This window comes from Brassica rapa, chromosome A02, assembly GCF_000309985.2.
Source record: "Brassica rapa cultivar Chiifu-401-42 chromosome A02, CAAS_Brap_v3.01, whole genome shotgun sequence".
Lineage (NCBI taxonomy): Eukaryota > Viridiplantae > Streptophyta > Magnoliopsida > Brassicales > Brassicaceae > Brassica > Brassica rapa.
In genome coordinates, this window is record NC_024796.2 from 22,501,350 (window position 1) to 22,639,646 (window position 138,297).

Consider the following 138,297-nt stretch of genomic DNA (forward strand, 5'->3'; position numbering starts at 1 on the left):
TGACACGTGTCCCATTTTATATTTAGGGCCAAAATAAATGAATGCAGTTAAGGGTAATTGAACCCAACACCTCTAGCACTGGTAATTTCTCTTAGAACCACTAGGCTAAAGTCACTTTTTATAAATATGTGGCCGCGAAAATACTTATTATCGTGTCAGCTGGAAGTCCATGCTTCTTCTGCTTGTGGCCAGAACCGACACTGAACTGACGTCAAGATGAAGATCATGAAGTTAAAAACTTTGCTCCAAACAGTTTTGCAATGTTTCCAACATTTATAACTTGATGCATATAATATACATCAAAATACATTTGTTGTACATGCTTTTATTAGTTTTGCTTTTAAAAGAAGGTATTTACAGTTATAAATGTTTTGTGCCTGTGAAGTAATGGTTGAAAAATCTCTATACATATGTTATTTTAAAATAACACTCAACTTCTATATATAGTCAATACATATGTCCATGTTATATTCTAGACTAAATATTTTCTCTTTTAAAAATATAGAAAACAATTTTTTTAGTTTACAAGCAAATGTTGTAGAGCAAGTATGCATTATACAAAATAATATATATTTAAAATCCATACACAAAAACATAAAAGTTGTTATAGGCCTCTTTCTGACACATGCACACTCCACTATGAATAAGAATTAAAAAAAAAAACAGTATTGTCATCAAACTTTATCACAAATCCACATTTGTACATATATAATTATGAGTTGGACAATTAGTTAATTTGATACAATACCAAAGCAAGAATAATCGAAAAACAACTATACCACCGCATACAAATAAGTAAGACATAACAGATAACCAAATTCTTGAATCTTAAAACAAATTTCAACTCGAGCATTTAGTGAATATCAAATTAACTAATATCCCGCCCGTATGGCGGGCTGACCCTAGTTGACTATATATAGAAGTTGAGTGTTATTTTAAAATGATATATGTATAGAGGTTTTTCAACCATTACTTCACTGGCACAAAACATTTATAACTGCAAATATAAGAGTTGTAGAAGATGATGTTTATTACAGGCATTGGAGCCGTCAATATATACAGAAAGACAAGAGCCTTCTAGGTCTAGAAGTAAATACACATTCCTTATTCTATACGTAAGATATTATCTACATTGATGACTAGAATATTCTGAGGAGAAGGCAATGATCTTGTGTATCCTTAACATCCCCCCTCAAGGTGGAGGGGCTGGTGCCACTCCAAGCTTGCTTCTGAGGTCAGTGTATCTTGAGCGCATGAGAGGTTTGGTTAACGCGTCGGCAAGCTGGTCCTTGGTGTTGATGTGCGAGACACGTAACATTCCACTTTGTATTTGGCCTCTGATGAAGTGATAGTCTAAGGCGACATGCTTCATGCGAGAGTGAAAAAATGGATTTGCGCAGAGGAAGGTGGCTCCAAGATTATCACAATATATAACCGGCGTCTGTGGAAGCTGAATGCCTAGTTCTGTCAGCAAGTTGCAAATCCATCTGATTTCTGCCGAAGTGTTGGCAACAGTGCGATATTCAGCTTCGGTAGATGATCGAGCTACACCATTTTGTTTTCTTGAGGACCAAGAAACTGGGTTTTTGCCAAGATAGACAACATAAGCCCCTGTGGAGACGAAATCATGTGTGTCCCCTGCCCAGTCTGCATCTGAGAATGCATGGAGCTGAAGATTGTTTCTGGCCGAGAAATATATACCATGCGTCTGTGTCCCAGCAAGGTAACGCAAGATCCTTTTGGCTGCTTCCCAATGTTGATCTGTAGGAGAGTGCATAAATTGGGACAGCCGATTGACTGCAAAGGCGATATCTAACCTCGTGAAGAGAAGGTATTGGAGGCTACCGACCAATCGTCTGTAATCACTTTTATTGGACAGAGGCACACCTGACTTGATGGTGATCTTGTGGTCTGTTGCCATCGGAGTGGAGACCGGTTTCGCTGCAGACATGTCAAAGCGATGCAAGAGATCAGAAATATACTTTCTCTAAGAGAGATGAAGACCATTGTTTGTCCTTAGTGCTTCAACTCCTAGGAAGTAGTTCAAGTCCTCAGGGTCTTTGACTGAGAATCGATCTGCAAGTAACTTGAGGACTGAAGTTATGGTTGCTTTACTGCTACCTGTTATCAAGATGTCATCGACGTAGACAAGGAGATAGGTGTAGTCAGTGCCTTGTCGAAGAACAAACAGTGAGGTATCAGCGAGCGAGTTGAGGTATCCGATGGACTGAAGGAAGGACTTGAGTTCCGTGTACCAGGCGCGAGGAGCCTGCTTGAGACCGTATATGGCTTTGCGGAGACGACAAACATGTGTTGGATGGTCTGAATCAATGAAGCCTGGAGGTTGCTCCATGTAGACTTCTTCATCCAATGTGCCTTGTAAAAAGGCATTGTTGACATATAGTTGGAGTATAGGCCAGGCTCGTGTAACGGCAATATCAAGGATGAGACGAATTGTTGTCGTCTTGATGACCGGACTGAATGTATCATTGTAGTCGCGGCCTAATTGTTGAGTGTACCCCTTCGCTACAAGCCTTGACTTGGGCGTGCGCAAAGTGCCATCTGGATGAAACTTATTCTTATAGATCCACCTGCAACCAACAACGTTTTGGTGAGCTTGTCTAGGAACTAGTTCTAGTGTCTGGTTCCTTGCAAAAGCATCAAGTTCAACAGACATAGAATCTCGCCACACTTTATCTTTGAGGGCCTGGTTCACTGTTCTCGGTTCGGGAGGGATAGAAGGATGGTGAGAAACAGAGAGGCTGAATTTAGTTTTGGGTTTGGTGATGTTATTTTTGCGACGAGTGGTCATAGGATGATGATTGGGTGGAGGGTTTTCAACGGGTTGATGATTGGCAGGTGAGGTTTCAGGTTGAAGAGATGAAGAGGAAGGTATGTTGGGTTGAGGTAGCGGTTCGGTTTGATGAGTATTTGGGTCTGGTATTTGGGTTGGTGAGGGTTGTGCACGAGTCTGAGTTTCAGTACATACCTGAGCATTACCAGAGTCATCTGTTGCGTTAGTCACTGCAGCTTCCGTTGGTGAAGAATCTATCAGCTGGTGTCCAGGCGACGACACTGGAGTGACCTCGAGTGGAGTGGGGAGCGGGATACGGGTTGCTTGTGGGTGAGGGTAGGTTTGTGTTTCTGGTTCTTGGTTATTGGTTGATGAGGGAGAGCTTGAGGGTGGGCTGTGAAAGGGAAGAGTGTGCTCATCAAAACGAACATGGCGGGAGGTATAGATGCGGCCAGTGCTCTTTTGAAGACAGAGGTAGGCACTTTGAGAGAGAGAATAGCCAATGAAGACACAAGGCGTTGATCAGTTCTCTAATTTGTTGCTTGTGTAGGGACGAAGCCATGGAAAGCACAAGCATCCAAATATCTTCAGTTTCATGTAGTTGGGTGCAGAACCGAAGAGTTTCTTGAATGGGGACTCCATGTTGAGAACTGGAGTTGGGAGCCGATTAATCAAATATACGGCAGCAGCGAAGGCATAGGTCCAGTAGGTCGAAGGCATTCCAGCGTGTGTTAACAGAGTGAGGCCGGTTTCGACGATGTGACGATGCTTCCTTTCAGAAACTCCATTGTGTTCAGGAGTATGTGGTGGAGAGGTTAGGTGAGTGATGTCGGAAGAGGAGAGAAAGGAGCGCAAGCCAATGTATTCGCCACCTTTATCTGAGTATAAGGTTCCTATCCGTTGCTGGAATTTGTTTTCCACAAGGCTTTTGTAGGTTATAAAGGTTTCACGGGTCTGGGATTTGTATTTGAGAGGGTATATCCAGGTATAACGGGTGTAGTGGTCGACGAAGATTATGTAATATTTGAAATTGTCAATGGAGAGGGTTGGGGAGGTCCAAACATCGCTAACAACATATTCAAGAGGGCGAGTAGAGACAATGGTGGTTTGAGAAAAAGGAAGCTTATGAATTTTATTGATAGCACAATCAGAACAAAAGAAATTTTGAGAAGAAAGCTTTGGAATAACAACATTGATAATAGAAGAAGAGGGATGGCTGAGGCGGTAATGCCAGTCTTTTAAGGATGATGGTGTTGCGGTTTTGGTAAAGAAGGATTGGATGGTAGATGGGGAGACTGGCCACTCGTAAAGATCACCCTTGGTCTTGCCGCAGAGCAATGGGACACCCGAGGATAGATCCTTCACCTGAAAAGATGCAGGGAAAAACTCAACTGAGACTTTGTTGGCATTACAAAGGCGATAAACTGAAATAAGATTCTTATGAATATGAGGCACACAAAGAACGTCAGTTAGGGTTAAGGGACGAGTAGTAGAGGGTAGAGAAAGTGAACCAGAATGAGTAATGGGGAGTCCAGAACCATCGCCAATGAGAACTCTATCATTACCGTGATACGGCTGATGAAGAGCGAGGTTGTCGAGATCGCTGGTTAGGTGATGGGTTGCACCACTGTCCATGATCCAAGAGGAAGCTGGAGATGCAGGAAGCATTGCAACGTTAGCACGAGGTTGCCATGGTGGGTATGAGCTGACTGATGACGAAGCTTTGTCCGTGGAGGACTGGTTGTTGAGCTGTGGACATCTCCTTGCGCTGTGTCCTTGAACACCACAAAGTTGGCACTTTCCTTGATATCCGCCTTGAGAGCTTTTGTTGTAGCGGTTGTCTTTGGAGTTGTTATTGTACCGGTTTTGCTGTTGCTGGTGATTACGATTCCATGGCTGATTTTGGCGCTGCGGCTGTTGATGACGGGATTGATGCTGCGTGTAGGCTGCATTAGCCGTGATGGGCACGTCTGAGACAGGCGCTGCAGCCGCAAGGATTTTTGCTTCTCGGTTGAGAAGTTTCTCATGAACTTCCGTGATAGAGGGCGGGTGTCGCGAGCTTCAATTTGGTCAACAGTTTGTTTGTAATCTTCAAGAAGACCACCAAGGAGATTCTCGATCTGATCTTCTTGCTCCATAGGCTTGCCAAGCAAGGCAAGTTGATCGAACCGCGTTGTAAGACCTTGAACATATTCATCGATTGTCTTTGAGCCTTTGCTCCACTGACGGATCTGCAGTCTAAGTTGTTGTATGTGCCCTCGGCTAGGCTTAGCATATGTTGCGGCGAGAGTACTCCAGATATCGGCTGCAGTTTTGGCCGTGGAGACAACCGGTTGAATGGGTGCAGTGATGGCGCCGATCAATCCACTGAAGATTAGCTTGTCTTGTCGTCGCCACAGCGTGTGTGCTGGGTTTGTGGTAACGGTTCCTTCGGTTGTGATTGTCGGGGAGGGCAGTTGTGAGGTACCGTCGAGATGACCTGCTAGGTCATAGCCATCGAGCAAGGAGTGAACTTGGAGACTCCACATCATGTAGTTTGTGGATGTCAGTTTTGTAACATTAGACATGTTAACATTCAAGAGAGTTGCGGGTGTTAGATCAACGATTTCGGCTGTTGCTGATGAGGTCGACATGTTTGAGCAAGAGAGATGAGAAGAAGAGAAACGAAAAGGGGAGGGATGAAAGAGCCGAAAAAGAGAGACAGGATTAGATTTCCTGCTCTGATACCATATAAGAGTTGTAGAAGATGATGTTTATTACAGGCATTGGAGCCGTCAATATATACAGAAAGACAAGAGCCTTCTAGGTCTAGAAGTAAATACACATTCCTTATTCTATACGTAAGATATTATCTACATTGATGACTAGAATATTCTGAGGAGAAGGCAATGATCTTGTGTATCCTTAACAGCAAATACTTTCTTTTAAAAGAAAAACTAATAAAAGCGTGTACAACAAATGTATTTTGATATATATTATATGCATCAAGTTATAAAGGTTGGAAACATTACAAAACTGTTTGGAGCAAAGTTTTTAACTTCACGATCTTCATCTTGACGTCAGTTCAGTGCCGGCCCTGGCCACAAGCAGAAGAAGTATGGGCTTCCAGCCGACACAATAATAAGTATTTTCGCAGCCAAATATTTATAAAAAGTGACTTTAGCCTAGTGGTTCTAAGAGAAATTACCAGTGCTAGAGGTGCTGAGTTCAATTACCCCTGACAGCCTTTTGTTTTATTTTAGCTCCAAATATAAAATGGAACACGTGTCATTCCCATAACGCACGATTTGATGACGTGGCATCACAGGAGGGAGGCAAACATATTTTTTTATATATAGATAGATGTTATATTACATTAATAATACATATGATTTTATATATGTTATATTTAATCGATTTTGTTGTTTTTACAATCAATTTAGTTATAATTTGCGTAATTTGGATTGCATCTATGAATTCAACTATAATATTTTTTATTCTAAATATATTAAAATTTTGATTAATTTCTTATTTGCATTTAGGTGGTTGTTGTCTTAAATATGTAAGAATATACTTTAGATTATTGGTCTAGAATAAAAAAAATAAAAAAATAAACTAAAGTGTCTGATTACAAATTACATAAATTAATATAACGATAATATTTTCAAGTCTCATGCATATATATAAATTTTAGAAAATAACTAAATTGTAACAGTTGTTGAAAATTTTATTTTCATTTTAATATTTTTTGAGTTTTTCTATGATTTATATTTATAAAATAAATTACTATTCTTATAAAATTATATATTCTTATCGTAGTTAAACCAATGATTTTAGATATAAGTTAGATTAGTCGAATCACTCATGTTGTGAGTATATTGAGTTACTGTTATTCTTTCAAATTCAAATGAAATATAATTACCTTTTATTATAACCAAGTCAAATCAAATCAATTTTATTTATCGTTTAAACGTGCATATATTTTCATAATATTTATCAAATTATATATTGATGTTTTTTAAAATATATTATAAAATAAAGTGATGCTCAATAGGAAGTTACATACATATAAGTAGGTGATACATTTTTGGAACCTCATGAACACATATTAATATTTACAATAATTAAGATATTTTAAAAATTCTAAATAACTTTATGCCTTTGATTTATTGAATGGAAACTAAAATTTATTTTAAATAATATTAAAAATGAGAATTCAGATTTACTTTGGTATTTTGATTATGGTTATATTAAGTTCCACAAACATAAAATTTAAAAGAAAATTTAATATTAAGAAAACAAATAACTTTAATAATGATAAAATATAATATATCTATTTTGAAACTATTTGATCAAACGATTTTTTTTTAATATCTCTTAAAAATAAGCAGTAAACAAAAATGTGGTTTTATTTGAAAATAATATTATATAAGTAGAATATAATTTATCGATATTTTTTTGATGTAATTGGAAGATATTATAGTCAATAAAATATATGAAAAATAAATAAAACACTTCAATAATACTAATTATAAAACCCTTTAACAAAAAAAAAAAAAAAAAAAAAAAAAAAATAATACTAATTATAAACTATTTTTAGTCAATTAAACATATATCAGTTTATGTTTCTCAATTATTTTATGTAATCTTCTAAGAAAATAGATAGATATATAAAAATACTTCTATTAGTTTGAATTTTTTTTGTATAGTTTAAAATTATGTTTTAAAATAAATGTTATTTCTTTATCTAATATCAAGATTCAAGATTATCTGTGTAAATTTTTCTTAATGAAATCACATCATATACAAATTCATGTTTTTCAACTAAGAAAATATAGATATAAATAAAGTATTTTATTACTTCAAAAGTATATTTTATGTTATTTAAAAATATTCTTTAAATGTAATATTACTATATATACATATATTTTCGTTTTCAATTTGTTTTTTTTTTTAACTTTATAAAAAAATTTCCTTTTTTATTATAGGTATATTTTTTGGAACTTTTTTAAATGGAAACTAAATAAAAAAATAAATAAGTATTTAATATTTTTAATTCATTAAAGGTATCAGTGTAATCAACCATCGTGAGAGTTAATATGATAGCGACACATAAGAAACTGACTTCTCAAATAATATTATAGAGATTTACTTTTATCTCGAGTTCTAAAAAATATTAAACAAAAATAATTGTCATAATAAACTTTATATAAAATTCTCTATCTTTTAAGATCCATGTATATATATATATATATATATATATTATATTAATGTGTAAACAAAATGTGGACGTGGACACCAAAGCGTAGATAACAAAATTATAAATTAGTTGTGGACATGAATATCTTAAGAGAATTATAAACTAGTTGTGGATATGGACAATATTCCTTTGATTCCACTCATCATCTCGAGATCTAAATTCAACTCTAATCAAAATTACATTCATCCACATCATGACAAAGCACAAATTCCTTAGATCAGAAATCTCTGACATGCAAGATCTATTACTCTCCGACAAAAAGTAAACGCTTCTTCGATTTTTCTTTCCGCTCATACTCACAATATCATCTCTTTCTCATCTTGATTGAAGTTTAATTGCAGATAATTAATCAATTGAGCTGAAGAAGCCAAGTGTTTGAATTGGAGATAACAAAATCCATGTCCACGTTTTATGGTATAATTTTAGTAACATGAGTCCATGTCCACGTATTGTTGTATAGTTTTATGGAATCAAAACATAGTGTTTATCCACGTTATCTACTATAAACACATTAACATCACATATCCACATATTACTCATCACTCATCCACACATGACCCGTCCACAAATAACCCAACCACCCATCAATCGTCCACAAATCATCCATCCACAAATGTCTTTTACCCTTTAATAAAACTTTTTTTTGGTGATTTTACTCATTGAGAACTATTTTTGTGATAAAAACTTAAAAATGGTTATCATAGGGAATTTCTATTAAAATAAATGAAAACAGAGAAAAAAAGAATAAAGCCCTTTTCGTTTGTACATCTGGAAGATGCATCCAGATGGTCCATCTAGATGTCTTATCTAGATGTTTCATCTCGGTGTTGTTTGTTTCTTCATTTCGTTCATGCATCCAGATGAATCATCAGAATACATCTATGTTCGTTTGCTTTTCATTTTTTAACTTGCATCTGCATCCAGGTGAACTTGTTAATAAAATGACTAAAATAATTTTTTTTTATGTTTCGGCAGAAAATTGCATTTTTACGGTTTTGGCGGAAAATATTTTTGTGGTTTTTGAAGAAAAATGTGTTTTTGACGAAAAGGTGCATTTTTGTGGTTTTGGCGGAAAATACGTTTTTATGGGTTTGACGGAAAATATTTTTTTTATGGGTTTGGCGGAAAATAAGTTTGTGCGGTTATGATGGGAAATGTACGTTTTGCGGTTTTGGCGAAAAATGTGTGTTTTGACGAAAAAGTGTGTTTTCCGGGTTTGACGGGAAAAGTTTTTTTCCACGATTTTGGCGGAAAAATGCATTTTTGCAGATTTGGCGGGAAATGTGCATTTTAGTTTTTTTTTTACAGGAAAACTGCATTTTAGCGTTTTTGACGGAAATTATTTTTTCGGTTTCGGCGGAAAAATACGTTTTCCAGTTTTGGCGGGAAATGTGTTTTTCGGTTTGGGCAGGAAAATACGGTTTTCAAGTTTTGGCGGAAAACACGTTTTTCCGGTTTTGGCGGGAAAACACATTTTTCCGGTTTTGACGGGAAAATACGTTTTTCCGGTTTTGGCGGGAAAATATGTTTTCGGGTTTTGATGGGAAAATACGTTTTTCCAGTTTTGGCGGGAAAATACGTTTTTCCAGTTTTGGCGGATAAATACATTTTCTCAGGTTTCGGCGGAGAAATGTGTTTTTTTTTTCGGTTTTGGTGTGGAATTGAGTTTTCCGGTTTTGGCGAGAATATGCATTTTTACGGTTTTGGCGGGGAAATGCGTTTTCTGGTTTTGGCAGGAATATGCATTTTTCCGGTTTTGGCTGGAAAATGTGTTTTTCTAGTTTTGGTGAAAAAATAAGTTTTTCTAGTTTTGGCGGGAAAATATGTTTTTCCGGTTTTGGTGGGAAAATGTGTGTTTCTAGTTTCGGCGAGAAAATGTGTTTTTCGGTTTTGGCGGGGAAATTGCGTTTTTCGGTTTTGGCGAGAAAATGCATTTTTCGGTTTTGGCGGGAAAATTGTGTTTTTTGGGTTTTGGCTGGAAAATGCGTTTTTCGGTTTTGGCGGAAAATATGTTTTCTGGTTTTGGCCGAAAAGTGCGGTTTTACTAGTTTGGTCGTAAAGTGTGTTTTTATGGAAATGTGCAATTTAAGTTTTTTTTTTGGAAAAATGCATTTTGCGGTTTTGACGGAAAAGTGTGTTTCTCAGTTTTTGTGGAAAAATGTATTTTCCGGTTCTAGTGGAAAAATGTATTTGCAAAAAAAAAAAATAGGATTTACGGTTTGAAAATAATATTTTGATTTTAAAAGGTCATCATTTGAGTGATAATTTGAGATGAGTTTTTAAAAGTCCAGCTAGGTGAACCATCTGGGTGAAAATGCAAATCGGTGAGCAAACGAACAGCACCTAAAGGTATACATACCATTTGACGAGGAATTGTTCACCTGAAGGTGGCTCCAAGAAGTGGACTGTCTTGGTAAACGTATTTACCTCCAACTGGCTTTCATCAAATACTTAGTTAAATCTTCAGTCCACAAGCCAATGAACTCGGGACGATCCAAAGAGTACAAGTAAGCTCCTCCAGGAATTGGAACGTAGAGCCTTTCATCTTTCTTAGAATACATGAGTCTCGAGGTTGTGTATATAGACGAAGCCATGTAGTTTCAATCAATCCACGTAGGTTTGTATGAGCGCCTAAAAAGCTTAATCTTAGAGCCATAGAGCTTGACAGCCAGTACCCAATCTTCATCCTCTAGGTCGAGATAAGAGTCATTGCGTTACAGACTTCATTCACCAGTGCCAGGTCCTTAATCACGATGTGTTTTTGCTCCGACCGTGTTGGGGGTGGATTTACATCTTCTTCAAGGTCCATTAGACATTGAACTAGGCCCATGTTGCTAGGAAGCCCTAGGCTTCATCTTTCTATAAATAAGGAGCTCTTCCTTATGAGAAAGGATATCATTTTCTCTCCATTTTACACTTAGAACACATCTTGTAAAGAGTTCATGATTATTAGATTTACTTTACACTAGTAATCATACTTGTAATACAATCTTTAATCAATAAACTCTTTTTATGTTCATTTCCCATTTGATTTCATCTAAAGATTTCTCCTAAGCCTCAAGAATCTAATTCTCATTCTTAGATTCTTTTATTGTATTGATTCAACCAAAAACACCAGCATAAACATCATTTTTGGATCAAACAGTTGGCGCTAGAAGGAGGGGGCAAGGAGAACCATCTTTAAAGCATATCAACTTTGGAAAAATTCTAGATCTATCTTCATCTCAAGCTAAAAGATAAAGCTTTCTCATGAAAGCTTTGTTTTTGTTGGGGATGGGACTCTCATCAAGCACTTGGTCGGAGTATTGAAATCATCTTTGAAAAAGATAAGTTTCACAATCTCATCTCATTATTAAAATTCGATTGATGTTATGCATAATCGTAGACATACGCTTAATTTATCAAAGGAATGGGGATAATAAAAAAATATTATTTATGACCTTAGGATGATTTTTGACCGACGACTCCCAGAGAACTCCGGAGGGGACTCGTAGACAGACGCCGTCGATGTTCTTTTCTCATGTTCGTTGGCTTCCATTCCATCGCCGCCAACAACGAGCTAGCCTGTGACGGAAGGAGAGATCGAGCAGAGCTGTTTCGTTGTGTTCCGTCTACGGACAAGGCTTCTCCTGCAGTAGCCGTACCGTCCAGATGGAGCTCCGGCAAAGGAAACAGAGTGGGTCACGGGTCGATCCTTGAGCCGACGAGACTCAGACAACTTCTAATCTCCGGCGAGTTTGTAAAAGGACGAGGTCGTCATTGCTTCCTCAGATACGTCGAGCTCCATTCTGTTATCGCCTACAACAGGCCAGATTGGACAAGAACAACGATTATCGTTGATTCCTGATAGATTGCGACCAAGGTCAAGACTTGATCTCGACAACACCGGCAATCTCGTCAGTCAAGATCCTAGCAGCTCGTCATCAGAAGATTCGATCTCGGCCACTCCTTGTTGAACGGTTCATGCCAGCGCGGAAACCTCTACCGAAGACAAGCTAGGTTTTTCGAGGGTTCCTGTAGAGAGCGTTCATGCCTGTCAAAGTGTCTTCAGTCTCCAGATTGGAGCCACCGCTTTGCTCGCGGCAGAGACGGGGGTCGGAGATTTGATCCTGGTGGCGTTTAGAGCAAACTCTCCCAACAAGCTTAATCTCATCAGCGCTGCGGACTTGATCTCTGGAAAGCTCAACACTTTATCTCGTCACAAGATTCTCCTCGCCACGACTCGCTTTGCGAAAGTGAATAGGCTTCCGAGAAGGAGATGAGTGTTGAGTTCAAGCTCCATTAATGGAAGTAACCAGCTTTACCTCTCTCTGTCAATCTCGAGCTCCATACCTCGTCACCACAACCACCTTGTGCTCATCACGAGGTCTCGGAGGCAGAGGATCGATCTACGTCCAGTACTCGGGACGGTCATCACCTGCTTGGCACGAGCGATAGAATAGGAGGAGTGTTCCTCCATGACGAGGGGAAGCATCAATTGGTCATGATCATGCCGACGCCAAGCTCTCCAACAAGGTCGTGCTTCTTCAGGGAACATCTCGTCTCACTCCGTCAATGGCTGTTCTCTCGTTATGACAGAATCCTTGAGCTCGTGCGGTTTAAACGCCGGACAACAGGCACGTGCTTTACTCGGCACTGGCCACGTCTTCAAGCGCTCCACCGCTAGAAGCTTGTTCCTGGCTTCAAGCACTGCTTCAAAACTCCAAAAGGAACAGAAGAAAACAGAGGACATGACCATTGTGGTCTCTCTTCACGGTCCACTCATGGTCATCTACAATTAAAAAAAAAAAAGATAAGTTTTCGAACCTTGGAATATGACCTACTATTATTAGAAGTTGCGTTGCTAAATAATCACTAGATCATCATACTAAGATTATGAGCTCCGCCTTGTCTCGTAACGTCTTTAGAAAGTTAATTGTCTAGCTTTTTCTTCTCGTGAATATACATGTTAAACATTACTATACATACGTATATCACGCTTTGACCATATTATTTTTATGGTCACAGGAGGAGAAGAAGCCAAGCTTTCTTCAAACATTACATCATGAAGCCACACGATGAGCTTGGCAACGACTTGATCTCGGCATCCCGTTATCAAACTATTCATTCTCGGAGTCTAGCTCTCAAGGATGACGAACTCATCAAATACGTGTTTCTCCAACGATCATCAAGCCAACAACTTGTTCGGCACACACGATCTCAACACGAGACTTCGGGTCGGCAATAGTTCGGTAAACATGTATTTTAGGCACGAGTTTAAATTGAACTTGCTTTTTATTAGGCACGAGTTTGCGGTCGACTCGCTTATTGTTAGACACGAGTTTACAAAAACTCATCTTTGGCTAGGCATGAGTTTACAGAAGCTCTCCATCCACTAGGCACGAGTTCTCGGTAAACTCGCCTCTGTCTTAGCATGAGTCAAGTAAACTCGTCTTTCGCTAAGCACGAGTTTAAAGCAAACTTGCTTTTTACTAGGCACAAGTTCGAAATAAACTCGCCTAAATGTGTCTAGTTCATTGTCTAAATAAACCCTATTCGTAAACTTCGCAGAGATCGATTCCATCTCTCTCAACGAACTTGGGGGACTTATTGTTGGGGGTGGATTTACATCTTCTTCAAGGTCCATTAGACATTGAACTAGGCCCATGTTGCTAGGAAGCCCTAGGCTTCATCTTTCTATAAATAAGGAGCTCTTCCTTATGAGAAAGGATATCATCTTCTCTCCATTTTACACTTAGAACACATCTTGTAAAGAGTTCATGATTATTAGATTTACTTTACACTAGTAATCATACTTGTAATACAATCTTTAATCAATAAACTCTTTTTATGTTCATTTCCCATTTGATTTCATCTAAAGATTTCTCCTAAGCCTCAAGAATCTAATTCTCATTCTTAGATTCTTTTATTGTATTGATTCAACCAAAAACACCAGCATAAACATCATTTTTGGATCAAACAGACCGTGAGTGTTTTCCTATGGATATGCGGCCATCGGAAGAATTTTTGCCTGAACTTGCAAGCTTAAGCATGTAGTCTAGTAACATGTACGGGTAGATTGGCATAGACGAGAACCACCGAACTACGTACTTGTTGTGTCTCTGCAGCGTGTAGTTAATTAGTACACTGACCTAATCGTATAGACAAAGACGAAAGAAATGCTTACGAGGATACTTTTGCAGACAAGGGGCTTCCTGATTCGGCTGAGAAGTTGGGACATTTTTTAGAAAATTTCAATACTAATTTGGTGATTTCTTGTGTTTTTTTTCTCAAGTTCTCAAGTGTATTATCTAATAGAGATGAAAAGTACAAGCCTTGGATAACAAGTTTACATTAAAAGCAATATTAAGAGAAAAATAAACTTAAAGAAATAAAAATGTTTGGAGACCAAGTTAAACCAATTAAAAGGTTATAACAAATTTTAAGATCTTATACAGAAACTTTAAGAGATAGTCAAAACAAGCCTTAGACACCAAGTTGAAACACATTTTCATAAAAATAAAAGAAGTAAATTACATGATAACTTACCCAAGTGCATGTGCATCTAGGACTGGAACTTGTGTCCGTTAGTGTTCAACCGGTTAGAGAGTTGTTTTTCGACACTACCGGACCCGAGTTCCAGTACTAGATGCTACGAGAAAATGTCAGGATTATATGCAGTAAAAGCATTTGACACCACTGGAAAATTTCATGCATCCTAGTTTTTCTAAAGAAAGACAAATAATTGATTTATAATTAACTTTTTTTTAGAAACTAACCAGTTTTATTTATTTCATGATAATCTGAATACTAAGGCTTCTTTTATATGGACTTACACTTATTTAAAAGGAAATGATGTAGTGTAGCTATAACTTGAAACAAAAAAGAAATTATCGGTTAGAAATATAGAGGAAGGGCGTGAGGCCAGTAAGGGAACTCGGAGGACCTTAATGATAAAACACTAATGAAACACTCAAGTAAACCATCTTTGTTGTAAAACCAAATGAAAAAAGATATTGCAACATCATGTGGTGATATCGTAAACACTAAAGTTATATCCTATTAAACAGATGCAGTACGTGTGAGACCAGGATTCGAGCTTAAGCATGTAGTCTAGTAACATACACTAGAAACTCTATAAATAAACACTTAATAAATTAATAAACATGGTAAATTAATACATTCTTCCGGATCTAAATTGGGTCTATGGAAAATATAACATAATTCGATAAAATAATAAGATAATAATCTATAGAAAATTTCTAGCTAAATATTATAGAGAGTATTGGACCAGAAACTGAGAAGATGATAAGGCCCACAATGAAGGATGATGCGAAGCCCAGCTCCAGCTTTTCTTTTTTCTCTGTTACGGCGTTGAATGCTCAAAGATCATGTAAAGCGAGTGCAACGAGTACGACAAGGCCAGCTCACTATCCTGCAACGTCTAATAGATTCGATTGTCTTATTCACTTTTCAATCATGTGTTGACACTGCCTTACTAGATGAAGGAGTGACTCTTGTATAAATAGAGAATGACGTTGTATGAGATCTTAAAGCTGAATAAAAAGACTAAAGTTTCCACTTCTGTATGAGGTTTCTCGTTAGATTCACATGGTATCAGAGCTCCATGGCTCAGATACTTTGTAAGCTGCTTCTCTAATCATTTCACAATGTGTTACTCTAAAACTTTCCTTTTCAAACTATCTGCTTTGAAAAACTCAGTTTGAGTCGTTCTTAGCGAGTCAGTCTCTCTTGGGCTTTATCAATGGAAGCTCTCCTCGTCCATCTCCTACCGTGTCCATCAGAAACGGCGATGTTGTCACGGAAGAAGCTAATCCAGACTTTACTAAATGGATACGCAAGGATCAACTGGTTATGGCTTGGTTGTTTGGGTCACTAACGGAAGAGACTCTACGTTCTGTCTATGGCTTACATTCTGTTCAGGAGGTTTGGTTCAGCTTGGGAAAGAAATACAACCGAATCTCTGCAACACGAAAGCTCGATCTCTAACGAAAGCTTCAAGGTATGTCTAAAAACCAGAAGACTATGGCTGAATATCTAGGAGATGTCAAGAGCGTATGTGATCAGCTAGATTCCATAGGGTTTCCAGTTACTGAACCATAGATGATTTATGGAGCGTTGACTGGTTTAGGAAAGGAATATGAGTCTATATGTACTGTGATTGAGCATTCTATGGATTCCCTTCCTGATATGACCTTTGAAGATGTTGTCTTTAAGCTCATTAACTTTGATGACAAGCTACAAAGTGAGAATCAAGCTTCAGCTGATGTCGTTACGCCACATTTAGCCTTTCACGCTGGTCGAGGTTATTCAAACAGAGGACAAGGATATAACAGTTGTCGAGGAGGCTACAGAGGCAGATGATCTGGTTCTTACTCAACTCGTGGTCGTGGGTTCCAACATCAGTTCTCTGGTAACTCAAGCTCAGGGTCCAACTCAAGACCAACATGTCAGATATGTGGCAAGTATGGACATTCTTCGGCTCATTGTTACAGCAGATTTGATCAGAACTATCAAGTTCCAGAGAGTCTTCACAATGCCTTGACGACAGCCAGGATCTCTGATCAAGATCATTACTCTCGTCAGGAATGGTATCCTGACTCAGCTGCTTCCGCTCACATTACAAACAATACTTCTCGTCTTTAGTCGTCTGAGCCATACATTGGCAACGATCAAGTCATAGTGGGTAATGGAGACTACCTTCCTATTACTCATGTTGGGTCTATTGCTCTGCAAACTCCTCAAGGTACTCTACCTCTCAAGGAAGTCTTAGTTTGTCCTAAAATCACTAAATCTCTTCTATATGTTTCAAAGTTAACTTCAGACTTTCCTTGTGAGATTACGTTTGACTCTGAAACTGTGCTTGTAAAGGACAAGGGGACAAAGCAGGTGATAACCCAAGGAAAAAGATATAAGAATCTCTACATGTTGAAAGATGTCAGACATCAAGCCTTTTACTCTTCAAGACAGCAGGCAGCAAGTGCAGCAGTTTGGCATCATAGGCTTGGTCACTCTAACAATGATATCCTTCAACAGCTTTCAAGAAATAAGGCGATAATAATGCACACCTCTGGTCCTCAGCAGCTGTGTGATGCGTGCCAGTTGGGAAAGAGTTGCAAGCTTCCTTTTCTTTCTTCTGAATTTTTGGCTTCTAAACCTCTTGAAAGGATACATTGTGACTTATGGGAGCCTAGCCCAGTTGTTTCTTCACAAGGATTTCAATATTATGTTATCTTTATAGAAAATCACACAAGGTTTACCTGGTTTTATCCTCTCAAGTCCAAATCATAATTCTACACTGTTCTTGTGTGTTTTCAAACTCTTTTGGAGAATCAGTTTCAAACAAAGATCATGCAGTTTCAGTGTGATGGTGGAGGAGAGTTCATAAACGCTGCCTTTCTGAAACATCTTGCAACTCACGGCATCAGACAGTTGATGTCTTGTCCTCACACGTCTCAACAGAATGATCTTCCCGAACGCAAACACAAACATATAACGGAGTTAGGACTCACGATGATGTATAACAGTAAAGTACCTCAACAGTTTTGGGTAGAAGCATTCTTTATTGCGGCTTTCTTGGTAACTTACTGCCTTCTTCAGTATTGTCCGAGAATAAGAGTCCTTATGAAGCTCTGTATGCGAAGCCACCGATCTATTCATCATTAAGAACGTTTGGATGTAAATGCTTTCCCTATCTGCGACCATATATGAAGAACAAGATGGATCCAAAGTCTATGGTGTGTATGTTCATTGGATATAATGAGAAGTATAAGGGATATCACTGTTATTACCCTCCCACAGGAAGAGTTTTTATCAGTCGTCACGTCTTGTTTGATGAGTCTGTCTATCTATTTGAAGATATGTACAGTCAGTATCACAAGCCCTCAGACTCTGCTCTCTTGAATGCTTGGCGTTCTTCCAGTCTGCGGAAACAAGACTCTCCTGTCTCTACTGATCCAATTGAAGAAGTGTTTCCTCCTCAACATTCTAATGTTATCCACATTGGTACTATACCATTGGTCATTCCATCAACTGGAACGTTAACAATTCTCAACATCAAGAGGTTCGTGGAAACTTTTCTCAAGAAACAGAATCTGACAGTTCGTCTACTGACTCAAATCCGGAAGTCAATCAAGAAGTGATACCTATGCAACAACCAGGTAACTCTATGATCACAAGGGCACGTGCAGGCATAGTGAAACCAAACCCTCGCCATGCCTTGTTCACTGTGAAGTCTGACTACACTCAGCCTAAATCTCTTAAAGCAGCACTAAGAGACCCACGTTGGAATGAATCAATGGGAACTGAGATAGGTACTATGCATGAGACAGAAACATGGGATTTGGTTCCTCCACATGAAGGTCAGAATCCAGTAAACTGCGGTTGGGTTCACAAGGTCAAGCTCAATGCTGATGGGAGTGTGAACAAACTGAAATCAAGGCTTGTTGCAAGGGGAAATGAGCAGGAAGAATGGAAAGATTATATAGAAATCAAGTTCACTATGTTCCTCATTGATTTTGGGTTTTTCTGCAGCTTTCCTGATCCGTCATTGTTTGTCTATCACAGAGGATCAGATGTCATCTACCTTCTTCTATACGTTGATGCCATGATTGTCACTGGAAACAATGAAGTATTGATACAGTCTTCTCAAGTGTTTGAATACTCAATTTCGTATGAAGGACATGGGTGAAGTTCATTATTTTCTCGGCATACAAATTCATCGTGTTCAAGATGGGTTGTTTATGAATCAAGAGAAATACGCTCAAGATCTTCTAATCACAGCTGGAATGGCAGATTGTGCTCCAATGCCTACTCCTTTACCCTTGAAGCTTCATAACGTCAGTGCTCAGGATGCACTCTTCTCTGATCCGTCTTACTTTCGCAGTCTAGCAGGTAAACTGCAGTATTTGACTATCACAAGGCCACATCTCCAGTTCTCTGTTAACTATATTTGTCAGAGGATGCATATGCCAAGTCAAGAAGATTTCTCTTTGTTGAAGTGCATCCTGCGGTATGTCAAAGGCACGTACAACATGGGCATAAGCATGACTGCAGGAACAGACTCCAACTTGCTCTGCTATAGTGACAGTGACTGGGCCGGATGTAAAGCCACAAGACGTTCCACTGGCGGTTTGTGTACACTTCTTGGTTCCAATGTCATCTCATGGTCGGCTAAGAGGCATGATACAGTCTCCAAGTCTTCAACCGAAGCAGAATACAGGACTATGTCGGAAGCAGCTTCTGAGATTGTCTGGTTACAGAACCTACTTCAGGTAATGGGTCTTCAACAACAAAGAGCCACGTTGCTGTTGTGTGATAATCTCTCAGCCGTCTGCCTTACTGCAAATCCAATGTTTCAAAAGCGAACGAAACACTTTGATGTGGACTACCACTACGTTCAAGAGAGAGTGGCTTTGAAAGCTCTTGAAGTTAAACATATCCCAGCTACTCTTCAGCTCCCAAACATTATCACCAATTCACTGTCTCAGGCTCCCTTCTTTAAATTGAGAGACAAACTTGGTGTCTCAGTTCCTTCTACCCCAAGTTTGAGGGGGTGTATAGAGAGTATTGGGCCAGAAACTGAGACGATAATAAGGTCCACGGTGAAGGACGATGTGAAGCCCAGCTCCAGCTCTTCTTCCTTCTCTGTTACGGCGTTGAATGCTCAAAGATCATATAAAGCGAGTGCAACGAGTACGACAAGGCCAGCTCACTACCCTGCAACGTCTAATAGATTTGAATGTTTTATTCACTCTCTAATCATGTGTTGACACTGCCTTACTAGGTTAAGGAGTGACTCTTGTATAAATAGAGAATGACGTTGTATGACATCTTAAAGCTGAATAAAAAGACAAAAGTTTTCACCTCTGTATAAGGTTTCTCTTTAGATTCACATGGTATATATGGAATTTCACTTTTTGCTGATCTGTTCTTTTTAATGGCAGTTTCTCTTACCCTTCATATAGCACAACTCTCTCCCTATATCTCTCTCCTCTCTTCTAATTCACTTGTCCTCTCTTTTACATAACTTTTGTCTCCATCGTTTGTATGTTCTCCAGTCAGTGTCCAATGACTTTCTAGTCTTGGCGTTGTGCCTTTTTATTTTTTCCTTGTGTTTATTTGTTCTGGTAGATCCGGTTCTTCTTTTGTTAGATTTTCTGTCCTATCTTTTAGATCTATGGTTATCTGAATATTTGCTGGTTTTATCCTCCCACGGCCGAGACTTGTATTAATCTTCATCATCGGATCCACTGAAGTTTTGCGATGAAAGCTTCTTGCTTTCTCCAGCTTCCCCTTTTAGACTCTTGGGTCAACTTCAGGATTCTCCGATGATTTGAAGTCATAGATGCATGAACGAGGTATGGTTGTGTTTGGTCTTTGTTGGCCTTGGTTCTGTAGAAGAGTGAGACTTGCACAAGGAAACTGTGTGTTTTACATCGACCTCAGAACTTTTTGGGAGAATGAAGTAATGGTGTAAAGCTCTTCGTCTTTCTTTTTTGTCTTTTTCAAATTTCTGCTAATAAAATAACTAGTTTTACATAAAAAGTTTTATCCAACTAACAATCATAGTGTCTGGATAATTATTTAATTTAACCGACCATTAATAAAAAAAATCCAACTAGCAATAATAACATATGAATAATTAAAATACACTACTTAATTTATTAGATATAAGAATAATCTACGAGTTTTAGTCTATGGTGATAATTGAATACAGATCAAAAAATCCAACTAACAATAATAATGTCCAGCTAATTATCTAAGTTAGCCGACCACTTACTTAAATAATCAACGGCCATTAAAAATAACTGTATATTTGTTATACATTACCTAAATACTTGCATTTAAATTAGCCGACCACTAACTCAAATTGAGTGTTCTGAGACAGAGAACTTCGATGTGACTCGCCGGAGATGAAATTCCGGTTTGTGAAGAAACAAAAGTTTTTAACCGGTAAAACACCTATAATTCTTGTGAGAGACCAAGTGAAGTTGTGGACCACCACATTGATCATACCTCTACTTCATCTTTTTTATGCAAAACACCACTGTTTATATAGTTGATTTATGTAAAAATTAAAATTATGTCAAACCCCTAAATAGAGAAAACAATTCATGTGAAGCAATGTATTGATCTTTGCAGAAATGGTATACATGGTATATCGATTGCATTGTGTGTATATTTGTATATGTAATGATCAAATCATAAAAAAAAATCGTCAACTAATGCTGTCGTATTGATCAGTATTTGCTGACTATTCTTAGACATGTATATGCTACACAAATACTTACGTTGTTTGTATATATAAGTCATAATTGCATGCATATCATCATTACAAAACTATTACGCTTCTTCGGTAAATAACTAAGGAATAAGGGCACGCTGGTCATTTTGCAAGCTCTTGACGTGGGCCTCATGGTTGGGCCAACGTTTCTTCCATCTTTGCAATTTACTAACTTAGTTGATATTTACTACTCAAATCGTTCTTTTATATATACATAAATAAAGCATATTATCATTTATTAATCTTCAAAATGAATTGCATCTCTAATTTTTATTTTTATTTCAAAAATTTGGTGTTGTTTTATCGAATTACATATAAAAACTCATTTGTATACTTCCATATATATTCAACATACATAAAATGTGTTAAATAATTTCATAAAATAGATGAAATTCAAATATATAAAGTTTTAATTAATATAAAATATTATTAAATAAAATATTCTTTCCTTCTTTTAAATAAAAATTATTTGTAAAAATGGAAATTTTCTTTTAATTAATTATTCTATAAATTAATAAATTATTATAGTCTCAATATTATCAATTTATAGAGTTTTTACTGTATATGGGTAGATTGATGTAGATGAGGACAATCAAATATGTATATCTGATCTAAATTGTAACATATGCAGGTAAATTGAATTGTTTTTAAGGTCCGAAAATACTACTATAGTACTATCAAATAAAAATCGATCAAACCAGTGCTACAACTAGGGGTGTCAAAATGGCTAAACCAACTCAAACCAAACCATATCCAAATGGTTTTAAGCTTATATGGGTTATGGTTTTAACCAATCCATTTGACAAATGGATTGGGTCAATCCATAACTCATTTAAGTTAATGATTTAACAGTTTTAATGGTTAATCCATGAGCAATAATTTTATAGCTTAAATGGTTACTAAGTAAAAATATTACTTTGGGGCTGAAAACAAAAAGAATACTTAGACTTTTGATAAATACCATTATATGGTTTTGGTGTTAAAAACAATTTTATGGTTCTGGAAAGAAAACACAGTATTACGGTTTTGGCCGGAAAATACAATATTGCGGTTTTGGTGGAAAAACATGATTTTGCGGTTTTGGCGAGAAAGTTCAATTTTGCAGTTTTGGTGGGAAAAGTAAGTTTTACGGTTTTGCCAAGAAAACATAGTATTACGGTTTTGGCCGGAAAATACAATATTGCAGTTTTGACGGGAAAAACAATTTTGCAATTTTGCCAGGAAATTTCAATTTTGCGGTTTTGGCGGGAAAACTCAATTTACGATTTTGGCAGTACATTCAATTTTACGGTTTTCACGAGAAAACACGATTTTGCAGTTTTTGCGGAAAAATTCAATGTTACGGTTTTGGCGGGAAAACTCGATTTTATGGTTTTGGTAGTAGTTTCAATTTGACTTATTCTTGGGTTTACTCCCTAGGGTGAACCTAGAGGTTCACCCACCAATAGGATTGTGTTATTTCATATTCGAAATCTTTTAAAAGAGGAAACAAAATATTTTCTTAAGATATAAGTTATATTATATTTTTAAAATAAAAAGGTAAAAATAAATAAACTAAAAAAAGTAGTAATTAAAAAAATATATTTTTAACGTCCTCAGAAAAATACTAAACCCTAAATCCTAATCCCTAATCCCTAAACCCTAAATCATAAACCCTTGGATAAACCCTAAATCCTTGGATAAATCCTAAACTCCAAATCAAAAACACTAAACACTTAAGGGTTTAGGGTTTATGGTTTTAGGATTTAGTGTTTTTGATTTAGAGTATGAATTATTCAAGGGTTTAGAGTTTGCCCAAGGGTTTATAGGGTTTATGATTTAGGGTTTAGGGATTAGGATTTAAGGTTTAGTGTTTTGCTGACGACGATAAAAATATATATATTTTTTAAATTCGTTTTTCTCTAACTACTATTTTTTAACCTTTTTATTTAAAAAACATAATATATTTTGACAATATTTTGTTTCCTTTTCTAAAAGATATCAAAATTGAAATAATGAAATTCTATTGGTTGGTGAACCTAGAGGTTCACCTTAGGGGGTGAACCCAAGAATGACTCTTTCAATTTTATGGGTTTCACGAGAAAACACGATTTTTCAGTTTTGGCGGAAAAACTCAATTTTTCGATTTTGGCAGAAAAACTCAATCTTGCGGTTTTGGCGGGAAACTCGATTTTATGGTTTTTGCGAAAAAATCAATTTTACGGTTTTGGCGAGAAAACTCGATTTCATGATTTTGGCGGAAAAATACGACTTTGCCGTTTTGGTGGGAAATTTTGATTTTATGGCTTTGGCGGGAAATTATGTCATATGTTCAGTTAAAATTTATATCTGGTTTCAGTTTATTTTCCAAAATTTTAGGTTTGTAAAAGTTATAACAAATTAAAATCGTATCTTAATTTATTTATTTCAGTTCGGATAACTAGAGTTTTTAAGGTCATTTGGCTTTTAACCATAAAGTATGGTTGTATCTATTTTTATTTAAAAAATCTCTATTTTATTTTATATGGTTACATAATGGATTTTCTATAAGATTTTACTAAAACAAAGAATAAACTAATTTAGTTTTGGTAATTTTAATATATCATTTTATCGTATTTTCTGTGAACCTAATATTTATTATTTTTCACAGAGGTGCGGAAAAATAATGGAGTTGTAAATAGTTAGAAATAAAAGAGCAACATTTATGTGGAAGCACCCTAGCCTATTGGTTAAGGTTGAAAGGCTTCTACACCCAGGTCTGGGGTTCGAATCCCAGACTATGCAATTTTTTGCAGATTATAGGATGCGAAGCTTTCGGAGGCTTCAGAGTACTGTAAGCAGAATCGTTCGCTGTGGTCGCCTGTTGCGGTGAGAGCTTGTCCATCGCGGATGTCGTACATGCAGAACCGTCTGTGGTTTCAAGTATTTTGGGGAGAGCTTTATCGTGGAATCATTATTCGTGAAGCTGTTCATCAATATCACATATGTTGCAGGTAGTTGATCATCATATGTAATAGATTTAGAGATTATATGATGATGTAATGTGTTACCAAATGTTAAAAAAAAAAGAGCAACATTTATAAATATGTGCTTATTTATCTACAAATAATAATAAGGATAAGGTTGTTATTTCTTAATATTATTACATGTCAGTTTGATATTAGCGGCTTGATATCTGTAACTATTTATTAGATCATCCCAATTTCAAAACTCCTTATCATTTATCCAAGATCAATGATTTGAGTTCGCAATATTTTATTTTCTTGAAGCCGATTTAAAGAACTCTCTGAAGATATAGGAGCATCAAATTTTCTTCTGAGAAGTGAACATTGTAAGCTACTTAAAAGGTATCGGAGAAACAATAAATATATATGTTGCATTGTAACATAAATACATTTCTTTATATTCTCAGAGTAACCAAATATAGTTTGGTTAGAATCAGGTTAATCATAGGGTATTAAATTAATACTCGACTTTTGATTTATAAATTTAATGTGTTATATACACAAATAGACTTTGATCAAAGAAAATATACAAAACGGACTTCCATTATAGATGGAAAGTAATCTTTTTTTTTTAAATGGAACTATTTTATTTTCCAAGTATCAACTTTGTTATTTATTGTTCTTTAATAATGCATACATTTAAAAAAACATTGCAATGAAATAAAATAATTAATTTAATAGAAAGCCAAAAAGTATTCAAAACATTTCTTTGAAAACCTAATAAATATTCTCAAACAATTAACAAAAATTTAGTCAAAACTGCAAACAATCACTAATTAGTAGTCTTATCGTGTATGGTAAAGATTTAAATAAACTCATAAAAGTTTAGTCAAAATTTCCAGATAATTTATTACTTGTATTTATGGTACAAAGTTGAATAAGGATTTTGTATTAATATGGTAAGAAAATTAAACAAAACATTATAATATGGTAGAGCTAAAATTCAAAACGCATATGCTATATATATCTGAGTAACTTAGTCAAGATTTCTTATGCATCTTTTCAACTAACTAAATATAACTGGGATTCAGGAGAGCATTCAATAAAGAATTTATATCAGTTCTTAAGGTACACATGCAAATTTTATGATAAATCTATTCACTAGTGATATTATTACATATCAGATTTTTATATTGCATCACTATCACAGAATATATTAATCATTGTCATAATATGCTTAGTTTTAAAATTATATTGATTTACTTATAAGAAATAATACATATTCCCAATTTGATATTTTGAAAGTTCTTTAAATAGAAAAATTATAATCTTAAAAGGCCTGTAATTATATTTTTAGAACAGTGCTTGTTCATTTCCGTCGTGTTGCATAAATTTAAATTACATTTTTCTAGTGGCTCACGTTATTGTATAGACTAAGGAAATATTTTTTCTTAATCTCTTGAAATATTAAATTTTCAAAACAATAAATTATATAGAAGTATTAATTAATTATTTGCTTGCAATTTTTGAGTTTATATTACTTAATGCAATTTTTGAATCTCTTTGATTTCCCAGTTCATATAACAGAATCTCATTATTGTTTCTTTAAATAAAATTTGGAAGTTCAAATACTTAAAATTGTTTGTAATTATATGTAGTAAAAAAAATATGTTAGATTCTTGGAATTGAATGTTGTTATTCATAGTATTATTTTGAAATTTACAGGAATTGATGTCAAAAGAGATGGCTAAAATAAATCGAGATGTGCTAATGCTAAGAGAAGATCAGGCTCCTAAAGTTGGAGCAAGCTTGAGCCAATCTGAACCAAGGAAGATTTCAATGGTTGGCATTAAACCTCACATACTTGACTTGAATGTGCAACCTTGTTCTGATTCTGACGAGGAAGAAAAAGGAGAAATTGCAAAAGAATTTCAGAATCTTGCAGGTTTAAAAACTCATGATGCCTGTTACGTTGATCATAAGCTTTTGTACGAGCTTGAGGTCGAGATCATTGCTCGTCTACCATGCTTTGAGTACTGGAAACTGCAGTTTCTTAACAAGAAATTCTTGCAGTTATTAAAGAGCTGTGAAATTTTCAGGGTGAGACAAGAAAAGGGACTTGTGAAACCCTATGTGATTTTGCATTCAGGGGCTGTATCTAATTGGAAAATGTTTGATAAGGATTTTAAAACCTTTCGGAGACTTCCTAAAGTTCCTTCTTCTGACTATTGCTTTTTCCACAGCGATAAGGAAACTGTTAGTGTGGGTACTCAACTAATTGTCATAGGGAGAGAAATAGATGGAATTGTGGTGTTTCGCTATGAGCTAGAGAATCATAAGTGGTTCAAAGGTCCTTCAATGATCACACCGAGGGCCATGTACGGTTCTGCGAGCCATGGTAAAACCGCATTTTTTGCAGGAGGCATTAAGATGGATGAAAATGGGAACCCTGTTGTTGTGCAAACTGTAGAAAAGTATAATGCTGATACAAAAAGGTGGACTATGATTAATGGAATGCATAAAGCAAGGAAGTTCAGCTCAGGATGTTTCTTGCGTGGAAAATTTTACGTCCTCGGTGGCCGAGATGATAATGATAAACACCTCACTTGTGGAGAAAGTTATGATGAGACGACCAATTCTTGGGAGTTGATACCCGACATGCTAAAAGACATGACAGTCATTGCGCATTCCCAATCTCCGCCCCTTATTGCTGTGGTTGATGACAATCTATACATGTTAGAAACATCTTTGAACGATCTTCGGGTATATGATATAAACACTAATATTTGGAAGAAATTTGGTGTTGTCCCTGTGAGCGCAAACGCTGCCTTCGGTTGGGGGATTGCGTTTAAATCGATCGGAGACCGACTTCTGGTGATTGGAACTTCTCACTCTTGGCATAGGAAGACAGTAGTTCACTCATGCTGTCCTTCTCCAGACGTGGAAGAGCAGCACTGGGAAGAAATAAAATATTGGTGTGTTGGTGTTGAGCTCCCACAGTTTATTCATCACTGTTGTGTTATGTTTGCTTAAAAAATTTTCCAAGGAAAACTTGGAAACTTATTTGTTTTTGCATTTGTGCTTAAAGTTGTTGCATTTGGTTTTAAGTTGTTTGGTTTGTTTTTTTCTGTTTTTTTTGTTTTTCATTTGGGATAAAAATATTGTTCTTTTTTGTTTGTTTCAAGTGCTTATGTTTGTGAAAAAAATACTAATGTTGTCTATGTAATGGTTGTTTATTTATTTTGGTTTTGTTTTTTCCCTCCTCAGCCATAAATGTCAGTGACAAAATGGGTAAACCAACCCAAACCAAACCATATCCAAATGGTTTTAAGCTTATATGGGTTATGGTTTTAACCAATCCATTTGACAAATGGATTGGGTCAATCCATAAGTCATTTAAGTTAATGATTTAATGGTTTTAATGGTTAGCCCATGAACACTAATTATATAGCTTAAATGGTTACTAAGTAAAAATATTACTTTGGGGCTGAAAACAAAGAGAATACTTAGACTTTTGATAAATACAATTTATGGTTTTCGTGTTAAAAACCATTTTTTTAATTTAGCAAAGAAGATAATTTTGTGATTTTAGTGAGAAAACAGCTTTTAACGTTTTTGCGGGTAAACAAGATATCTGTTTTAGCGGAAATACAATTTTATGGTTTTGGCGAGAAAACACAGTATTACGGTTTTGGCCAGAAAATGCAATATTGAGGTTTTGGTGAGAAAACATGATTTTGCGATTTTGGCGAGAAAATTTAATTATGTGGTTTTGGTAGGTAAACTCAATTTAACGGTTTTGGCAAGAAAACATAATATTACGGTTTTGGCCGGAAAAATACAATATTGCAGTTTGGCGGGAAAACATGATTTTACGGTTTTAGCGGAAAAAAACGATTTTGCGGTTTTGGCAGGAAAATTCAATTTTGCGGTTTTGACAGGAAAACTCAATTTTACGGTTTTGGCAGAAAAACTCAATTTTACGACTTTGGCAGTAAATTCAATTTTACGGTTTTCACGAGAAAAAACGATTTTGCAGTTTTCGCGGAAAAACTCAATTTTACGATTTTGGCGGGAAAACTCAATTTTGCGGTTTTGGCGGGAAACTCGATTTTATGGTTTGGAGGAAAACTCAATATTACGATTTTGGCGGAAAAACTTGAGTTCACGGTTTTGGCAGTAATTTTAATTTTACATGTTTCACGAGAAAACACGATTTTGCAGTTTTGGCGGGAAAACTCAATTTTCGATTTTGGCGGAAAAACTCAATCTTGCGGTTTTGGCGAGAAACTCGATTTTATGGTTTTAGCGGAGAATTCAATTTTACGGTTTTGGCAGAAAAACTCGATTTCACAATTTTGGCGGGAAAACACGACTTTGTCGTTTTGGCGGGAAATTTTGATTTTACGGCTTTGGTGGGAAAAACATAACTTTGCGTTTTGGCGGAAAAACTTGATTTTACGGTTTTGGCGGGAAAACACGACTTTGCGGTTTTGACGGAAAACTCAATTTTACGGTTTTGGCAGAAAAAACACGACTTTGCGGTTTTGGCGGAAAAACATGATTTTGTCGTTCTTGTGGGAAAATGAGATTTAGCATTTTGATGAAAAAAAATCCAATTTAGAGTTTTGGTGGAAAACTTGATTTTATGATTTGGCAAAATTTATGATTAAATTTAGCTTATTAAAAAATCAAGATATAATAGTTTTATATATATGAAAAGTTGGGTGTTAAGTGTTAACAATTATATATATATATATGCAATTCTCCTAAATAGACCATTTTCAAGTTTTGGATACAAAAATAGACCATAAGAAGGAAAATGACCAAAATGTCTCATTTAATAGGTAAAAGGATCATAATACCCTAGATATAAAAAAATATAGTTTTAGATTATATGTTTGCAAATTCGAACTTTTTTACAAAAAAAAATGTTGAATTTTTTTTTCAAATTTATTAATTTATTTTTTTCAATTTTTTTTTTGTAATTCGAAAATACTTTTTGAAACTATTTAAAAAAAAATTATTTTCAAATTTTTAATAATTATTTTTTATTTTATAAAATTTTAAATTTCAATCACAAATCTTCACCCGTTAACTCTAAACCCTAAGGTTTGGATTAGTTAACCCTAGGAGTATAAATGTATATTACATGTTTAATGAAACATTTTGGTCATTTCGATCCATAGAGTCTATATTTGTGACATAAATTTTTTTAGTGCTATCCTAGGGTATTTTCCATAGAGTCTATATATGTATATGTGAATAATTGGGTTAGATTTAGTTTATTAAATTTAGTTTTATATATATATGAAAATATAAATAAAATTTGGTGTAGTAAAATTGGTTTAGAAATTTAGTTTGGTTTTTTGTTTATATATTTGATTTGATTTTTTGTTTCTTATAAATTGTTATTGGTTTATTTATGGATAACTCATTATGCATTACAATCCAAACCATTTTAACCCAATCCATTAAATTCATTAACCCATTTAATCCATTAATACATTTGTACCCAATTATTCTATCCATTAAGATCTATAGTTTTGGGTTGATCCATTAACTTTTACCCATTTTGACATCCATAGCTACAACTTATTTTATTGAACTAGAGATATATTTTTACTTGAGAAATCGAATCTTAACTTAAAACCCCGAGTAGAACATAAACATTATTTCTGTCTTATTCAACCTAAATTCATATAGAGATTTTGTCATTAACAACATTCGCACTCTCTCTCTATGTATAAACATTCTCATCTTCTCACCATCACACATTAAAATGTTTGATCATATATAACAAAAAAAACAAAAGAAAGAAAAGGCTAAATCAAGAATCTTTGATACTCTTGTGCAACACCATGTACATGATCATTGAGAGTACAATAGGAAGAAAGATCACAATCCTCTTCGGGGCCCGAACAGCAAAACTATCGACGCAGCAACCTTCTTCAACAATCGTCTCAAGCTTTGGCAAGTTTGCGAATTGTTGTTGTTGTTTCTGGTGGGATTCAATAAGCCTTGGTGATACCTCTCCCCATGTTTGAACAAACCTCATTCCCTTGGCCATCTTTTGTCTTCTTTCACCCAACAGAAGGGAAACACTTAGTTTGAGAAAGAAAAACAACGGTGTTCTTTTTTGCGGATGAGGAGGGCAGAGGAAGATTAAAAGGTGGTTTTGACTAAATGAATGAAATATCTTTGAATGGATGAAGGACTTAGAGGTGCATATGAAGTGGAGGAGACCAATGAGAGAGGTTAAATAGAAAGACTCAAGGTGACAAATATGGAAAATGAGAATGTTTTTCGGGATACCGAAGAACAAAAATGTGCGGTTTAGAAATCGCCAGTGATGCATTCTCTAATATGCTTTTGTTAGATTTGCTAAATTTAGAAACTCAAAAAACAGGTAATACCCAAATAAATCCGTCACATTAGAGGTTTGAGACTTCAAAAAGGGTCAAACAATTATCTTATCACCTTGAGTCTCGCAGAAGAAACAAAGGAACCGTTTCAATTTTCTAGAACTATAGGCTCATAAATTTGTTAATATACTCCCTATATTTACAACCAAATAAATTACGGTGTTATATATACAATGGTGAATCAAAGACATCTATATTTATAAAAAACGAAAAATATGCTGAATAGATGATATAAAAGAATGGGAAAATTTCATAAAAATACCCCAACTAAATCTTGTTTAACTTTTTAATATCTAAACTTTTTTGTTACCTAGTTTAATACTCCAACTAATTACTTTGCTCATTTTAATATACAAACTTTTAAATCTATGTCCATTTTAATACCTAAACTTTGTTTATTTTAATTAAAAATACTAATAGATTTCAAACGAAATTAAAAAAAAACTCTAAAATTTACAAAACAATCTAAAAAGTAACTAAATTTTTTATAATCTTTAATTTTTAATAAAAAAATTTAAGTTTTAAATATTGAATTTAGTTTGTTTTCTGAAATAGGAAACAACTTTATTTATTTTCCTTCAAAACTAAATTATAAAATTTTCTCCCTAATTTATTTACCTTCTTTCTTAAGTATTTAAATAAATTAGAAAATTTTAATATTTTTTCTTAGATTTTGGAGATTTTTAAATTTCGTTTGAAACTTAATAGTATTTTTTAATTAAATTAAACAAAGTTTGGGAACTAAAAGGGGTACAGTTTTAAAAGTTTATGTATTAAAATGAATATTTTAGTTAGTTGGAATATTAAATTTGGTAACAAAAAAGTTTAGGTATTAAAAAGCTTAATGAAATTTAGTTGGGGTATTTTTGTGGAATCTTCCCTAAAAGAATTACAGTGTACATTTGTAGTATCATCAATACATTGGATATTTTGATATAATCAAAAACACTAGATGATAACCCGCGCGCATGCGTGGAGTGAGTTTTTATAATAATTTTTGTTTGTTAAATAGCTTTAATATTTTGCAACATTACAATATTTATCGATTATAAAATGACGAATACAAATGTTGGTCTCTTAAAAAAATCACCGTTTTTGAAGACTTAACGTATTACATCTCATTTTAATTACTTTTATGATTTTATATGCACAAAAAAATTAAGTTTTGCGGCTGACACAAATCACCAAAACCAAATAGACCTCATCGATTGTATAATGACGAAAAGGGATTAGGTTTTCTGCTCTCGATTTGTTTACTATTGACTCTTCATAAGTGATTTCATTTTTTTACGTCTATAAAATTGTGCTTTCGTTCTCGTCTTTGTTTCATTGATATGAGTTAATTTTCTTTTTTTTAACTTATATGAGTTAATTTTCTTTTTTTTAATTCTTATGAATTCGGTGAATTACATAAGTGTCAATTTAAAAATAGACATTTGTAAAAAATAGTTTCACTCCAGATACATATCTAAGAATCAAAATTTTGAAAAAAAATATTACCGACAAACAATATTAACAGGTTAGTGTTCAAATATAATATACCAAGTTGTTATAGAATATAAGGGTAGACTCGAAATATATATTTCTGTCTAGTATATATTTACTATCTCGGTCTAAAAATCATCTAATTCTAGAATAACAAAAAAATTACTTATTTAACTAGTTCAGGTAATATTTAAATCCGAACGAGTAATGTCCAAATCCGAATAGATATCTGAAGATAACCAAACATAATTATACTTAACCCTATATTTCTAGTTTACTTCTCTCATTTTATTCAAAATTATTTATATTAATGATGCTTATTGCTCCAAATAATATACATATAATTATGGACAAAATCATTTGCTAATCACTTAATATATATATCAAGCTTTGTTTCTTGCATTGATAAAATTGCATCTAAAATTTCAAAACAACAACTAAATTAGTGTCTTTCTATTTTAAAAGTTTTATCTCTAAACCTATTAATAGGTTAATCTTTTAAAAATTAGAAAATCAGTTAAGTCAAAATATATTTTAAATATAAATAAATTAAACAATGAATAATTTATTTATTTTTCCTACAAAATTTAATATCTGAACCCGACCCAAAACATTTGAATCCGAACATAAATACCTGAATCCGACTCAAAGTATAGAAATACTCAAACGGGTTATATACCTTTATACTGAAATACTCGATACGAACGCCCACTCTTACGATACATGATCATTTGTATCTTGCTTGAACAAAAGAAATTTAAACCATTGAACAAAATTTTCAATTTGGGACTTTTACAAGTTTTAGTAATTTATAGTCGTTTAAAAAAAAATCAAAATATAACATATAAGAAAAAGCCAAAAGGGTAATTCTTCTAAATAGATCATTTTCAAGTTTTGATCACAAAAATAGACCACAAGGAGGAAAATGACCAAAATATTTCATTTAATAGGTAAAAGAACTTTAATACCCTAGATATATATAAAAGATATAAAAAAGAATAATTTTTAAAAGTTTTAGATTATATGTTTTCAAATTCGAACTTTTTTATATATATTTTTTTATAAATATTTTTTCGAAATTATTTTTTTTTCAAATTTTCTTTTTGTAATTCAAAAATACTTTTTGAAACTATTTTTAAAATTTTTATTTTCTAATTTTTAATATTTATTTTTTATTTTTTATTTTATAAATTTTAAATCTCAATCCCAAATCTCCACCCCTCAACTCTAAACCCTAAGGTTTGGATTAGTTAACCCTAGGGGTATAAGTGTATATTTACCTCTTTAATGAAACTTTTTGGTCATTTTGATCCTTAGACTCTATATTTGTGACATAAATTTTTTTAGTGCTATCCTAGGGTATTTCCCTAAGAAAAAATCTAATTTTTTTTATTATATGTTTAATGTGATTGTTTAATTTCTTTTAATAGTATAAAATTAAATAAAAAAGAGAGATGTTAGAATTTTTTTATATCAAATATGTATTATTCATAATCATTCATTGTTATATATATGTTAATCATATTATGTAATTTCGTACCTTTTATTTAAAGAAAGAAATAATATTATTTTGTACACTACTAATTAATTTGATAGTTACTTCAATAAAAAAATATAGTATATGTTTATATAGATCAACTTATTTTTCCAACAATTCTAAGAATCATTCTCGTGATGACACATGGCTATGAAAATATGTTGTAATGCTCCAGGATTAATATATAGGGGATATGGAATCGTATAGTTAACAAATGTGAAATTATGTAATGGATACTAGAGATTGACTAGCGCATCCGCGCGAGTATTGGTTTTTATATTTCTATACATTTATATTTACTTTTATAATTAGTGTTATATACTTTGGATGAGTCATAATATAACTAATTGATTTCAAAAGTCTTGGACCGAATCATGTAATATGGTTATTTTTTGGTAAAAATATCCGAGTTCGTTTCAAATACATTTGTTATTTATATATTTTTAAATTCATATACATTAGAACCAAACTATCCATATCCAGAAGGACCCAGCTCAAACCCACACATAAATTTATAATATTCAAGAGAGACTTAACTTAAAAATAAATGATACCCAAAAAGAAAAATTCGTACCTAAATGGATAGCCAATGTTCATGCCTAACTGATTTTATAAACTAATTAAAATGACTCGTTCTATGTGTTTGGCTAAATTAAGTGAAATAAAAAGAATTTTTTATTTAGTAAAATAATTATATGGAGTGAAAAATTAAGTGATAATAAATGTAATACATTTTTATTATTTTGATTTAAGTTATTATTTTATTCACAAAACATGTATTTGAATTATGTTTTTGGCTATGTAATTTTCCACCGATTGAAACTAATTTTTTTTTTACTAAAAAAAACTATACTGAATGTTTAACCATATGCAAAACCCGGTTATTTTACATTTTTTATTTTATAAATGACACAAAGTTAATGTTGATTAACTAATAAATAAAAATCTGTACTATTATTGTTATTGTAATATAATTAATGATGTGATGTATTGTTAATGTAATATAATAAATAAAATTGTTAAATTGAGTGAAATATGAAAATATAATTAATATAATTATACTAATGAAATTACTATTGTTAAAATATATAAATTGACTTTGTTATGTTAGAACAAATCCAATATGATACTAAGCTGGAATTGCCAAGGAGCTGGTAGTTTTTTGGCAATTCGTCACCTGCGGGAGATCCGTCAAAAGTTCTTTCCGGGTATCATGTTCTTGATGGAAACTAAGAATAAGAGAGATTATCTACAAGATCTCCAAGTTGAATTTGGTTACGATTTTCTTTTTACTGTTGAGCCTATTGGCCTTAGTGGCGGTTTAGCTCTTTTTGCTTTATCTGAATTTAATGTTCAAGTTTTATCTTCCAATAGTAGAGTCATTGATGTATCAGCAACAATTGATGGCAATAAAGTTTTTATCTCTTTCGTTTACGGAGATCCTGTCATTAATCAAAGACTTCATGTTTGGGAGCAATTAGCTAGAATCAGCACTTCACGCTCTGATGCGTGGTTCATGGTTGGTGACTTTAATGAAATCAATGGCAACCATGAGAAATCAGGAGGTCGTATCCGAAGTGAGAATTCTTTTCTAGACTTTAGATTCATGCAGCAAAACTGTGGGATGATTGAGCTTCCTTACTCAGGAGACTGTATGTCTTGGGTAGGAAGAAGGCATAACTATCTTGTTAAATGTCGACTTGACCGAGCGATGGGGAATGCAGAATGGTTCAGCTTATACTCAAACTCATCGAGTCAATATCTCCACTTCATGGGATCGGATCACCGACCTATTATCACTCATTTATCCAACCGCAAGAGAAAAGGTTGGAAAAAATTTCGCTTTGATAAGCGCTGGATATCCAAATCTGGTTTTGAAAACATAGTGCAAGAAGGTTGGATAGATATGGAGAACAATGTTGATATACCTCTCCATGATCGAATTAAGAGATGTCGATCAACCATTGCGCGATGGCGTAGAGAGGAGAACTATAATACACAAAAAATCTTGGAAGAACTTAAAGACAAGTTAGACAGAAGCCAAGTGGACCAATCCCTCTCAGCTGCAGAAGTCTCTTCGATACAAATTCAACTCCAAAAGGCATATGAAGAAGAAGAAGTTTTTTGGCATCAAAAAAGCCGAAATCTTTGGTTTAATAAAGGCGACCGTAATACGAAATTCTACCATGCTACAACCAAACAACGACGGGCCAGGAACCATATCAGTGGTCTGAATGATAGCAGAGGAGTTTGGTACGAGAATGAGAGAAAGGTAAAAACAATCGCCGTGGAGTATTTTAATGATCTCTTTTCATCCTCTACGAGTGCTGATGTTGAAGTATCTCTAAATCACCTGGAAAGTTCTATCTCTCTAGAAATGAATGAGAGCCTATGTAGAGATATAACCCCTGCCGAAATTAAAAAAGCAGTTTTTTCGATCCACCCTGAGAAAGCTCCAGGACCGGACGGAATGACTGGCCTCTTTTACCAGAAATATTGGAGAACCATCGGCCCTCAGGTGATCAAAATGGTTCAAGATTTCTTTAATTTGGACTCTTTTGACCCTCAGCTCAACGAGACAAATATCTGCCTAATCCCAAAAACGGAGCGGCCAAGAGATATGTCTAATTTCCGGACGATTAGCCTCTGCAATGTGTGCTATAAGATTATATCTAAAATTCTATGCCAGAGGCTACGAAGATATCTGCCGAGCATTATCTCTGAAACTCAATCTGCCTTTGTGGCAGGACGTACCATCACAGATAACATCCTTCTAGCCCAAGAAGCCTTTCACGCTCTGAGAACTAATAATAAATGTAAGAATGAGTTCATGGCCATTAAAACAGACATGAGCAAAGCTTACGATAGAGTGGAATGGGATTTTTTAGAAGCTATGATGAGGAAAATGGGATTCAGAGAGAAATGGATCCATTGGATAATGAGATGTGTCAGATCAGTCTCCTATAGTGTACTGATAAATGGAAATCCCACAGGCCAAATAACTCCCTCTAGAGGATTACGGCAGGGAGATCCACTCTCACCATACCTTTTCATTCTCTGCACAGAAGTTCTGATAGCAAATATAAGAACAGCTGAAAATTTAGGACAGATCACGGGACTCAAGGTGGCCCAAGCAAGTCCTCCGATATCTCATCTCCTCTTTGCAGATGACAGCCTCTTCTTCTGTAAAGCAGTCCCAGAACAATGCAACAGCCTCCTCAACGCGCTAAACACGTATGGAAATGGTTCTGGACAAAAAATTAATTTTGAGAAATCAGCTATCACTTTCGGTAAAAAAGTGCCTCAAGAAAATATGGAAAACCTGCAGAATATCTTAGGCATTACAACTGCAAGCGGCAATGGAAAATATTTAGGCATCCCGGAGCTACTCCAAGGCTCTAAGACCCAAGCCTTTGCCTATGTCCAAAACAATCTACACAAGAAAGTTAATGGATGGACGGCAAAATACCTTTCCAGAGCCGGCAAAGAAGTTATGATCAAATCTGTAGCAGCAGCCATTCCGACATTCCCAATGTCGTGCTATCTCCTCCCTAAAGGACTATGTAAAAAGATATCTAGTGCGACATCTAATTTTTGGTGGGGCTCTGGCCCTAACTCAAAAGGTATGCATTGGATATCATGGGACAAACTCTGTCTCCCCAAAAAGGAAGGAGGAATTGGGTTCCGATCGCTCGAAGAATTTAATATAGCTTTATTAGCTAAACAACTTTGGCGATTGGAACACAATCCAAATTCTTTACTTACAAGGGTCCTTAAAGGGAGGTATTTTAGAAATTCACATCCTTTCAAAGCACCAAAAGCTTCAAGACCATCCTATGGCTGGAGAAGCATGATGGCTGCAAAAGATCTTGTCAATAAAGGTCTTAGACGAACAATAGGAACAGGGGAAGATACACTGGTTTGGCAAGACCCGTGGTTACCGGATGAGACCGCCAGGCCTCCTACGATAACACATGATTATGATCCGAACCTGAGAGTGTCTGACCTAATCGATCATGTGGAAAAATAATGGGACAATTCTAAACTCAGGAGTTTGCTCCACCCCAACGACATACCGTTGGTTCGAAGCTTAAATCTCAAGAGAAATCCCGGTCGGGATGGATATTGCTGGAACCTAACCACTTCTGGGAAATACTCGGTCAAGTCAGGCTATATGCTTGCAAGATCAAAACCAGACGAGGATACTGAATTTAGGAACCAGCTACCTTCCCTCAACCCGCTCAAGGAAAAAATTTGGAAAGCCAAAACCGGGAAAAAAATCTGCCATCTTATGTGGCAGATTTTATCTGGGGCAATTTCAGTCAATGAAAGACTTTTCAAAAGACACATTGGGAACGATCCTAGCTGCCCAAGATGTGGCTGTGCTGAGGAAACGATTAACCATACGATTTTTACATGCCCTCCCGCTATGCAATGCTGGGCCCTCTCAACGATTCCTTCGGTTCCGGGAGTCTTCCCATCAGAAAATCTCTATACCAACATGGATTACCTCCTCTTAAGATCCAATACATGTGGAACTATGGAGGAATTAACCAGAGTCTTTCCTTGGATTATTTGGTATATATGGAAAGCCCGGAATGAAAAACTGTTTAATGGACGTGAATTCTCACCTATGGACACAATTGATCTGGCGATACGTGAATGTAATGCATGGTTTTTGGCCAATGAAGTGATCGACCCAGGTGAAAGCACCATGGAATGCATACCAAGAACCCCCACTGAGGTACCTACATTCATATGTAGGGTGGACGGATCATGGAAAAATGATGAAACCACGAGTGGAGTAGGATGGATCCTACAGCTACAAGACGGTTCAATAGATATCTTGGGGCTCCAAGGATGCCATAGACAAATCTCACCGCTTCATACTGAACTAAAAAGTTTGATATGGGCTCTGAAATGTTTACTTCGCTTTCAGCGTTACTGCAATTATTTTGTTACTGACTCTCAAGAGCTAGTCAAAATGATCGCTACACCTGAAGACTGGCCGGCCTTTGCAACTGAACTTGACGAGTTTAAAACTGTATGGGCGTCCTACCAAGATGGACAAGTGGTCTACAAGAGCAGATCCAGTAACACCAAAGCAGACTTCCTGGCAAGACAAGCTCGAACAAGGAAGCGTGTTTTCTCATATGTTAACACGTGTGTGCCACACTGGATCGATACTCGCAACTCGGCTTTTGCCGATTCGTACTAAGATTTATCTTTGTATCTCATCGTGAAAAAAAAAAAAGAACAAATGAAATTCGTCTGCTCTGGTGTGTCCTTTTACATTGGCTGACACCCCTAAACCAGGGTTCAACGCCACTTGACACCTAACTTTTGTTTCTTTTTTATCTACACCTAAAAGCCCATTTAATTTTGACTCAGGTTTAAATAAATTATGGGTCGTCATTGACAGAACTCTTCTTTTCATACTACTATTCATTTTACTATTATTCATATTTTAAAATAATACCAATAGATACTTTAGTTTTAATAATATAGATATATATGCTAAGAGGTTTAGATTCCGGAGGGCTGTTCTTGCATTTTAAAGAAAGCTTTATGTCAATTTTCGATAAATTATGCTTAATTGGTGGAGAAGGCAGAAGAGATGGTTGATCCGTTAACCAAACCGAAACCACCATGAAAAGAGGGAAGTACTTAACTCGCTTATATATAATTTAAAAAAATGCCAAGTTTTCACGTTTCTGATGCTGATCAACGTTGAATAGAATCAAAATATTATTTCTTCAAAGACCATTTAAGCTAGTCGCTCTATAGTGTAGACATACCTTGGGAGATCTAGAAGCGAAAAACTATGATTAAACGCATTAGACAGTACAGTGAGAAGTCTAAGATTAGACTTGGACATAATCATTATTAGCTTATTATACATTAACAACCACAATAATGAAATTAGCTTGTCCAATTCCCCTCATGCCTACAAATACGTGGGTCCAGCTTGTTAACATGATCCCATTATCCATATCTACGCAATACTTTTAAAATAATAAGGTTTATGCTTTTGTAAATGTCTAGTGTAACAAGATAATACATATCAGCACTCTTAAGCACATGACTATATTAAACAATGGCAATCCGAATATGCTCTCAATTATGATGAAACAGTCCAACATCACTTCTACACCAAATTGCCCTTTATCTAATACTAATATAGTTGCTCTGTCAAGTAAAGACAGTTCTGCTAAGTTAAAGCAGCTTACTGTTCAAAGAAAGCATAAAAGTTGCTCAAAATAGTTTGGCACAATAAAAAAGAAGGTTGCTCTTTTTTTTTCCCTTAAATAACTTTTAATGACAAGCATAAATATTTGGGACAATTTGCTGAATATTCATAAGGAGCACTAAAATGAAAAATATAGCCATTTTACAGTAAAAGCCCATCGATGTGACAAGTTCACTTAAAATTGCCCGTAATAACCTCCGAAGCGCGTGTGCGTGCAAATGACTCCAATGCACATGCTATACTATACTATATAAAATGTAATATAGTCTCAAAAGACAATCCTTAAACCCTAAACCCAAACCGTATACCCTAAACCCAAACCCTAAACCCAACTTCTTAACTCAAACCGTAAACCATAACGGAGCTAACCCTAAACCAAAACTGTAAACCATAAACCCAAACCCTAAACACAAATTCTTAACCCAAACCATAGACTCAAACGGAGCTACCTAAACCCTAAACCCTAAACCCCCTAAACCCAAATTCTAAACCCTAACCTAAACCCTAACCTTGAAGGTCTAAACCCAAACCGTAGACCCTAAACCTAAACCCTAAATCCTAAATCCCCTAAACCCAAACTCTAAACCCTAAACTCAAACCGTAAACCCTTAACCCAAACCCTAAACCCAAATTGTAAAACCAAACTATCGCCCATAACGGAGCTACCTAAACCCTAACCTTGAAGGTCTAAAATACACTATATTTCATTTAGAATAGTATGGCAATCGATGATAGTTACTATATTGATGATTGGGAAAAGGAGGAAAATGGATAGGTGAGGAACAGGAGGGGAGGAGGAGGAAGGAGGAAGGAGGAAAGATAGAAGTATGGAAGAAAGGAAGGAGGAATGGAGAGAAAGACAGAGAGAGATCGGGGAAGGGAGGGGAGGAGAGAAAGAGTAGGAGGGAGTGTAAGAGTGAAAGCGACATAAGAAGAAACTATATTATTTTGATGAATAGATTAGTATACTATAATGTAATGTTTATTCAAATATTGTATGAAAGCTATATAAACTGTCAATACAAACATGTATGTGAATCTCCATTAACTTAGAGCATTCATTCAACACAATAGCAAAATAATACCATTTATAAAGCATGAAATTTCAAAACGCAAATACACATTACCACTCAATGTATAAATTAGGTGAAAGCTATATATTAGCAACAATAGTGAAGGATAAGACAACAAAGCTGATGGAGTAGTGAAGGAGAAGAATCATAAGGCGAAGGAGATACACTTTGCCGAATAGGAGGAGAAGAATTGTAACATACTATACTGTAATTATAAAATAGAATAGAGTACATTGCACAACATTACTATACTGTTCATCTTCCCCAATTCAATCCATCGTCTGTTTTCACTATCTCCAATCCAACAAACCAGACACCTGACATGTATAATCACCCACAGATACAAGATAAGATCAGTTTGAAACTTAGACTATATACCCAAATGCTATGAAATCAAATTAAACTTGCCTTGATTTGTTGGGTTTGGAAACTCAATTGTGCCGCCCTAAAATTGAAAAAAACCACTGAAACCCTAACTCTCGATATCCTGCTTATGCTGCACGACCGAAACCACGCACCCTCTTCAAATCTCCCTTCTTCGCTGTATGCAAGAGTTTGTAAAGTAGAAACAATTTTTCAACTTGCAAGATAATGACACTCGTTGATGTCTACGCGCGCAGAAAAGGATATTTTTGGCACTTTACACAACAATATATAACATATCGTAGCCAAAATGATGTTATGGGTATGAAGTTAATTTTTCCTATTCTTATGTATAAGGACTCCAATTCCCCTAAATATTTCTCATACCTACAAATATTCACATAAAAGTATACAAAGCTCAAGACTTGACATGCCAAAAAAGCTCTTACATGATAATAAGTAATTTTTTGATATATGGCTGTGTGATCCTGCATAAGCATATGCTCCCAAGAAAAAAATTTGCTACCAGATGTAGTAGGCAACAAGATTGGTTTCTGGATTCATCATTCATCAAAACTGGATTTAGTTCATTCTCTTCTTCTCCTTCTCCCCATCAATCAAAACAGCAAAGAAAGTCGTGAACATAAGGCATATTCCCAAATTACATTCTCAGTCTATAATCACAAATGCTTAACTAATCATCAAGTTATAAGTAACATTGCAAGACAATAAGTCTTTAACCTTAGCAGAATAGAGGATCGTACTTATAAACCCTTCAGGCTAGAAGGAGTTCATTTCTAGACAGTACGTCCTTCTCTTAACAAGCATCTTAGCAGCTGTCTCATAAGGCTCCTCAAAAGCCGAAGACACCCAATTCGCATCAGACACATCCTTATTCGACTCACTAGGCCTTATCGCCACTAAAGTCGCACCTTTCAACACAGTTCCATCAGGCAACACCAAACTCGGAGCATACCAAAGTCTCATGTTCAAGGCAGGCACAAGGGTCCTCTTCGAAGCCGACGAAGCTAACAACGGTTTCACCCTAAGCTCTTCAAGCTGATCCTTGTTCATAGAAAGCACACCTTGCCCATCTGAATCAGTGAGCACTAAACTCTTCAACGTCTTGTGCTCTGAGATTATAGGCTGAAGCAAGTAGTGTCTTGCTGATGCGGCAATCAATGAGCTGATCGTCCATACAACACGCAGCTTTAAGCCTCCGTTAGTGTAAAACGATTCCGGTATACTCCCGTTATCCTCGGAGGCGTCGGGAGCTTCAAGCGTCTGAGAAATGTGCATTGGACTCGGTTGAATCACTGAAGACGCGCCAAGAATCACGCAGTTATCTAAGGTTGAGCCAAACTCAGCTCTCCATTTCAACAAGACTCCTTCGTCTATCCCGAGCTCGCCGCTAGGTAGCTCGATGCGGAGGTAACGAATCTCATCGAAGTTTCTCAAAACCTGCGTAGGAGAATGGTGCGTGACGCCGCCTTGCTCGATCTCTCCACTCGTAGAAAGAGAAGAAGATCTGCTCGTTGTGCCGAGTAATTGACCTAAGGCTTGCAACGGCTTGACAATGCCGCCGACGACGAGGCTAAACACGGCGGAGAATGAGGAGGACGCGGCGGAGGGGGGTTTGATCGAGGAGAGGGAGGAGTTATCGTCGTCGGAGATGACGCAATCGACGCGGACGACGACGTTTTCGACCTGGGGAACGAGGGAGTGGAATCTGCGGGAGACGGCGCGGCATCGGCCGAGGGATTTGACGTCGGCGATTCTGTTGAGGACGAGGAGGAGGATTGAGTCTGGGAGACGATCGAAGTGGTCGGTTTGTTCTAGGGGTTGGGGTTGGGGGTGGATTCGTGAAGGTGGATCTGATCGGGGGATGACGGCCATTGATTGGATCTTGGATTTGGGGGAAAGTTTCTAGGGTTTCGGAGAAGGAATGGAATCGGGAATCAATGGTGTTTAGAGAAGGTAACGCATTGACGAAGCTTCGAGAGAGAGAGATGAAAATGGTGGACGAAAGAGATACACGAGTTTTGTCTCTATTTTAAGCGCGTTAACATGTTAGAGCGCGTGTGACATGTGATGAGAGCGAGATAGATAAGCATATTGTCTGTGAAAAGCCGAGGACATTATCACTTATATTTTAATAATTTACTAGACTTTGATCCGCGCTTTCAAAGCGTGGAATTTGTGTCGTGTTATATTAACATATCACATCATCAATGTTTATGGATTTCATGGGAGATTTAACTTCAACATGTGTAATATTGTTTCGATATAGTGACAATGTGTAGCTATATTTTTATGTAATGTAAAATTTTAAATTGATAGAATACAAATAAAATAAGACACAACTTTTTGTATCTTATTAAATTAAAACTAATTTACTATGATTAAGGAAAAACATATTTGTTTTTAACTACATATTAAACACTTTTCTTAAACCAAAATTGCACAATTTTCTTAAACCCTAGTCACCATCTCCATAGCTTTAAACTTTTTCAAATTGCACACTTTTCTTAAATGCATAGATTTAAAAACTCAGATATATTCATTTAAAGAAAATATACTCCCTCCGTTTTTTAATATAAGTCGTTTTAGAATTATACACGTAGATTAAGAAATCATTAATTTTTTATATTTTCTAAACAAAAACATCATTAATTATTTACCTAACCACAAATCAACCAATAATAAAATAGAAGTTATATTATCATTGGTCATATAACATTAAATGTTAATAAATTTTACATAGAAAACCAAAAACGTCATATAATTTAGAACATAAAAATTCCTCTAAAACGACTTATATAAAAAAACAGAGGGAATATTAAAATCTTTTAGATGGTATATTAACTAAAGAAGTGGAAAAAGATTCTACAAAATAAAATATTTTAAGATAATTTTGTAAACATAAAACAGTTGAGGTTAATTGGTAAATTTTTATAATTATAAAGATATATCATTTTAAAATATTATTTTTAGAATAGAAAATAGAATAATACATTGGAGTAAAACCTTATTCTATTTTGGTGTTGCACCATTTTTGAGTAAAAAATGAAGTAATATATTGGAAATGCTCTAATGCACTCATGAGTCGTGACTGGTTTTCTCGATACCATCCGCAAACGCAGCTTTTACGGTTGATAACGGTTGTTGGTTTTTTGCAACAATCACGCAAAACGCTGCAAAACACCTCAAACCACAACAAACCTCGTAAAAGCAAAAATTGGTTTCTGCTAACGTTTGCGGTTACGGACGGATAAATAAATATAAAAATATTTTTAATTTAAAATATTTTATATAATATATATTTTTATATTTTAATTTAAATTCACTAACAGATAATTTTTATTTTATAAGAACTTCAAACCAAAACTATTCAATATAATTTTTAAAAATTAACATATATACACATATATAAAAATATATACACATATAAATGAAATTAATAAAAAATTCTAAAATAAATTTTATTGAAACTATAACTTTCATTTAAACTAAAAAGTAAAAAATTGTAATATTATTATTAATATTTATTATATTTTGTCATAGTAGCATATTTTTGATATTTTTATAACATTAAAATGTGTTAATATTAATAATTATTTATTAGACAGTTGCAATATCTTATAATCAATCAGCCAGAAATATTTTGCAAATGCAACTATTTTTAAATGATATAGCAGTCGTACCAATCACTTAATCAGCAGCGTTTCAACGGGCCTAAATAAGTCATGGGCTTTATACTGCGTAGGGTGCGAATTGGAAAGCATGTGCCACGTTGTGTCATGCGTTTCGCACGCCTCGGCGTTTTCTTGAGAATGCACCTTCACTAATCGCTAATGAGAAACATCCGAGTTTTTTCCCTAGACATACTTTATACAAAGCCCAAAATCCTTTATTGTGTAAAAAAACTTCTCCAAAGTATTTATTTATTGCGAGAGCAGGGTAACCTTATTGCATAACAATCGAGATTATACGGTCACTAGCTTGGTATATAATTTACGCTGCTTAATAAAACTTTCATTTATGATGATGTTATTTAAACATATTGGATAGCCAACAAATCATATGGGGCATCACGCCTCACCATGTTTGGCTTGAGCAATTATAGAGACAACCATAAGTTCATTCATGATTTCATGTCCCATATCACTATCTACATACACATGCAAACACGTGTACGCATAAGTTAATTCATCCCATACATATAACAAGGAAAATTCTGAATACAGGCAGTCTGGAAATTAAAAACTTATGTCACTATTCAAAAAATTAATAAAGATTATTATAAAAATATATTAAAAATGCTATGTACAATGAAAATAAATTATATTTCTTGAAACTTATTGTTACTACTATATACAAGTGAAAATAAATTATATTTCTTAAAATTGGAATTTCAATTTTCTAAAATAGAAACATCTTATTGCAAAGTCTTAAAAACTAATTGAAGATTAAAAATTCATATTTTCACACACACACATTGAAAATAGCTTTTTCATCTTTCTGGTAAATTCTGTAAAAGTACCTTTAATTTTTTTTGATATGATGTTCATAAACAACAGTATGATTGTACATGAAACATTTTTTACCTGATCAATAAATTTAATATTTCATCAAAAACATAGTAGTAAATTATATAATAAAATAATATAATTATTTCACATTTTTCATTTTGGAATTATTATTTTTTGATATTTTTAAATTACATATAAAGTAATACATAGAAGACAGAGGATTCGTGATTGTATACGTATAGATATAGTAATAAAAATCCATGACATGAATTGTTTTTTTTTTTGCTATTTTTTGTCATATAAGTATAGATCGATGTATTTAAAAACGTATAGTTTATACACATTTCTGAGGATACAAATTAAAATAATCGAATCTGTTTATAAAGATAAACAGATTTTTGTTTCTTATAATATCATCATAAACGACAATGTCCACCAGGTCCTCCAAATGTAAGAGTCTCTCTCGAATCAAAATCTACATACTTAAGAAACATTACATTATAACAATTAGGATCATTAGCATAATACTCGATCTCGTTTGAATTAATATCCACCACTGTATAGTCCGGAAGAACATATTTGAGTTGTTTTATGAAAGAAGACCGAGTCAAGTCTTTTGTCGGAAAATCTCCAGTTCCCATTGGTGGGCTCAGGGTTTGAGCCATTGAAGTTCCTGCAAATCCACCAAAGTAAACTTCAGACGCTCCTTCTGCCATGTAAGTTTCACGTGGCCAATAGCCTATCATCTTGGTTCCTGTCGTCAATACCCAATTTTTGGTCACTGGATCCTGCATTTATGTAGTTTCATATCTTTAGGTATATAAAACTGAAAGCAATATATTATACCATTGATTATTCCTATTTTCAGTATTTGTTTTCAAACGAAAACCAATTAGTCGAACCCATAAAAATAGCATGTCACCAAATAATTCAAAGGTAAATGCAAACGAAACAAAAAAACTGAACCTATAATTCTTTCTAAAATTAGAGCTTTGTGTACCTCGGCTACAGAAAGATGGACAGTGTGGTGTTCTCCTCCTGGAACACTAACTTTATGATAAACCATACCAGGGTAGATTGATTTATGAACTTGGACATAACCTCCTGGGCATAACGCATTGTAACATCCGTTTTGTTGTTTTTCTGCCTGTAATATATAATTAGTGCATAATATTTATTTATGCTTACAACAAAATTATCAAAACATTTTAAATGTTCATAAAAATTGGGAAAAAAATACTAATTCATTACGCACCATCCATAGCGTCGTTAGTCTTGGACGGTCATCTCCATATAGTCTTGTATGTACCTGTGAATCAAGAAACTAGAATTCTTAGAATATACATATATTAAACGAATCGAACCAAACCCGAGTTGTACATTCTTCTAAACCTAATAACTAGAAAATCATACAACCAAAATCAAAGCCTTTAACAAACACCTTTAGAATAATTCTAGAAAGAAACAGATCTTCTCGGATTGAACACCTTCAGAATACGTGTGATGTTCGAAAATTTAATATTTTTTACCGAAAAAGAAAAAAAAACTAATCAATTGAGTTTGTAGTAATATACTTACAGCCACACCAAACTGGATGCTGCTCATTACGTTCCCTTGTATGTAATTAAGCCAAATCCAAGCTTTACTATATTGTTGTTGCCCCATTCGCGGTTTGTTAATATCGAACAAACCTTGCGCTCCATGCCATTTCTTTGTCGTATTTTCAAATGTTTTGATAATTGCATACTATAAATAGATGAAAAAACACTAATCATGTGTTATTTCAAGATACTCATTACCAAATAACTATTTGTTTAATGCGTTTTGAGCTTAATGTACTTACATGTTGATTGTACTCCCTAAAACCTTTTGACGTATGCTTTTTGTATTTCTGGGACAACATTGAAGAATATATATGTATGTTTTTCGTTTTTGTACGTTGTTTGTTCTTGATCCTCTTATAAACCCGACGATCTTGTCTTAAGAGACGGCCTAAAACATAGAAAAAGTTGTGGCCAATATATTTATTTTTGTCAGCATTAAAAAAATGTTTGTGTTTCGTGTTTATATTGCCCATCAAAGTTTATTAATATTAAGAAGCCATCAAGAGATTTTACGTACCTTCTTTAGTAAATTGTTGGGGATATATAAAATTATTGGTTACGCTGGTTTTTGGATTGTGAATCGGTACTTGTCCTTTAGGACATTCTTCTGATCCCTCCGAGACAATCTTTGTGATTGTGTCATCATTGGAAGTAGAGAGCATTGATAGAAGCTCTCGACTTGGTTTAGTCTACAATGCAACAAAAACAAAAATCACAATATTTAGGTTTATTCCAACAATTATTTTATAAAACCTTTTCTAAACCAGTATTTGGTGAAAGAAGCCCCCACAGTATTTACGTTTGTTCCAGAAAAAAATTGTTTATGATTTTCAAAAACCTGTATTTGGTGATTCTTCATTTGAGGATGTTGCAATGCAGATTGTGTGTACATAGAGACACATTCGAATTCGGTTTCTTGATTCTGCAATACAATTTAACACTTTTTTATATGAGAAACTGATAAGTTAGTATACCACGTACTTGTTATATGATTGACGTACCAGTGTTGATGTAGCAAGACAAGTGAGGCATATGAAACATAAGGAGAATAACATTAATCGAAGAGAAGCCATTTCTTAAAGTGAGTATTACTTTTCTCTTATCCTGGAAAGAGTTGTTTTTCTTTTAATTCACTGTTTTAATTTAAAGGCTTTGCATTGGTTACAAAAATAGGGGATCCCGTTATTTAAGCCAACAAAGTAATCTGAAAACCAATTTGAACCGTAGACCTCGACGGTCAAAAGAAAAAAAAGAAGAATTATCCAAAAGAGTCAAGACTCTCAAGAGTCAAAAGATCAAAACTTAAAATGATCTGTTCAAGACGTTCAACCGTTTTCTTCCTTAAAACTTTTCATCTCATGATAAAACCGTCGTAACTTCGTCTTCGTATATCTATCGCCTAAAACATAATCTTACTACTGCCTGACTGTGATCAAATTTTCTAACCGATTTATTTAATAGTAAGTGCCCATTTAAACAAGAAACCTGATTTTGGATAACAAAACGTCCAAGTTGGAGAGATTTTGTTATGACGTTACAAAGTTTAGGAAAACGTAAAACATCTTTAGTACAGAAAAGGAATAGACAGTCAACCGTGTCCAAGTTGGAGAGGTTTAGCGATTTGAAAATGATTTTTAATAAATTAAAGTAAAAATATTCTACCGAGTGAAATGGATGACTGGTTGTACTTTATCTTACTTTTTAAATTTATTTATTTTTAAATTGTCAAATCTTATCAATCACAATGTAACTTTATTTTTAAAAGTTAAAATCTACATCAAAATTTTACTCATTTTTACCATTTGTAATATAATTATATTTATAAAGCTACAGAAAAGGCAAAAAGGTAAATAAAACTTTTTTCTTGTGTATATTTAGGCAAAAATTCTACTTCTTTATTATTTAGCCTTTAACATAAAAATTATCAATAATTTCAAATAAATTGGATAACTTTAGGTATTTAGGATAATTTGCAAAATGCCCTATTTAGGATTTGAAATTTGAGAAATATACTTCTTTTAATTTTTTTTTGAAAATTACACTTATTCATATGTAATAAGACCTTTTTGCCCATGTTTTAATAGATAAAAATATAATTTGAAATCACAAATAAATTTATTAATTTATTAGAGATTACACATTTAATCCTTAAATATATAAAACATCTAATTAAATAATCAAAATACATACGTAACTTTTATTATGGGGAGTATTTAACAATGTACTTATGTTATTCTTTTGTTTGGAGCTTCGAATTTATCAGATGCAGATCCACGAAAAATAGATATACCGGTGACCTCCGTTCCTGTCAGCTAAAATGACTTCGGACTATGACACACAACAATCTCACTACAGAAAATTCATGTGAAACAAAAGGTTACGATTGAGTCATCAAAGACTGAGAATCAGACAAAATAGGTCTTCTGACTCAAATGTTAATGACATAGAAGGCGAGACAGATGGTTAAGTCCAAGTTACCACATGTAGAAGCCATTAACTCATCTTTTTCATGTTTGGAATAAGAATATTGCTTAATCATATCTGTTTCAGTTTTGACTCTCCAAAATATGTGGATACACTTTTAGAATCTCCTACATATCGGTAAGAATATGCTCTGGTTCCATATTATTGATTCACTTTACCAGTTGTGTGGCAAAGGTCAGTAAAAATATAGATTCTCATTCAAAATAAAAAAGAAAATAAAGAAGATAAGTTTATGGCTTACACCTAAGAAAAAGGCTACACCTAATCAAACCATCCGATCTTGGGAATACTAAACATAGCAACCATGGATATTTTGATTAAAAAACAGCGTCCATGGAAATTTGACGTGGTAACAAGATAGATAAATAAATACACTGTAAATCAATCGGAGTAGATAGATGCAAATGAAAAAGGAAATCCTAGGCTTCTGTTGATTGGGATGAGACAGAGTTTTGTACTAAATTTAAAACGTTAGATATTTGATTTTAAAGATAAATTTCAATTTGAAACTAAAATTATTATAAATACTAATTAGATTATTTTAGTCATTTCACTTATAAATAAATGTAGTTTTCAAAAATGATAATAAACGGTGTATTTCTCAAAATATAATCTCATTTGAATGTAGTTTTCCAAATTTTCCCTATTTCATATGTACTCTTTTAAAATATCTACATCCAAAAACTTAATATTACAATTAATTTAACTGCGACAAAGATCCTTTCAAAAAATCTACATCAATAAATTAACTTTTACATCCAGATCACATACAACACAATTTTATAGCTAATTTTTTACAATTATAGTCTAACCAATCACATACAGCACAAAGAGCTCATGGTTGTGCATGTATTATTGTAGAAACAATTCCAAACAATTTTCCTAATTTAACCAAATTCATGAGAAAACTCATTATAACATTTTTTTAATTGTTCAAAATATCTTGTCTGAGAAAACAAAAAATTAGTGTTGGGATATTTCTGTACAGTTTATCAAAATTGAGAATATGACAGAATATCATGAATAACTATTTGCATAGCCTACATATATTAAATTCAGGAAAATTAGGCGGAATAATCTAAAAAGTAAAAAGTTATGAGTAATTTGAAAATACCTTAGAGCACCTTTAACGGCAACTCTTGTTGCTGTCTTTTAAAAAAAAAATATTTAAAAATGAGTGGATCCCATCAAGAGTTGCCCCTTCTGCTTCTCCCGTAAGAGGTGACTCTAGTTTAGGTTTTGGACAGTGCGCGGGCTCCACCGATACGTGGCGGCCCGCGATTGGTTAGAATTTTTTTTTTTTATAAAACCAAAATAAATAAAAAAATAAAAAAAACACCTAAAAACTTGTGCCTTTAGAGCTGTCCCGTTAATTATGCTCTTATTTGTAGTTTTAAATTTGAAGAACACATCTTTTTCTTCTTCTTTTCAACTACATTTTCATACATGTGAAAAGACACTTTATCCTGATTTTAATTTAAAACTAAAAACTAAAACCAAATTTAAATTCAAAATTGTTTAAGTTTTGAAATAAGCTTATATTTGAGAAAAATAAACTATTTTACTCGTGAATCGCTCTGTGTTTTTTTGGTCTATGCTGTTTGGGTTGCTCGTGCTTTAAAGTTTTTTAAAAAGCTTAAATACAACCTATAACTTAATTGTGTAGCTGAAACACAAAGACTTCAGACCGTTATAAACCAGAACATGCACTTGCATGTCCCTATTATTCACTCATATGGTTTTAAAACGATGGTAATATATTTCTAATTCTTAAAATGGTAGGAAAAAACGCTGTATTCCGGGAGATATTTATGTTCACTTTGCTTCAAGGCATTAGGGATTTTGAGGTAGCTGTCTGGAACTCATCCCTTCCGCATTTATTTTTGTACAACTAGTTTCTTAGACCATTTACATCCCTAATATTGAGAGAAAGATTTTTGAAACCAAATTATAAAAGAAATAACAAAATAAATACTAATGGGGTTTTTAAAAAAAAATTATGAAATACCAATAGTCTCCCAAAATATTTTTTTTGAAAAGCTATTGCTTAAATATCTCATAATTTTAAGAGCCTCAAATATTATTTTGGTTTTGAGAACCTCTTTCAGTCTTTCTTATACTAAAGATGAAGATGTTCTTATTCACTCATTTATACTAGCAGCGAAGGAAAGGGAAAAAATTAGGAAGAAATACAAGCTGAATAAAATCGGAAAAGGCAAGAAAGAACCGAAATCTCGAGTTCTTTTTTTTTTAGATTGAAGAAATATACAGAGTAAGAAATAAAATAAAATAAAATAAAATGTTGAAAAGACGTTTAGCAGAGAGGTGAGATTACTAAGCAAGATAATTATATATCTGAGGGTTGCTCTTGTCCCTCTCCAAGTACTCTCGATCGATCAGGCTTTCGATCCTCTTCTTCAGATCAGCCGGTTTTATTGGGAATTTCAGCTGCAAATCACACACAACAAAAATAGTAATCCCATTACATTGCATAGCATATTACATTTACACCAGTACTGAGAACTCTCATCATTATCGCAACAATGGTCAAAGATGAAGAAAGTTACCTGTTGGAAGAGCTCAGTGATTAAGAGAGTGTGGCTTAAGACTTTTCTTGTCTTCATAATTCGAACAATGGCTGCATCAATCTGTAAGAACAGGATGCGACGGGGAGAGTCAGTTATGTCAAATCTACTCTCGTTCTACCAAACAGTAACATAAACGACGAAGAAGCAGAAATTAACCTGGTATTGTCTGTCCTGGAATACTCTCTCTGTTGTACTCGTGTTCTCTTCTACAGTCTCTTTCATCTGGATTGCATTCACCTGCACCCCCAAAAAAAATAATAACTTGGTTTATTATATATGCGTAAAGGAAACAAGAGAATACTGTGAGATTCTAGAAAGCTTGAAGTGAGGCAACCGAAGGAACAAAAAAGTTTCGACTTACCTTAATGCGATAGAGAGGAGCTGTAAAGGTGTCATTAAAATCAAATTCATCCCCGTCTTGAACGTCTCTTCCCTTTGGATACTGCAACAACATTTACATAAGCCATATCAATATGGCAAAAAAGAAGAAGCAAAACCACGATCTCTGTGGTTTCTGCATCAGTAGAAAGGCGAGTTAACAGAGTCCATATTTTAGCCTAACCTTATGCAGGATACGAACTTTTCCACAGGCAAGCGACTGTAGAGTCCTTCTCAGTTCTTTGTCCTCTATGCCAGTGGAATCTTTAATGTCTTCAAAGCTAAGTTTCATTGCATCGTTAAATAACATCAAAACAACAGCCTGAGAACATCAAATACAACACATCCTCTAAGCAATGGATTCACAACATAACCTCTGAAGAAAAAAAGGCTTGAAAAGGGAAAAAGAGAAATTCGAGTGACCTGAAAAAGGGAAACAGCAAGCTCCTTTTTAGCTTTGGTGAAATCTGCCTTCAGAACACAGTGACCTAGTGAATTTTGCCACATTAACCTCCTGCCACTGTACTTGCTCAAATAGAACTCTTTGAAGATATCCTACGAAACAAATACTTAAATTAGAAAGAAAGAAAAAACTTTGTAACAAAAAACCATCACGGATGCATATTGGAACTTCTTGTGAAGACCTGATAGACATTTAATTCATGAGGAAGTTTGACATCCATAGGGGGATATGTTGGCCAGTACCTGCATCATACACGGAAGGTTAACAAGTGTTTACAAATATGTCTGAGTTTGATACATAGTACATACCCTGTGGTTAAAACGTGGACACTCATCTCAATTCCCGATGGCAGTTTTGTTCTGGCCTGAGACGATTGTTTGAATGACTCATTGATTTCCTTTGACAATTCAATATCCTGGAGAAAAAAAAATCAAGGAAACAGGGGGTATAGGGTCATTATAAATGTTGTACATGCACACAGATTCCTTAAACTCGGTATGTTGCAAGATCATCCAACAAACTTGATACGGAGTAAGTAACAAAGAATATGAATACTAGGATATATTGTACGCATAACCTATGGAAATTAAGATGATAAAATAAAACTAAGGATCTTTTTCTGTAGAAAAATTTAGAGAGATGGAAAAAGAAAAGAGGACCTTAAACATCCCTTCGAGCTTGTTTGTAAACTGGCTACCGCACTCAGTCTTGAGCTGTAAGTGTCACCAAGGTTAGGTCATGGTAAGAACTTACCGATATAGAAAAAAACAGTGAGAGAGAGATAGTCAACAAGAGTCTCTTTGCATGAACCTTTTGTTACCTTAGAGATCATGGACTTCTCAGCATCAATCGATGCGCTCTTTCCCAAAAGGAGTCTCTTTGCAAGATCCTTTTTATAGAATGCTTCGAACACATCTTTACCCTTTGATAAGAAAAAATAGAAATTCGTCAGTAAAACTGAATCTAGAGGGTCAAATAGCTGGCCTGACTGCAGTTACTTAACACAGTACTAGATGTAAATAGTAAGAGATAACCTGGATAAATCTGAACAAAACCAAGACTTTTTCAAGGGTGCTCTCCAATTCTTCTTCAGAAGTACCCTTATTCCCAGCACGGAGCTTCTCGTCCAAAAATTTGGCGATAAGTTCAGCTGGACGATTCTGCAAAAGATATCACGAGCATATATTATATGAAGCACTTAGTAACGATGCGAACTTGAAACTTCTATAGATTTAATACGATGAATCACAAATGTGCAGAATGCTAACGTGAACTTTTGTCAAGATGATCCTGATATTACATAAGAAAAGTGTTGTTCAATACTTGGCTAAGACTGGATAAAATTGGCCAAGAGTTTTGGCATCGAAGTGATACTAGTAACAACACTAGTTTAACTAGGTCTAGCGCCAAAAAAGCACAATACCGAAAATATGTTTATACCCCGTGCCCAAAAATGTTTCAATTTTTTTTAGTAAACACAGTACATAAACTGCATCGAAAATTTCTACAGTAGATTGCTATAAACCCCACAAACTGAAGCATTGAAATTATAATGTTGACATTTCCACAACAATCAGTATGCAGCTTTTATATGAAATTAAAACTGTTAGCAAACGATTAGTCAATGATCAAGAAAATAAATATTCAATACCTGGCGAAGATTTATCAGATGCTCAAACGAATCTTTGATTGTGTTGCCAAATGATTCATTCTTGCAAAAGCTCTCTTCCCATACTATGTCAAGAGAAGCCTTGAAGTCCAATAGTGATTGTACCATATCTTTATCTTTTTCTTCATCCATAACAATCTTCTGTCCAGTTTTCCGAATGTAGGAACTAAGCGCCTGCCTCAAAGACTCAAGTGCATTGACCCTAGAAAACAGGGTGTACATCCTCTGGAGGTCCTCAGTACGACGTCCATCCATTAATGGTGTGAAACCCTGGAATATGTTCAGAGAAGGAATAAGCGTAACAAAAATTTGCTAATATACGCAATCACAATGATTACAGGAACTAAACCTTATCAAGGATCGCAACTGTATGACGCTCAAGGAGTTGCTTTTCAATAGTTGATATCAACGGTTTCCTGGTCGATGGATCTATGTATAGTATGCATCTTTCATTCTCTTCATGCAACCTTCCCTGCACCAAACATCAGTAGAAGCCTTAGAGAGACAAGATCAACTAATAAGCTTTTCGGCAGCTTATCGTAAGGAGAAACATATGAAGACACTCTAGGAACCTCGACATGCTTCAGGTACTCAGGAACGTCATACTGCTGCATATACTTCATTCCTTCAGCAGCATAAAATTCAGAAGTGCATTCAAGGAAATGTTTCTCAAAGCTCTCCGTATATATTCCCAGTGCAGTAAACATCTTTAAGAGATGGCTTAGTAAAGTCCTATTAACAGCTTCGGCTAACCTGCAAGACCAATGTCACGCAAATGTCAGTAGATTCAGATGAAAACATCATCAAGTATATATATAACTTAAATAGTGCTCATTTTGTCTTGAATTTTATCTATAACTAAATATCACTGCTGGCCAGGAATAGTTCATAGATCATCCAAAACTTGAAAAGGTTAAAAAATTAAAATGATTCACTCAAAAGCAAAGACAAATCCCAATGTGACAAATAAACCTTTCTTCTCATATTATTGAAACACGGGAACTATTTTAAGATTACCTTTCCTTTTCAATCATTCTCAAGAGAGCAGTAACAGTCCTCTGCTCAACATCAGGGGACAGAGAAAGATGCTTCCGGAAAAGCTGCAGGCCCATCTCCCACAATGAACGTATATTTGGGTTCTGTATGACATACTTCCTATCCAAAGACAAGGCTATACTACGGATCATCAGCATCTGGTCACAGAAATCCTGCCAGCAATTCTCAACGAGTGACAAGAAAACAGACAGATCGGTGTCTTGCCCAACTAACGACTGTAAAGCTGCAGAGATGTGTTCTTCGCACTCCTTCTGAATCCGTTGGTAAAGCTTTCCTTCCAGCTTATGCAAGCAAAGGTTATCAACAGCCTGACAAAAACAACCAACATCAGTAAAGATATGTTTACATATACCCAAAGCTAGAAAAATTTAACCTGGTAAAGCCGCTCGAGGTCAAAAGAAAAGGGCTGTTTGAGGAATATAGCTCTGATAGCTGACTGGAGATTATCCCAGGTAGTGTCTTCAAAGTTTGTAGGTAGACTTGGTTTAGCTTCACATATACATATCACAGTTAACTTCCAAAATTGATGAAAATGTTTTTTTTTTAATCACAACTGCTAAAACAGTCCAGTTCTCAAGAAGACCCTAACCACTCATCAATCATCAAAATAAAAAATTAACAATCACAGTGAATTACAGTACAATTCAATTGCAAAACCAACACAGAATCTGCATCAACGTAACAATCCAATACCAAAATTCGAGAAGCCTAAGCTTAAAGAAGCAATTGTACATAAGAGTCATTCCCGATCGTAATCAATTTACACACTAATCCTAACAAAATCCTAAAACTAAATCAAAATTCGAAATCGCGTGAGGAAAACCTTTGTTGAGCTTGATGACGAGCTTTTTGGAAGGCTGGGGGAGAGTAGCTTTCTTGCGGGAGAGATTGGCGGCGGAGGGAGTAGGATCTTCATCCTCCTCCTCCATGGGAAAGCCAACCTTGTCGGCGGAAGGAGGGTGGAGGCCGTTTTTGGCTTTCTTCATGGGCGGGGAAGAGGAGGAGGAGGAGGAGGAGGGGCAAGTAGAGCGTTTGGTTGGAAGAGACATGAAATATCGGGAGAGAACAAGGAAAAGAAGAAGGAGGATACATGTCCCCACTGCTCACTGACCCTACGCTCATTTATTTTATTTTTTTATACTTAATACTTATCATATAAAATAGCACTAAATATTTTTATCATAAAAATTTAAATGACAAAATGTTTCATTGAATAGGTAAAATAATATTTATATCCCTAAAAAGCTAAGATTAACTAAAATTTTTAGATCTTAAAGATAGGTCCGGAGGTGGAATTTTTAATTTAAAATAATAATTTACAAATGGTTTCAAAATTTTTTTGAATTTCAAAAAATGGTTCAAAAATCAAAATAATCGAAAAAACAATATTTTCAACTGAAAAAATGATTTTCATATTTATCATTCATTTAAATATTTATTTATACTTATGGTACAAGAAGTTTTTACTTTTTTAATGAAACATTTTTTGATCATTTTTCTCCTTATTTACTCTTTCTGTTCAAAACTAAGAAAAAGTTATTGATGAGAATTGCCCTTTGGTTAATTATGATATTATAAATTATAATATAAATGATACTAAAATTGATAATTTTACGTGTTTTATGAAAATTCACATGTGATGCATCACCTTCAACCGTTCTATAAAATATATTTCTAATGCTTGGCTGATGATTGTCGATCCTGACATGTTTTCCAAAATAAGTACAGAGGATGAGAGATCCTCATAACCACCGTCTCTGATTCTCTCATTTCCTGAAGATGTCATCATTGACATCTTAGCTCATTCATCAAGATTCGACTATCCATCACTCTCCCTTGTTTCCAAGCACTTTCGATCACTCATTGCTTCGCCTTATCTTTACGCTAGAAGATCCTTGTTGGGCTGCACGGAGCACTGTCTCTATGTTGTCCTCTCTGAAAAATACACCTTTGATGATATCTGGATGTGGCGGCATACGAGGTATATCCTCAGGCGGAAAGCCAACGGCAGTCGCTGCTTGGCCCGTATCTCCTCGACGCTACCTGTTTTGCATAACAATGCATCAACCTTTGTGGCAGTAGGTTCGAGGATATATGTGTTTGGTGGGATGGATCATATAAATATGACGACAAATTCGTTAAGCATTAATTGTAGATCCCACACGGTGAACCCCTCCCAAGCATCCACGTGCCTATGTATAGTAGAATATCTTGCATCATCGACGAGAAAATATATGTAATTGGATATTGCTCTTCTTACCTACAGAAGCCTATGGTGATTGCTCTTCTTACCTACAGAAGCCTATGGTGGTGTTCAATATAGAAACAAAAATGTGGGAGCATGTGATGACTGAGCCTGAGATGAATTACGCTCTTACAACAAGCAATGCTTGTGCTGTGATGGCTGATAAAATATACACAAAGGCTTCTTATGGTAGCCATGTTTACGAGCCAAAGGAAAGTAAATGGCAAACAGAATATATGCTGAATTCTAAGTATTGGGGGAATTCATGTGTGGTTGATGATGTATTGTACTACCATGATCGGGTCACGAACACATTAAGCGCATATGATCCAATTCACAAGTGTTGGGGAGTGGTGGAAGGCTTGAAAAAATTCTTGGCTGAGACAAGATGTTCAAAGTGGTCATATACTGTGAGTTATGGTAGGAATGTGGTTTTGCTTTTCTGTAGAATATGTGAGATTTGGTGTGCGAAGATTTCGCTGGAAAGACGTCAAGGAGGGGTGATTCGGGTAAGGTTGAATGGTGTGACCATGTTTTAACTGGGAATTTTAGAATTATGAAATCTCTAGCAGTACGGTTTGATGCATGAACTCTCCTTCATATATATACTTATGTAACTTGTGTTTGAGATTAGTAAATCTCTAGCTGCTATGTTTTACTGCATGAACTCTTGTGTTTTGTTTTGGTTTTCTTGGTTTTTTTAATTCAAATTAATATGTTCACCTTCACCCAAATGCCTTGATGAATTCTCTTTTCATCAACCAAATCTAATTGAAAACTTGACTGTCCACATGGTAACATATTGGTTTGAATTTAAGTTTGTAATGCTACATTTAGTTCTCTTGTTCAGCTATTCAATATTCGTTTTATGTAACTAAATTCAGAGTGTGAACAAATAAAAAAAAAGAATAGTCTTTTTTTTGAAAAAAAAAAACAAAAATTGTCTCTTGTTTTTTTTTATAGTTTCTGAAATCATCTTTCATTTTTCGAGACAGTTTTTTTGGTTCTATGCAGGTGAGAACGACATGGTTTCAAGTATATTTTAAATCGTTATTTTAGTGAAAGAAAATTTCACTTTATGCGTAACCCACAATATTTATAGTTGTCACTTTTGAATGTTTATTGATCTTTAATCGGGGAATCACTTATGTGATAATTGTTTTGCATTCATAACTGTTCAATAACGCTTCTTAGACAGCTTGATGTGGATACAACAAGTGGTGATTTTTGGTCTTGCACTTGCACCTAGTCACAGATTTAAATGGTATATATGTTAACATGATAATATTGTTAAAGAATAATGATATACTCTAAGCCCTTTTGTGTAATTAGTTAATAGTACAGTATACCCTACTTGGGTACTTTAACTCTATAAATACTTCTCACATACCTAATAATGATTTACTTAGTCTTATATCTACTAGATCTTTTCTCCGCGCTGCGCGCGGATTATGTATTTTAAATTTATGTTTTAAATAAACATTTAAGAATATTTTTTTTTGTAAATGTGAAACTGTAAAGAGTTGGAAGATTGTATTGTGTCTTTGAAGCAACTTTAATTTTCGGAAAACAATATTATAAAATTGGATCTAAACAAAATAGTTTTTTTAGAATAATTTTAAAAAATCTATTTAAGCTTTCAGAACAATAGTTTATTAAAAGGTGCTTAACTACCGCATACCGATTATTTGAATGCTAAAAGATGTTTATTAACGTTGTTTTTGTATCTGATATCCTAAATTTTATGACATTGTCGTACCAAAATCTGTGTTCTAAGTAGTTTTCACACTTCAAAAAAAGTCTTTTCACATTATTTGAAGTAAGAAAATGTTTCGCAGTAGCTTAGTATTATCTTTCACTATCACCAACTCAATGTTTAAAACTAATATGTAACCAGAGGCATATGCACTTGACGATAAATGAAGTCATATACCCAGCTGATTTTTAATTTTGTGTAGATAATTAACTAAAATATTGATTGTTTTTAAAAAATGTGGTTATGATTCAATTTTTGGTACATTACTTGCTTAGATGATCTAATAAAAAAAGGTTCAAAACCTACTTAAATATATATATATATATATATTCTATATATACTGATAATTAATTATATTTTATTATTTTATATAAACAATTTTACTTTCTATTTATTAGATATTTTAATATTCTCTAAAAAATTAGTTGTGTATAAAATGTTTAAAAGATATTTAACGATTAGTTTGGATAAAAACGTTTAGTCATCAAATTTTTGTCTCTTAGGATAAAATATTAAATTTAATATAAATATACCTAAATACATTAAATTTTGTGTATGCTGCTTTTTTTGTGTCGTCAATGCCAAGAAAATATGTGTGCCCATTGTACAGTAGACTTTCGTCGATATACACTTGGGCGGTACGTCACATATGCTATCGTTTGATTGTTAGTTTGTGCTTCTTAAAAGTTCGGGCGGTACGTGACATACTATAATTTGCTGGTTATTTTGTGTTTCTTATAAATGTGTTTACCAAATTGTTTGGTTAATTTCCATGGTTAAAGTTGGCAATTACACCATTTTCTAGCAAAGGTTTTATGATTTTGGTAGCAGCTTAAATTAGCAACATCAGCTATGTAAAACCCATGGCCTAAATCCATACAAAAAAAGTACAAAACAATATTCACTGATCACGGTTGCTCACCACACAATGGTGCACGTTCACCTACTCCTGTTAATCTTCCACTTCCAGTTGCTGCTGTTGCAATGCCATATATGCTCCTCTTATGGGGGAGTACGATCACTTACCCATACAATAATATTTCTTGTTACATAAAATAATTTAACTTTTTTTTCCCTGATCATAAGCAACAGCCTAATATTACTACTACATACATCATTACTGTATACATTCCCCGAGGAATCTGATATAATATTCTCCTCCAGTTAAAGCAAAGGGGCTGACCGCAAAGCATATTGTACAAATTAGTGACAGCAAATAAAGTAAATTACTTACGGAATCAAGCCTATCGCATAAGATGAAAGCCTGGAGCACTGTTCCGATTATTCAAGATAAAGCCAAACCCCTTTGTTGGGTACACGAAACTGAGCACTTGGATGTTTTAAAATACATACCATGCTAGATAGAGGGTATTCTTTGAAATACCATGTTTCTTCTTTTCCAGATGGTGTTATCCTGATCCTAGATTTCCATTCTCAGTTACTCAACGCTACCCTCAGTAAGTTTCTTTGAATTTGGCTGACAGGTACTCTTATGCCGAGAAACAACACAAAGCTCGTGACTCGCGCATCAATGTATGTTTAAAGTTCTCCAAATCTCATTTACTTACTATCTTTTGATGATTGCACTGCAAAGAAACTGATAAAAAGTATTGTGATTATGTGAATGAAATAATATCCAAATAATCAGGTAAATATGAGTGATGATAACAAACCCAAGTAATTCTCGGCATCATTATCTGACATCAATCATTCCTAAGTTGGTAACTTGAAACTTACCATAAAAAAGAAAAACTACTTTGAGGAATCGGTGGTCGCACCGGCAGCGGATGGGTCAAACTCTCTTGATTGCTGCAGCGTCTGCACAAAAGCTTGTTAATTGGGGATATCAGCATCACTCACACTCCTCCTTGAACACTTCAGCGGCTCCTACGATAATCAACTCTAATCTCTGCAACTTCATCATCCACCGAATCTTCCTCAGTGGCCTCTGGATTCTCGCTAACACACAAAGAGTGGCCAAGATTAAACTGAATTAGCAATTTGCAATTTACATTAATCACACTTCAGGAGCTTAAAAGAAATAGTTTGGTAACCTACGCCGTTTGACAGGAAACTTACCGGAGGGTTGAACAGATTTCAGGGCCATAGTTTTATATTCTTCGACGGAGGTTTTTGATTAGGGTTGGACGGAAGGGATATCTAGATGGAGAAATAAAGGGATGTAGAACGATACAATATCTCATTAATAAAGTAGTTAAGGACATAATTTAATGATTTAGATTGGATGGACATTATTACTGTAACAGCGAGTTGCAGAGACCATAAAGGTGATGGAGGAGTCCCGTTGCTCGATTGTGGCAACGAAAGTTGGAAGTGTTGTGGGCTGTTGCTAGAATGGTTTAAGCCCAGTAGAATTGACCCAGTAAATTTTGTTTCGAGTTATAAATTGTATGACGTGGCGAATGGATGCTTCCTGATTGGTTGATTTTTATAAACGACGTGGACATGCTGAGCATTGAGCATATCTCCCTTTTAGTATTGTTAGATGTGGTATCAGAGCCAGCTATACCAAACTAAAGTTGCATATTTTTATTTTTCAAATTTTTCTATGTTTTCTCGAGTAAACCATGTCAAACAGCTTGTTTCAAACACGACAACAATGCTCAACATCAATATGACCAACATAAGTCACAAACTCTGACTTCCTCATGTGGCGTCTTCAGGTCCATGCTCTTTTCGATGGCTACGTAACCGATGGATCTGTTGTTTTTCTCTACAATTACGATCACTACTAATGACATGATCATTAACAATCCCTCTTACACCCTATGGAAGAGACGAGATTGCTTGATCTACAGCACCTTACTTGGAGCACTGTGAACCTGCAACCACTCCTTTCGATGGCCACAATGGCAGCAGATATCTAGAGCACGCTCATATCAACCTATGCTAAGCCAAGTAGAGGTCATGTCAAGCATATTCGTCAACAACTCGACAACTGGAAGAAAGGAAGCAAGTCTATCGATGAATTATTTCAATGTCTCACCACTCGCTTTGCCCAGTTGGCGTTGATGGGTAAATCGCTTGATCAAGAAGACCAAATTGAACACATTCTGGATGGTCTCACGGAGGAATATAAGACGATTGCAGATCAGATAGATGGTCGTGACACACATCCACCACTTACTGAGATTTACGAGAAGTTTCTCAATCAAGATGTCAAACTTCAAAGCGTCTCTGTTTCTGCTTCCTCTTCTCCTGTGATTGCAAACTTCACAAGTTACAACGGCTCCTCTAGTAATAACGGAAACAACAACTCATGTCGTGGAGGCTATCGTGGTAATCAATATCGTCAACCACAACACTTCAACTCATACTCTCAATCATCGCAATCCCATGGTTATCAATGAAGGTGCCAGATTTGCAGCGTCTATGGACACAGTGCTCGCCGCTGTCCACAACTCCAAGGAGATGGTTCGATGTACATGAATAATCAAACACCAATCCCTACCTCTAACTCGTGGCAAACACGACATGCTTCATTCTATAACCCGAATGCTTGGCTCCTTGATAGTGGGGCACTCACCACCTTACATCTGATCTCACTAACTTGGCGATTCCATCAATCTTACAATTGGTTGTGAGGAAGTGGCTGTAGTGGATGGTTCATGAATGCAGATTACACACTAGTTATGCATCCATCTCTACACCTTCTAAAACACTTAGAATTCAAGATGCTTTATGTGTTCCTAGTGTATATAAGAAATTGACTTCAGTTTATCATCTCTACAATGCTACTCAAGTTTCTGTGGAATTTTTCATTGCTTCTTTTCAGGTGAAGGATCTAAGCGTGGGGGTATGGTTGCTTCAAGGCCGAAAGAAGGATGATCTGAATGAGTGGCCAATACTCAATCCCAAAGTTGTTGCTTCCTACATTACTTACCCTGATACCAAAACCACCATATCTCAATGCCATCACCGGCTTGAGCACCCTTCTTCCTCTACTTTAAAATTAGTTGTTTCCAAATTTTCTTTGTCTTGTTTTGATATTTTTCAACTATCTTTCCTTGCAATGATTGCCAACTTAATAAAACTCAAAAGCTTCCATTTCATCTAAGTTCCATTGTATCCTCTAAGCCTCTCGATTATATCTTCAGTGATGTTTGACAATCTCCTATTCTCTCAACTCATAACTTCAAGCATTACCTTCTACTCAGTATTCATTGTTGTTTCCATTAAAAGACAAATCCAAAGAGATTTTTCTCAAATTCAAACTAAGTTCCAAACAAAAATCCAAAATCTCTACTCTGATAATGGTGGAGAGTACCTAACTCTACGTCACTTTTTCTTCACTCATAGAACCACTCATTTAACACCCCCCTCCACCCCACAAGAATAATGATTTATTCGAAAGGAAACATCACCATGTTGATATTGGCTTATCACTGTTATCTTCAGGCAACATGCCCCTAACCTACTGGTCCTTAGCCTTTGCAACATCAATCTTCCTCATAAAAAGATTACCAACAACTGACATGTCCAACATCTCACCTTACCAAAAAAGCTTAACCTATCACAAATTATCAAAATCTTCGTACCTTTGGTTGTGTGTACTTCCACAGGTTACGACTGTATGCGTCAAACAAACTTGAAAACCGGTCCACACCATGTATGTTGTTGGTTATTCCTTAACTTAAAGTGTTCTTTGATGCCTTTATCTAATCACTGGTCGCATATATGTCTCTTTTCATGTTCGTTTCAACGAATCAGAGTACCCATTCTCTTAGCTTATACAGACCATAGAACCAACATAGACCTAACTCTGAGTTTTTTCCTACTTCTTCGTAGAACCATCCCTACATCAATTCTTTGAGCCACCTTATACCACAAATTCACATATCCTCGTCACTCGTACAATCGCCTACGCTAGCTCTGAGCAATCATCCCTTGAACAGTGATTCATCACCATTATCATCAACAAAACCACCACTGTTCATGTTGCAACAGTCAACAGTAACTTGGCTTTTTCATCAACTTAACTCCCATTCCATCAGTGGCAGAATGAGGACCTCCTACTATCAATACAGAAGCAACCATATACACAAGAAGCACCACAAGATGCTCCGAGACACTCCATGACAACTAGTTCAGGAAACTTTTTGGTTTTTTTTTTTGGTTTTTTTTTTAAAATTTTATCTTAAAATCCAAAATTCTTTTTAAACTACTTTCTAATTATTATTTTAAATTCTACAATCTTAATTTTTTTTTAAATCCTAAACCCAACCCTTCAAACCTTAATTCTAAATTTAACCTTACATATATAAATGTCATTTTACTTTAATGAAAAATTCCTAATTCTAAATTTTTTAACCTTACATATATAAGTGTCATTTTACTTTAAAAAAACATCTTCACCTTCATCATCACTTCCAACCTCGCCACCTTCAGCCTCTTCATGACATTCTTCAACGATCGCATCTTCCTGACATTCTTCAACGATCACATCTTTATCCACGGTTCGCTCTATTTCCTTTTCAGGTAGGGCTGTTCAATATGGTAAAACCGAACCGTACCGAACCGTACCGAAATAGACCATATGCTTTGGTTTTGGTATATACCATATAAACCGAATGGATATAATTTTATAAAAACCGTAGGATTTGGATATGGTTTGGTTATAACCGATTAAACCGAATAAACCGAACAAAATAGATTAAAAGTAAAAACATGTAAATATGTATCTATTGTATAACAATACATGAAAATCTATTTGTTACATAAGTTAAATTTGTGTTAATGTAACTATTACCATAATTTCATAGTAATAAAGAACCTTAATTTGTAAAATACTTGAACTATAAATAAATAACAATACATCGCAATTGAGACACCTTATTTTCTAAGTCTTCTTTTGATCTTTATGCTTTATTTTAATCTTCACTAAATTAATATGAACATTATAAATTTGATGAACAATAATTAATGAAAAAATTTCACAACTTTTTTCATATCTGTAAACAAACAGAGCTTCGTGTTCAATTGAAAAAGCATGACTTTAATGAACACTAAATATGGAAGAGTGGAAAAACTGTTCTTTCATGTTTCTGTTTTGTTTCATATTTTTATTTTCAAAATTTCAAGCTTTGATTTTAGTTATAGTTTTGATTATTTATTTGATGGTAGAAGCATTTTTACTTTTTTGTTCATTTATTTGAACATGTAATATATTTTTAATAAATGATTGTGTTGACAATATGACTCTAAAATTCATATAATATGATCTCAAACTAAATAATTATGTTTTTTGGTATAAAACCGAATAAACCAAAAACCAACGGTATATAAACCGAACCGAAGTAAATATGGATTTAGAATGGTAGTTATATTTTACTAACCGATATACCGAAAACCAAAAAAAACTGAACCTAAACCGAACCGATATCTGGATTGAACACCCCTATTTTCAGGTATGCTTCGTTATGTTTCACTTTCGGTAACTTCATTTTCAATGTAGACGCCAATTTCCTTATACCATCGACCTGCGATCCCCAACTTCTTCTTGTTAAACTCCACTTTTTCCCCACAAAGGTTTACAATCTTCAAGACTTTCAAACGGGAGCTTGAACCGCATTTTCCCAATAACGATTCTTCTCTCAATCAGCTTTGACGTCAAAGATGTGAAGACACATCTGGAATCTACTTCAAAAACAACTAGCACTCCATCGGCAAACTCCAGGTTGTGCTCTGTCTTTTTGAAAACTCCAGAATGGTGACAACTGACTTTCACCGATGGTGAATCCTCTTTACTGAAAAAAGTTCCAAAAAAAACAATTTAAAATCAAAAATATAACCCGACATCTCGACATAAGCCGTACCACTTGATAATAAACAATCAAACAAACAACTACGATCCATAAACAATGCCCGACAACGACTAGTTATCAACCACATACCTCTTTTTATCGCGATTTTGGACCTTGAAGCACACTCATCACTTCGTTTCGATCAATAACCATAAACATATTCGACAACTTCCTTCGTCTCTCGCGATATCGAATGAACCCTAGCTTTTGGGAGTTTCTCCCTTTGTCGCGATAACGAGGAGAAGAAAACAGAAATTGGGTTTGTGTTTGGCTGGGCATAAACTGGGTTGGGTCGGGTTTTGTTTTTAATTTGGGTCAGACTCAGGTTTTAATTTAACCAAACGGCTAATCACACGGCGTTAGGGTCTCCGACGTACACGTGGCGCTTTCCGACTGATTAAACTAAGCTTATGATGTTAGGTACATAACTACATAAACTTCAGGGATGTTAGCATGCAAACCATAAACTTCGTGTAGCTGAGTGTGCATTTCTTTACTTTGCATAGCCGATACTTCAGGTAACTGTCAATCATTTTTCCAATAATAAATTTATCTTTCCAGTAACGCTCACCATAAAAAGCTGCTTAAGTTTCTAACTTTCAGTTTATTCATCAGCACAAACTCAAATAAAGATCTTCTGCATCATCAACACTAAATGTCAAGAAACACAAAAAAAAAATGAATAAATAAGAAAACATAAATCTTTCTCTACGATGGGAAAACTCATCAGAGTCACAGCATCTCCTCCTCTCTGTGTCCGATCAAAGCTCCTCTGTTTCTCACTTGTCTACTTACTCACCACACTTTCCCTGTTTCTCTACGTCTCTCTCTCAAGAAACCAATGCATCTTTCGATATTCACCGTTCGATCCGATCCAAACAAAAATGTTCGCGTGTCCTTCTTCTTACGGTGAACACAAATACGCTCTTCCTACTCATAGATCTTCTTGCTCTTCCCCTGTTTTCTTCTCAGGTACTTATTTACCAATATGTGATTTTTCTTTATCTTCAGGATCTTACATTATGGGTTATTGTCGGGTAATGATTTGGATATTGTATTTGCTGTTTGATGTGAATAAGATTACTGGACAGTGTTGGATGAGATACATAGTATCTGCAGAGAGTCATCATCATCTGAAACTTTGAGATACATTCACGGCAAAAGCGAAACTTTCGGTGGAAACTTCAGTACCCAGAAGAGATTTTCTTACTTTAATCATTCGAACAACGACGTCGAAGTTCCATGTGGTTTCTTCAGAGATTTCCCGATCAGCAACTCCGGTGAGATATCATCCGTTGTTTTTAGAAAAAAAAAAAAAGATATTCGTGAACCGGGCTTAATCACCTGTTTTGTTAATTACAAAATGTAAAACACCGAGTAAACAGGAGAAAAACAGGATCATAACGGTATATAATCATTTTCTTTTACATTTTCTCGTATTTATATTTTGGATATTTTTCATTCAAGCATGTATTTAAAATTTCTAAAATAGTGATTAGCTCACAAACATTCCATCCGTTCTAAAATGTTAGATATTTTAGACTTTTCACACATTTTAATAAAACATAGTATTAAATTTGCATAATTTTTTGTGATTTTTTTTTATAATTTTAAGCCAATAAAAATTCAATAAGTGTAATTAAGTTTTTTGAAGTTTGAAATTAGTTAATAAAACATACATTAAAAGTGTAAAAAATAGATGTTTTTTAAAAAAAAAAAATTCTAGAATATGTAACTTTATGAAACGAATGGAGTACTGTTTTTTGTTTATCACTATAAAAAAATTGTCACTACAATTTCTATTTGTATTTGACTATTTTCCTGTGCTATGGTAGATAGAGCTGAGATGGATAAATGTGAACTAGTAGTTGCATCAGCCATTTTCAACGACCATGATAAAATCAGACAACCAGTGGGACTTGGAGTTAAAACCCTAGAAACCGTTTGTTTCTACATGTTCATCGACAACAAAACCCAAAACTCTCTCTTCCACCACAATGTCATCTCTAAAAACAATCCGAAAGACTACAGAATTGGCGCGTGGAGAATCATCAAAATCTCAGAGTCAGATAATCTATACCCTAATCCGGCTATGAACGGGGTTATACCAAAGTATCTAATACACAGATTGTTTCCAAACTCAAAGTTCAGTATATGGATCGACGCAAAGATCCAGCTCATGATTGATCCGCTACTTCTGATTCATTCCATGTTGGTGATTCCTGAGGTCGATATTGCGATATCTAAGCACCCCTTCTTTGTAAATACAATAGAGGAGGCTATGGCTACTGCACGGTGGAAGAAATGGGGAGATGTTGATGGGCTAAGGATGCAAATGGAGACTTATTGTGAGCATGGTTTAAAGCCTTGGAGTTCTCATAAGCTGCCGTATCCCACAGGTAATAAAATCTTCCCTAACGAACACCTTTTATTGTTTTTTGTGATTAATTAATGATATATTAGTTGTCTTTGTCCGATATTTAGGAAGATTAGGAGATGTCAAAAAAGGAAGACTAGGAAAAAATTGTAATAGAATAATCTCAAAGTGTAGTTGTCAGTTTTCGTACATATATTATAATATAACCCATAATTAATTAGATAGTGGACTTATAGTGCAAGCTTATGTTGACAAAGTTTCTTTTTCAAATTAATGCTGGTATGATTTTGTTGGCAAGAAAATGTTGGTATGATTTTAGACTTCAACTTATGTTTGTAGAAGTTATTTTAACTAAAACCAACTGAAAATTTTATCTATTAAGTGTACTTTTAAATAAAACTATTTTATTTAAAATCAATGCTTTTCTTTATGCATAATTTATAGTTAAGAGTACTCTCCACTCTTAAGTGTGTAACTCATCTTAAGGCAATCATCTCTGGGAAAACAGATACCTTTCTTTGTCTAGAATGTTGGTGTATACTCGTATTACTTTGCAGTAAAGACTAAAGAGTCATGTTTTGTGCATGAAGATTTGCTCTAGTTGGTTAGGTTATGTTCTTTGTGTTTGTGGTTTTTCAAAATAGTCACGGATATTATGAAAAGTGAAAGCCATATATACCTTCAGTGATTCAATTTTTTTCAGAGGTATACCTTCGGCTTTTGGTAACTGATCGAGTATTAATAACATTATGTAGTTGCTTACAGAGACACATGAATATAGGAAGAAGAAAACAGGATTACAAGCAACAAAAACATTTTAGCATAAAATGAATAATAAGTTGGCTTGTAGCCGTACATTTTTATGTTTGTTTATTGTTTGTTGGACATGTTCCTTTAGAAATAAGATAAAATCATAGTTGCATTCAAAGAATCACGGCGTGGTCCCATATAACAGATCAATGAGAATATCAGATAACTGGAGATAGAAATGTTATAAATAAGATTAGGTGGGTGAGGGCCCAAAACATTATTTTAAATGCACAGAATTGAAACGAGACTAACTATATTTTCGTTTTTCTTATCTATGTATTATATTAATATACAATTTTATAAGTTTACTTTCATTGGATATTAAATTTGATTTGTCATATAGGCTGTAAATTACATTTGTTATATTTTGTAATGATCAGGGAATTTAAATTTATTGGTGTTTTCTGTTTACATTTGTTATATTTTGTTTGAATTAGATGTACCAGACAGTGCGATGATACTGAGAAAACATGGAAGACGAAGCAACCTATTCTCGTGCTTCATGTTCAACGAACTAGAAGCGTTTAACCCGAGAGACCAGTTGGCATTTGCGTTTGTGAGGGATCACATAAACCCTATGGTGAAAATGAACATGTTTGAGGTCGAAGTTTTTGAGCAAGTAGTTGTTGAATACAGACACAATCTCAAGAAGATTGAGACATCTTCGTACGAGGAAAAAGAAGAAGAGCAGAAACAAGAATCAATGAGAACAATACGGAACAGAAGAAGATGGCTAGATCATGAATCTTGGTCTCTCAATAGTAGTAGTTGTGAGAGTTATCTCATGGAGATGTGGGGTGATCACCTTTGATTTTTTTTCTCTTCATGGATTTTTTAACTTGTTAACATTATTTCCACTACAGGTTTTCAAAATTATACTATAAATATACAAGACTTTTGAATTAGGTTCACCAACCAATAGGATGTATTATTTCATATTTGATATCTTTTAAAAAAAGAAACAAAATATTGTCAAGTTATATTATGTTTTTAAAATAAAAAAATAAATAAAAATAGTAGTAGTTACAGAAAAAAGAATTAAAAAATACTTTTAACGTCGTCAGCAAAACAATAAATCCTAAACCCTAAATCCTAATCCCTAAACCTTAAATTTTAAACTCTAAATCCTTGGGTAAACTCTCAACCCTTGGATAAATCCTAAACTCTAAATCAAAAACACTAAACACTAAAACACTCAAGGGTTTAAGATTTAAGATTTAGAGTTTAGGGTTTTATTGTTTAGTATTTTTGATTTAGAGTTTATGATTTATTCAAGGATTTAGGAGTTACCCAAGGATTTAAGGTTTAAGATTTAGAGTTTAGTGTTTTGCTGACGACGTTAAAAACATTTTTTTAATTATTTTTTTTCTGTAACTACTACCATTTTTATTTATTTATTTCTTAATGTTTTATTTCAAAATACAATATAACTTGACAATATTTTGTTTCTTTTTTAAAAGATATCGAATATGAAATAACACAATCCTATTGGTTGGTGAACGTAAAGAATAACTCATAACTATATGGACATACCCGTCTTTAGGAAATTTAAAAGGGAAATTTGCCAAAATATAGCAAAACAGTATCTTTGTCCCTATAATATAAAACCAACCTTATTTTATATCTATAATATAATTTTTTTATAATCCCAAAATTAACCCTTGATTAATCAAATAAAATACAATTTAAAAGTAGTTTAAAATTAAAACATCTTAGGAATAAAAAGAAATAAAAATTAAATATAATTTTTGATATTAAAAAAATAATACTACAAAACCCCAATTTTTTTCCTAACCCTAGATCTAAATGTTTTCTCCACCAATAGATTGGTCTGACTTTTTTTGATTTTTTTTACAAGAAAATCGCAGGTACACCTTTTAGGAAACTAAGATTTCCAAATGTTTTTAGAATATTTGGTAACTGAATTTTCAGAAGTATGGTTATTTTTATATGTAGAATGCAGCTTCTACATTGTGTAGATAACAAATAATTAATCCGTAAGCAGATTCTACCACAAGTAGACTTTTGAGTTGTGTATAGAATCCATATTCGTAAAAACTTTAGAATTTCTCATAAAAATAAAAGCTGCATTCAGAATAAATGTAGCTAACTTTAGAATGCGTAGACTTCGCATTCCTTGTAATTAGAATTATATTTAAAAGTAGATTATTGATTCTAACAAAAGTAGAATAACTTGTTTAATCTAGAATTCAGTTTCCATCATGCCACTTTTCGTAGAAGATGACATCTTCTTTCCATAGAACATAATTAAAAATTTTAATTTAACAAGATGAACATCTTCTTTCTATTTTTTATAATTTTTTTATTTATAAAATTATTTATTTCATTAAATTTGATAAATGGAAAGGATAAATGAGGCAAAAATGGACAAAAAAGATTATATTAAAAAAACAAACAGACTGTTTTTTTTGTTCTATTTTGGCAATTCCTTCAGAGTGAGTACAAACTAAGTAGAATATAGTTAGCTTAGTTGACTAGAGCCGGTATTAGTTACATGATTTGACGATAAAACTGAAATGTTATTTTGCAATGGTTAGGCTCACCAACGAAAGTTTGAAGTTTATATGTCAATTCTCATTATACATTGCATTTTGTATATTTTTATTTGCTTGTTAAAATAAATTTGGTTAAAAAAAATATAAATTAGGTTTAAGTTCACACATCTTAGATTTCTTATATGACACATTTTACAAGTTGAATATTAATATGTAGAGAATAACTACTCTAGAAAAAAAAATTGAATTTCGAGCACTCAATGATTGTAAATTGATTGAAATTATGAAAACAAAAATGGTAGAGAAACAATACCAGACGTAAAGAAAGAAAACACAAAGATTATTACATAAACTTTTAGCTTACGAGAGCAGGAAAATAAAAGCTCAACTATACCGTTGACAGATCATTTCTTCTATTCCTCGAAAGCAGATACAGGAAAAGAACGTGACAAACCCGAGGGACCAGCAAAAGTAATTTTGGTCGGATCTTGGTCATCAACAAAAATCTCAGAGATGGTAACCCAAATCAAAAGCTCTTTGCTCTTGACTCCGGTAAGACTACGCATCCTACGGTTCTCAACGAAAGCAGTAACCTCTGAATCGTACGATACGTTTTTGCCGATGCTTTTAAACTTGTGCTGAACCTTGTTCTTCATCTTGATCCAGAAATAACCGGTTGACTTGTTGAAACCGATCTCGGTCATTGTGTCTAAAGGGAGAAGTCCTTTAGGTAGATTCATGTTCGATAAGATCTCGTGAGCTTTTTGCTTGCAGATTGATACGCCATTGAAGATCTCTGCTCCTTTTCTTTGATCTGATTTGGTTTCTTGAGACGACATTAGATTATATGATGCGACTTTGATTAGTTTCTCTTATATAGGTTCTTGAATCTGTGAGATTATCAGAAGTAAATTACGAAAATGGCCTGTGGAAGAGGAAGGGTGAGGGTGTGAAGTTCAGGACAAAATAGTAATGGTGATTATGCTACGGAACAGACGTGCGTACTACGTAGGTTGGTAGTGTGACGCATGCACGTTGGGTTAGTGGAATCTCTTTTCAATTCGTGAAAATTCGAAGGTGGAATAAAATATGATTATATTATAAATATTTTTTCCACGTTAAAATAGTGTTTTTGTTATTTATTAATATATCAAAATCTTGTTTTTAATGGTATTATTGTCGGAAAACGGAGTGGCTTTAATATTTTTCAGTTTTTTTTTGGTGAAAATGTTTGTCGGAATGACTGGATGTTAGACTTAGACGTGATGTAGATGTAGTTTTATGAGACTTTGAATTAGTTTATTTAGTTATCAAAATCAGAGTTGTGAATAAGAAATGAAATCTAAACTATGTGACTTGAAAACTGGTAAAACTTTTAAATTTGAATAAATATAAAAGTAACAAATATTTCACATTTTAACTTTGTGTAAAATTCTCTTGTGTATATAGTGGATAAATACTAACATGATTTAAAAGTTTAGGATACACTACTGTGTATAGGAGAGAAGTTATCATGCTGGGTTTGAGTCTCAATACAAATGGTCAATGTGACGTGGTAGACCAATTCCTCATCCGGCATCTGCTCAAAGTAACCACTCACGAAGTTTGATCAGTTTCTCGTCTGTTGTATTGTGTGGTTTCTTTTTGATATAAGAATAGAAAGGTGAAACATGTATGTAATTTATGAGAACTGAGAGATGTGTGGGATTTGGGTTAGCTTTTGACATCTACAAGTCCTCTCTTGGTATTCTAAGCGTTCGTGTTCTTATTAGTTGTTAATGTTAAGTTTAATTGAATGAAAAATTGTGTTTCAAAAAAAAAAAAAAAATTGAATGAAAAATCTAATCCATTTGATGACTTCATCGTGATTTGCATTTATAAATGGTCCAAATGGAGATTCTGCCTTGGTTATATGATATTTGTTTTTTGTTTATTTTCTTTATACTAGCCTTACTGATTACTCTATGGGCAAAATACATAACCATGTAAGACCAATCAAAAGATCTATTAGCAAGGCAGAGACAACTCTTACCCGAGTCATTGATAAGCAAATCACTTTCATTTCTGGACCATACTTTGCTCAGCTTCAGTAATCTCTAAATCCCAAAATTTTTGCAATCAATTTCGTTTCTTACATCTCTTGTAGTAGATGCAGACACAACTTAAAAGGTATGATATTACAAATAGATACTTTGGTCCCCCAAGAGTTTCTCTTCTCCCACTACACTACTTTTGAGTTCTAATATAAGGAAATTACTTCTTTAGGTGCATTTCTTCATGATGGATCAAATGATATGAACTTTTCCGTCGCTGATCATCACTTTGTTATCATCTTGCAGTTTCTGCACAGAGTCCTCAATAGGATAAGCAATGGGGAACAAACTGCATGAACAAAAACAAAGAATAAACAAGCTATTTCTTATTATGATATACCTCTAATAGAGCCATAATCTCATCTGCAGAGTAACGAGAAGCTCCAACTCCATTGTTGTTCACTACAGTCTCTATATCTGCAATAGAAATGTCGTCAAGCCTGTTTGTCCTCATGTGCTGCCCAAACACTCGCTCAAACGTCTCAATCCTTGCCGCAGAGACCGTGCCACTAAATTGCTCTGCGGGAGGTTCATCTACGTCCATTGGATCCGCTGTTTCACTGAATGAACCAGCAAAAAGAGAGAAAAAGAACAATGTATAAGGAGGGTGAGGATAGCTATGAAACGGGTTTCCAAGGAAGAAACTAAATGAGCTACCTTTCGGCATTTGCAGAGACATTCTCTTGTTCATTATCATCACTCCTGCGTTGATTGCCTCTTGGTGTTCTTTCTTGTTCAGTTTGTTCCCTTTGACGTTCTTCTTGCTCGCGTTCATCCATCTCTGTCAGTTCTTGATGATATATTGCAAAGTTCATAAGCTTCAAGGCAGCCTCTGCGTCGGCTTTAGTAACCTTTCCAATAATATCATTTTAAGAGTGAAACTTAGTATGAGGACAAAATTTTGAGTTGGTTTGTTACCTTTCTGCTTAACTTCATTTTGGCATGTGCCGTAGCAAGACGGATTATTGTCTCTAGAGTTCTTGCTGTTATAGGAAGTGTACCTCCAGTCTACAGAGATGTGGATGGTCATGTCAAACACAAGTTCCTCAGACGAAAACACAGCACTCAGTACCAAGGTTTACGTTGTGAAATAATTTACCTTGGTATCAGAACCTGCATTTCTGAGATCTGCATATGCTTCTGCAATACGTTCAGATGCCTAAAAATTCAATAACGAAAGAGAGATTTAAGTCGAACAGCTTAATAGATATAAAATATGTAAATTTGCTAAGTTCAGTGTCGCACTTCATCAGTGAGCTCTGGCTGAATTCGATGCTTGGCATAGTGAATGTACTTCTTCAGGAACTTAATCGTAAGAGTTTTCTCATTGGTTTGGCCTCTTTTCTTCTTCTTCCCATGCAGCATTCGGTTATACTTAACAAACACTTCACTTTCACCATCGTCATCTCTCCCGTACGGCAAGTTCCCGTCTGGTCCTGCCTCACCTATAGTTTACACAAAAGCAAGAGATGTTTCAAGTCACTGATTGGGAAATGTTTAGTACACCTGAGAAGTATGATGTGTATGCTACTACCTCTATCGTTTTGGTAACGATGCATGCGCAAGACGTGTTCCGATATCATGCTATCAATACCAGCATCCATTTGATCCAACACAATGAACAGCAGATCAAAACGAGAGAGCAATGAGTCTGGAAGTCCAATGTTCTTTGTTGGCGTCAATGATCTGTCATACTGCAGGCACAAGAGTAGGTCATTATAACAAGGGGTCAACATATCAGGATGAGTTATATGCAAACTTACGGTTCCATATATGGGATTTGCTGCTGCAACCACACTGCACCTAGCATTTAGTGATGCATGGATACCGGCTTTGGCGATTGTTACAGTCTGTTGCTCCATCACTTCGTGTATAGCAACTCGGTCCTGATCGTTCATCTTATCAAACTCGTCAATGCACACAATACCTTTATCAGCCAGGACCATTGCACCAGCTTCTAGTCTTCGTTCCCCTGATTAAAAAAAAAGAGAATTGATTTTTCATGAGACCGCACTTTGAACTGTTTCTAATTTTGATTTGAAGTTTTAAGGTAAGGCTTTAATGTGATTTTACCTGTTTCTTGGTCAGACGTAACAGCAGCAGTTAACCCAACACCGGAAGAACCACGGCCTGTAGTTGATATCGCCAATGGTGCAATATTCATTATTGCTCTCAGAAGTTGAGATTTGGCAACAGATGGATCACCAACCATCATCATGTTGATGTCCCTGAAATGCAAAAATGTTTTGGTTCACAGAAATTCAGAAACAGTCATACCAGTGAACTGAAGCTAACATTAGTATCTAAGCATGAGCTTACCCTCTTAAGTGGGTTCCGTTCTTGAGGTTCTTTTCCATACCGCCAAGCATGAGTAGTATAACTGCTTTCTTTATCCAAGCGTGCCCATAAATAGAAGGTGCTAAAGAACGAGAAAGAAGATCAAATGCATCATCTCTTGCTGCAATCTTTTTAATCTCCTGCAAGTCTCGCGGGGTGTAGATAGGTGCGTTTGCCTCTTTGTTGAGCAGAGATATATTATTGGCTATGAGGATAGTCCTACACAGAAAGACCTCGGTCAATATAACCACAGTGAAAAGACCATCTTGAACTTAAGAGGTTGCAAGAAAACACGCACCTAAAGACTCCATTTACGCTACCCTTGCTTTTGCCTGGAAGAGCTTTGTAAATGCCAACAACAGCCACTCTATCTCCTGGCTTGCAAGAGTCAACCAAGTCATCCTCAGCGATGACATCCACACTTCGAGGAAGCTGACCAGGAGCAGCGTTTTCAGGAACTTCTTGAATTGACATGGTCTGGTGATCTTTGTATTTACACAATCCATACTCAGTCACCAATAAGTTACCATTATCATCCTGAAAAAACCAAAAAAAAAAAACAGTAACAAGCAAATCTTCCAGCAATTAAAAAAGGTAAATAAACAAAGACCATGTAATTTACCCTTGTAGGATAGACAGAGCCAGTGGGTAAACCAGCGTGGGACGTTATGTCTCGGTACTCTCGATTGGTAAACTCACCGGTAGAAGGACAAAAATGTACGCTTTTAACAACCTTTGGCCTCACAAGAGAGCCTGAAAGCAAAACATGTGTCAGAGATAATTAACTAATCAATGCAGCAGAAGAGTAGTAAAGTGAAAGGGGGTTACATTTGGTGACAATGCCCTCAACACAGACCAAAGATCCAATAAACTCAGAGAGGAGCTCTCTTGGTGTGACACGGCGAGAGACGAAATGACCTTCGAAGCCAACAAGGACTTGCTCTCCTTCTTTCAAGTATTTAGGATCAATGTTGCGTGTAGCTTCAGTGGCTGCGTCGCAAAAGGACTGCATATACTCTATTGGATTCTTCAGTATCCTATACGCAAACCAAAGCAATACACTTCAATTCACAAAAACCCTTACAAAAACTGGCGAATTAATCGAAAATCCTCACCTAGAGGAAGATTCAGATTCGCGGAAGTGAGTGTGAATGTCAGATACATTGACGATGAGACGGTGGCGCTTGTTCTGTACCAGGGACTTGATTTCATCCATGTAGATCTACACAAAGAACCAAAAACTCACAGTTACACGAACAGAAGATTGAGATGGCTCGTGAGAGAGAAAGAGAGAGGGAGTTACGTTTTCGAGGAACTGGATGAAATCTCGCTTGTGGCGAAGCCTCGTCTCCTCCGGCACATCCATTTCTTCCCAAAATCTCTTTCCTTCGTCGTCTTCCTTTGAACACTTGACAGAGATAATGTGTGGCGGGATGTTGTGTGGTGGGACTTGTTCCCTTTTTGGCGGGAAGAGTTGAGCCGTTTTGGGCTACCTAAATTGGGCCTTTCTTTACGCTCTTTTTAACCTCATTATCACTGTTGTCAGCCTCCTTAGCTATGGATTTAGCCCATTAACGGAGCTTCTGACCAATATTTATATAAGCTCAATTTTAATTTTAATATTTGTATAATATCTTATTAAAACATAATATAATACTTAATCATATAATAGTATATATACCATATAATTATTTTAAATATTTAAATTGTTATACTTTGTAATCTATTTGAAGAATTTGGATTTTGATATCAAACTTTGAAATTAATTTAAGATTAGAAAACAAAAAATCTGGATTTGAATTGGCATTTTAGATCCAGATTTGTTGTACTTAATGGTGATGATATATATTTTCCAGTAAATATAACTTTTGAAAAAAAAATACTATGAGAGAAAAATAAAATTCAAAAAGTCTTGAAAATTGTATTCTAAACTATCAAAGTGTGAAAATATAACATTTTCAATTTCGGTGTTCAAAAGTTAGTACTTCAAACCATGAAACTAGTTTTGTTAACAACTTATCTTTTGAAATTAATTTAATTGTTTGCCACATCAAAAAATATTACTGAATATGTTCCTTTGTAAGCAAAGCGTTGATGACATGGTGTTTTTATATTGAAAATAGCTAAAATAACTAAAAGAAATAAATATAAATAAACTATCAATGTTCTGTGTCAAAAAAAATTCGGTATGAATATAAAACACTATCAGCCAACTCTTTAATTAACGCATCAATTGTAGTTGGTGTTGACGCCATTTTTGCTTGGGGACAGAAGACGGAAGAATGAGAGAGACGAAGAGAGAGGAGAGCACGGCGAGAGAGAGAGACGACGAGATAGGAGAGCACCGCGAGAGAGACGAGAGAACATCGAGAGCACACGAGAGTTTAAAGTTTTGTTTCTCTTTTTTGGACTTTGATCTATTTCTAAATAAAAAATATGAACTAATTGCAAAAATCTTTTAATGATTAAATTAATGAATAGGAAGCACAAGAGACGAACACAGGAGAGATTAAAGTTTCGTTTTTCCTTTGTTTTTTTTGGGAAAACAGGAAAATGAAACATTTTAAACTTTTATTTGTCACAATAGAACTTTTGATACTTAGGACAATTTTAGACATATTTTACCTTTTCTTTTATGGAAAAAATAGTAAACTAAATTTTCAAAATGTTAGAGAATATGAAAACTATTGGAAACATAAGTATGACAATATATATGTTGAAATTTTTTTTTTTTAAGTGGGATCATATTTTATTTTATTTTCTAGCTAAAGTTAGAATATTTATTCTGGTTATCTACGTAGCCTAGAAATCCGATACTAAGTTTTATACATAAATATATCCAGGATATATAACGTAAACTAGATTTTCTTATATATTATAACATATCTATAATTCAAAATTGTTATAATCAAGAAAGATGTCTTTGGTATACCTACAGCTTGATAACGACATATAGCCACAACGAAATGATATACCTTATCCATATTGTGTGCCATAACTAGTTCTACCTTTTACCTTATGTGGCGCTTAAGGAAGAATATGTTTCTCATCTACTCTACTATGTTCTGCGTAAGTTAGGATATATATATATATTCTAGGGAAATCTGGAAAATATGGAAACTTTCATATTCAGTTAAAAATGTTTCATAAATCTAAACTAAACCTTCCCTAAATATCTCATAGAATATATTCTTCCATGTTTTTCTCCTTCTCCCACGATCTTTTCTCTTCGTTCTTTGTGCTTCTCTCTTCTTAATCGACATAATCATCTCTTTTCTCTATCAATACAACATGGTTTTAATCTATGTTAAATATGGTGAATGAATGTCTAGTTGCAGTGACGAGTGGAGTTTCGTGGTAGATAAAGAAAGGCGTGGTCGAATGGTAACATTAGATACTATTACTACATTGAAACAGCTCAAGATCATGGTGTGAGAGGATTATGAGGTGGACCATAATGCCGTTAATGCCGAGTTCAGTTATTCGTTGTTGAATCAAAGAGGGAATCCTCCAATTATTATCACCAATGATCAGCAAGCATCTAATGTTGTGGGCTATGCAAAGAGGGATTCATCTACTACCTTGTGTGTCATGTTCTTTGTTTCTGGTGTAAATCGAAAGGAACGAGTCAATATCGATTTGAATAAGGAGCCTTGTGATTCAAGTAAGGATGAACAAGTTCCTGAGATAAATCGAGCAGAGTTTGTGAAACCGTCAAAGAAGTCTTGTGATAGAAGGAATGATCATGTCGCTGCGGATGGTTGCGGTGATGCTGCTTTAAGGAGTGAAAACATTGGAGATTGTCAAAACAATGGAGAAAGTGAAAAGAATGGTCGAGCTTGGAGAGGAGATTTCGTGAAGAAGGATCAAATTTTTGGAAGTAAATGGGTTTTGAAGGCAACAATGGAAATTTTGGCGATGAAGAATAATTTCGATTACACTATTTTCAAATCTATAAGAAAATGGTAGTATATTCGATGTAAGGATGCATTGTGCAACTGGACTGTGCGTGCAGAAGGTATAGATGGATCTACATATTTCATGATCAACCAGTGCGAGAGAAGACATTCATGTGATCATAGGTTTTTTTTATTGAGAACAAATGACGGTAATAATTTCTTATAGATCCTTGTCATCGATTCAATGTTAAAAATTGATCACCAATGATATATCAAGAAACCATTGCTGTCTATATTTCTAAACCGCTAGTGATGAGATGATGATATGTCAAAAACCCAAACAAGCTAATTTTTTTTTGTCACTGACATAAACAAATTCTCAAGATTCTGCAAATCAAAACCGGTAACTCTGTATCCATGTAAACGACAAAAGACGATGGCTTCTTGGCACTGTGTGCAAGACAATCTACCCATGTATTATATGTTTTGCGTACATGAATGATGCTTGAGTTATTGAAACTTTCTTTCAGGATCTTGATATTTTCTGAATAACTTGTACAAGCTTGTCATTTTTCTGGTTCTGAAACCATTTTCACCAATTGAGAACAGTCAATTGCAAATGTGACCTAAAACTGACATAAATTCCGCATACATTCCATTGCCCAAATAAGCGCTTCCATTTCTAAGTGAAGGAGTGACAGACTCACCTTCGTAATCCTTGCGCCCATCAAACCCTCAAAATTTTCCAAAGTATGGAATGATTGGTAGGTTAGTGACTTCGACCTTTGTATTTTGGAGAACCTTTTGTGTCAATGAAACATGTGCTTTAGTCCACAATAGAGACTCTATTTCTGCCAATTTTAAAGTGTCACTGGGATCAATATCTATATCTCTATGTATTATTTTGTATACTTTAATTTACTTTTTTGCATTATCATTTACATTTTCGATTTGTCTTTTTCACGCTTATACTGATCACAAAAGTTAAATGTTTGATTACAAAAAGAGATGAGATAAACTAAGAGTTGTTTACCATATAAGACACTTTTGTGTTTGTTTTAACGTGGAGAGACACTTCCAGCATTTGCGATACTTTATTTGAACAGCTGGCAATTTTTGGACCATTTTGCCCCCAAACGCTGCAACTTTATTATTCATGGTTAGCTGAAAGTAACTAATTATTTCTGGTTAGCTGAAATATGGTGATGTTGGTTCGGTTATTAAAATTAAAGCAGATTGATATATGGGAAGGCGTGTAATAATCTTAGGACCACATTTAAAAATTTGTAAAGAGATCTAACGGTTGGGGCTGGTGTAGCAGGTTTTGTTTGGTTTGACTAGGAGAGGTGATGAGCTAAATGTATAGGAAATTGGACTTTAGTATTAGCCGTCGGATAGGAAAGAGAAAGTAAATCTAGTGGCTTGTATAACATGTACTTGTTTTTTTCAAAAAAAAAAAAAGATTTGAAAATAGTTTTTTTCTCTAATAACTCTCTTTCTAGTTTCCAACGAATTAGAAGTTTTTTAAAAAGTTTTTTTTTGTTCCCAACAGATTTTACTTATTATAATCTCATATTTTGATATAAAAATTGATTATAATTTTTTTTCTTCTATGTTTTGAGATCCATGTATATATTTATTTTCATATCTTAATATTTAAAAATTTTAAAATTGAATTAAATGGACAAATATCGTGGACAATATGTTGGACAATACGTTGTGGACGGTAAAATTTGAACAAATGAATTGTGGACAGTGTAGTCTGAACGAAAGAGTTGTGGATAATGCATATTGAATGAATGAGTTATGGATGGTGTGTGTCAAAGAACAAAAATAGTAATACCCGAGCATAAAGATGTGGATAGTTTAAAATGTGGATGCGTATAAAAAATAGATTTGTGGACAAAAAAAAAATTAGGATGCATATATTCCTCGACAAATAAGATGTGGATGAGAAATAAAATTTGGATACAAAAGGGTTGGAGAGCACAATCAAAATTTTTGGGGGCGAATGTGAAAGTAAGTTAGCACTATTTAGAAGTTTGGGATCTAAATCGAAGTAATGCAAAATTGTGAGGACCACAAGTGCAAATAATCAAAATATGATCTTGACCGATTGTGAACCTCAATCAATTGCAGGAGCAGACCCGGAGTGCTCGATCCGATGTTCTCGACTCCGAGTTTCAGTCCTTCATCCCGTGAGCATGGATTGAGCTTTTTGAGAAGGTCGGTTCGCTCGAGGAACTTATTGTGGCTGCAACTGTGATTCCAACGACGGCGGGGAGCTACAATTGTGATTCCGACGACGGCGGAGCTGCAAAGGGGAGCTGCAATTGTGATTCAGACGATTGGGATTCCGACCAAAGGGGAGCTGCAACGTGGCTGTGGATTCCAGTGAAAGTTTGTTAACTTTGAATCTCTGGTAAAGAAGACGACGGCGGATGAGAGACAACGGCTCTTGAGACCATATATGTGTGGTGGAGGAGGTTTCTGTTTAGTTTAGTTTCTGATTGCAATGGCTCAAAACGATTGTGATTTGCGTTTGTGCGGGGTTAGGGTTATCAGATGTCGTTCTTTATTTTGAACACGTGTCTGTTTAGTTTCGACAATGAAAAATGAGAAATGAGAAAATAAAGCTCGGTCTAGTTTAGGGTTATTAAAGTCTTTAGCTACAAAGAATGTGTATGGCAAGTCCAATGTGTCTTCAACTGTAATTGCCTAATTGGAAACTCATAAAGTGTCTATGAGAGTAAATTTCTCATAAACTAAACCCTCCCATATCCAAGCCAGCGGACAATACAAACAATCATGGAAACATAAGCTGACACAATCAAAAAAATTCCGGAGCCAAACTACAACATATTAAGTAATACTAACTTAGAGTTCATAGAAAAAGCAGAGCTAAAATCAATCAGCAAGACACCTTGTCAGAGACAACACCAAGATTGGAAAGGAGTTGAAAAAGAGGCAAAGCATCTATCGTCGAATTATTGGAGAAGGCCACATGCATGAACTACTTCTAATGCTCTGGAACTTACTATGAGCCACGAGTTCAACCGCAATAAACCATCAAAGGGAGCCGAAACAACTTTAATATTCGAACACCCATGGCCAGATGCAAGAAAGACGAAAGCTCCTTTTTCCTTTAGAACGAGCCAGAGACTCCATAAATAAAGAGTTACACTGAAGAATCTGTTCTCAAGCATGCAAACTAAGGAAAAGCGAACTCTCCAAGTAAGGTGAAACTGTATCTGAAGGTTTTTGTAACATCGTCGGCCAGAAACTGGATCTAAAGGTTTTTGTTCTGGAGAGAAGGGAGAGCTATTTGGAGGAGAGAGAATAGTATGAACGTAATGCTTGATGGACTTGGTTGTTAAAATCTCCAGTTACACATTTTCGACATGTCTAACAAAGATGAAAACCCCTAATTGGGTTTCATTCCGACACTAATACCATTTGCTACATGATTCTTGGTTCTGTTTATAAAATTTGGCAAACATAAAACGAACTAAAGATACAACATTCCGTACACAGATTGTAGAAGCAAAATCTGGATTCTCTACACCTCAATGACCAATAAGAGTTGAGCAAAAATTAACAATGACCAATAAGAACAAAAAGCTGAAAGGAAGAAAGCGCTCAACTTGTGAACCAAGAAGCTGCGAAGAAGATGATGGTGGTGATCTAACAGATGGACCAGAGGATCTAAAGGGTCTGAGGAAATCAGGGTTTGAAGGCAGAGAAAGCGACCACTGAGTTATGTCCACCGAACCCAAACGAGTTTGATATGGCTGCAACCAAAGAAGAAATACAGTCACTATCAGAGAAACCATTGTCGGTTTAAGACAATGACAAGAAGGCCGGTCAGTCACTTACCAACATTCACCTCATGCTGCTTCTTCTCGTTTGCGACCGTATCAAAGTCCACTGCTGGTTCTGGGTTCTACAATGACAAACAGAGAGTTAATAATGATCTAAAACAAAGAAAGCCACGAGAAATAGAGAGATAATACGTACAAATTGGTTGATAGAGGGATGCAGCCATCCCGTGTTGATAGCCTTCACGGTGGCAATGGCTTCAAGACCTCCAGCTGCACCGAGGCAGTGACCTATCATAGACTATAACATGCATTTTAACAGAACTATCACTATAGGGGAAATGCAAAACAAACCAATAACAAGAAATAGCAGTATTAAGTAGATGGAGACGAACCTTGGTGGCATTGATTTTGATCCCTGAAGTGCTTTTGAATACCTTTTTAATGGCATTAATCTCAGCAAGATCACCAGCCAGTGTGGAAGTTGCATGTGCATTGATGTAATTTACCTGGAAAAGGAACGTTCAGACAATCAGCAATAAAACTTCGGTAATAAACTGTAGCAAACTTTGTTACAAACAGCCATAAAATGTTTTCTCACCTCCTCAGGTGATACACCAGCATCTTCAAGGCAGCTCTCAATGCATGAAGACACACCAAGCCCATCAGCTCTTGGATCAGTCATATGATGAGCATCGCAGTTAACAGCGCCTCCAAGATACTCTGCTACAATTGGAGCACCACGTTTCATTGCATGTTCCAAGCTTTCCATCACCTATCAGAGCATAGAATAAATCAATACAATCCATGGAAACAACATCTCACATGTATGAGAGTACATACCAGAACACCAGCTCCTTCACCCATGACAAACCCATCTCTCTGTTTATCCCACGGCCTTGAAGCCGTCTGAGGATCATCATTTCTCTGTGAAAGCGCCCTACAAGCAACAAAACCTCCCAAGCCAATAGGAATAATAGCAGCCTCGGTTCCACCAGCAATCATCATATCAGCTTCACCACGGCGAATATGGTTTGCAGCAGCGTAAAAACAGTAATTAGAAGTGGCACAAGCCGTCGAGATCGAGTAGTTAGGACCCATAAGACCAAGATCAATCGCCAGCAAAGCAGAGCCCATGTTTGTAATAGCATAAGGAATAAAGAAAGGAGAAATCCTCCTGTGACCTTTCTCAATAAGAGCTTGAACACCGTCTGAAAACACAGTCAAACCACCCATACCAGTCCCAACTAGTACTCCAGCTCTCTGCTTATCAATCTACAACAAGTTGGAAACTTTGGTTAAACCCATCAAAGATAAACCAAGCCCATGACTAAAAATACAAACTTTAAACTGAACCAGTCTTAAAGATTTGAACTTTGATCAATTTACAAGAACACCCACAAGTTGAAACCTTTTGTTATACCCATCAAAGATAAACCAAACCTCATGACTAAAGACATGAACTTTAAACTGAACGAGTCTTATAATTTTGAACTTTGATCAATCTACAAGAACACCCACAAGTTGAAAACTTTGTTTAAACCCATCAAAGATAAACCAACCTCATGAGTAAAGATACAAACTTTAAACTGAATCAGTCTTAAAAATTTAAACTTTGATCAATCTACAAGAACACCCACAAGTTGAAAACTTTAGTTAAACCCATCACACCCTCATGACTAAAGATACAAACTTTAAACTGGATCAATCTCAAATTTTCGAACTTTGATCTAATCTAAAGAGAGTAGTACCGTGTTAAGCTTATCACCACCAAGATTCGCACTTTCAAGAGCCTTCTTCCCAGCGACAATGCAGTACTTCAAGCAATCATCAAGCCTCCGCTCATTCTTCCCATCAATGTAACCCTCTGAGCTGAACCCACGGATCTGTCCACCGAATCGGGTCGGGAACTTGGAGGCGTCGAACCGATCAATCAAGCTGATTCCACTCTCGCCGGAGAGCAGCTTCTCGTAGTAAGCGTCGACGTCGTTTCCAAACACGGAGACGAGACCCATTCCGGTGATTACGACCCGTTTCTTCGGGTCTGTTTCGCGTTTGGGGGCGGAGACGGCGGAGGACGACGCGGAGATGAATGAGCGTCTTCTCGTGGGCTGTCTCGCATTGGTGGTGATGTGGTGAGATTGGCGATTTGAGGGTTTTAGGAGTGGGTTTGGTGGAGAGGCGCGGAGAGATGAAGGGTGAAGAGCTTGCATGGCGGATCCAAAGAGAGAGAGGCGATAAGTACGATGTTTGTGTGAAATGGTGTGTGTGTGTGTGTGTGAGATGAGCTTTTGTGGAAAGAGGTTTTGGAGTTCGTCAGATTTGAGCAGCAGTTGATATTTAACTCAATTAATATTTACAACTATTTTAATTAGTTTTCTTTTAAAGTCCCTTGATATTTATAACTATTTTAGTTTTAGTCATAAAGTTATACTATCTTTACAATTTGGTCTTCAGAGCTGATACTTGATACTAAGCAAACTTTTGCATATGACTACTAAAATTTTAAAATTAATATATAAAAGCATATGCAATAAAAATAGTTTTTAAAATTAATTAATTTTTAGCTAAATTGTCTATATTTTTCAAAATCTCAAGATCGGTCATGTATATATTGTGTTAGTTCTACACATAAAAAAAAATAGAATTGATAACAGAGATCAACTATTTGGAAAGTGTGTGGGGTTTAGGTTAAGAAATTTTTTTATAGATCGAAGTTTTTTTTCTTCTTCTGTTTATGAATATTTAAATGAGTATAGGAGAAATAAGAAAAGATTGTAGTTTTTTTTTTTTTACTTAGAAAAGAAAAGATTGTAGTTCTTCTCTTAGCTTTCTATTATGTTTTTTTTTCTTAAAGCATTCTGTTATGTTATTTTGAGTGTGAAATTATTTCCTTGGGCCGAAGTAGGGATGCACTTATGTTTCTCCACTCGACCGGCCACTCTCCGAGATTTTCTTGTTCCTAATATCTTATATATTAAAACAGAAGTCACAACTTTGATTCATGTGTGATTTTTTTAAAAATAGACTATCTACTAGAAAATTATAAAATTTAGTTGTCCTATCATTTAATTTCATATTAACATCACATAAGTCCCACATTGCATAAATCAGCTAATGTCTATGAGTTAAAAAAAAAAAAACCTTGCTATATAATATAAATCGTGACTACTATAATAAAACATTTATATCAAACGCTATATGATTTTAACTCGTGTTTCTTCTTCAGGTTTACTTTTTTTTCCTGACATCCTTCGATATGTTTACAACATCAAGAAACCTCAAAGTTTCTCCGTAGTCCACATGCATTTAAAGTGGATCACTGAAACTACTCTAAATATATATATATAAGTATAGTATCAGCCTGTGGCCATTAACAAACACTCAAACACGATTTGAAATGTTGCTGATCGGGTATTCTTTTTTAACTATCCTATCGTGTCATCTATTAATCCTTTTTCTTGAGGTTGTATTATACTACACAAGTCAATACTATTTTTTAATCGAAGTCAATATTATTTTCTTTGAACATAATGTTACATCTTTATACACCTTTACCACAGTATGCACTTGGAGAAGATGAAGATGGTGGAGTATTCCATAATAAAATCCGAAATATTCCATTAATAATATGGATATATTCTTCTAACCTTAAACAGAAATTGGTTCGCATTAAAAAAAAAACAAGTATTGTACACAAATTTCGGTATTTATAACTATTTTTGGTTAACTAATCAATTAATATCAACGAAAATATTGCCAAATAGTTAACTATATCTTCAAATTAAATTATTCTCCAAATCGTGCTCAACTATCCATATTTATCATCAATGTATTGATTATATCTTATAGGTATATTTTTTACTTATACAAAAATTTGGTATATGTTAGAGAAGCAAGCTGTTCGTGGGTGTTTTTCACCTAATATTTGAAATATACTACAATCATTTTTAAGGCAACCTATAATATCACAACTAAAAAGAATTCGACATGAAAATAATTTTCTACTGTACCAAAGTTTACATATATTAATGTGTATAATAATTAAACACAATTTCAAAAAGCATAAATATATAGAAAATATACAAATACATGTGACAGTTTGAAGCTTGACGAGAAACACGTAAGATATAACATTATTGTGTTTGAAAAATTCAATACACATTTTTCTTATTAGAATATATATCATCTTAATTATATATTAAAACATAAGTCACAACCTTGATTCATGTGTGATTTATTTAAAAATGGACCTAATGGACATATTGCTAGAAAATCATATTACATTTCATTTCTAATCTTATCATTTAAATTTTAGACCTACCAGAAATTTTTATTGGACTATCAATAATTAGATTTAAACAATAGATGATCCATTGAATTTATAGATAGTATAAATTAAATAGATATAATTTAGTGTTGTAATACTATACCTCCATATGTTAATTATTTATTTATCGATGTTAACTTTTAAAATTATAAATATTTGTTAAAACAACAAAAATCATATTATCTAATAATGATTAATCTTTACTGCCTTAAACCAACAAAAACTAAATTTTTAGTTATTTACTCGATAATATAAATCTATGAAACGAAAATTTAAATTTAAAAAAACTTTCTAAATTTATGAAATGTTACAATATTTGTGAATATAACAATAAAATAATATTTTACTAATCTTTATATATAGTTACGGTTTTAATAATGAAATAATAATCCAAAAAAATATATATAGAAGAAAATACATGTGAAAGTTTGAAACAATCTATTCAATGAAAAACATATACCGTAAACTTATTATGTTTTAAAAATTGATAGACACATATATATTATAATATATATCAATTTAGAATTGAAAACAAAATTTTTATATCGACATCAAAAAAAAAACAAAATGTTTATATAAAAATAAATAAAACAAAAACCCGCGCGGTTGCGCGGGTCGAGATCTAGTTAGATAAATTAAAGTAACGTGGTGGAATAGTCCGTCCATACTGGATTAGTATATTGGCAGAGTCCTCTTTTACCATATTACCATGTGTCTATCACATACTGGAGGTGATAATGAATCTACAAAACTGGTGTCGAACTCTCGTGTACTAGATAAGAGAGATTAGGCCACTTGGCTGAATTATCTAAAAGCCCCTAAATTCTTACTGTTGTTCCCTTTTAGCCTCATAGTTTTATTTGCTCTTAGCCTCCCTCGTAAAATTAACATTTCAAAGGTGAGCATGAATTTTCAAAATGTTACTATCTTTTAGTTTGAAAACACTTAAAAAAATTTTAAAGTTCAAAACGTATAAACAAAATAGCGTAAAGAGTAATAAGGTAACAAGTAACCATAAACCAAATACTCAATGCAAATGTAGGTGAACTGATACTCACGTGGAAGCATTAATCTTATATATATACTCAATACGACAATGAAAGGTGTACCGAATAGATAGACATTAATTCTTCAACACCCATGTTCTATTTTCTTTATCAAAACCCAGCTTATCGTATAAAGTCTTCCAACGCGTTAATGTGCCTACTTGCTTGAATGATAACGTACAATTTTCATCATTCATGATAACAAGTTGGTCTAGGTTTCTATTCTTTCACTAATGCAAACATTGTCTTTGCGTTTTCTATCAACATATTAATTGTTTAGTATCATTTTCAAATTTCCATAGACTATTGTTGCCATATGCGAACGTCAATGCTATAAACTTAAACGCCAAACACATGTAAAGCTAGTTTAGATTTTTAAAAATAGAGACAAGCGTTCATTTTGAGGGAAAAAAAATCTATGCTAAAAATAAAACGTATGCATAGATATAAAAAGCAAACACAAGCAATCAATCGCAAATCTTGTTGTGATTGGTGTGCATTTCTCACTTTAGAAAAGACATATAAGACAAGGATGTATTAGTCCTTGAGAGTTGACAAAAAAAATATTAGTTCTTGAGATCATATATACATATATATAAACATTCTAGAGAGGGTAATTGTCAATGCTTACCAAATACAACTCTAGACTGACTATTGGACTATTTCCACATTTCTTTGTATCAGTCAATCATACAATGCAATATCATGCCGCCAGAAAAGACTATGGAACTATTGAGATTTTGCTTGGTTTTGATCATCACATGAGGACTATAAAATTATTTGTCGGAACTTCATTAGTAAATTCGATTACACAAACTAGTTCCCTTAATCTAGCCGATCATAATGTAATTCTGAACCTATATCATTTCCTCAACTTTCAAATAAGACCATTATGAATTTTGCTTGCATTGCACGAAATAAGATTCCAAAGCATTTCATAAAGTTCAGTAGCATGGTCGAGCCTATTTAAAAATACATGTTAAATGTTCTCTATTTTTCAAATAAGCAAGAAATTACTAACTACTTTACACGATAACAGGTAATCAACTACTTTTACAGACAACTTCCGTTAACATGATGATGATAAATTTGCAAATTCAGTATATTACAGAAACAATTAATCTTCACATCGTCAGTTCTATCTACTGAACGACGGTATCATTGGTTTTCTTACGTTACCAGTATTTATTGTCCAGAAAACTTGAGAGGTTGTGTCTGATTTTCTACAGGTTTCCAGCTGTTAAACTTTGAAAGGTGTAAAAATCAGGATTTTGAGGTTTTAAGAATTAAACGTTAGATTTTTCTGTTGTATTTTTTACTTGTTTCAGGGTTTGTTTAAGATCATTTTCTGTTTGTCCGCTATAAGAAGAATGTAATTTCAAGTTACAGAACTTTAATATAAAATTTAACATTTAGCCTAAAAATTACACTTAGATTAATTACATTAACAGGTCAAAAACTATAAAAATCAGATACGAATAATTTTTGGGTATTGTATTGGAAGAATTTAGAATTTTACACATGAACTAAAGAGTACAAAAAAGACATTGTTGACGTTCAAAAAAACGAAAAAAAAAAAACTAACGTGTTAAAATCTGCAACCGCAACAGAGAAAGAAGAAAGCAAGCTTAGAAACCAAAACCATTCCTTCAATGATAGACATGATTCTGTATCTCAAAGTTTCGAGAAACGACATCTTCAGATTCAGTCTCTTCCACTTTAGCCCTCCAAGTCCCGAAAATTTCAACCTCGTCCTTTCTTTCCTTGTCTTAAATATCGAAAAGGTACCTTTTCTCATCATCTTTGATCTTGAAATCCTTTCGAAATCGAACATAACAGAGCGAGAGAGAGGAAGTAGGTATATAATGTGTTGCTTATGGTTTGTTGTTATAAAGTCTTCGCAGACGAACAAATGAGTTTTATACAAGCCCAAAGCCAGGGTGTATTGGTAATTAATAGTCGTTGATTTGAAGCGTGTTTCAATATTCCAATTTCCAATGATCAACGTAGGTGTGCTGACGCGAAACCACTCTGTTTCTTTTCCAGATGAATTTTCGTGGATGTATCGTTATCTGTTTCTATATATAGTGTAGTTATCTTTTATAAATATTTTATACGTATATCTATAGTTCTATACAATATATATTTTAAGAGAGTTTAATGTCAAGTGATTATCCTATTTCTAAGTGATATCCCCTATATATTATTTGAGAAACATTACAACATTTTTTGTAGGCACGTGTCATCACTAGAATGATTCTTAGAATCCTTAGAGAAATAGGTTGGCCCATTTAAATATATAATAAGTTTTTTATTAAATCCCAATAAATACATTATTAATGTGCTTCATTATTTCCTTAAATAAGATTACAGAATTGCCTAATGTCGCTAAAGTATATATGACAATTAATGATTTTGAATAATAAAGATTTGATAAAAATAAGTATGTATCCCCTATACATTAAAAGAGAAGTCACTTTAGTGATTTCTAATGACGTGTCGCTCATAGGTGAAGTTTCAAAAAAATTATTATAATTTAATTAGTCGATTGTTTTTAATTTTTATTTATTTAAATTAGATCTAAAAATTTAAGGTAAGTCTAAAAATATTTAACATCACTTACCTTATAATCTAAAAAATATTACAAATAACAATTTATGGCAACTAAATCTCGAAATTATAGAAAGATTAATAATGTTATATTTTATTACTTTTAATATTTATAAACTATAAAATATAATGCACAATTTTTATATAAGATAATTATAATAGTTTTATATTCTACTTGATGAATTGTATTCGAATATAATTATATAATAACTATTTTAAATATTACAAAATCTAAACATGTTTATTAATATGATTTTTAAATTATTTATCGTCGTTTACAGAATAAATTTATCAGAATTTTAAAATTATTTATATAATATTATAAATTATTTATAAAAATATAAATCCTACTATATATTGATTGAGAAGTCACATAAGTGATTTAATATTTACTGGTAGTAATAGCAATTATGACCTATCAAAGTTTAATTTATTAAATAAAGTTAGTTTAGGGGGTTTTTCGTTAAATACTTAGTTTGAGAGTTTTTGCCCAAAACAAACTTAGTTGGGGGGGGGGGGGGGGGGGGTTTAACATTAAAATTCCTTATTTTTTTCTTATTATCTATTATTTAAATCCTTATAGTGGAATTTGTTTTATCAAAAACCAGTTTTAATCAACTGACGAGATATCTTCTTTCCTAATATCATGCATTTAATATTTAAATATATATATATATATATATATTTGAGTTATCAAAATTATGTATATATTATAACTAGAATATTTAAAAATTTATTAGAAGATATTTTATCTCATAGCTGAATTAAATTTTATTAGAGGATATTATATCTCATTGCTTCTCTTGGAAACTAAGTCATTTAGAAACTTAAACTAATTTGCTATATAAATATCGCACCACCTATATTAGTTTCACGCATCTATCTTTTAAGTTTTCATATGTTTTTGATCGTTATAATTTAAATTCTACTTTTGTGATCTTGTGCATGTGTATGATAATCAATAAGTAATTCATAGACGGAAACACCATTACTGGTAATTTTATGGGAGGATTTTTCTTCTCCTTTATTTTTGTTTTCTTCCTCTCCATTTTGTATCTCTATCTATATTTTTGCATCAGTAGTGATTCAACTAACAAAAAGAGACGACTCTGTTTATCCTGTAACTGATCATCCCTTTCGAAAAAGGTAATTCTTTTTTTTATAAAGTTAAATCACTTATCAAGAATATAATATAAGATATGTATGCTAATCAAGTGTAATTTATTTATTGTGCGTGATCCTCTTCGGTACGTTTGAGAGCCAAATATAATCTCAAAGCTTTTTAAAAACTTTGAAACTCATTGATGTTGTCCTATCAATTATATAATTTGTTATCTTTAAATATTTTTGTTAGAATTACCTAGTTATAATTATATTTGTTTAATTTTAAGCTACTAAAATAAATTAAACAATCATAGTAACCATATAATAAAAATTAAAAAAATTATTTATATATTATATTTTGAATTTTAAAAAACGAGTATAAATTACTAAAACTGTTAAAAGTTTCACATTCAAATTTTGGTGATCTATGATTTAAAACTTTTGTTATGACATGATACAAATAATTAAAAAGTAATATAAGTTGAAAGTCTCATTTAATAAGTATCAAAAATAAAAGATCTATAAATATATGTATCATTTTAAATTAAACTATATGCCATATAAAAATACATAAATATCTTAATTTTGAAATTTACTTTGAAAATTTTTTTGATAAAAAATTTGAAAAAATATTGACAACTTAATTTCTTAAAATATTATAAATTACTTAAACCATTAATCCCACAGTGAAAATTTTGTTATCACTAATTTAGACTTTTTGCTATAACAGATACAAATGATAAAAAATAAATATGAGCAAAAAGCATCATCTAATAAATATTAATGTTAAAATATATCATATATATGTTAATATCATTTAAATTTAATTATATATTATATCAAATAGAATTTTTTTTTTGATTTATAAAATTTATTTATATATTCGCACCAATTTAATTATATAAGTAGGTGATAATGATTTTTTAATTATTCAATATATATTTATTATTTCATAATATGTTATAAACATATAATATATAAAATAATTTATATATATAATGTTCATCCCGCGCAAGGCGCGGATCTTAACCTAGTATAAGTTATTCATGTATACGTATATTCTTTGTTCCAAATATATATATATATATATATACTTGGTGTTTTGTCCGTACTTATATACATATATTTTTTGTTTCAAATATATATATACTAGGTGTTTTGTCCATACTTGTAAGCTTAATAATTTTAAAAATAAATTGTAAAAAGATATATTATCAATTCAAAACCATGAGAATAAGTTATATTCATACTTTTGAAATATTTAATAATTAATTAAATATTAATTTTTATATATGATAAAAATTATTTATGTAAAATATATTTGATTATGTAAACTAAACTTAAAAACATTCATATATACATAAAACAATATATATAGATTTATATTTATTTAAAAATAATATGATGTAAAATATATTTTGGATAATATATAATCTTTTTAAATAATGATGATTTTAAAATTAATGAAATTTGTTTTAAATTATGGGTAATTATATATTAAAAATTTAATATAATTATTAATTAAAGATAATAAAGACTTTAAACATTCAAAATTTTAACGTGAGAGAAAGAAAAGTCACTACAAATAATAAGATAAATATTTATGAATTTTTTGCCAATTTGTTTTCAGAAATTATCACACTAAGTGGTTTTGACTGTCATAAGAAATTTAAAATAGAATCAGTTTAATATTACTAAACCAAATATAATAAATATATATATATATATATATTATTGAAGTAAATATCATATAAATTTAACTATGATATTATCCTTAGAATTTTTTTAAATTATTCTCAAGATACTGAAAATTTATCATCTAAATCACTAAAAATATTTATTAAAATTAATAATTAAGTTAAAAATATGACTAAACCTAAAATTATGGAGAGCATGACAAATCAACAAATTCACTTCTCAAATAAGAGTATAGACTATGCGATTTTCCGTATTCATCCACTGGTACAAATATTTAAAACTCAAAATCATAATAATTTACTAGTATTGTTTTTTCTTATAAATTCATCCACTGGTACTAATATACTAAGAAGTCTACGTAAAAGATGTTAGTTTTTGCATTTCACCAGACTTTGAGAAACTTTTAAACTTTTCATAGTAGAATTCACTGGAAGTCTACATTATGTAGACTACTAGAGAAGTCTACAAAATGTCAGTTTTGCATTTGAACAAAATTTTGAATGTGTTAAATATGTTAGTTTTGTATTTGACTAAAATGTTATAAAGTTGACAAAAAAAAGTGTGAACTTCATATTCAGTCAACTAATCTCAGAAAAAAACGTAAACTCCATATGAAGTCTACTATTTTATTTTGGAAAATGCAAAACTAACTTGTCGAAATTGGGAGTTGACTTCAGGCAAACTCTACACATGTGTAGACGTCCATCTCAATCTATTTGTAGAAAGTCAAACTTTGTCAATTGTAAAAACTAACATGTTCTAAAAAATTAAAAAAATAGATTGTAAATGAATTCTACTTTTGAAAGTCAAATCCTGGTTGAAGTTTGGTCAATTGCAAAAACTAACATTTTTAAAATATAGACTAAAAAGAAAGTCTACACATATAAAATCACATTTTTTTGTTAAATACATATAATAATCCTTGGATTTTGCAATTGCAAAAACTAACCCAAATTGTAGACCTACATGACAGCCTACATACGTAAACTGAAAAGAAAGTCTATTATTTTGTAGACTGAATATAAAGTCTACATAGAAAAATCTATAAAAAGTGGATTTGTGTATTATTCGTAATGTATTTTCAAGATTTTTTAGTTTGGCAGTGTGTGTTAGTTAATTCTAATGGCCTTGAACGATTTTGAAAATATAATCTTTTATATTTATGATATTATCAACACTTTGGTTTCAGTATCTAGTTAGCTAATAAGTGTAAACGTCTTTGTAAGTCTACTTTGTAATATTATCAAGCATGAAAATTTTCTTCGCTAATTTTGATAATATAAATACGAAAACACATATTTGATATCACTCAAATTATTCTAAGGGGTGAATTACTCTCTCAAATAAGAGGTTCAGTTGTAGTACTTAGGGATCAAATCCACAAAGACTAGGATTACACAGTAGATTTATAGTCTTTGAAATAGGGCTAGACAAATAGTTTTAGCAGTAAATGAAGTGGTGAACAAGGTAGTTGTTCGATTGGTTTGATTTGAGGTTGTTAACAGTTGAGGAAATAGCTAGATTCATGTATTTATCTTAGGTGTGATAAGTAAGCAACTTATTTGGATTATTAGGGGTTTATAGATATAAATTGCTCTTGAACTCAAACTTGGGTAAAATCAATTGGAATATCTATATCTAGATCTCGGGTTTCAACTTTCATATATCAATCAAGAAAAAGTGTCGATCGATGATTCTTAAAGAATATCGATCGATACATCTTTCAAAATATCGATCGACACAATAATTGTCGCATCGATCGATGCTTCTTCTAGAAAGCTTTACGAGCGGGTTTGATTAGTGTTCTCTAACTTACCAGACTAACTTTCGTGTGTATCTAGTCAGTTAGATCATACTAGTTTAGTTTCAGGTATTGAGTCAAGTTATTGCTTGTCTCAATTAATCCTAGGATCTAAGTTAAAGTGTGATCAATCCTAAACTTAGCATTAAAAGCAACTAGATGAAGAAATATATTTTAAAACACCCTAGCAACAGTTCATATTAGCAATACATAAATCAACCTTATGAGAAACCTAAATCTAACAATAAGACTACTCAGACATATTCATAAGAGACATGGTTATGATGGTCTGAATAATACTGCAATAGATAAATAAAAACATAATAGAGTAAAGAAACAAATGGAGTTCAAGATCTTCCCTCTCTCAAAGTGTACATATGTCTCTCTCCAATCCTAAGCTCTCTCTCTCTAGAATAGTATGAAGCATAGCCGTCGACAATGGCTTAGAAACAGTAAAATATGGTTTTTAGTTGTGCATGGATAATTTGGTAATTTGTGGTAACTTCTGGGACTAAATTAGTCATAAAATATACTCGGCCCACGTTCTGGAAACAATGTCGATCGATGCCAGGGGTTCACCATCGATCGATTTTCCTTCATCTCCTCGACAGGTTCCTCTCGCGAGGCGGACTGACCACTCTTCAGTAAATCGGACATAACGTCTGCTACAGGATGCTCATTGACCTCAAACCGGCGGCATTGGAAAGCTAACTGAAAGCTCTATATTCTGTTAAAAGATGCGATCAATCTAACGGTGGAAAGGTCTTCATCCATAGGTAAACCTCTGACGCGTCTATGCAGCTCTGCACTCAAAAGGCTCCAAAAGACACCATAATCACCACTTTCCTCCAAATCGTCACTGAACCTGTAAACTCTAAATATACTCTATATCGTAGTAATTAGTTATTAAAGCACTTATAAACCATGTCTAAAAGTGGGTAAAATCCATAGCTTGTCAATATTTAAAATCTATATATGTAAATCTTACATTTTTGGGTGGAGAGATAACAACCATGGAAAAAATACCTACAAAATAGGTTAAAATTATTAATAAAACATAGGCAAAAAAATTTAAGTCATATTTTTGTACACTTCCAATGAAGTCTGCTTAAAATTAGTGGTTTAATAGACTTTTTTTCTAGTCTACTAGTTTTATCTTATAAACAGACTTCATTAGAAGTCTACATTGTCTATAATTTTCAGATCTGGAAAAATATGTCTATTTTGAAATGTGAAAAATAGTTTTAAATAAGAAAAACTTACATTTTTTACAGAAGAAGATGAAAACCATGAATTAGTACATAAAAAAGCAAGATAATATTGTGAAAAAGACATAGCATAAAAAATACAAATTTAAAATCTATAGATCTAAAACTTATATTTTTAGAGAAGATGAAAACCATGAATGATACCTACAAAAACAAGATAATATTGTGAGAAAGACATAGCATAAAAATACACATTTAAAATCTATAGATCTAAAATTTACATTTTTAAAGGAGAAGATGAAAACCATGAATCATAATACCTAAAATAATAAGATAATATTGTGAGAAAGACATGAGAGAGTTTTAGAGAGAAGTGAGATAGAAACTTGTACAGCCATTTCAGAGAGAGATTGTGTAAATTTTATTTATATATGGACATAAAAGTTGTAACTAGGTTAAAATTCTTTTGAATTCTATTTCAGATAAGAGTTATAATTCTTTTGAATTTTACTAAAATTAAAAATTTGGAGTAGACTTTATTGTATCAATTATCCACATATACAAAATATAAAATACTCAACACTGATATGAAAGCCTGCTTAGGGTGAAAGACTATGGGTATGGGTTCGTATTATTGGGTAAGGCCCTCATAACTGCCTGCTTAGGGTGTAAACTTTTGTATTTCCTTTATGCATTTTAATAGAAAGCCCTTTTTCAAAAAAAAAAAAAACACTAATATGAAAATTTAAATCAATAAAACAAAAAAATATCAATCTAAAATCTAACCCTAAGAATTTAACCTTAAAAGACATAACATGTTACAACCTTTTGTTTTAAACCATAAATATTGTCTAACACATGTTTACCAAATCAATATATATTCTTTTAATTGTTCAATTATATAAAATTTTAATTTCTAAATTTCATATTAACCCTTATATTAGTGATTAATTTAAATTTTCACAAAAAAATATTTTATACATTTATTACAAGATCAGATTACGATGTAGACTTGTTTTGAGGTCTACATATATGTAGACTTTTTTTGTTACATATAGACTTACAAAAGACATAATTGTAAAATAACTTTTTGGTTTTTTGTTTTGTCAGAATAGATAAATAATACGTTTATTATCCTTTTAGGTTGGCTTTGCATTTGATTGAATATGTGATCTACTTCTATGGTTAGAATCAATATTTGGGTTGGTCTTGGCAAATTTTCCTTATTTGTATTCTCATAAATAAAAATTTACATTCATTTAAATTTAAATAAACTTTCATACTAAATAAAATACTGTATATAAATATAATTCAATAAATTTAAATCAAACAATTTTTATAATAATTTTTTAGTGATAATATATCATACATTTAATAAAATAATTTACAGAGATTTTATTACAAATTAATAACAAAAAAATATAAAAAACGAAAAATTAAATTGAATAATGTCTTATAAAATTTCATATTTAATAAATACAAAATAATAAATTTTATTGTAATTTTCATAAATAATTATTAAGTTTGTTTAAATTTAAAGAGAACTTCAAATTTATTTAATAATGTATAAACATAAAATGTAAGAAACTGACGTCAAATAAATTTATAAATATTTTTTTTTTTCAAAACATACCATACAATTAAACAAATATATTACGGATATTTTCTTAAATTCATAACGAAAAGAGTTGAAATAACTCAAAATTAAATTAAAAATATCTTATAAAATTTCATATTTAATAAATATAAAAGAATAAAATTATATAAATGTATATAAATATTAAAATACACTAAAATTTCTCTTATTAAAACAGAAAAATTTTCTTGGACCCAACCTTCTTGTATGTTTTTAAATTAAATAAACTCCCATATAATAAGTTAATTATGAATACAAAAATAGATTACTATCTAATTTTCCAAACAACACAATAATTAACCTTGTGTCCATACAATATCAAACATTATAATTGACTAAAACATTCAAATAATTTTTAAAATTGAAAAATAAGTATAACATATTTTACAGGTTTAGATACTATTCAATTAAATTTAAGGATTATTTTATTTATATTTTAATAAATAAAAAATACCTTCATTTAAAATTAAATAAAATTTTATACTAAATTAAAAAATTATATAAATCAAATGCGAAAAAGGCATAAAATTTTTTATAATTAAAATGTATTAAAATATATCATACGATTAAATCAAATAGATTACATAGATTTTATGAAACAATTATAACGAATAGAGTTGAGAAAAATTAAAAATTAAATTAAATAATATCTTATACAATTTTATTTTAATAAATAGTAAATAATACATTTTATTATAATTTTAATTAAAAATTACGTTCATTTAAATTTAGTGTCTGTTATATTTTTTGGAGTATGTTTTAGAGTGTTTTCAGGTTCAAGTACGTTCTAAAGAAGTTTGGTGATTTTGAAGCTTTTTGAGGTGAAGAACTGCACATAGGCGTCAGATGTTTAGCTATAGATGGAGACCTTCCCACAGTGCGATTGAGCCCATCTTTTAACATAAGATAGAGCTTCGAAATTATCTTTCCAATGCCACCATTTTGAGGTCAATCAGCATCCTATAGCATACGTTATGCTTGATTTACTGAACAGTCGTACGTCTGTCTCATGAGAGGAAGCTGTCAAGGAGATGAATGAATGTCGATCTAACGACACAGCCGTGGTGTCAATCGACGGTGGTGCCAGAAGACAGGCCGAGTCTATTTCATTACAGACTTAACCCCATAACCCACCACAAATTATCAGAATGCCTATGGGCGACTCTAAACCCTATTTATGTGTGTTTCTAAGCTATTGTTGATGGCTACGCTTTTTGTACTTTAATTTATTCATATTCTTAGGTCTGGAGAGAAGATCAATTCTCCTTCAGAGTTTCATTGAAACTCATTTAGTTTTATCTTTTATTTTTTTTATCTATTATATTATTTAAACCATGATTTGTGTTATTGCTTGCATGTTTGAGTAATCATACTGTTATATTTAGGAATTTCATGAGCTTATTGTCAAACTGATAAAATCTGTTAGGATTTCTAGGGTAGTTTATTAAATTCTACACCAAAGTAGCTTGTAATACTAGGATCTGGAATAGTTAGAAAAACACGACAATGTGACTGATTGTTTGAACCTAGAATCATATGACAATTGAGAGGCACGAAAGTGCAATTGATTAACAGAACCCGAACCCGGAGTGAATTAGATACCTAGGCGCATACGACAGTTGGTCTAGGGTTTAGTTAAAAAATATCGACTATGCGTTAATGCTTTTCTGAAGAAGCATCGATCGATGCTATGTTCGCACGCGAAAGCTGGAACATAGGACTTAGACATCTGATTAGTAATTGCATGTGAAAGCTGGATTACTTGCTAATTGAATTCGAGTTGTAGAATTGAACCTATAAAACCCTTAGCATCCTTGATTGTAGTACTGAATCTCTTGATAGATAAATCCCTAGATTTGGCGTATCTCCCTTATTGTTTACAAACAATTCAATCAATCAATTGAACAACTACCTTGTTCACTCTATTTTCATTTATTATTGTTTTTCATATTGATTGCCTAGCTTAACCTTGATTTCTAAAGTCTATTATATGCCCACGCTCCCTGTGGATTCGAACCCTAAGTACTACAACAGAATCTTTTATTTGAGAGAATAAAATTTTTCAAAGGATAATTTAAGTGATATCACTAACGTTTAGTTTTTGTGAAAATACTGTTAAATGATAAGTTTCAATTTAGAAATGGATAATTAACAAAATCTGTTAGTCCAAGTCTTATTTTTTTATTTTTTAAAATAAAATTCCATTTATCTCCCAAAATAGGGCATCAGAACAGTAGCCGTCCGGTTTACCGGTGAAATGATGAAAGTTAAGTTACAAGTAAAACTAATAAGAGAAGAAACAACAAGAATCTTAGCAAAAAGGAGAGGGGTTGAGGGTGAAAATGAAATCATTCCGATTAGTTTAAAAACAATTCCATACATGTTTTTGTTAGGTCAATTGTTTTTAAACTAATCGGAATGATTTCATTAAAAAATGTATATGAAAATAAAGCTAATGAATATTATGTAGATAATTGAATAAAATTATCATACATTTTGATCAAATAAAACTCTTAATTTTATGTTATAATTGAAATGTATAGACTAGAAGTTTATTTATATGAAGTGTAATTAATATGACATATATGAACACAAAATTTTATTCGTATTTCTATATGTTAGTAACATCAGTTATTTTTGCATGCATTAATTTACAATCTAATAAAACATTATATAATTTATCTAAGTAATTTAATAATTAAATGATAGCCATTGCATAATATATATATATATAAATATAATAAAATAATTATGAAAATGTTGAAAATATATATTATCTGAAGATAAATAATTAACACTATTTATAAATTAAAAATTAAACTGATTATAATATGAACCAAATTATTAGCAAGATAAATTACACAAAAAAATTATGATTAATGTTAATTAAGCCACATCAAATAAATATTACATAACTAAAATCTCTCTTAACCAAAAATATATTTCTTAACACTAAACATCATTCAATTAATTTAATCAATTTAAAATAAATCTGCGATGTTGCGCAGGTCAAAATATTATATTCTTCATTCCATACGCACACCCTATAATATATAGAAATATATAATATATTTCTTACAAGGTACATATTTTAAAATAAAGCTAGTCTAGATGTACCCAAATTTAAAATGTATTATTCATTGTATTAAGTCATTTGTACATTATACATCTATAAATAGAGGATCAAGCATAAAAAAAATGAAAGAAAAGCCTCAAAAATCAGGCATACATAACTATTGACTCTACCTAAAAAAATGGTTCTTACAGATGCTGAGATTCTAGAGATTAAAAGTGAATTCGAACGTGTTATAAAAACATCAGAACTAGATGAAGAGCATATGAAGGTAAGCTTTCATTCTAGTTCACTTTTAACTGTTGTTGTTTACATACAAATGCTTATTCGGATTTTAAAAAATTTAGGATCTAGAAGAGAAGATGACCGAATACCTTGAAAAGGAAAAGCTTGTGGGTAGTTTACTCAACGCTGTGCTAAAGATGATAGACAATTCTGATGTGAAGAAACAGGATTGCTCATCTCCATCAATTCCCTCGGCCTCGGATGACAAGGGAAAGCAGAAGTAGTAGTAGTATTCGTTCTTTCAAAGCTTTTATTGAATAACTAATCTGAGATTTGTGTAATAAAGAAAAGATTTCATTGTCTTTCTGTTTCAAATATGTAGGATTCTCATGATAAACCAATAAGTCTGTTTCTTTTGTTTTTTGGATCCTTCCTATACCTCTCTCTTCATCATTTTAATTTTAAAATAAATTATATTTTGGAAAAATAGCATGCCACACGGATATTCACGCACATGTACACGCCTCCAATTTTTTTCTCACAAACCTTATCTCTCTGAGTCTCACCATAGTTCTTCATTTTGTCTCTCTGGCGCTGATTGTCGCTGTGAGAGGGCTCCATCTTCTCCCACCATGTCCATCTTCCTTTTCGGGGTAAGTTTCTCTCGGTGATGCCATGTCCCCCATTTGTTTCCAGGGGTGGATCCATCACATTATGTAATATAGGGTGTATATTATAAAATATATTTTGATTAGGGACATTTACTTAAATTATAGGTTATTATTGAAGTAATTATAAAATCAGTGTGGCACTTGCCCCACCTAAGGTCTACCTGAGTCTGTCCATGTCTGGTTCATGTTGATAACTCTATCTCTGCAGTCTTGGGTGAGTTTGTTTCAAGAATAGAGATCTCGAAAACGACGAGGGATGGTTCTGTAGTAACAGCAACAATTTCTCCTCCCTCTCTATTTCCGGATTCAAAAAAGTTCTCCCAAATTTAGCAAGGCTTCGTATATCACCGACGAGACCTTTAATGGAACTTTTGGCCATCTAACTGGAAGGCTTATTTGGTGTGGGGTTGGCTTGTGACTCATGTCATATGGGTCTCTTACTGTAGGGTGGAGGGAGCTCCCTCCAAATTCAAGTCTCTTCGACCTCAATTCTTGTTATCTCATCTCCCCTCATTTTTTGATTTGGTGTTGCTTGTTGTCCTGAATTTGATTCTCACTTTAGCAATTACATGTAGAATAATCTATTCATTTTGTTGTGCTTTGCGGTTCACTTTCCTTCAAGAGGAGGTAGTAAGGTTTCAGAGTGGTGATGTTGTTCCTTTCGTTTCGTTTTGTTGTGCTTTGCGGTTCACTTTCCTTCAAGAGGAGGTAGTAAGGTTTCAGAATAATCTATTACATATCTGTCTTAGATGACCAGAACAATGTGACTTAATTTCGTTCAACATGAAGATTGAACCGAGAAACGTATTTGCAGCCCAAGCCCATCCACTACCACCCGACCACAAGGTTCCGCTCAAAAGAAAACCAGATCTTTGTTTCGGACAAGTGTCCCAACTCAGATTAGTGGGCTTTCTCTGCTTCTTGAGAGAAATTATCAGCATGAAGAATTAATTTCTTGCTTGCTCTATTTGTCGTTTGTTCAGCTTTTCTCTGGTCTCTCCTTCCGTTCCAGTCCCCGCTCGGTCTCTCCTTCCGTTCCAGTCCCCACTCGATCTCTTATTCTAATGCTTCAAGTTTGCATTGCTACTTTTAGGCATGTTAGCTATTTTTTTTTTTTTTACGTCAAACGGCCATTCGGCATGTTAGCTATTAAGACTAATCAGTGTATATATTACATATATCTCATTCTTTTATATAAGGGATTAAACTTAATGAGTTTTAGATGAACTAAAGGATTTACTATGAATTCTGTTAAACCACTTTGAGTCTCACCTAAAATCATAAAAGATTTTTATTTTTAACTACAAAACTCCACCGAATCACTAGAATATCACCAGAAAACTTATAAAAATCACAACTTAAAATACTTTTAATAACAATAAATTTTAAAGTACTTTAAAATTCAATAACATAATTTTAAATAATTTTTTTAAAATTAATATTTGAATAACAGTGAATTTATTATTTTTATACAAATCACTTTAAAACCTCATCTGAATACACACCGAAGAATATTTTAAGATAATAGATGTATCATCAAAAAAAAAAAATCTTAAATCCTAGAGTTAGTAATAACAAAGAACACCAAAACGGTCTTGAGTCACTAAAAACACATACAAACTTCAGCAAAACTAATTAAAAATCACCAAAACTGTTCGTAAACAATTACTATTAAATTACTGTAAGAGTTTGACGTAATTTTACAAATTTCTCAATGTTGATCTTTAAAATTTCAATGTATCTTCTAAAATTAATGGTCCGGGTGTTTCAGGAATCAGCACAACTTCTACGTCGGCCTTTGAGTGCAAATTGGATAATGGATACATAGAGCTCCAGCCTCCCGGTACAACTTTCAAAACCGTAACTGATCCATTTTCCTGAGCGTAAACACACACATACACGCTCTCTTTATACATAATCAGAGATTCAGAGTTCGCTTATATGAAGAACGTGACGACAGAAGCCGATCTGTTCAGCTTCGGGGTCATAATGGGGGCTGTTCGTTTCTCCATTCACGTGAACCATTTGGATGAAGATGAGAGTTTTGTTCGTTTTGGCATTAAAGATACAAGTCATCTGGATGGTTCATCTGAATATTTTTTTAAAATTTAGGCTTAATTTTGAAAATCAGCTGGCTAATCCAAATTGGAACCTAATATTATTTTGTCACTCATGTAGATGAGTTTGTCAAATTACAAACTTAAACCTAATATTATTTTGTCACTCATGAAAAACACATTTTTCCACCAAAACTACAAAAAACATTTTTTCGCTAAAACCACAAAATACAGTTTTAGCAAAAATTGTTCTCGTAAAAATGAACTTTCTCACCAAAGCAGATTTTCCCGTCAAAATCACAAAAAATGCACTTTCACATCAAAACACGTTTTTTTCCACAAAAACTGCAAAACACATTTTTCATCAAAACCGCAAAAACGCGTTTTCCTTCCAAAATCGCAAAACACGTTTTCCTGCCAAAACCGTAAAAACTCAGATTCTTACAAAAACTTATTTTCTCGCCAAAATCGCAAAATGTATTTCCCCACAAAACCGTAAAAGTACGTTTTCCCGCCAGAACCGTAAAATTGCGTTTTTCCGCAAAAACTGCAAAAACATGCTTTCCCGCCAAAACCGCAAAACGCGTTTTCCTGCCAAAACCACAAAAACGTGTTTTCCTGCCAAAACCACAAAAATGTGTTTTCCCGTCAAAACCAATAAAACGTGTTTTCCTGCCAAAACCATAAAAGTGCGGTTTCTAGCCAAAACCATAAAATGTGGTTTCTAGCAAAAACCGTAAAATCACATTTTCCCGTCAAAACCGTAAAACACTGTTTTTCGCCAAAACCGCAAAAACGCATTTTCTCCCAGAAACTGTAAAATTACATTTTCTCGCCAAAACCGCAAAACACGTTTTTCTATCAAAACCGTAAAAACATGTTTTTCTGCCAAAATCGTAAAATTACGTTTTCTTGTCAAAACTGTAAAAACGCTGGTTCTCGCAAAAACCGTAAAAGCGCATTTTCCCGCTCAAACCGTAAAAACATGGCTTCTCGCCAAAACCGCAAAAATGCATTTTCCCGCCAAAACCATAAAACACGGTTTCCCGCCAAAACCGTAAAAATGCGGTTTCTCGCCAAAACCGCAAAAACGCATTTTCTCGCATCATATGTAAAATTACGTTTTCTCGCCAAAACCGTAAAAACGCGTTTTTCCCGCAAATTCCACTTTGAATTTCTACTTTAAGTTGTTTAGAATTTTATTCAAATTTTAGTTTGTATTATGAGTTATATTAAAAGTTGTAGTTGTAGTTAATTTTAATGCAAATTTAAATAAAAATAAATAAATTAATATGAAATAAAAATTTATAGTTGTCAAAATGCTAATTTTAAAATAATTTAAGTGTAAATATATTTTAGACTAAATAAAAAAATTAGTATGGTTAAAATTAATATCAAACATATGATTAGATCAAAACAAGGGTATATTTGTAATTTGTTTATTACACTCATCTGGATGGAAATGAAAAACAAAGATGAAATTCATCCAAATGGTTCATTTAGATGGCTCATCTGGATAAAGAAACGAACAACTCCTAAAATCTGGATGGATCATCTAGATGGATCATATAGATGGATCAGGAGATGACATATGGAGAAACAAACAGGCCCATGATGCAGCTAATGAGGAAACAGAGACAGACTTTGCTGACTGATGAAGAAACACAAGACATGACTCTGCATCATTTGGAGATGGAAATGGAGGGATAATTAATTAGGGTTCTTGACTCAAAAATCGAGTCCTATATCGTTTCTCGGGAAAGGCCTGGGGAGATCTGTTGAAGTTTAGTTTCTTCTGGACAAACTCCAAAATATGAATGAGATTCTTACTCATCTAGAGAAACTCAGACGATCTCTGTTCCAGATAGTAACGACTAACGAACCATGACCTAGAAGTTTTAGCAACAAGAAACAAAGGGATGGTTTAAGCAATTGGATGCAAATCAACAGGTCCAATTTATTTTTAAACCCGAATAAACCAAACCAAAATCAGCCGGTCCTTGTCTTTCATCAAGTTTTCTGTTTGGTGTTTTTTGGGATGCTTTCCTTTCTTCAATAGGTTTCTTACTTTTCTTAATTTTCAAATTTCAAAAGCATTTCCTATTTTCTGTTATAGGTTTCACCAATATAAACAAGTCCTATATGCTCTGTAATAGACACCTTAGTCTTGTGCTTCTTTCGTTAGCTCTTATACTTGAATTCAGCGTTACGGGTTCTTTACATCGATCCCATGAATTCAAGACATACACAGACGTACAACGTGGGAGATTGGTCTCACACATTCAATGAAGAATCTAACCACACTTTTCTCCACACCGTGGCAGAGAAAGTTTGTGAAGAATGTAAAGACACTTTGCACCGTAGGGTGGCTGATGCTGCTACAATAGAGAAACTTTGTGGAGATTTTCAAACCACTTTACAAACTAGCTTTGATTGTGGTAGCTTTTAGAGCCATAACTGAATCAGAAGTAGCATCCACAACTGAAGTTGGAGAGTGTGGGACAGCCACATTAAAAACCGAATAGGTTACGGCTGATATGATATTTATTTTCAGTAATTTACCCATTTCCACATCAGAAGTACGAGGGACAGTCTTGTGGAGTGAAAAATGTCCTTATCATTGCAATTCCTTCTGCCTCTATCAACATGATCTCATGCGTGCATGTCTTGAAACATGTCTGGAAACATCAAACATCAGATATATGAATAGGATACAAGTGCATGGGGGCATGAAAACCGGGGAATGCTTAAAGCAACATCCTGATGCGACCACATTCATATGCAACCCAAAAGTTTGTTAGGTTAGGTGGCCGGTCCAGTTTAATTTAAAATTATTGAGATATTTTATGGGCTTTCTGCCATTGTCTCCCCCAGTGTTCGTTTCCTCAGCTAAGATTTTTCTAATATTTTTTTAAGAATGCTTTTTTTGAGAATATTTTTTGAGTATTTGTACTCCCTATACACAACTTCTCCTCTATTTGCACCCCATACCCTATTTTCCTTCAATTTTTTTCCCCCCATCACTACCATTTTCCCCCAATTCAATGGTATCCCACTCTTTTGAGTATATTGAGCTAATTTGCTCTTTTTTTTGATAATTTTCTTTTGTTTTTATATCTAAACGCCAAAGTTTTCCTGTGGGGACATATTATTGTTAAGCCTGACATTTTATCACTTAAATTTGATTTGATATGTTATTCATTTCGATTTAATCTAAAATTTTCTGATGTCCGTACTTCTTGTAGTAAAAAATAAAATAAAACTAGCTCTTTTTTCAAAAAAAAAATAAAAAAATAAAATAAAATGAAACTAGTATCCGTTAAAATGAAATAAATTACAAGTACCAAACTTTTAAAAGACGGATATCCTCCGTGCTCCGATAGATATATGAGACATGTATATCTAGACTAAATGTAGAGTTTATATAATTATTATTTTAACATATCATTTGATAAATTTTATTCATATTTTTATTTATAAAATAATAAATTAAGAAAGAAAAATCAAATCTTTATGACGACTATAAGTTTTTCTTAATTTTCGTCTTTTTAACTAGTTTTAAATTATGAAACATATTACGAAAATATTTTTAAGAACAACAGTGTATTATTTTTTTCTACGTTATTTGTGTTAAACAAAGAATGTGAGATATCTACAGATATTCGTCAGTATATGCAAATATTTACATATTTTCGGATATCCGGATTTTCGGATATTAATATTTTTTCTAAACAAAGAAAATTGAAAAGTTAGATATATGTAATATACAAAGCAAATCACAACTACAAAAAAAAAAGATACTTCTGTTTCTTAAATGTGTCACTTTAGCATTTTTTTCTTGTTACATAAATATATCATTTTAGAATTCCAAAACAGTTTATAGTTATACTTACTTTTACCTTAGTATTAATTTCAAAATTGATTTTATGTAACGGAGGTAGTAGTGTTTTCTCTATGGACACCCTGATTATTGTGTATGAAAGTCAGGTCCATTTTTCTCATGTCTTCATTGTTGACTCCTTTGTGTGTGTCTTATTTTTAAATCAGGGAACGCGTAAGCATAGTATTCGAATAACATTTAATATTTGTTGAATGAGTCAAGGTCAGTTGATAAATTGAAAATTAAGTATGGGTCAAGGTCGTCAAGTAAGCATTAGCACTAGTTTGCGGAAGAATTTAAAATGTTTTTGTTAAATGGGTCAAAAGATCAAGTAAGCATGGTATCTGGAAACACGTTGTCCATATCTCGTATATGGGATGCCTCGATACATACATAAGAATTTATTTTTATTTTTATTTTTATTTCTGACATCATATAATATCAATACTATTAAAAGGAAAGGAGTCTTAAAAAATCTACCTATCAAAGTTGTTTGGACCCTTTTATTCAATTCATTATTTTTTGGTCTTACCTTAAACTAACAATATGTTACCATATATTTCTCTAACAATAATTTATTCAATTCCATTATTTATTCAAATACCACTCCTAAATCTTAATCATTACTATTACTATATTTACCATTTTGACTTTTAATTGTAAAAGCATTGAAACTAATGTTTTATATTATCACTTTTATCATATAATATATAATTTAAAGTAAGAGAAGTTACACAACATATATGTGTATATTTTAACTTCCTCTTTCTTTTATAATAGCGTAATCATATCATATATAAATTTTCCCACTAAAATCTCATATTATATACTAAACTTTCAATCGTCTATATTTTGATAGATATTTTCATATTTAAAAATGAGTTTTCTAAAAATATTTCATCAACCATGTTTTTGTACAATAACGTTAAAAATCTATATCAAAAGGTTGTTGGACCCGATATGGATGTAATGGGTCCACATCTGTTCGGGTATTTAGGATCCTAAAAAGATTCGAAAAATCTGAAAAATATCTGAAACGATTGTTTTGGTATGAAGATAACATCATCTATCTGATAATATAACGAATGTTAAGATTTATGTTATAGGTATGACCGTCTGAAAACTATAATATACTGTTTCGGACCTTGTGATTGGAGAGATATATATAACTGGTTTTAAGTTACAGGAATACGAGGAATAGGATGAATTTAAGAAAAATGGAATACGAGTAAATGGAACAGTAGCAGTTATAAAAATAAACTAGATTCTGACCCGCCCTCAAAAGGGCGGGTATATATATATATATATATATATTTTTTAAAAAATTAATTTTATATTTATGTTTTTTAAATCATATTTGTGTTTTTCTTTATAATCATATTTGTGTATAAATCTTAATCAAAGACTATTTTATAAAATAATAGCAATTTAAAAAATTGACCCGACATATACTCGGTTCTTTATAATCATATGCATGTATGTCCGTTTCTTTGTAATCATATGCTCGTATGCCCGTGCACTTTCAAAGGACGGATTTATTTCCAAAACAAATCAAATTTATTTGATATAAATTTATATATTTATTATCATTTACATTTAAATGTTACAAAGAAAGTATTATAATTGTGCAGATTATAATATTTTTGACATTTTAACAGAAATAATTTTGATGACGAAATATGTAATTAGGTTTTAATAAAATCATGATATTTTGAATTTTTTAGCATTTTGAATTATTAATATAATATTAATATTCATACTCGGAAAACCAATGTTGAATTTACCTGTAAGTATGAGTCTTGAATCCGATTCAATCCGACCTATATACTCAAAAATATTAATTTATTGTATTTATCTAAATTTTGCTAAATTTTGCTAAATTTAATTTATAATATAATTTTAGATCTTTTCGCGATATTTTCATATTTGATCTGAATCGACGATAAAAATGGTAAATCGAGTATCTACATATAATCCAGCTCAGATTTTGGATTAAATTATAAAATTTCTATTTAAAACTACATAAAATCCGGTTAAAATCCCAACCCGAAAAAACGTAGATAAATCTAATGATCTTTTATTTTTTTAATTTAAACTTAATTTAATTTCATGATAATTATAATTTGTTTATTTAAAGGCGAAATCCTAATTTTATAGATAAATTAGTCAAATAATTTGCATTTCATGAAAATGAAATAAAATTCTAATTATATTTGGTAAATAAAAAATAATTTTTATATTTTATTAATTTCAATGGTAGATAATATTATACTAATATATTATCTATTTTATTAAAAGGGCAGATTTAGTAAATATAAAGCATAAACTTAGATTTAAAATATTAGTAGTCATAATAGTAAGAATAAAGGTAGATATTAATTCACTGGATAAACTAATGTATAATGTATAAGTAAAGTATTATTTGTGGTTATAACATATATTGTCTGTAACAAAATGTGTAGATGTTTTAAAAAAAGTGATGTAGTTATTATGCAGATTTGAATCAAACGTATATCAATTGTTTATTTGTACACTCTTGTAAACATGGTAGTTATGGATCCTAGAATATAGGAATAAAGGTAAGCAGTTATAAAATATATGGTTTAATTTTTATATATGTTGCATAGGAAAATAATAAATTGGACATAACCTTTTATCAATTGATCATGTTGCTGTTTTAATAGTATTGATGGAACTAAAATATAAGTATCTATTTAACATGAATGGTAGTTATTTACAGGAATATAGTGGAATGAAAATAAATTTATTTTAAATTAAATAAAAACTCTAATTAATATTAAAATCTTATTTTTTTTTTCATTCTTTTCATTTCTTACATTCACGAGACTTTTTGTTGCTGAATGTTTTTCAACTACAGTCCATTGCATTCCACATATTTCATTCCATTCTATTCTTTGCAATTTATTTTTAATTCATCTCAAATGGTAACATTTTTGTGGAATCTTCATGAATGACTTATTCCACACAATTCTATTCCAAAATATGTGCATCCAGTTGCAGCCATAATTCTAAACTGCTATGTGATTGGCCATGAAATTGGATGATTCCTAATGGTTGAATTTATAGCTGGCTAAATTAAAATTTAAATACTTAAAAAACAGAAATGACATGGTATTGTAATTAATTTCAAAAAATAAGGGCAGAATAAAATTAAAACGTGACAGGTTCGAATCCAACAGGCTGTGGGGATACTTGCGCTTATGTGATGATTGAGTCAGCATCTTAGAGTATTTCCAACCCCACTTCATAATTTACTACAAAATGAAGTAGAAAATAGAGTGATGAAGAAACAAAAAAAATGATTACTCCATAAATAGAATAATATAATTTTTTTTTTCTTCGCTCCATTTTTCACTCCATCTTGCAATAAATTATGGAGTGAGGTTGGAAATTCTCTTAGCCGCGCCGGTTCGCGCAGAAAATCTTCACGAAAGCATACAATCTTCATGGTGAAGGACCTTGCTTGCTCTGTATGGAGTGCCCTGTGGTTCCTCGGGCGTTCCTCTCCTTTTAGTCGAGTAGTAGGCGTTCCCCGAGCCCACTTTTTAGCGACATGATAGCATGAACTCGCCAGTCTGTTCGCGATATCCATGTCTACTCACTTTCTTGCCGACTTCTAAGTGCCCTCTTTGCCAAATAGAGACTGAAAAAAAAGATTTGGAACCGAAAGATAGGAAATAAATTGACTTCCAGAGCGGAAGGGAATACTTAACCACGCCTCGCTTCTGTTCCTATGCTTGAATGTGTAGTGAAGGAATGGAGGGAAGCTCTTATTAACGGCCGATAGACTTCAAAAAAGAACGCCGCCGCCCAATAATAAAAATCATTTGTTTATGCTTCATATTCAAATTTCTTTCTCTTTTGTCAACTCCAGATTCAAATTTCTTTTAGCATGAAATGCTATTTCTTAAATCAACTTTCTAAAAGTTTAATAACTAACATGTGAAAAATTATGAGTGAAATCCGGCAGGGTTAACAAAAAAGCATCTAGAGAATCTATTGTTGATCTTTTACAACCGCATACACATTTTGAGTTTGATTGTTTGAACTTTACGGACGACGCTAACATAAACTACCACATATTTGAGTCGGGATAGATTTATTTAGTTTCGTAGAAACATTGTGTTTTATTAAACGGTTCAAAACTAACTCGAAAAGACTACATAACCATGGACTATGATTTGGTTATGTATCTATATAGATCTCCAATGAATATATAATACAAACACAGAGACGTTTAAGCATGTGTACTGAGTGGAAATGCTTTTAGTGAGTTTATAGTTTAAATGCAACTTGATCAAATTATGTTTAAGCTATGAACATTATATATTGCGTCTTGGCCGTTTCACATCCAGGACATGACCCCTCAAATCTATATCTTCTTCCACAATGACATCACTCTCAGAGACAATTTTGATCTTAACTCTCTTCTTATTATCTGGCTTTTCACTAGCAAAACAGAGCAATGAACTAGAAATTAAAGCTTTAAGATCCTTCAAGAATGGCATTCCGAGCGACCCTCTAGGAGCATTGGCAGACTGGACAACCACTGGTCTGGTACGACACTGCAACTGGACCGGAATCACCTGCGATCATACCGGTCATGTTGTCTCCCTTTCCTTTAAGGAGAAGCAACTTCAAGGTGTTCTGTCTCCAGCCATAGCAAACCTCACCTATCTCCAGGTTCTTGATCTCACTTCCAACAATTTTACCGGCCAAATACCGGCTGAAATCGGGAAATTAACCGAGCTAAACAAGATAGTTCTTTACTTAAATTATTTCTCTGGTTCGATTCCTTCTGAGGTTTGGGAACTTAAGAATCTTGCGTCCCTTGATATGAGAAATAATTTGTTGACCGGTAATGTTCCTGAATCAGTATGCAAAACTAGATCGTTGGTATCAGTTAGAATAGGAAGCAATAACTTAACCGGGGAGATACCAAATTGCTTAGGAGATTTGGTTCATCTGGAGGTGTTTGTAGCAGACGTTAACCAATTTAGTGGTTTGATTCCAGTATCAGTTGGTACTTTGGTTAATCTGAGGGTGATAGACCTGGGTAGTAACCAATTAACCGGTAAAATACCGAGAGAGATAGGAAATCTCCAGAATTTACAGGTTCTCGGTTTATATAATAACTTGTTGAAAGGAGAGATACCGGCTGAGATAGGAAACTGCACAAGCTTGATCCAACTTGAGCTGTATGGTAACCAGTTAACCGGGAGAATACCAACGGAATTGGGAAATTTGGATAAGCTGGAGTCACTCCGGTTATACAAGAACAAACTAAGTTCTCCGATTCCATCCTCCATGTTTCGGTTAACGCAGTTAACGAATTTGGGATTATCAGGAAACCAGTTGGTTGGACCGATTCCGGAAGAAATCGGTTCATTGAAATCACTGAGAGTCCTTACGCTTCATTCAAACAACTTAACGGGGGAGTTTCCACAGTCAATCACAAACTTGAGAAACTTGACAGCGATAACGATGGGGTTCAATTATATAACCGGTAAGCTCCCAGCGAATCTAGGGCTTCTTTCAAATCTTCAGAACCTTTCAGTGCACGACAATCTTCTTACCGGACCAATACCTTCTAGCATAAGTAACTGCACTGGTCTTAAAGTCTTGGACCTGTCTTTTAACCAAATGACTGGCAAGATTCCTAGAGGTTTAGGACGGACAAATCTTACTGCTATTTCTCTTGGGCCGAATCGGTTTACTGGGGAAATTCCAGATGATCTCTTTAACTGCTCAGACGTGGAAGTTCTTAATTTGGCACGGAACAACTTAACCGGAACTCTGAAGCCATTAATAGGGAAGCTTCAGAAACTCAGGATACTGCAAGTATTCTCTAACTCTCTCACTGGAACAATTCCTCGAGAGATTGGGAATCTGAGAGAGTTGATTCTCTTGCAACTTCACACAAATCATTTCGTGGGAAGAATCCCAAGGGAGATATCGAATCTGACTACTGCAGGGGCTTGCGCTGGATAAAAATGAACTCAAAGGTCCAATTCCTGAAGAAATGTTTGGAATGAAGCAACTCTCAGTGCTCGAGCTATCTAACAACAAATTAGCAGGCCCAATTCCTATCTGGTTGTGGAAACTCGAATCCCTTACCTACTTGGGTCTTCATGGTAACCAGTTCAACGGGTCTATCCATGTAAGCCTTAAGTCACTTTCGCATCTCAACACGTTTGATATCTCAGACAATCTTCTCACCGGAACCATCCCTGGGGAGCTGATATCTTCGATGAGAAACTTACAGCTTAATCTCAACTTCTCAAACAATTTATTGAGAGGAACCATCCCCGATGAGCTTGGAAAGCTAGAAATGGTTCAAGAAATCGACTTTTCGAACAACCTCTTTTCTGGGTCTATCCCAAGATCTCTACAGGCCTGCAAAAACGTCTTCTTACTGGATTTCTCGAGGAACAATCTCACAGGTCAGATCCCAGATCAAGTCTTCGAACAAGGAGGCATGGATATGATCAAACGCTTGAACCTTTCAAGAAACAGTCTCTCTGGTGAAATCCCCAAGAGATTTGGAAACAACCTCACACAGTTAGTATCCTTGGATCTCTCTAATAACAATCTCACAGGTGAAATTCCAGAGAGTCTCGCCAATCTTCCGACCCTGAAACATCTCAAACTCGCTTCAAACCACCTCAAAGGCCATGTTCCTGAATCCGGGGTGTTCAAAGACATCAACGCATCTGATCTGATGGGAAACACAGATCTCTGTGGCAGAAAGAAGCCTCTCAAGCCATGTATGATGATGATCAAGAAGAAGTCAAACCACTTCTCAAAGAGAAGTGCAATCATCATGATTGTTCTTGGATCAGCCGCGGTTCTCCTTCTGCTACTGCTTCTTGTCGCCCGTTGCAAGAAAAAGACTGAAACCTCATCAGAGTCTCCAATGCCAGACTTGGACTCAGCTCTGAAGCTAAAAAGATTCGACCCGAAAGAGCTGGAACAAGCAACAGATTCTTTCAACAATGCCAACATCATCGGTTCAAGCAGGTTAAGCACAGTGTACAAAGGTCAGCTAGAGGATGGTACAGCGATTGCAGTAAAAGTATTGAACCTGAAGCAATTCTCAGCAGAATCAGATAAATGGTTCTACACAGAAGCCAAAACACTGAGCCAACTAAAGCATCGGAACCTGGTGAAGATCTTAGGGTTCGCCTGGGAGAGCGGGAAGATGAAAGCCTTGGCGCTTCCATACATGGAAAAGGGAAGCTTAGAGGATGCGATTCACAACTCTTCTGCATCAATCGGATCCTTCTCCGAGAGAATCGATCTATGTGTTGATATCGCTAGCGGAATCGATTACCTTCATTCTGGATTTGGCTTCCCGATCGTTCACTGCGATCTGAAGCCGGCGAATATACTCCTCGACGGAGATGGTATTGCTCACGTCAGCGATTTCGGAACCGCTCGGATTCTAGGTTACGTGAAGATGGAAGCGTCACAGCATCTACCTTCCAAGGCACGATTGGATACTTGGCTCCAGGTACAGATTTCAAAACCGTTATTTGATTTATCCACACACTCTTTGGTTAACTGATTAAATTAAATTGTATATATGGTTTATATCGGTTTAGTCAAATTGTAACTAACCGAGTAATCCAAAATATCTTTTCATCTCTAACAAACTTCTTCCTCCTTGTTTCTCTCTTTTGTCCATGATCAGAGTTTGCTTATATGAGAAAGATGACAACGAAAGCCGATGTGTTCAGCTTCGGGATCATGATAATGGAGTTGATGACGAAACGGAGACCAACCTCGTTGGACGATGATGAATCAGGAGTCGTGAGTCTGCGTCAATTGGTGGAGATGGCGATTGGAGATGGATCAGAAGGGATTATTAGGGTTCTTGATTTAGAAATCGTGTCGTCTATTGTTTCTCGAGAGGAGGAAGAGGGCATTGAAGATCTGTTGAAGCTGTGTTTGTTATGTACAAGCTATAGACCTGAAGATAGACCGGACATGAATGAGATTCTTACTCATCTAGAGAAACTCAGAGGAAAGAATTCCATATCGTAACCAACGGGATGGTTTAAGCAATTGATAAAAAATCAACCGGTCCAATCTATTTTTAAACCCAAATAAACCAAACCAAAATCAGCCGGTCCTTGTCTTTCATCAAGTTTTCCTGTTTGGTGTTTTTTAAGATGTTTTCCTTTCTTCGATAGGTTTCTTTCTTTTTCTGAATTTTCTTATTTCAAAAGCTTTTCCTATTTTCTATTATTTCTACTATAGGTTTCACCTATATAAACAATTCCTATACGCTTTGTGATCGACACCTTACTATTTATTTACTACAGACAGCTAGCGTGTGTTACGGGTTCTCTTTGTTTCATTAGTTGGTATCAGATACTTCCCTCAACGATCCCATATGACTTCGAGACATACACAGAAGCACAACGTGGGAGATTGGTCTTGCTTTTTCAATGAAGAACCTTTCTATGCTATTTCCCGTACGCTGGCTGATGCTGATGCATCAGAGAAAGTTTGTGAAGAATGTAAAGACACTTTGCACCGTAGGGTAGCTGGTGCTGCTACAATAGAGAAACTTTTTGAAGACTTTCAAGCCACTTTGCAAACTAGAGTGGCTGATGTAGTACAACAAGTTTGTGAAGACTTTACAGCCACCTTTGTAACGGCCCGGTTCCTGGCCTATAAAATTTCCCAAAGAATATGGGCTTCTCTACGGTCCATTTGGCAAAAACCTAGGGCTTCCCTTCCCCTCTCCTATAAAAAGAGATGCAGCCTCCCTTTTTGCCTCATCACAAATCTGAAGCGAAGCTCTGCAGAGAACTCCCGGAGGCCGAAAACCCTAGCCGTCGAGCTCTCTCCCCTTCTCTCCTGCGCCGCCTCTCTCTCTTCTCTCTCTCTCCCGCGCGTCGCTCTCTCTCTCTCTCCTCACCGTCACCCTCTCTCTCTCCTCGCCGTCGCACCCTCTCTCTCTCTCTCCCTCTCGCCGGCGCCGTGAAATGGTGGTGGTGACCAGATCTCAACCTTCTTAAATCCTTGTTTCCAGATCCAGATCCAGATCTAGACTAAGGTGGAGTGTCTCGAACCCAACTTTCTCTCATGATTCTGTATACTCTTTTATGTTGGAGTTAGGTTGTTTAGACCCTGTTTGAGAGTTAGGATGATAGAACAGGATAACTGCTAGGATGATAGATGAGTGAATCATGATGCATAAGAACCTCATACTGTTAACGGGACTTGATGAACTGATCTATGTTGTGGTTGATGAGTGATGCTTGTATGTTTGGATGTTAAGTCCCATGTATGGTTTGTGAATAAAGATAGGGTGCTAGAAAGAATGAATGCTAAGATGATAGATGACTACTAATTGCTATTGATATGGTAAGTGAAACTTGAGTGCAATGTGTATTGTGTGTGACACCGATAACGGGTGGCGTCTAGTGAGTGAGTCCAAGTACAAGTCTAAGTGAAAAGGGAAAGTAAATGAAAAATGGGAAGGGATAAGTGTAAATGATAAGGATGTGAAAGGATAAGTGAAAGTATAGAAGAATAACGTAAAGGTTAAGCATGGGTGGGATCATATAGAGAGTCTAAGGAAAGTAAGTGGGGTAGTAGTCCACGCTAGGCTACCCATAGGAGATGTGGCCAATCCACATGAATATGGGGTAGTAGTCTAGTTGGGGCTACCCACTGATGAAAAGGGTGAAAAGATGAAAAGGATGAAAAGAGGAAAAGGATGAAAAGATGAAAAAGATGTGCATTGTAGGGTTTTTAGATCATGGTCGGGTAACAGGAAGTTAAAGGTGTCATAGGATTGAGTTGGAATGGGAAGATGAGTCGGTTGAAGTCTAGGGTTTGACGTGTGTGGCAATGAGTGAGATCATTGTATTGATTGATCACTAGGTTGTTAGAAATGAATGGAAGTGAATGTGGAAATTACAGATGACGATAGGAAATGATAAAAATGCATTAACTGATTGTAGTGGCTAGTCAGTCCTAGTTCCCGCATAGAGTAGTATAGAGTGTCATGCGGGCAGGCTGGTTTAGAACCACTTCACTGAGTAACTTGTTGCTCACCCCTCCATTTCCATTTTTTTCCCTGTGCGCAGGATTGTAAGTAGAAGTATATGGATGTGGGTGTGACGGTATTTCAAAGAAGGTTATGCGCTCGTCTCTCGGGACCAGTAACGGGACACGTAGGGTTATCTAAATGAGTAGACACGTGTCCATAATGCCCCTTCGATAACCCCGGTCGGACGCCGGGGGATCGGGCTGTTACAATTGGTATCAGAGCGGGTTAAGATCCCTTAGTTCTGTCCTAAGGGATCAGCATTTCCGACGTTTTAAAAAAAAAAAAAAATCGTTTTCGAAAAAAAAAAAAAAAAAAAAAATTATTTCGTTATTACTAAGTGTTTTCGGATTGTGAAAGATTATTTGAAAATCCCACGATATCCATACTTCTATTATGGTTCTGATTGAAATTTTATTGCAGGATGTTTTCGCTTGACCATTACGAGTGGAGGATGCCGCGTATGCACTACGGACGGAGGAACACCAGGGAGTATGCCCAAAGGCGTCACTATGACATGGAGGGTAGCTTGGTGCTACCCATGTTTCCGGATCCTGAAGAGCAGTACAGGGAGTTTCCATTCAGGTACCCGCACGAGTAGACTGTGAGGCATAAGGTGTTGATGCCACATTTCCAGAGGATGGCTATGGAGGAACGTCTACTGCAGGGCAATGCGAGGTTCCAGCTTGCAACCGAAGAGGGGCCCCCGAGGAAGCGTGGCCGTCCATGCAAGCCGCAAAGTGCAGTAGGGGGACCCCCAAGGGTGTTCACCGGGAAGTGCCAGTGTGGAGTGCTGATCAAGAATGCTCAGGAGGACCGATCAGTCGCTGGATACACCGAGGACTTCATCAACCAAGCCAAGCTGTGAAAACCGAAGAATGCAGAGACGTGGTGCGTATGGTATAAGAACGGGCTTCGTAAGGAACTCCAGGCGCAGTTGAGGGGTGTTTTGGAGCCCCTGGAGTTCGCGCTAGTGAGGCGGATGGCAGGCTTCGCCATGGAGGCAGAAGAGAAGATTGCAGCCGATGTGGCCGCTCTCTCGAGCATGGAAGGAGGAAACCCGGGTAGGGACGTCGATGGTCATGAGGTGCCGGTCGGGGAACTCGCTAAGGGAAAGCGGGGGCGTCCGCGAAAACCTCTTACAGTGACATGTGATTGTGACGTACTGGTCCAGATGGTTCAGAAGCCACGCAAGGTGAGAGATTACCTGGAGGAGTTCTTGGATACAGCCAAGAGGTGCCAACCGAAGCCAGCCGAGGAGTGGTGTCATCTGTTTAAGGCTGGACTACGTGGAGATATTCGTGAAGAGCTCGTTGGAGTTCTGGAGCCTCTGGAATTTGCATTGGTGAGAAGGATGGCCAACCAAGCACTGCACGCGGAGGAGTGGTTGGCGGAAAGTGAGGCGGAGGCCGAGTATGATCGCGTCGCAGAGGGCGATGAAGACCTTGGATCCGAGACCCGCTGCCCCTCGCCATGTCAATGTGGCTAGACGAGATACTAGGGACGATTCGTAGGAGTAGGACACGTGTTTCGCTATTGGTTTTATTTCATTTATTGGTTATTGGAGTTGGTGTTCTTTCCATTCGTTACGGCATTCTGTGTTTTGTGCAGATGTGCTGGGTTTTCTCTTACAAACTATTGTAGTCCTACTCCTTTTATTTATGACATTCATTCGTTGGTTTTAAAGATTCCAGTAGAGTTATCATGCTTTGTATGCCTCCCTTGATTGTTGTGTGAATGTGTGAATTCATTTCGGTAACGAACGATTGGTCTGAAAGATGTGGGCTTTGGAATTCGGGGACGAATTCCGATTAACGGGGGAGGATTGTAACGGCCCGGTTCCTGGCCCATAAAATTTCCCAAAGAATATGGGCTTCTCTACGGCCCATTTGGCAAAAACCTAGGGCTTCCCTTCCCCTCTCCTTTAAAAAGAGATGCAGCCTCCCTTTTTGCCTCATCACAAATCTGAAGCGAAGCTCTGCAGAGAACTCCCGGAGGCCGAAAACCCTAGCCGTCGAGCTCTCTCCCCTTCTCTCCTGCGCCGCCTCTCTCTCTTCTCTCTCTCTCCCGCGCGTCGCTCTCTCTCTCCTTGCCGTCACCCTCTCTCTCTCCTCGCCGTCGCACGCTCTCTCTCTCTCTCCCTCTCGCCGGCGCCGTGAAATGGTGGTGGTGACCAGATCTCAACCTTCTTAAATCCTTGTTTCCAGATCCAGATCCAGATCTAGACTAAGGTGGAGTGTCTCGAACCCAACTTTCTCTCATGATTCTGTATACTCCTTTATGTTGGAGTTAGGTTGTTTAGACCCTGTTTGAGAGTTAGGATGATAGAACAGGATAACTGCTAGGATGATAGATGAGTGAATCATGATGCATAAGAACCTCATACTGTTAACGGGACTTGATGAACTGATCTATGTTGTGGTTGATGAGTGATGCTTGTATGTTTGGATGTTTAGTCCCATGTATGGTTTGTGAATAAAGCTAGGGTGCTAGAAAGAATGAATGCTAAGATGATAGATGACTACTAATTGCTATTGATATGGTAAGTGAAACTTGAGTGCAATGTGTATTGTGTGTGACACCGATAACGGGTGGCGTCTAGTGAGTGAGTCCAAGTACAAGTCTAAGTGAAAAGGGAAAGTAAATGAAAAATGGGAAGGGATAAGTGTAAATGATAAGGATGTGAAAGGATAAGTGAAAGTATAGAAGAATAACGTAAAGGTTAAGCATGGGTGGGATCATATAGAGAGTCTAAGGAAAGTAAGTGGGGTAGTAGTCCACGCTAGGCTACCCATAGGAGATGTGGCCAATCCACATGAATATGGGGTAGTAGTCTAGTTGGGGTTACCCACTGATGAAAAGGATGAAAAGATGAAAAGGATGAAAAGAGGAAAAGGATGAAAAGATGAAAAAGATGTGCATTGTAGGGTTTTTAGATCATGGTCGGGTAACAGGGAGTTAAAGGTGTCATAGGATTGAGTTGGAATGGGAAGATGAGTCGGTTGAAGTCTAGGGTTTGACGTGTGTGGCAATGAGTGAGATCATTGTATTGATTGATCACTAGGTTGTTAGAAATGAATGGAAGTGAATGTGGAAATTACAGATGACGATAGGAAATGATAAAAATGCATTAACTGATTGTAGTGGCTAGTCAGTCCTAGTTCCCGCATAGAGTAGTATAGAGTGTCATGCGGGCAGGCTGGTCTAGAACCACTTCACTGAGTAACTTGTTGCTCACCCCTCCATTTCCATTTTTTCCCTGTGCGCAGGACTGTAAGTAGAAGTATATGGATGTGGGTGTGACGGTTTTTCAAAGAAGGTTATGCGCTCGTCTCTCGGGACCAGTAACGGGACACGTAGGGTTGTCTAAATGAGTAGACACGTGTCCATAACGCCCCTTCGATAACCCCGGTCGGACGCCGGGGGATCGGGCTGTTACAATTGGTATCAGAGCGGGTTAAGATCCCTTAGTTCTGTCCTAAGGGATCAGCATTTCCGACGTTTTAAAAAAAAAAAAAATCGTTTTCGAAAAAAAAAAAAAAAAAATTATTTCGTTATTACTAAGTGTTTTCGGATTGTGAAAGATTATTTGAAAATCCCACGATATCCATACTTCTATTATGGTTCTGATTGAAATTTTATTGCAGGATGTTTTCGCTTGACCATTACGAGTGGAGGATGCCGCGTATGCACTACGGACGGAGGAACACCAGGGAGTATGCCCAAAGGCGTCACTATGACATGGAGGGTAACTTGGTGCTACCCATGTTTCCGGATCCTGAAGAGCAGTACAGGGAGTTTCCATTCAGGTACCCGCACGAGCAGACTGTGAGGCATAAGGTGTTGATGCCACATTTCCAGAGGATGGCTATGGAGGAACGTCTACTGCAGGGCAATGCGAGGTTCCAGCTTGCAACCGAAGAGGGGCCCCCGAGGAAGCGTGGCCGTCCATGCAAGCCGCCAAGTGCAGTAGGGGGACCCCCAAGGGTGTTCACCGGAAAGTGCCAGTGTGGAGTGCTGATCAAGAATGCTCAGGAGGACCGATCAGTCGCTGGATACACCGAGGACTTCATCAACCAAGCCAAGCTGTGAAAACCGAAGAATGCAGAGACGTGGTGCATATGGTATAAGAACGGGCTTCGTAAGGAACTCCAGGCGCAGTTGAGGGGTGTTTTGGAGCCCCTGGAGTTCGCGCTAGTGAGGCGGATGGCAGGCTTCGCCATGGAGGCAGAAGAGAAGATTGCAGCCGATGTGGCCGCTCTCTCGAGCATGGAAGGAGGAAACCCGGGTAAGGACGTCGATGGTCATGAGGTGCCGGTCGGGGAACTCGCTAAGGGAAAGCGGGGGCGTCCACGAAAACCTCTTACAGTGACATGTGATTGTGACGTACTGGTCCAGATGGTTCAGAGGCCACGCAAGGTGAGAGATTACCTGGAGGAGTTCTTGGATACAGCCAAGAGGTGCCAACCGAAGCCAGCCGAGGAGTGGTGTCATCTGTTTAAGGCTGGACTACGTGGAGATATTCGTGAAGAGCTCGTTGGAGTTCTGGAGCCTCTGGAATTTGCATTGGTGAGAAGGATGGCCAACCAAGCACTGCACGCGGAGGAGTGGTTGGCGGAAAGTGAGGCGGAGGCCGAGTATGATCGCGTCGCAGAGGGCGATGAAGACCTTGGATCCGAGACCCGCTGCCCCTCGCCATGTCAATGTGGCTAGACGAGATACTAGGGACGATTCGTAGGAGTAGGACACGTGTTTCGCTATTGGTTTTATTTCATTTATTGGTTATTGGAGTTGGTGTTCTTTCCATTCGTTACGGCATTCTGTGTTTTGTGCAGATGTGCTGGGTTTTCTCTTACAAACTATTGTAGTCCTACTCCTTTTATTTATGACATTCATTCGTTGGTTTTAAAGATTCCAGTAGAGTTATCATGCTTTGTATGCCTCCCTTGATTGTTGTGTGAATGTGTGAATTCATTTCGGTAACGAACGATTGGTCTGAAAGATGTGGGCTTTGGAATTCGGGGACGAATTCCGATTAACGGGGGAGGATTGTAACGGCCCGGTTCCTGGCCCATAAAATTTCCCAAAGAATATGGGCTTCTCTACGGCCCATTTGGCAAAAACCTAGGGCTTCCCTTCCCCTCTCCTTTAAAAAGAGATGCAGCCTCCCTTTTTGCCTCATCACAAATCTGAAGCGAAGCTCTGCAGAGAACTCCCGGAGGCCGAAAACCCTAGCCGTCGAGCTCTCTCCCCTTCTCTCCTGCGCCGCCTCTCTCTCTTCTCTCTCTCTCCTGCGTGTCGCTCTCTCTCTCCTTGCCGTCACCCTCTCTCTCTCCTCGCCGTCGCACGCTCTCTCTCTCTCTCCCTCTCGCCGGCGCCGTGAAATGGTGGTGGTGACCAGATCTCAACCTTCTTAAATCCTTGTTTCCAGATCCAGATCCAGATCTAGACTAAGGTGGAGTGTCTCGAACCCAACTTTCTCTCATGATTCTGTATACTCCTTTATGTTGGAGTTAGGTTGTTTAGACCCTGTTTGAGAGTTAGGATGATAGAACAGGATAACTGCTAGGATGATAGATGAGTGAATCATGATGCATAAGAACCTCATACTGTTAACGGGACTCGATGAACTGATCTATGTTGTGGTTGATGAGTGATGCTTGTATGTTTGGATGTTAAGTCCCATGTATGGTTTGTGAATAAAGCTAGGGTGCTAGAAAGAATGAATGCTAAGATGATAGATGACTACTAATTGCTATTGATATGGTAAGTGAAACTTGAGTGCAATGTGTATTGTGTGTGACACCGATAACGGGTGGCGTCTAGTGAGTGAGTCCAAGTACAAGTCTAAGTGAAAAGGGAAAGTAAATGAAAAATGGGAAGGGATAAGTGTAAATGATAAGGATGTGAAAGGATAAGTGAAAGTATAGAAGAATAACGTAAAGGTTAAGCATGGGTGGGATCATATAGAGAGTCTAAGGAAAGTAAGTGGGGTAGTAGTCCACGCTAGGCTATCCATAGGAGATGTGGCCAATCCACATGAATATGGGGTAGTAGTCTAGTTGGGGCTACCCACTGATGAAAAGGATGAAAAGATGAAAAGGATGAAAAGAGGAAAAGGATGAAAAGATGAAAAAGATGTGCATTGTAGGGTTTTTAGATCATGGTCGGGTAACAGGGAGTTAAAGGTGTCATAGGATTGAGTTGGAATGGGAAGATGAGTCGGTTGAAGTCTAGGGTTTGACGTGTGTGGCAATGAGTGAGATCATTGTATTGATTGATCACTAGGTTGTTAGAAATGAATGGAAGTGAATGTGGAAATTACAGATGACGATAGGAAATGATAAAAATGCATTAACTGATTGTAGTGGCTAGTCAGTCCTAGTTCCCGCATAGAGTAGTATAGAGTGTCATGCGGGCAGGCTGGTCTAGAACCACTTCACTGAGTAACTTGTTGCTCACCCCTCCATTTCTATTTTTTCCCTGTGCGCAGGACTGTAAGTAGAAGTATATGGATGTGGGTGTGACGGTATTTCAAAGAAGGTTATGCGCTCGTCTCTCGGGACCAGTAACGGGACACGTAGGGTTGTCTAAATGAGTAGACACGTGTCCATAACGCCCCTTCGATAACCCCGGTCGGACGCCGGGGGATCGGGCTGTTACAACCTTACCCCATATGGTTGCATCAGCCAACAGAGCTGACCACGACGTTCCAACTGTTTCTCAAGATCGCAAGGACCCTCCTCTCGTCCTCACTGACTGCTCAGACACTTAATCAGAGGACAGTGTTTTGGCTCATGAAGATGTTCTGCCTCTGCATCATAACAGAGAGAGAAACCATCATCATCATTGGGATTCTTCAGATTTCATAATCTCAATTCCTGAGTTTCATGGAGTATCCTCATCAGCAGAAGCTTTTCTTGATTGGTTGGTTAAAGTGGAAGAGATTCTTGATTTCAAGAAAGTTCCTGAGGAACATCGTGTGTCTTTAGTGGCAACAAGTTTTCGTGGCTAAGCTGCATCTTGGTCGAATCGTTTCAAGCTCCAACGCTCTTGTTACGGCAAAGAGAAGCTTGACTCTTGTGACAAACTGAAGAAACACATGAAGAGAGTTTTTCTTCCGGACAACTACAACCGCTTGCTGTTACAAAAGTTCAACAACATCCGTCAGGGATCACGTACGGTTGATGAATACGCCACTGAGTTTTTCCAGTTGAGGTCTCGGATCGATGATATTCAGGACTCTGAGCTTCAACTGGTGGCACGGTTCATCGCAGGTCTCGAACTTCAGAAAATGGTTAATGATCAGTTCAATCCCGCCATGTTTACAGAAGCTCACCAACGAGCTGTGGTATTGGAACAACAGACTCGTGGTGACTCATCTATATGGGATTTATGGAACTTTTGATCCAACACAACCAATGACATACCAGCTTGGCCATTCTCCTATCTCGTTGCTTCTTTACAAGTTTAAGCATTAGCTTATCAGTTTTATGTTTAATGGCTGAAACTGCAAAATTAAATAAATATCCGAAAGCTCATTATGTTGGAATGATTGAAACTCTAAGAGTTAGTACCAGTTCCAAGCTACAAAATCCTAAATAATATCTCCACTTTATCATCTTGCTTTGCTTGTAGTAGTAGACTACTCTTAATGAGTCTCTAGCTGAAAATTTTGAATTTCCTCATTCTGTATATTTTTCTCTGGCATACATGCATGAAGAAACAGTAGTTTATTGCAAATCAAAATACAAACAAACAAAGACAAAGGCTTCATATAAATGACATATGCATTAGCCTTTCTGCTTTCTCTTATTGTAGGAATAACTTAAAAGATCACTAACTACTCACAGACTATTCTGAATCATGTACATCTCTTCTTTGTGTCATTCACAACCACTGCTAGTATGGGAACAATAGGTTGTCCCACGGTTGTTATATCATTGGAGAACAAAGAAGATTACCATGGGATCAATCCCACAATAGCAGTTAAGTAGACATGCCAAATAATAGCTGTGAAAACCAGAGTCAAGACATATGAAACCACACATAGTTTGTAGCTTTTCATTTTCACTGTTTAAAGTTTTCCACTCCCTGCTTGCAAAAAGAAAAAAACAACAACCACAAGCTCACATGTTGCAACCAGAGACTGATAGAAAACCATGTTTATGAAAACGCATAATGTATTCTTCTTTAGAACTTTGCGGAGTATGAGTTGCATGAGAGATAGAAACAGCCCATTGCCAGCAGAAGCCACTGGGGTACATAGGAAGTCTATTGCATATTTCCCTTTAGAGACTTCTTTGCCTTGTGATTCATTGTTGTTTGTTGAACACAAGAAGGGTAGATGAAATGATGATGAGAAACAGATAATTCACTATGAAAGGAGTCAACTTCTGCAAGTTGAGAATATATATATATATATATTTTTTTTTTCGAATGAATGTTCAATTTATTGAATCCAAAAAACCGTTTTTACATCTTAGTACATCTTTATTTTAGTTTTTCAAAAGATAAAGAATTATGAAACACTAGATTTTACCCGCCCTTTAAAAACACTGATATTGTTTTATTTTGTAACTGTCATATAAATGTGTCAAATATTTGTAAGTTCATATTTGTTTATATATTTGAACTTTCTTTCAAATCGCGAGATTTGTCACCTTTTAGAATTTTATTTAAAAAAGACAAAGATTTGTTAACCATGGGATTATGTATTTAAAATTTGATAACCTAATAGTTTTGTATTTATGTTGATTTTTATGTACTAAAAATATTTATTCATGTTGAGACAGGATCTAAAATTTTGTATATTTGTATTTATAAAATTAATCTTGAAGAGCTTAGTTTTTTTAAGTTTATTTTATTTTCCAACAAAAGTAATATATTAAAAAATTATTGTCTTAAACCATTATATTTACAAATATAATAACAATGATATTTCTCATTGCATATAATACTATTTGATAAAAATAAAGACAATGAAAAATAAAATATTTTTATGTTACTGTTTTTATAAAACACGGACTTTACAATATACTTCTTAAAGACAATATACTTCTTAAAATATGGTTTTCATATTTAAATATTATTGTATTGATTAACAAAACAAATTCAAAAGATTTTTAGGAATATTTACTATATAGTTTAGAAAGTTTCGAATATAATGATGTAATCAAATCAGAAAATGATACATATTAATGATAGAATCAGGTTACACAAAATCAAAACTATATTTTTGAAAAAATTACATATATTAACATGGTTAAGAGTAATAAACAATAATGAAAATGTTTGACTTTTTTACAATATGGGAATGGAAGAAGGATTGATCCAAAGTTGACTTCTTCTTTTGAAAATTCAGAATGAGTGACTCTTCTTCCTGCTGCCATCTAACAAACTAAAGCCAAGATTGAGTGAAACCAGAAAAATCCTCGAGGATTTGATTTTATTTGTGTGTTTAGGATTTTTTCTTTCACTTTTCCCGGCTTTGATTATATTTTTATGACCACTGAATACTGATCTTTGTGAATGATTGAAAGAAATGAGAAATATAAATCTACTGTTATTTTTGACATGTTAAATAACATAATTGAAAGAAATTAGAAATACAAATTAAAAGAAAAGACGAAAAAATAGCAACACTAGTTCTGGTTTATTTGGTGTTTACATCATCTATACCATTAAACAAAAAATAGAGGTCAATAAAACTTACCGATAAATCCAGTATTTGAAGAGTTGATGTTAAATTGTTTAGGAATATTTGATCGACTATTTGTTTACTAGCTATTCCAATGAAATAAACCTGTGATAAAAAATCGATCACGATTAGATATAACTTAAAAAATAAATATGAAATATAAAGGTAATAAATATACCTGAATTTTATAGATGATATAACTATTTAGTTGACATGAAAAAACTAAAGAGAATGAAGAATGATCAAATCATACGTGGCTTCAAATGAGGAATCATTAAGAATAGTTCATCTGCACATAAACCAAAACTAAAATCAGCAAACCAATAATATTTTGAAATTGCTAAGAATATAAAGCTAAAAATTTATTCCTCTTCCTGCTGCCATCTAGCCTATCAAAAGCCAAGATTGAGTAAAACAATAAAACTCCAAAAGGATTCGATATTATTTGTGTGTTTAGTATTGTTTTCTTTCACTTTTCCAGGCTTTGATTATATTTTTATGACCATTGATCTTTGTGAATGATTGAAAGAAATGAGAAATATAAATCTACGGTTATTTGTGACATGTTAAATAAATTTTTTTTTTTGACAACAAGACATTCACAGACTCATATTGACTCTGTAAACTAAATCGGTAACTCCGCATCCATGTGAACGGCAAAAGATGGTTGTCTTCTAGCACTGCATGCTAAGCTATCCACCCTTTGATTCTCCGTTCGAGGTACATGAACAATATCTGAGTTGAGGAAACTCCTTCGTAGGAGCTTGATATCTTCCAGATAACTTCCAAATGCTGACAATTCTTCTGGTTCCGAAACCATCTTCACCAATTGAGAACAATCCGTCGCAAATGTAACTTGAAACTGTCTTAAATTCTTCATACATTCCATTGCCCAAATCAAAGATTCCATCTCCGAATGGAGAGGTGAAAGACATGCCCTTATATTCCTTGCTCCTAATAAACCATCGAATCCCGGTAAGGTGCTATACCATCCTTGTCCCGAAAATAAATCCTTATCTTTCCAAGAACCATCTATAAAACACCATCGACTTGAAGTTTGTATCGCAGGTCTGACTTGTACCTGTTGTTCCCTCTTTTGACTGTTGAGTACTTGTGCCTCGGTCCAAAGTGCTGATTCTAATTCTGCCAATTTAAGTGTTTCGGTTGGATCAATATCTAAATTACTAAACACTTTATTATTCCGACCTTTTCAGATATACCATATTATCCAGGCAAATTGGTGGTCATCCATCTTAGGATTGACTCTCCAAAAAAGATGATCCATATTACCAAAGAGAGAACTAGTGGAAAAAATATTGGGATTCGATGGTACTTTGGATAATGCCCACACTTGGCGTGCTGGAGGACATTCAAAGAACACATGGTTTATTGATTCCTCTGCAACTCCACATCGAGCACAACATGTATCCCCTTTAATTCCTCTCGTGTTGAGATTTTTCATTACCGCTATACAACCTGAAAGAATTTGCCATAGAAAGTGCTTTATTTTGGTGGGCACCTCACCTCCCAACAAAACGCCTTTAGTACATCCACAGTGGATCCATAAAATACTGGTGGTTTTTCCTTATCAGGATAGACCCGTTCCACTTGATACTCTGATTTTACCGAATATTTCTCATTGTTAGTGAAACGCCATCCATTTCTATCTTCCATTTGATTTCTACTTAAGGGAATGCTTTCAATAATTTTTACATCCTAAGGATCCACCAAAGCCCTAATTGCTTGAAGGTTCCAAGTTCGAGATTCCGAGTTAATGAGAGAATCCACAGTGAGGTTTGGGTAACTGTTTTGAAAGTTTTTGTTTGCTGGTCTCGGACGAGTGGCTGGGATCCAGAGATTATTCCACACTGAAATGGATGACCCTGTTCCCACCCGTTTAAGTAGTCCTTTACAAACCAAAGATCTAACAGATATAATACTCTTCCAGCCGTATGACGGAGAGTAAGACCGGATCGGTTCTAGGGGTGAGACATTCCTATAGACAAAAAAAGACTAAAAGAAAAGACGAAAAATAACTAGTTATGGTTTATTTGGTGTTTATATCATCTTATACTATTAAAAGAAAATAGAAGTCAATAAAACTTACCGATAAATCCAGTGTCTGAAGAGTTGATGTTAAATAGTTTTGGAATATTTAATCTACTATTTGTTTTGTAGCTATTCCAATGAAATAAACCTGTGATATTGAATTAATCACGATTAGATTGAACTTAGAAAATAAATATGAAATGTGAAGGTAATAAATTTACCTAAAATTTAAATAAAATATAAATATTTATTTCACATGAAACAACTGAAAAATATGAAAAAAATCCTATGTGGCTTCAAATGAGGAATCATTATGATATTTCATCTGCACATAAACCAAAACAAGAATAAGCAAACCAAAAATATATGTATATATATAAAATCTTAACATTCTAAAATAAAATAAATTTACTAAATCAAAAGCATCAAAAAGCGTACATCATAAAAATTTAGTGACTTTGTTCCTCTACTTTAAATGTCTTATATAGTAAATTGGTGTACATTTATAAATGACGATAAGCTATAAAATAGAATATTCTTGCATAAATTCTCAAAATCTTATATTTATAAAATAATATTATTTTTGGAATATTTTGTTCGTAAAGGTAAATGAAAATATCTCGTAACTGGACTGCACAGAGTTTTGAATTGACAGATCTCATTATAAATATTTTAATATTAAATGCATGAAAAGTATAAGAGAAGATATCTCGTCATTTATGGAATAGATTATAACAACGTTTTTGATTGACATATTTCACTATAGATATTTAACATAATTTTGAATTAACATTCATAGTTATTTAGATTTTATTTTCCATATATATAAATAAAATTTTGGTGCTAACATATCTTTCGGAATTGTTAAGAATATAAAGCTAATAATTGATATTAATATATTGATCCAAATCTACCGCATATATGGTTTCAAGTTACTATAAAATTGGAATATTATTGTTTAATTTAAATATTCTAAAATGTGACAATATTAAATTATGTAGTTGGTATTTTAAGTATTTCCCAATATGAAGATAATGTGTACTTATTACAAATATTTTCCAATGCCGTTTTTAAAATCCATTAAAATTATTAATAGATATATTTGTATCTATACTATTACTGCTTTAAATATGATATTTTATCTGCAGTAATAAACTAATAAATGGAAAAATATTATTAAAATTATATTAATGTAGTTCAGAAAATTACGTGCTAATTCTATTTCCTTATCATATTTTTTATTAGTTTCTATATTTATTGACATTGATTAGTTCCTATAACCATTGAAGATTGTTACCATTTAATTTTTTTTTGAATATAGATATATCTTGATAAAATCTTGGTACTTATACCACCAGAACCGGTAATTATACGAAAGTTCAAAATACCTTTAATGAAAAATACGGTTTAGACTGAAAGGTAAAAGTATAGAAAATTAGTAGAAAAAAACTGAAGTGTATCATGTTTTAATAGTATACTAGATTTTGACCCGCGCTTTCATATTTTGGTTAAATTTTTTGATTTAACAGTTACTAATTTCTGGTGTGAATTTTATTTTTTTGAGTTTTGACATACTTAACCGAGAGTAATTTATTTTAACTTTTCATAGTGATAGGCATTCAGGTTTAAAGTTCGTCTCAGTTAGGGTTATTCAGTTTTCAAGTTATTGGGGTTGGGGTGTTAGGATCCGTTTAGGAGAACCATGCATTTTTCGAATCAGATCAATTTGGGTGATCTGTAGTTCGAGTCGGGTTTTTATTTTTTATTAAAACCGAAGTGAGCCGAATTAAAATAGTTAGGGTTTAATTTGGATTTAAAGCAAAAAATCCAAAAAAACGCAAAAAAAAAACCTGAGTTACACTGAAAACCAGGTAATTCATGTAATTTGGGTGGAGGAGGGGGGGGGGTGGATATTTTTATTAGTAAATTATATTCTGTACAAATATAAATTAATATTATATAATGTTTAATATTTGGATACCCGTTTGATTTACAGTTTGGTTTTAGCTCTTTGGGTTTAGAGAAATAGGAACCATTCACATTTCTGTCATGTATGAACCACTTTCACCCGATCTCTCCATGCATATTTGAAAGGTTTTGATAACAGAATTCATAAGTGTAGATCAGGGTATAGAGCGTTTGAAGGTTTAGAATGATTATATTTGTTGTGTTTGATTCGATATTTATATATTTCTTATCGCTAGAAAATTAATAGGATAGTAAATATATCAAAATTGTTTATAATTAGAAATATTCTAGGGATATAGATTATTTGAGATATATTAAGTTACAACAATATACTATTTTTGGTTTTCGAGATCTATTAAGTTACAACAACAAAATCTTATTGTTAATCAGTTACGAAAAAAAAAATCTTATTGTTAATCTCATTATTTTATAGAAATATTGGAATTTTGTATATACAAATGTATTCAAAAGATGTTATTTTTTATACCCAACTGTTAAAAAAATTCAACTTAATATTTTTAAATAAAGTCATGAATTTGAAAAGAAAAAAAACAGACCATAGCTAGTTTATAGTTTCGTCTGTATCTGAATAAGCAATTGTAAGTGTTGAAGCTTGCAGAGAAAAGCCAAAGTAAAAAATCTAATCAAAACCAAGCAAACAAACTAAAACACAAAGTTCGTGTATAAAATATCGTAGCTCGAGGAACATATTGTCGTAGGTTTTGTGTGACCAACATTTTCAATTCTCATTAGATTCTGTGACCTTGTATTCCCCTGTTTGAGTCAAAGCTCTATATTTTTATCTTTCTCTGCCTTCTGTAAACTTTCCTCTAAAGCATAGATATATACACAGTTGGTTTGCACGCACAAATCTACAAAAACCGGGTTAACCAAAGGTTATAGACATTCGATATATGTTAATTTATATAGCAAGGATAGGAAAGTTATATTTAAATTATAATTACAAATGGTAAATCAACTAAAGTAGTGGAAAAAGATCACACGGAATTAGGAGGTGGTTATCTGAGATTTATAGAAAATTAAATAAAAAAGAAAATATTTAATTAAAATCATAGTTTAAAAATAATCCAGTGGCATTGTCTTGTAAATATTGTTGAATCAGGAGGGCACTTCAAAAAAGGGTCTTCTGTTTTAATAGTATTGACTAGATTTTAATCCGCACATCCGTGCGAGTGTATTTTAAAAAAAAAATGATGTATGATGCTATTTGCTTTTTATGTCACTATTTAGGGTTGGGCAAAAAATTCAAATTCGAAGAATCAAACCGATCCGATCCCAATCCAAACAAGTAGTACTAAATCCGAACCATAATTGATTAAATATCCGAATTATTCAAAATTTTGGTATTTGAATAATTGAAACCTAATCCGATCTGAACCGAATTATTTTTAATATATATAAAAACGTCCAGAATATATATGATACTTTTAAGTTCGCATAAATGCTTGAAAATATATACAACTAATTAAACGTAAATATCTTAAATAGTTAAAAAATACTCAAAGCTTCAAAAATACTTAAATAATTATTAATTCTCTATCCAAATATTTAAACCAAACCTATTTAAATTGGTTATCCAAATCAGAACCAAATCCTCAAAGATCTGAACTGAACACGAAATCCCAAAAAGACCCAAAAACGAACCCGAACGCCCACCCATAATCACTATTATATATATATATATATATATGTTATCATAGGTTACAAAATATGTGTTATCATATAATTAATCGTATTTTATACGTACCATCAAATAAGTTTTCTTATAATTAATAATATTTCATACGTACAATCATATAAATAATCACATATATTACATTTTAAAATTTAATATGAAATATAAAAACCATAATTTAAGTTGGTGTTTGAAATTGGGCTTTGTTGTATTATTATTAAATATATTGAAAACATTTTTATAATAGTTACTGGAAAATATGTTAGTAAAAATCAAATTTTGAATATATGTATATTTTTGAATGAATTTTTGATATAAATCAATTTTAAGTTATTATTTTGATTTGAATATATATATATATCAAGTTACATATACCTATTAGTTTTTAATATAATGTAATGGACTTTCAATTTTTTTATTAGCATAAGCTCATTATCTTTTTTTTCTAACTTACTATTATCCATGTTTTCAAACAGTACTATTTTTTTAACTACTATCCACATTACCAAACAATCCTATTTTGTACTTGGGTTTTAATTAGATAGATATATGTATCTGCCCCTATCAAACTCGTTATATACCAGAAGCGTAGCCATTCCCCGTACTAATCACCCATTGCATACAATATATGTTAGAAGCTTAAAAGTATAAAAATGATCTAATATATTAAAACAGAAGTCATGACTTTTTTTCATGTGTGATTTTTTTAGTTTGGACCATTCCTAGAAAATATCATATTTTATATAAGTTCATTATTATATCTTTTAATATTTTTATCTTTTTATTTGAAATACAAATGAATATATTTAAAATGTTGTAACAAAATCTTCTTAAAATCTTCTTAGAATCTTTTTAAATTTACTTTCGAAAATTAGTTCGTTTAATTTAAATTATCATAAAATATAATTAGAAATTAAAATTAAATATAGTTTTGGTTTATAAACGAAAATTTAAATAAAATGAAATTGATTAATTTCAAAAATACATTTACTAATAATTTTTAAATATTTTGTTAGAAATAAATATTTATTTCTATTTTAAATTTTTCAAATTTGTTTTCTAATAAAATAAAAATAAAGCTTTAATGATGAGTGATATTTTTATTTGGACCATCATTTAAATTTTTTATTAAATGTATATCACTAATGCTAATATATATAATATTTTTAACTACTTTAATCATAATATCTTTTATATCTTTTAATTTTTTTAAAAAAAAATTAAAATTCTAACAAATCTCTTGAAAAAGATTATAATAAGATCTTAATTGTCATAAATTGAATATAAATATTTTCAAACTAATTTTGTAATTAGTAATGAAATGTTACTAAAAGAATAAAATTATATCCTATTTTATCAATTTTATAATAATATCTATCATTTTAAAATAAAATTTTTATATTGAACAAAATATGATAAAATTATTTTAAATTGATAAGTTAACATATTTTATTTTCATAAATATAAAATATATGCTAAAAATATAATATGTTGGTAGAATGGGTTAATATTAGTAAAATATATAATACATGTATAAAAATTTAACTTATCTTAAACTTTTTTAATATACCGTAATTTATTATATAAAATTAATAAACATTAAAAAATTACTAAAAAAATCTAGCGATTTGAATTACGGATCATGATTATAATAAATTAAATACAAAATTGTTTTCATATATGTTATTTCATGCATTAAAAAATTTAGTTTAGTAATCAAACGCAAATTCAATAGGACAAATATATAATAAGCAACATATATATGTGATGATTTTAATTTACAGCATGAAAACTATAAAATTATTATATTTGGCATAATTGTACAAATATTTAAATATGTGAGTAACATTAAAAATATATAATAATTATGTAAAACATATATCTATATATAAATGTGAAAATATATACCCGCACGGTTGTGCGGGTGGAAATCTAGTTTTAATTTAAAATTCATATATTCTCTATTTTAGGTGAGATGGTCAAACATATTCGAGTTTGATATATCTGTCTAGTCTTAATTTACTTTCAAGTACCAAAAAAGATTAATTTGTTTGACTATATTTAGATCCGGAGGCATGTCTTTTTTCTCATTAGTTGGTTGGTATATAAATCAAGTAATGAAAAGGAGAGATCCATATCAAGGATTTTTCATATAAGAACACTACTAGGTTAAGACCCCCGCTTTGTGCAGGATGAACATTATATATACTATTTTTATGTATTATATGTTTTTAATATATTTATGAAGTAATAGATATATTGAATAATTAAAAATCCAGTAACTATTATATATATAATTAATTTGGTGTGAACACATAAATAAATTTCACTAATCCAAACAATCACTTTTTCTATTTTATATTATATTGTATGTAATTAAATTTAATTGACATTAACATTAACATATATATAGTGTATTTTAAATATTGATATATATATATTAATTGATGCTTTCTACTCATATAGTTTTTGATCATTTGTATATTTTTATAACCAAAAACTTTAATCACTGATAACAAAATTTTCATTGTGTGATTAATAGTTTTAGTAATTTATAAAATTTTAAAAAATTTCAAGACTAAGTTTCAAATTTAAATATAAAGTTGTCAATATTCGTTCAAAGATTTTACAGAA

At 34.0% G+C, this 138,297-nt stretch overlaps 10 protein-coding genes, 3 long non-coding RNA genes and 1 pseudogene across 14 annotated transcripts; 6 read left to right on the top strand and 8 right to left on the bottom strand.

Annotated features, from left to right (window-relative positions):
* The first annotated feature begins 10,824 nt into the window (after positions 1-10,824).
* Positions 10,825-13,871, top strand: LOC117131775. Its single transcript, XR_004455115.1, has 2 exons — positions 10,825-13,264; positions 13,584-13,871. It is a non-coding gene; the product is annotated as an uncharacterized LOC117131775 (long non-coding RNA).
* Positions 13,872-23,268: 9,397 nt separating this feature from the next.
* Positions 23,269-29,125, top strand: LOC117132141 (F-box/kelch-repeat protein At3g27150-like). Its single transcript, XM_033285799.1, has one exon. It carries the CDS (start codon positions 25,974-25,976, stop codon positions 27,273-27,275), a length of 1,302 nt encoding a protein of 433 aa, XP_033141690.1. The 5' UTR covers positions 23,269-25,973; the 3' UTR covers positions 27,276-29,125.
* Positions 29,126-38,190: 9,065 nt separating this feature from the next.
* LOC117131998 lies at positions 38,191-38,907 on the top strand. The gene is made up of 2 exons (XM_033285279.1): positions 38,191-38,433; positions 38,629-38,907. The coding sequence occupies exons 1-2, from the start codon at positions 38,191-38,193 to the stop codon at positions 38,905-38,907; spliced, it is 522 nt and encodes a 173-aa protein (XP_033141170.1).
* A 2,876-nt stretch (positions 38,908-41,783) lies between these two features.
* LOC103853690 (F-box protein At5g46170) lies at positions 41,784-44,005 on the bottom strand. Its single transcript, XM_033284898.1, has one exon. The coding sequence runs from the start codon at positions 43,269-43,271 to the stop codon at positions 42,156-42,158; it is 1,116 nt and encodes a 371-aa protein (XP_033140789.1). The 5' UTR covers positions 43,272-44,005; the 3' UTR covers positions 41,784-42,155.
* A 388-nt stretch (positions 44,006-44,393) lies between these two features.
* On the bottom strand, positions 44,394-48,584 carry LOC103853849. The gene is made up of 8 exons (XM_009130757.3): positions 48,513-48,584; positions 48,350-48,433; positions 48,029-48,200; positions 47,751-47,899; positions 47,486-47,653; positions 47,163-47,216; positions 46,908-47,054; positions 44,394-46,695 (listed from the first exon to the last, which is right to left on the bottom strand). Exons 1-8 carry the CDS (start codon positions 48,582-48,584, stop codon positions 46,324-46,326), a joined length of 1,218 nt encoding a protein of 405 aa, XP_009129005.1. The 3' UTR covers positions 44,394-46,323.
* Positions 48,585-52,196: 3,612 nt separating this feature from the next.
* LOC103853691 (cullin-4) lies at positions 52,197-57,265 on the bottom strand. The gene is made up of 17 exons (XM_009130600.3): positions 56,973-57,265; positions 56,523-56,638; positions 56,111-56,457; positions 55,666-55,846; positions 55,443-55,565; positions 55,076-55,363; positions 54,459-54,584; positions 54,245-54,346; positions 54,084-54,137; positions 53,733-53,839; positions 53,606-53,666; positions 53,385-53,516; positions 53,146-53,283; positions 52,945-53,025; positions 52,740-52,820; positions 52,563-52,643; positions 52,197-52,443 (listed from the first exon to the last, which is right to left on the bottom strand). Exons 1-17 carry the CDS (start codon positions 57,196-57,198, stop codon positions 52,330-52,332), a joined length of 2,358 nt encoding a protein of 785 aa, XP_009128848.1. The 5' UTR covers positions 57,199-57,265; the 3' UTR covers positions 52,197-52,329.
* Positions 57,266-66,454: 9,189 nt separating this feature from the next.
* On the top strand, positions 66,455-71,177 carry LOC103853693. 2 transcript variants are annotated; one of them, XM_009130602.3, is made up of 4 exons: positions 66,455-67,946; positions 68,066-68,254; positions 68,810-69,373; positions 70,599-71,177. In XM_009130602.3, exons 1-4 carry the CDS (start codon positions 67,688-67,690, stop codon positions 70,970-70,972), a joined length of 1,386 nt encoding a protein of 461 aa, XP_009128850.1. In that variant the 5' UTR covers positions 66,455-67,687; the 3' UTR covers positions 70,973-71,177. The 2 variants fall into 2 exon arrangements, with proteins under 2 accessions (XP_009128850.1, XP_009128849.1); XM_009130601.3 differs by having other exon boundaries at positions 66,467-67,946; positions 68,054-68,254.
* A 1,665-nt stretch (positions 71,178-72,842) lies between these two features.
* Positions 72,843-74,486, bottom strand: LOC103853695. Its single transcript, XM_009130604.3, has one exon. The coding sequence runs from the start codon at positions 73,514-73,516 to the stop codon at positions 73,091-73,093; it is 426 nt and encodes a 141-aa protein (XP_009128852.1). The 5' UTR covers positions 73,517-74,486; the 3' UTR covers positions 72,843-73,090.
* A 231-nt stretch (positions 74,487-74,717) lies between these two features.
* Positions 74,718-78,473, bottom strand: LOC103853694 (DNA replication licensing factor MCM3). Its single transcript, XM_009130603.3, has 15 exons — positions 78,411-78,473; positions 78,223-78,329; positions 77,936-78,144; positions 77,730-77,860; positions 77,406-77,644; positions 77,090-77,326; positions 76,844-76,998; positions 76,534-76,742; positions 76,305-76,464; positions 76,016-76,215; positions 75,870-75,929; positions 75,689-75,778; positions 75,428-75,621; positions 75,111-75,330; positions 74,718-75,019 (listed from the first exon to the last, which is right to left on the bottom strand). Exons 1-15 carry the CDS (start codon positions 78,471-78,473, stop codon positions 74,963-74,965), a joined length of 2,331 nt encoding a protein of 776 aa, XP_009128851.2. The 3' UTR covers positions 74,718-74,962.
* Positions 78,474-84,415: 5,942 nt separating this feature from the next.
* Positions 84,416-87,153, bottom strand: LOC103853696 (3-oxoacyl-[acyl-carrier-protein] synthase I, chloroplastic). The gene is made up of 7 exons (XM_009130605.3): positions 86,576-87,153; positions 85,668-86,099; positions 85,426-85,599; positions 85,220-85,333; positions 85,024-85,125; positions 84,883-84,949; positions 84,416-84,797 (listed from the first exon to the last, which is right to left on the bottom strand). The coding sequence occupies exons 1-7, from the start codon at positions 87,035-87,037 to the stop codon at positions 84,730-84,732; spliced, it is 1,419 nt and encodes a 472-aa protein (XP_009128853.1). The 5' UTR covers positions 87,038-87,153; the 3' UTR covers positions 84,416-84,729.
* Positions 87,154-91,576: 4,423 nt separating this feature from the next.
* Positions 91,577-92,578, bottom strand: LOC103853698. Its single transcript, XM_009130606.3, has one exon. It carries the CDS (start codon positions 92,032-92,034, stop codon positions 91,789-91,791), a length of 246 nt encoding a protein of 81 aa, XP_009128854.1. The 5' UTR covers positions 92,035-92,578; the 3' UTR covers positions 91,577-91,788.
* Positions 92,579-97,276: 4,698 nt separating this feature from the next.
* Positions 97,277-110,745, bottom strand: LOC117132111. Its single transcript, XR_004455608.1, has 2 exons — positions 103,705-110,745; positions 97,277-98,439 (listed from the first exon to the last, which is right to left on the bottom strand). It is a non-coding gene; the product is annotated as an uncharacterized LOC117132111 (long non-coding RNA).
* On the top strand, positions 98,438-104,885 carry LOC117132110. The gene is made up of 2 exons (XR_004455607.1): positions 98,438-103,601; positions 103,678-104,885. It is a non-coding gene; the product is annotated as an uncharacterized LOC117132110 (long non-coding RNA).
* A 257-nt stretch (positions 110,746-111,002) lies between the features above and the next one.
* On the top strand, positions 111,003-120,198 carry LOC103853700 (annotated as a pseudogene).
* Positions 120,199-138,297: the final 18,099 nt, after the last annotated feature.

Coding starts and splice junctions, on each gene's coding strand:
- LOC103853693 (XM_009130601.3), top strand. CDS start 67,688: ATGGGAAAACTCATCAGAGTCACAGCATCTCCTCCTCTCTGTGTCCGA. Junction 67,947..68,053: donor TTCCCCTGTTTTCTTCTCAG/GTACTTATTTAC, acceptor GATGTGAATAAG/ATTACTGGACAGTGTTGGAT. Junction 69,374..70,598: donor TAAGCTGCCGTATCCCACAG/GTAATAAAATCT, acceptor TGTTTGAATTAG/ATGTACCAGACAGTGCGATG.
- LOC117132141 (XM_033285799.1), top strand. CDS start 25,974: ATGTCAAAAGAGATGGCTAAAATAAATCGAGATGTGCTAATGCTAAGA.
- LOC103853849 (XM_009130757.3), bottom strand. CDS start 48,584: ATGGCTTCTCTTCGATTAATGTTATTCTCCTTATGTTTCATATGCCTC. Junction 48,201..48,349: donor TGAAGAATCACCAAATACAG/GTTTTTGAAAAT, acceptor GTTGCATTGTAG/ACTAAACCAAGTCGAGAGCT. Junction 47,055..47,162: donor GACTAACGACGCTATGGATG/GTGCGTAATGAA, acceptor TATATATTACAG/GCAGAAAAACAACAAAACGG.
- LOC117131998 (XM_033285279.1), top strand. CDS start 38,191: ATGGATTACCTCCTCTTAAGATCCAATACATGTGGAACTATGGAGGAA. Junction 38,434..38,628: donor TACCAAGAACCCCCACTGAG/GTACCTACATTC, acceptor CTTCGCTTTCAG/CGTTACTGCAATTATTTTGT.
- LOC103853690 (XM_033284898.1), bottom strand. CDS start 43,271: ATGGCCGTCATCCCCCGATCAGATCCACCTTCACGAATCCACCCCCAA.
- LOC103853696 (XM_009130605.3), bottom strand. CDS start 87,037: ATGCAAGCTCTTCACCCTTCATCTCTCCGCGCCTCTCCACCAAACCCA. Junction 84,950..85,023: donor ATCCCTCTATCAACCAATTT/GTACGTATTATC, acceptor TTGTCATTGTAG/AACCCAGAACCAGCAGTGGA. Junction 84,798..84,882: donor GCAGCATGAGGTGAATGTTG/GTAAGTGACTGA, acceptor CTTTGGTTGCAG/CCATATCAAACTCGTTTGGG.
- LOC103853695 (XM_009130604.3), bottom strand. CDS start 73,516: ATGTCGTCTCAAGAAACCAAATCAGATCAAAGAAAAGGAGCAGAGATC.
- LOC103853698 (XM_009130606.3), bottom strand. CDS start 92,034: ATGTTCGATTTCGAAAGGATTTCAAGATCAAAGATGATGAGAAAAGGT.
- LOC103853691 (XM_009130600.3), bottom strand. CDS start 57,198: ATGTCTCTTCCAACCAAACGCTCTACTTGCCCCTCCTCCTCCTCCTCC. Junction 55,847..56,110: donor AGAATGATTGAAAAGGAAAG/GTAATCTTAAAA, acceptor TTGGTCTTGCAG/GTTAGCCGAAGCTGTTAATA. Junction 53,517..53,605: donor ATGAATTAAATGTCTATCAG/GTCTTCACAAGA, acceptor TTTGTTTCGTAG/GATATCTTCAAAGAGTTCTA.
- LOC103853694 (XM_009130603.3), bottom strand. CDS start 78,473: ATGGATGTGCCGGAGGAGACGAGGCTTCGCCACAAGCGAGATTTCATC. Junction 77,861..77,935: donor TGAGGGCATTGTCACCAAAT/GTAACCCCCTTT, acceptor TTTTGCTTTCAG/GCTCTCTTGTGAGGCCAAAG. Junction 76,999..77,089: donor AACGGAACCCACTTAAGAGG/GTAAGCTCATGC, acceptor TTTGCATTTCAG/GGACATCAACATGATGATGG.